At 29.1% G+C, this 112,499-nt stretch overlaps 6 protein-coding genes across 16 annotated transcripts; 5 read left to right on the top strand and 1 right to left on the bottom strand.

Annotated features, from left to right (window-relative positions):
• Window positions 1-1,634: 1,634 nt before the first annotated feature.
• On the bottom strand, window positions 1,635-3,909 carry LOC111306255 (myosin-G heavy chain-like protein). Of its 2 annotated transcripts, none has more exons than XM_089750437.1 (3): window positions 3,599-3,909; window positions 2,115-2,186; window positions 1,635-1,990 (listed from the first exon to the last, which is right to left on the bottom strand). In XM_089750437.1, the coding sequence occupies exons 1-3, from the start codon at window positions 3,777-3,779 to the stop codon at window positions 1,695-1,697; spliced, it is 549 nt and encodes a 182-aa protein (XP_089606563.1). In that variant the 5' UTR covers window positions 3,780-3,909; the 3' UTR covers window positions 1,635-1,694. The 2 variants fall into 2 exon arrangements, with proteins under 2 accessions (XP_089606563.1, XP_022759893.2); XM_022904158.2 differs by having other exon boundaries at window positions 1,635-1,996; window positions 3,599-3,907.
• A 2,224-nt stretch (window positions 3,910-6,133) lies between these two features.
• LOC111314743 (GDSL esterase/lipase At4g10955-like) lies at window positions 6,134-9,165 on the top strand. Its single transcript, XM_022904356.2, has 2 exons — window positions 6,134-6,440; window positions 7,970-9,165. The coding sequence occupies exons 1-2, from the start codon at window positions 6,268-6,270 to the stop codon at window positions 8,991-8,993; spliced, it is 1,197 nt and encodes a 398-aa protein (XP_022760091.1). The 5' UTR covers window positions 6,134-6,267; the 3' UTR covers window positions 8,994-9,165.
• A 9,448-nt stretch (window positions 9,166-18,613) lies between these two features.
• On the top strand, window positions 18,614-22,984 carry LOC111305665 (Transducin/WD40 repeat-like superfamily protein). The gene is made up of 7 exons (XM_022903394.2): window positions 18,614-18,864; window positions 18,949-19,038; window positions 19,133-19,265; window positions 19,512-19,630; window positions 20,724-20,791; window positions 21,096-21,144; window positions 21,737-22,984. The coding sequence occupies exons 1-7, from the start codon at window positions 18,775-18,777 to the stop codon at window positions 22,760-22,762; spliced, it is 1,575 nt and encodes a 524-aa protein (XP_022759129.1). The 5' UTR covers window positions 18,614-18,774; the 3' UTR covers window positions 22,763-22,984.
• A 34,541-nt stretch (window positions 22,985-57,525) lies between these two features.
• LOC111305664 (tobamovirus multiplication protein 1-like) lies at window positions 57,526-70,765 on the top strand. 4 transcript variants are annotated; one of them, XM_089750301.1, is made up of 13 exons: window positions 57,526-57,990; window positions 59,015-59,065; window positions 60,141-60,180; window positions 61,450-61,536; window positions 61,644-61,695; window positions 62,645-62,822; window positions 62,906-63,001; window positions 63,892-63,952; window positions 66,563-66,627; window positions 66,796-66,870; window positions 66,984-67,059; window positions 67,614-67,780; window positions 68,117-70,336. In XM_089750301.1, the coding sequence occupies exons 1-13, from the start codon at window positions 57,901-57,903 to the stop codon at window positions 68,123-68,125; spliced, it is 1,047 nt and encodes a 348-aa protein (XP_089606427.1). In that variant the 5' UTR covers window positions 57,526-57,900; the 3' UTR covers window positions 68,126-70,336. The 4 variants fall into 4 exon arrangements, with proteins under 4 accessions (XP_089606427.1, XP_089606428.1, XP_089606426.1 ...); XM_089750300.1 differs by lacking the exon at window positions 68,117-70,336 and adding an exon at window positions 70,347-70,765 and having other exon boundaries at window positions 57,542-57,990; XM_022903386.2 differs by lacking the exon at window positions 68,117-70,336 and adding an exon at window positions 70,347-70,765 and having other exon boundaries at window positions 57,558-57,990; window positions 60,141-60,174.
• A 1,030-nt stretch (window positions 70,766-71,795) lies between these two features.
• Window positions 71,796-92,213, top strand: LOC111305662 (callose synthase 7-like). 6 transcript variants are annotated; one of them, XM_089750778.1, is made up of 38 exons: window positions 71,796-71,837; window positions 71,947-72,416; window positions 72,494-72,601; window positions 73,131-73,220; window positions 73,346-73,443; window positions 73,597-73,732; window positions 74,714-74,821; window positions 74,914-74,990; window positions 75,071-75,137; window positions 76,451-76,591; window positions 76,667-76,781; window positions 77,021-77,352; window positions 77,507-77,559; window positions 77,677-77,737; window positions 78,749-78,830; window positions 78,940-78,989; window positions 79,099-79,185; window positions 79,286-79,390; window positions 79,570-79,664; window positions 79,753-79,834; window positions 79,928-80,091; window positions 80,231-80,354; window positions 80,469-80,684; window positions 80,771-80,922; window positions 81,172-81,281; window positions 81,359-81,457; window positions 81,566-81,634; window positions 81,763-81,904; window positions 81,991-82,120; window positions 87,226-87,348; window positions 87,429-87,544; window positions 87,673-87,756; window positions 88,400-88,512; window positions 88,584-88,813; window positions 89,265-90,062; window positions 90,194-90,244; window positions 90,626-90,814; window positions 91,757-92,213. In XM_089750778.1, the coding sequence occupies exons 2-38, from the start codon at window positions 72,270-72,272 to the stop codon at window positions 91,991-91,993; spliced, it is 5,181 nt and encodes a 1,726-aa protein (XP_089606904.1). In that variant the 5' UTR covers window positions 71,796-71,837; window positions 71,947-72,269; the 3' UTR covers window positions 91,994-92,213. The 6 variants fall into 6 exon arrangements, with proteins under 6 accessions (XP_089606904.1, XP_022759116.2, XP_022759115.2 ...); XM_022903381.2 differs by lacking the exon at window positions 71,796-71,837 and having other exon boundaries at window positions 71,891-72,416; window positions 81,566-81,628; XM_022903380.2 differs by lacking the exon at window positions 71,796-71,837 and having other exon boundaries at window positions 71,891-72,416.
• Window positions 92,214-93,610: 1,397 nt separating this feature from the next.
• Window positions 93,611-95,668, top strand: LOC111305661 (2-oxoglutarate-dependent dioxygenase DAO-like). 2 transcript variants are annotated; one of them, XM_022903379.2, is made up of 4 exons: window positions 93,611-93,667; window positions 94,012-94,398; window positions 94,680-94,995; window positions 95,085-95,668. In XM_022903379.2, the coding sequence occupies exons 2-4, from the start codon at window positions 94,064-94,066 to the stop codon at window positions 95,331-95,333; spliced, it is 900 nt and encodes a 299-aa protein (XP_022759114.1). In that variant the 5' UTR covers window positions 93,611-93,667; window positions 94,012-94,063; the 3' UTR covers window positions 95,334-95,668. The 2 variants fall into 2 exon arrangements, with proteins under 2 accessions (XP_022759114.1, XP_089606946.1); XM_089750820.1 differs by lacking the exon at window positions 93,611-93,667 and having other exon boundaries at window positions 93,955-94,398.
• The last annotated feature ends 16,831 nt before the right edge of the window (window positions 95,669-112,499 follow it).

Raw genomic sequence — 112,499 nt, 5'->3', positions numbered from 1 at the left:
CTTTTCTAGGTGTCTGTTATCACCAAGTCTAAAAGTTTCTTATAAGGCTTTCAAAATTTTCATCTCCAATGATTTCAATTGATTTGAAAACTTAAGAAAAAAAATCTATATTTTTATAGGAAATTTTTGGACTATGGTATGGTCACGAGAAATATAATACTCTTATGTTTTTAGGTCAATGTTTGCTGCTAGTGCTTAACAAATAACCACCCACTCATTTCCTTGGCTACAAATTTTATAATATAACAACATCTAGCCTGCTAAAGGAAATATGACAAAATCAAATGACTTGTCTAGTAGGAATCTTTTATCAGATTTGGAATGACATCCAAGATCCTGTTTTTCCTATTGATACTTTATATTAGTCAAGTTGGGGAGGGGAGATTTGAACTTGGTACACCTCCTTTAGTAGTATTTTTTGAAGTGCCACAAAGTCGTGTAAATGTCTGCAATAAATGAACCTCAGGTTTGAATTGTATTAGCACAATAACATTGTGGCCAATAAACAGAGTTCCTCATATTAACTCTTTACACTGCCATCTCACCTTGTTATTTACATTTCTTGTTCCCTTAATCCCTCTCCCATTCATCAGAAAACAACTATTTCCTTTTCTTAGTTCAGTTGAATAAAATCCATGTGTTCTCTGTTTCTTACAGATAATGCATGTCTAAAGAGTATAGACACATAATTACTAAAAGCATTGAGCTCATGCTTTCTAGGAATTGCATAAATAAAGCTCTAACCTATGGTGGATTTCATTTACAATTCTTTTTACTACAATCCTACAATTGTCCAATCATAATAAAAAATAATGAAGGGGTCCACCACTTATAAATGTAGGCTCCATATAAAATTTTGATGGACCGCACATAATTTTGAATTGTGATTGGTTAATTATAATACAATGATTGTAGATGACATACTTCCCTAAGGTATAAGCTCTTCATCAGCTCTAGTCCCCCAGTCAAATGAGCTGAGCCTAGGTGGCAAACAGCATACTTCCATGGTAAATTCTATACCTGTATATTTCTTCTCGGATGCTTAAATCATTCCCCTCCTTACTCCTCACTCCTCACTCCACCTTCCTTCCCACCAAGGAATAGAGGAGAAGGAAGGGGGTGGTCAAAATGAGTCCAATTAGATGCTCAATTCATGTCATCCTCATCCACACAGGAATGACCGTGCATATACTAAAAAGCTCTTAACAACTGAACTGACAAGGAGATCTCATTTCTGTTATTTCGGGAAAAAGGCAGTATACAGATAATACAGAATATGCCTCTCCTTAACCCAGAGCTTAGCTTAGTTGGTTCATGTAGCCATCCTTAAGAGGTACATACAGCAAGTCTGGTATTCAATCCCAGCACCTGCAACCCCTTATCCTATTCCCAAGCTGCGGTCTCCTTTGTACCAAAAAAAAAAAAAAGAATACGCCTCTTATTCATGAGGAATAAAGAGGTCACATATCTAGAAATTTCAGCAACTATCCTTCTATGCAAGGATTAATTTTAAAACAATCTTGTGGAAATTTAATTCCCTGTCATCAAATGAACTTGCATAGCAAATTAACTTTTGCAGAATAATTAACAGATTGGTTGGACCAAAAAAAAAAAAAGAAAAGGCACTAACTAGCTCAACATAACTTCAGCTTGGTGTAACCCAGATATTTCTATTTACTTTGAGAATATGTATATCATGGAAAAAGTTGCACATAACCTGTTAATATAGCAATCCCTAATATTATAAAAGGTGGAACAAGTACAAATGCTCCTATAGTTGCAAAGAAAACTGAATCATTCCTCTGCGAAACTTCATCCAAGTATGCCTGTCTCTTGATATTTCTCTTCTGTGAGATTGTTAAAATTTTTGGACTAACCTTCTTCAAATTCTTACCCAACGGAATGGTGAAATCATCGTCTCTATCCCCAACCAATCTCACAAGCTGCTCACGAATTGTGAGTTTGCCGGAGCTACCATCACTCTCATAACCTGGTCCTAAAAGAAACAAATATTCACTTAATTTTACAAATTGTACTGTTCTTCCATCTAGTCATTTTTCTGAGAAAGAAATGCATAATACATTTGCATTTATCTAGGGATAAGATTCGCATACCATCAACAGCAGAGCTAGTAGAACTTAGTTGTTCCAAGAGATCCAGTTGTGTGCGTGTAGAAGACAAAGATCCTTATGAAAAATGTCAAGAGTATAGAGAAAATCAGCAGTCTAAATGATTATTGAATCTCCATAGATGCCTAAAAGTTTCACCAGCATCTTAATAATTAAACAATATGATAAGAATTTCAATGTAGCTTATAATCATTTCAAAGGTAGCAAAACACTCAAGATTCAAGGTCATATGTTGAACAAGAAAAAATCCTTTTTGTTTTTGGGCTGGTGGTGCTATGACACAAAGCCAGAAAGTTTGAGGAATGGAGAGCAACAGAAAGCTATTCATGGTGCTACCTTTATATCCAATATGATCATCTATCTTCTATATAGGAATTCAAGCACAAAAAAAGAAGAAACTATCCATCAATTGAGCTTCTCTACCACAATATGAGAACCTAGAGATGAATCAAGACATTCTGCATATTATAAACATCAATCTCCATGTAAAATAGCAACACTGCTCTCGAAGAATCTGTCAAGAACTTGCAACAGAACTTTCTAGACATCGGTTTGCCATCAATTTGGCAGCATTACCATTTGCTTTAAAAGAAATTCACTCTAAAAATGTAGCAAAATGGGAATAAAAACTCAAAGAATCTTTCAAAATGTTAAAAACCAGTGGTCAACCATAAATTAATTTCCACAATACTATATAAAAGAAACTATCAAACTCTAATATGATTTCCCACATCTCAGAATCTCAATTATAGGAAAACATCCCAACCACAAAAACAAAGAGGCAATGCCAAAGATCCCAATTATAAGATATCCTACTTAGCTACAACAGAATCCTACTTAGCTACAACAGAGACATTACCCATAGTGATTCATGATCTGTTTAGGAGCTAATAGATTAATCCATAACTTTGCACAAAACCATGCAGTTATTTAAACAAACAGGGAATCAAGTCTGCTTTGATAAGGGAGAAAAGGGTGTTCACTTTTCAGTTTGGGAAAAATATGGAACGGAACCTTCATATTCTTATGCAAGAAATACCACCTTGGATAGAATTCTAAATTCTAAAATCCAAACTTCAATATAGCAGAAGTTAACATTAACTCATCATAACAAATCATGGTTTCTCAATCCCATGTTAAGTTCGAATAAACCAAAGGCTAGACAAAATTTTATATGTTTTTTTTTTTTTTTTGTACAAAGAGTCCCGCAGTCTACAACAAGGAAAGGGTTGCATGTGTGGGAAATTGAACCTAGAACTGCGGGGTCTATCTCGTGCCTGCATGAACCAATTAAGCTAAGTTCGGGTTCAGAAAAAAATTTTATATGTTTACACTTTCATAAGCATACATATAGTACATAACCTTCTCGAGTATAAATGCAAAATCAAACCCCAGGAAAGAAGAAACAAAAGAATTAATGCAGTTAAAACAAACTAAACTAAGCTAATGAAACGAAAGATGTAACATACCAGAGAAAGAAGCAGGGGGTTCTTCCTCTTTGACTCCCCCTCCTTGTCCTTCTGACTGAGCAAACGTTTTACAAGAAGACTTAAAAGAGATGAGCTTGAAGGGGTGCTTGTGCTTTGGGTTAAGGAATGGAGGAGGAATGGGTTTCGGGTTAAGAGATGTAGCCATGAAAAACAAAGCCATGACCAAATTTATTTGATGGATTTGTGGAGAAAGACTGAGAGCTCGGAAGCTGCTTTCATTTTAGTTTGCTTTAGATTCTGTAGTTGAGGTGAGTTACCAGTTTTCAAATTTCTGTTGGGGAAGGGAGCTCCTCCACATGTTATATGAGAGGCCCTTAATTAATGCGTGGTGGCTATTCGGTGCGGCCCGCACCAACACATGTTAGATTCCCATTTGCTTTTAGTTCGGCATTCAGATCCTTTCTTCAAATACTTTTTGCCCACGATTGATTAGGATTTAGGACAACAAGCATTAGAATTAAGATTTAAGAGCCTATTTTTTATTAGAATTGATAATTTTAAACATAATAATATAATATAAAAATTATATTAAAAAAATTATATATAAATTTAATATAATTACACTTTATATTTTATTTGTATCGATATAATTAAAATATAATATTATTTGTATCATATTCATATAAAATAATAATAATATATTTAAAATACGATATTATTTATAATAAAAAATTTAAAATTTATTTAAAAAATAAATTAATAATTATATTTATCATATTATTTTAATATTTAAATAGATTATAAATATTTAATTTTTAAATATTTTTATTTAAATATTAATTTAAATTATTTTTTGTTTAAATAAATAAATTAATCGTATCTAATTATATTATTCGTATATAATTATGTTAAATATATTATGTTGTATTGTGTTATTTGAGTAATTAATTATGTCTAATTATATTATTTGTATATAATTATATTAATCGTATTATATAATATTATTTTGATATAAATTAATTTTAAATATATTAATTGTATTATATTACATATAACACGTATAATAAATATATTATATTTATATTTAAATTATTTGTGTTATTTATATATTTATATTATATTTAAAATCATATTTAACACAAAACACGATTTAATAACAAACCTAACAAATTTATTTTTTATGGCCCAAAAATGTTTTATTACTTTTCATTTAAGTCCATAAAATAAGAAGTGAATATAAAATGAGGAGGCGAGATCGCGAGACGACGAGAGGACTTGGATGTAAATTTTTATTTGAAGTTTTTAATTAAAAAAAAGATTAAATAAAAATTAAAATTGAAAATAATAAATAATAAATTAAAAAATTTTTATTATATAGATCAAATTGTAAATTTAAAAAAAATTTAATAAATTTTTTTGTATTTTTTTAAATAATTATTTTTAGTAAAAATTTGGGCAAATTTTTATCTTTGATAAATACTGATAAAATTTAAATTACAAACAAAATTTTAATAATTTTTTTTAAATATTATTAATCTTTTTATTAAATTTTATAAATCTATTAATTTGGATCTTTTATTAAAGTTTTAATTGAATTTATATTAAATAACTTTACAAATCTCACTTAAAAAATGTTATTTAAGATTTTCTCTTTAATAGAGAAAAAGTTAGATAAAGTATTTTAAGTGAAATCCTCAACCTAATATAATTAAATTAAAATTAAGAATCAACTAAAAATAATAAAATTAAAATTAAAAATCAAAACCTCTTTTGCTTCTGTTACGAGGTGTATTAGTATTATTATTATTATTATTATTATTATTATTATTATTATTTAAGTATAAATTAATAATTTTTTTATTTAATAAATTTTAACAATAATTATTATAAATTAATTTTCTCTTTCTGTTGACATTTTTTTCTTTCATCAAAATATCCAAATATTTAAAACCATTTTAAAGATATAATTTTATAGCACTATTATATGTAGTTAATAGATTTTTTCATAAAAAGAATAAAATATTTGTTTTAAGAATAAAATAATAAAAAAAAAACATATCAAAGTTTTTTTATACTAAAAAATAAATGAAAGTTGAAAATCGTAAAAAAATTAACAACTATTTTTAAACATATAAGAAACTAAAAAATTATATTAGCCCAAAAAATCATATTTTATTGTCAAAAATCCAAAAAAACTAAAGTTCATTTAGCATTTTAATTAATTAACTCCTATTATCCAACTGCAATCTAAAATTCAACAATTATTTTCACGAAAAGTCTAAAATAACCTCAGTCCATCCAAGCACACGACTTTCATATACAATTTCTTGGCGCATATTACATTGGAATGTTGGTTTCCTTCGTTCGAAGTTAGAAGGTTAGTATGGTCATTTCAATTCCAATCCGACATCATGAAAGAAATATGACCGTTATGGATAGCTTTACAAATCCAGGCGTTTCAAATTGCTTTTGAACTTAAATAAAAAATTACTTTTAAATTTTTTTTATTTTAAAATAATAATAATTATATCCTCTAGATGCCCAGTGAAAGGATTCACACAACCAAAAAGGAAACCCTGTCGTCAAAGCTTTCCCTTTCTTTTTATAAGGCATGCAATTGCAAACAAAGAAATTAAGCTGATTGATAAGAAGAGAGAAAGAAGAAGTAGTAGATTTAATTTGTATTAATTTGGAGTTGTTGTTTGGTAATGGCGAAGCGTGGAGCAGACGAAATAACAAAGGAGGAAGAGAAGCAGGAGACCCAAAGAGCAATGGTGGTGGTGGAAGAAGAAAAAGAAGAAGCACACCCATATGCATTTCACGTGTCTGGACCTCGCAATGTCGCTAAACCTAATTGGAGAGAGCTCATCAATTCTAGTTGGTCAGTAAACATTTCCTTGTTTCATCCTTTTTCTTAAGTTGCAAGTTTTACTTTTTTTTTTTCTTTTTGATTTATTGTATTATTCGCTCGCTACTATACAAATTTGGTTGATAAAATGAAGTTGAAATGTTTAATTAAAGATACCCATTTTCTTATTTGCTCCTAATCTGTTGGCTTTTCTCACTGTTTTGTTCATCTAGCAAGGTTCTTGTTTTGTAATGATTCCATCAATGTCTTGAGCTATGTGGTGAATAACCATGTTTGATGGTAGAAGATTTCAATGGTGAATTGAGGTTTTATGAGCAGAGCAAGTCTGTTAGTCCTTGCATTAGAAGGTAGTAATCAGAGTGATTGGGGAACAATGATCTCAAAGACATCGCATTGGATTCGGATGAAAACTGTTGTATCAGGGTTTTGAGTGTTTTAATACAATCCATCTTAAAAGTTAGGAAATGGGTTATTTGATACATGTGATCTAGTCTATTATTAGGGTTGAATAGCGAGCTACAGGTCTATGAATTTTATGTTTGACCCACGACAGATCAGTAGCTGTCTTTGGATGAAGCCGTGAGATTTACATGTGCAATTGTTTTGTTTAGACATGAATCTATGGGTCATTTCCTTTTTTGCTTCAAATATATGTGCTTTTCTAATTGTCAGTACTGTTTTGGTCATTTAAGGTCCTTGGATTTTAATGATTCCATGAGTATCTTAGGATTTATGAATTTTAAGTTCGACCCATGACAAATCGTAGCTGTCTTTGAATGAAGCCCTGAGATTTGCATGTGCAAAATTTTTGTTTAGACATGAAGCTACATATCTGTTATATATAGCTTTTTCTCTGCTTTTCCACCCAGTGGTTGTTTCCTTCAAATTCTATAAAGAAGAATAGCAATGAAGGGAGAATTTTTGAATAACTCGGTTTTGACTTAATATGATCTCTTCTGATCTAACCATGCTTGTTGCTACCGCTATTCTGACTCGGCATTGGACCCAACAAGAGGCATTTCTGTATTTTCTTTTGGTTGTTTTGGATTAGGAAGAGGATTTACTGTTAGTCATTAGGGGCCTAGAGCTATCTCAGAATTTTAATAGAAGCATGTGCGGTCTTTCTTTTGGTTATGCATATGCCTTCAACTAGTAGTTTTTCTTTTTTCCTTTTTCTTTTTTTTTTTTTCCCCTTTTGCAATTTCCTTTGTTCTTTTCTCTGTTGGAAGAATCCATTAATCTTCATCCATTAGTTGCGCTAATTTTTAATAAATCTACTTTTCTTTAGCCGCTGATGTTATATATCTATTAAGCTCCGGTTCCCGTATTTAGTTTTTCTTTACATTTCCTTACCAATATTTATTCTTTTTTTTTCTTTTTTGCAATTCTTTGGCCTTTATATAATATTTTTCTAGAAAAATTTTTTTTCAATTTTATTGGATCACCTGTTTTATTCAAAATTCTGCTGTTTGGTTGTTTGTTATGAAAATGGTAGACTTGTAACTATGCCAATCATGCTAATGAATGATTCACAAATACAGGAAAGATGCAAACTATAAGAGAACCGTAATTGCATGCTTCATACAAGCAGTTTATCTGCTTGAATTGGACAGACAAGAGATCAGAACAGAGGAAAATGCTCTTGCTCCAAAGTGGTGGCTGACCTTCAAGTACAAGTTAGCCCAAACTTTGATTGATGAAAGGGATGGATCTATATTCGGAGCAGTATTAGAGTGGGATCAGTCAGCAGCCCTGGCTGATTTTGTGCTCATTAGACCTAGTGGAGCACCAAAGGCTGTTTTAGCACTTCGAGGAACATTACTCAAAGGTCCAACTATGAGAAGGGATATCGAGGATGACCTCCGCTTTCTAGCTTGGGAAAGCTTGAAGGGTTCTGTAAGATTTAAAGGAGCATTGGAGGCATTAAAATCAGTTGCTGAAAGGTATGGAAGCAGCAATGTATGTATTGCAGGTCATTCCTTGGGGGCTGGCTTTGCTTTACAAGTGGGGAAAGCATTGGCTAAAGAAGGAATATATGTGGATGCTCATTTGTTTAACCCACCTTCTATTTCACTGGCTATGAGCTTAAGAAATATTGGAGAAAAAGCAGGGTTTGCTTGGAAGAGGCTTAAGTCTATGCTTCCTTCTAGCAGTGAACCTCAGGCCACTGGTGATGAGGGGATCAAGGATAACTCTTTAGGCCTAAAGAATTGGTTTGGCCATATATATGGGGAGAAAACTTCTGTGGGGTTGAAAAAATGGGTGCCTCACTTATATGTGAATAATAGTGATTATATCTGTTGCCATTACAATGACCCTGAAGGAACAGATGAAAAAGATGCAGACAAGGAGAATGTTGGTCCAAAAAATGCGCAAGTTGCAGCGAAGTTGTTTGTGATGTCAAAGGGGAAACAAAAGTTTCTTGAGGCTCATGGGTTGGAGCAATGGTGGTCTGATGACTTGGATCTCCAGCTTGCTCTAAATAAGAGCAAGTTGATAAGCAGGCAATTGAAGTCCTTGTACAGCCTCCCAGCTCCACAACAAGTGCAGGGAAGGCCAACATAATTAGAGGCGGTTGCTTTCATTGAATGACTCAGTTTCTAAAGATCCTTCCATGTCTTTATAATATGTGTGCATGTTCCAATAAGTTGGTTTTTCTGCTTTCTCATCCTTGTGTACCAAAATCAGCAAACGTATACCACCTTTCCTGAAAATATATATAAAATCATTTTTATCTACCATTATCGATCTTCACATTTAATCTAAAATGTTTCATTATGCCGTTAGGCAGTTTCCCGTTACCAAATATCAACTGATTCAAGTATAGTCGTACTGAATAAATTTGTACTTTCCTTTCTTTACAAAGTGCATAAAAGTTCTGTAATCTGGGAAGAAAGTTCAAGCATTGTTTTACAACTTAAAGTGTATTCTTATGGAAACAATTTTGGCAGGAAAGTTGGCTTCAAATGTGGAGGCTCACAAGCACAGGTCGAGTTGTCAAGTATATTAGGATAGCTTTGCTATTATTGCATTTTTTTTCTTTGACCTTCAATTGTTCATTAGATTCTGTATTTTGGTTTATATCTTTGGCAAAGCTTTCACCCACCCACCCACCCACAAATATCTTTGGCAAGCTATGCTGCATGGTAACTGTGATGGTTTCTCCAAGTTCTTCCATATAAAATTTTCTCTCAGACTGAATTTGGACCCTCTACCTTATGGAGCTAGTATTCAATATGCTGTCAGTGTAATTTTTATAATCGAGTTTAAAATATTGACATATATCCTATTTTTTAATTAGTTTTTTTAATTTTTTAAAATATATCCTAAATAGTATGTGTTATCCAATTAACTCAGCTCCTAAAATCTAAAAACTCCACTGACAGTTGATGAAATAATTTCTCCTAAATGTATATACAGAGGAATAATAACATTTGAACTTTCTATACAAGAAAAGTTAATTAATTATGCATGTTGTGTATATATATATATATATATATATATATATATTGCATCTTTGCAATTACTTATGAAGTGAATTAATATAACAATCAAATGAAGTTGGGCTTTTGGTATGTTTTGCATTCGTTTGCAGCATTATTTGCAGTGGAACAAGCACCTCAGATTAACCCCGATAATAACTCATAGTCAAATAGGCTGATGACCTCATGTTCGTGCCGACTGTAATATGGCTCAGAATCCAAAAGCCATGACTCGACATTCTGGTATGCAGCTAACCAATCTGTCCGTTGGTTGGTCGACAAATTAGACATATGATCAAACATTGAGATATTGTCGTGATCAGCTGTCTGCATCAGGCTAGGTAGTTGATTTGCTTCTTCCAGATGAAATGCTTGGTCACATAACTCGATTGAACCCAACGATGAATCCATGGATAATGTTGTGGTGCCACTGGCAGCTTGTACTTCTCTTTCATCTTCAATTTCTATGACCGGGACGAACTTCTCAACATCTTCAGGTTTAGAAATAGTTGGGCTTCGATAGCCGGTTAGCTCTTGAACAAGCTGCTTGAAGCTTGAGCTGTCTGTGATGTAAACCTTAGGCCTCAAAACTTTTATTAGGCTGTGAAGCTGCTTCTCCACGTTCTTAGATGCTTTTGTTGATGCCAGCTGACTTACCTTCTTGCCCATTATGGTCAATTTCAGGAAGATCTAACTTGGGGTTTGGTTATGATCAATGAAGAGGGTCTGAAACAGAGCTATAAATATGAAGTTTCCAATGAAATGGATAAGTGTCTGTGCGGGTTGTGGACAAGAACCAAGTCGCAGGACATGAAGAAAAGATGCTGAAAATGATATATATTTTTTTAATAAATTAGGTTTTATAATAGGAGTCCACACCAACCAAACACCTTCGATCAAACCCTTATCATGTAAGATTTTATTCTCTCATCATCAACCTCCAAAGGCTTGGTATCGTTTTAGCAATATATTCCAAGGTTTGTTGTTTGCATTAAAGGGACAGAGAATATGGTGGTCAATTTGTTAAGCTCTCTTTTCAGGTATCAAAGTCCATAAGTATTAAGTAATAATAATAAAATAATTAAAGAATCATTGAACAAGTGTACTTAGGTATTACATAGCTATATATCAAAATTTGGGTTTTAGAAAGACATAATTCAATTAATTTATATAGTTATGCTTAAAATTGGTATTTAATAGGCATAAAATTTAAATTACTGTGCTTATAATTTTTTTTATTTTTAAATTACAATTTCTTTTGTATAAATTTTTTTTTAAAACTATATAATTACTTTGGGTTGGTAAAATTAAAGTAAATGTATTCTCAATTGTTTTGATTTGTTTTAGTTGATTTCAGAGAATTTTGGTTGAATAACTTGTTTTAGTCAGTATTTAAATGAAAATTATATTTTATAATTTTTAACTTTTTTTTTGTTATTTAATTATTTTAATTTAATAAAAATAAAATTAATGAACAAAATAACTATTGAAAGTTGGTTTTCTCCGATTGTTATTGTAACTTGTTTTTCTTTACGCTTTATTTTTTCAAACCAAAATTTATAAATATTTTAATTTCTTTCAAGAAAACAATTTTCCTCCCTCTCTAAAGTTTAAGAATTGTAAAATTAAAATTAATTTCCTTTTTATATATATTTTTATCTTAATAAATTTTTACATGAAAAATGTTTATTTAAATATTATATGATTAGATTCAGTATTTAAAAATATCATGATAAATTAATTATATTATTTTTATATTTAAAAACTTATTTATTTAGTTTTTTAAGAGATTATATATTCATTTTGCATATTATTAGTAATAGTATTTAAATGTGTAAATGATACATTAGTACTCATAAATTATTCAAGTTCGATTTAAATAAAACTCGAATTTGATACGATTATTATCAAGTTGAACTTGATTTCGAGTAACTTGACTTATCGAACAAATCGAATTCGAGTATCTTAATATTTAACTCGAGTAACTTATGAACCTAATTAAATTTTTTATTTAAAAATATTTTTTTATTATTTTAATTAAATTTTACAATTTTACTCGTATGTATATACATATATCTAAAACCCTAAACACTAATTCTTTCTTAGTCTCATTTGCCTCTCCTTTTCTCACTCACTTCTTCAGTGACGCCTTTGTTCTCTCTTTTGCCATTTTATCCTAGCAACCATCTCTTTCCTTTCTAGCACTCTTCCTTCATGTCTCATTTCAACATAATTATCTGTAAATTGAACAGGTTGTATCACATACCTACCTCTACCTTCAATCAACATTAGTTTACACAGAAAAATCAAATGCGTCGACTCCAAGTGTGAGCTGTTACTACACATTTGAAGGTTGAGGGAGTAATTTTGTTAAACCTTTAGCTACGCCCCTTGGCTAAAAGCTTGCTACAGGATGTTGTTTATTTCTACTTTAACTACTTAAAGAAAAAAAGAAAGTGTTTAAATAATATATGCTGGCAAGAGTACTTGTTTTAGTGTTTCCTATTTTGTTTACACTATTAGTAGTGCCTTAATGAAAGTTATTGTTGTCTTGATTAATTAGATTGGGCCTTTCAATTTTTTATGTTAAGAAATTTTTGAATTTGGTTGTTTGGATTTAACTGGCTAAATATTACGAAATTTTTAATTTTTTTATGTTTAAAATTTTTTTTTAATTTGATAATGTGTTTTTTATATTGTTACAATATTATTTTGTAAATATCATTATTTATTAAAAGAAAATCTCAATTTAAGTTTTAGACCAAATTTCAAATCAACTAATTAAGTTTTATTATCAAGTATATTAATCAAATTTATAAATTTTTATTAGGTAATGAGTTTTATCAAACGAGTTCGAGTTTTCTTTTAAGTCAAACTCGAATTAAATAAATAGAACTCAATTAAGTTCGAGTTAAGCTTGAGTATTGTAGAGTACTAACTTGATTCGATTCGATTACGCTCTTAGCAATATTATGTACAAATTAATGTTTATTTAAAAACATATTTGTATTAAATCAAAAAATTTGAAATAATATATTGAAACAACTAGTATCGACATATATAATTTTTTAAATAAAATCAAAATGATGTGTAATACGATATTAATAACCTTGTAAAATAAGCACTTATCAAGTGTATAGATACATATATATATATATATATATGCCTATTGTAGGTATTTACTTTTCTTTGTATTATTTTAACATTGAAAATATAAGAAAACAAGTTAAAATAGGGATTGTTTACTTAGTGTAACTTTTATATTTTTTTTATATTTGAATTAAAATTATTAAATTTAAAAATATTATTTTGATTAAAATGTGTAATGAATTTAATTTTAATTTAAGAATTCAAAAAAATATAAAAATTACATTAATATTATAAATAAATCCCTACTAATATATATATAAAATTCTTCCCAACCATTTTTTAAGATTCCTTGTTAAATTGTTTTGAGTAGCCAGTCAAATATACTTGTTCAACTTCGTGATTTTCACATGTACCTAATTTCCTGTTAAATACTCTTAAAAAAGGTCTTACAGTAACAATTCCAAATTGTGGCCTAATAGAGATAATATATATATATATATATATATTTATATCAAGGGATTAATTTACATTATGTAAAATTTAAAAAGTTTTATAAATTTTTTAATTATTAATTTCAATAAGTTCAAAGGATGTAAGAGAGAAGTAAAAAAATTTTAAAAATGATTTAATTTTATCTTTTAGATATATTAAAATCAATAATTAAAAACTGTATAAATTTTTTTTTAATTTTACATTGTGTAAGTTGATCACTTTAAACTTGATAACTTTAAACAATTTTCAATTACATGATATGAAAATAATATAAAAATAATATAATTTAAAATTTTAGTAAAAATTATATATGACTAAAGATAAAAATAAAAGAATATGTTTTATATTTGAAATATCAAAATAAATACTATATGATAATTTTTATATTTTGTATGTATCTGACATGAAACATTCATGATGCATTTACATGAATGGCTATATTGTTTTTTTTTGGTTTCATGTGACCTCTTCTCTATATCTCAATTTTGATTAAAAAAATAAATACATATATGTATTTCAAGCCTTTTTTTCACCCATTCAACTGTATCATGAAACGAGCACAAATACTAATGAAAAGTGAAAAACCAATTCTCTGTGCAAACAAAAAATACACATTGAAATAGAAAAAAAAATACGCTCTTCTAATATTAATTCTACTACTTCTATGAATATCGATCTGAGTATTTATTATAATTACAACAACAAGATTAAAACTGTACAACAAAAACCATATATATATATATATAGGAATTTAACTAATGGAGCGGATTATTTCATATCAGTCCTGATACCTCATAATCATAAATGCTGACCTCCTGCTGATGAATTTGAGAATAGCCATTGAAGGAATTAGGGTAATATTGCTCATCAACATCGAATAGCAATGTCTGAAGATCTCCAAATGCCAATGGATCCTCTTGCTGGATATTCACGAACAAGTAATCTGATGAATTCGTCTCATCAAAACGCATAGGATCATAGTTATAGTCTTGATTCATCTCTTCAGGACTCAAGGCTAAGTGGTTGCACTCCTGGAATATTGACTCAAGCGACACATCAAATGATGATTCCATGCTACTTTCAGGGTTTCCATCATCAATAACAGGCAATTTCTCAACGATTTGGGGTAAAGAATTAGAGGAAGAAGGTGAAGATAATCGTGAAACAGTTGTTCCATTGCCAGTTAGCTCTTGAACAAGGCTTTTGAAGCTGCAGCTGTCAGTGATGTACACCTTGGGCCGCAACACCTTTAGCAAATTGTTGAGTTGCTTCTTTTCACTTGAATCAGTCTTAGATATTTTCACTTGCACTTTACTTAGTATTTTCTTCCCCATAATTTCAAGGTTTCCAACTGGCTTTAATTTGGAATCACCGTCCCTGTCCTACAGGTTTCTAAGCTGTAGCGGAGGTACCCAAGATCCTTTACATATATATATATATGTATATGTGTATATATATATATATATGTATACACACATGAAGTTTAAATTGAAAGAGATATATAGGATATGTTGACATCATATAAAAATCATAGGCAAAAAGGTAAATGAAGCTTGTGAATTAAAATTTAATAATAATTTAAGTCTTTATTATTTTTTTATAATAAATTAAACTCTCAAACATCTATTTTTATCAATTAAATCTTTACTAAAAGAAAAATAATTCACTGTTTCTATCCAATGGAAGGCTTAATTGAATGAAAATAAATGTATAAAGATTCAATTAGATAAAAATAAATGTTTAATGGCTCAATTGATTTAAAATAAAAAATTTAGGATTTGATTAATTGTAATAAAATGTTAAGCACTTAAATAATTATTGAATTTTTATTGGAAGGCTTTTTTGACCTTATATTAAAATTATATGAAAAAAATGAAGGTAATATGATTTAAAATTTTAATAAAAAAATATATAAATTTCATAAAAATAAACAAAATATTTTTTTATTTATGTATCAACAAGAATTATAATATAATAATTTTTATACTTTACATATATTAAACACAAAATAAATAAATAAAAATATACAAATTAATAGCTCTAAAATAAGAGAGTGTAGGCATTAAGAAACGGAACAAGTGACAATTCAATAAACAAAATAAAATGTGGTGATAATGATGTTAACTCTGTTAATGAAATTTCTTATTAGGAGTCCTTGCCCACCCACCAACCTATATTAAATTATTATAATTCTTGCTTAATTTCTCTCTCTCCTTTTCACGGTATGATAAGAGAAAATGTGGAAATGTTTGTATTAACATGGTGGATGTAGATGTTGGTCTATTCAAAGAGTACTAGTGGTTTAAGGAATAAAATTAAAATTAATAAGATTTAATTAAAGTAATTAATTAAGAATATGAAATGATATATACCCTCTAGCTACAATGTGGAAGGGCATTGATGGCACGCAGTCTACTATTTAAGGATTGTCTCCTTCTCCTTAATTCTTTCCTTTTCCTTCCAATCACATCCTTATTTGGGAGCAAATTAGGAGAAATAAATTATCCTCCAAAAAAAAAAGAGCATTAAACAATTTGAACAAATTTAATTTATCAAAGTGGTGACAAACTTTTTTTTTATCAATTAAAATTTGATTTATGTAAAAAACCTTTAAAAAATAAAATTTTAAATACATTATTTTAATATTTAAAAATATAATTTTAAAATTCACTTGAATTTTAAAATGAGATGATAGATGAAAATTAATAAACGACAACTATCTCTAATTTGTATAACTTTATCTTTGAATAAATAAATAAATAAATAATAAAAATCTTACCTAAATTATGTCAAATATTTTATTTCTTCTCGAATTTAACCTAAAAAATTTCGTTTAAACTTTGCCCTCTTATTTAAATGCGTGATTAAGGACATCGATTGTAATTATATAATTGTATGTTCTGGTTGTTTTAATATGAAAAGAATATAGAAAAACATTCCATGATTGTAATTGTAGTTTTCCAAGTCCACATCATACACGTCAAATCAAGATCTTCAAATTTGGCTGTGGCTGTCTTGTCTGTGAAGGAATCTTTATCATTTTATATGTTTAAGCAATTTAATTAAGGTAGTTAAGGCAATGAAATTTTCTCTTAAATTATATAAATGAGTTCTTGAAACTTTGAGACTTGGAGATCAAGAATAGCATTGGAAATTTAATTTAATTTTTATTAAAATTATTTGTTTTAATTTAATTAATTAATTTTTTTTATATATAATTAAGCTCTTTCATTTTAGATGCAAGAATAAAATTTTTAAAACTAAAATACTTGTCTCACTAAAAGTCATAATTATAAAATTTTAATGAAATTACAATATAAAATTAAAATAAATTCACAAAAAAATTTTAATGCCTCCTTATAATTGAGACAAACAATTTGCCGTATTTTTATTTCAAAGCAGTAAGCATGCAAATATAAAAGCTCGACATTTAATTTGTATATTCCACAGCTGCGTGAAGTTGTTGGAAACTAAATAATATATCTTTACCAAATTAACTTGACTACTTGTACACTATTCTCTTTTTTTTTTTTAATTTTTATAAAACCTTGATCAAAGAATTTTAAACTTCATATCTATTAATTTTTAAGATTTTTTATACACTGATATTATAATTTTTAATTTTATAAAATTAATCTTATTTTTTACTTATTTTTTTTTATTTTTTACATTATACTTTAAAAATTATGTATCATCTTATTATTATTTATGACATTATCGATAAATATGATAATTTTTTATTTTTTAAATATATATGTAATTAGTGTCTTTTTATTTTCTTCTAAGTCTCAGTTAACACCTTTGTCATTTTTATAATAATTACAAGATTTCGTCCCTTGAATCATAGATCAACTTTAAAATTTAACTAGACCACTAAACCATGGGACAAATTTTAAAAATTCCCATTTTTTAATTATTAATTTAATTTAAATTTAAGTAAATAGTCTCCAATTGAGGATTAATTTAACTTATAAGTCGATCAAAAGTTCAATAATTGCTCAAATCTGTGTCACCAACCAAACCTCATGGTTGCCAAAGCATCTTCTCACCTCGTCGCCATCTAATGCTTTAACTTCTTATTTTCCTTAGGATTTTCAAACATGTACCATTTTGTTGACTAAAAATTATTGAAAACATGGGTCGGATTCAATTTCATATGGTTCATTCAATTTTTTGAGGGGTAGGTTTTGAAAATTAAAAATTTTTTGTTGTGCTATTGAAAAATTAAATGACTAGTAAAATTCTTATTGATTTTTTTTGCAAAGAAAAGCTACGATTTTATAATTATTTTTAATTGATAAAACTTCAAACAAGGAAGAATAAATGGTTAAACGAAAAGAATATAAAATTAATTTAATTAATAATAAAATTAAAAAACAATTAATATCATGAATAATTTTTAAATTATAATGAAATATTTAATGTGATACCTAAATTTAAAAAATTTTTAATATGATATTTAAATTATAAATATATTAATTAATGCAATACTAATCACTAATGTGATTAATGTTAAATAATAAAATGTGGTAAACAAATAATTCTTTAAACATCATATTAATTAACAGATTCATAAATATTATATTAAAAATTTTAAAATTCAAGTATTAAATTAATTATTTTGTTATAGTTTAAGAGTAATTTACAACATTAATCATTTTTAAATAAATTTGATTTAATATATTAAATAACTTTTAACTATTTAGTCTTTTCAATACTTTTTCATTAAAAATTTTACAATACATGATTTTCCAAAATGGTTTGAAAATTTTTATTGATTTATCAAACACTTTTTAAACTGTAATTTTAATGAATTTAATCGTGTACTTTTAATCTTTTATTGAAAATAGATTTAAGTACAATTGATTTCCGTAAATTCGAACTTTTATTATTATTATTATTTTTGGAAGAAATGAAATGATATTTTTAGAAATTGGACGGGGACTTCCCAATGAAACCTGATTGTAGTCCAGGCTTAGAGTCATTCAAGACCCGGAAGCATTAGAGCCGTAAAAATTGATGAGCCAGGCTTCTAAATTGGGTTTGGGCAACAACTTTCAGAGTTTCTACCTCAAATTTGGGTGGGCTCTAGTTGTGATTAAAAGCCCATTCGTTTTCTATGCCCTTAACCCTTTCGCTTCGTGCTTCTTTCTTCAATTTCAGCGCCTTCCCCCCAAGCTCCCAGCAGCCAAGCTTCCCTAAGCGCCGACTGAAACGTGAACGTCTCACCCAAGCCCCTTGCGACAGGCAGGCCAGTCTTGCGTCTCTTCCTTTTTCTTTCTATGACAATGGGTGCAACACAAGAGAACGGTGATGATGAGATGGACCAAAAAGTAAAGAAGTATCTTAGAGGAGAAGCTGCTAATTTGGAGGTAATATATGTTTGTATTTATTTCTTGTTTTATTTATTTTATCTATTTAATTTTATTTTTTGATCATTAGTTCATTTTCTGCAGGGATTAAAAGACAAAAAACTAAAGGGTCAACTTGCTGTAAGAGAAGAGTTGTATGGAAAATCTGCCAAAGCTGCTGCCAAGATTGAGAAAGTGAAATTCCTCTTCCCTTCTAATAAATGCGGTTTTTTTTTTAATTGTCTGTTTTAATTTGATTGTTCTTAAATTTGCCATTTTTGTTTTTCAGTGGCTTTTGCCAAGTGAGGGTGGCTATTTGGAGGCGGAAGGTATAGAGAAAACATGGAGGATCAAGCAAGAATCCATTGCTCGAGAGGTGGATATCTTAAGCTCAAGGAGCCAGTATGATATTGTTTTACCAGGTGCCAACATACCCAAATACTCATAATTTATTTCAAGTTATTATTATTATTTGCAGAAGGTTTTAGTGGTTTAGATTATAAGCATTATTTTTCTACATTACAAGATAACACAACCAACCAGCCTTTCTAGGGGTCTTAACTGTAATTTTCTAGATGTATTTTGTTAACTTGATGATAGTTATAGCTTTGTTTTTTTAGTTTTATATTTTTTTCTTGTATTCATTAGTTTGATGTCTACATGTGCAGAACTTGGTCCATATACTCTAGATTTCACCTCCAATGGTCGGTATATGGCAGCTGCTGGACGCAAGGGCCATCTGGCTATTGTTGATATGAAGACATTAAACCTAATTAAAGAGATTCAGGTATGCAGTGCTCCAGCTAAAATCAAAAGTTGTGGTTGTTAAGGGATGTTGTTTCTTGTTGCTTCAGCGATATTGTCTTATTTTGTGTCTCAAACTTTTCTAGTTTAGTGTTATTTATTTGAAAATTCACCTATGCTTTGATCTAATCAGCTTAGGGTTGTTCTGTGGTTTCAATTTAATGTCTATTGTTGAAGATGGGTGTTATATGGAACAATTTTTCTTGTAATTCATTCTACAAAAGGAATGCATGTGATACATGTTCTGTTTCTCATTCCACCCATTTGCCTGGGGGGCTTTGATATCAATTTTTAGTTTTATAAATTGATAGTATGGGCCAAATTCTCAAATACATCTCAGCTGGAAGAATATAAAATTCACTAGATAGAACTTAGAACCTATGGCAGCCAAATTCATGTGAACCATGCAATTGTTAGACCCAAGTGTCTTCTTTTCTACTGCAAGGCCCATTGGTTCATTCTTTGACTCTTATATTGGACAGCCATGCTATACCTGTAGCATCATCTTGGTATGAGAAACCTGAAAATGCCACTGAAGTGTTGTTATAAAGGACCTAAGATTGTAGTGAAGGTAAAAATTAATAACCATTATTTTGTTGTTCATTCATGATGATATATTTAAATTATAGACATAGACAATTTCAAAAGGATATAGGCTAATTTCATCGTGTTGGAACGTGCATATGCTCTTTTCATTGCTTTTTGTGCATTGAAGTCCTTGGTCAGGTAGCATCCTTAGGTGCCTATAGAATTCTGCAAGTTGGAGCAAAGTAGAACTTTGGTTGCATGCTTTGAATGTTACACAAAGTGGTCAATAAACTTGATCTACTAGTGAAGGATTCTATCCTGGGATGTATTGCTAATATTTCTATATTAGCAAAGTAATAGTATCCTGAGATTAAATAATTAGGTGGGACTATATAATAATAAATGATTATTTGCAATTTTTACTTTTTCCTTGTAGTTCAGATTATCCATTAATGCTTAATGTTAATCAGTTTCATTAATTGTATGGTACAGATTTTACTAGAGTGTTACTTTGATTTAAGTATAATTGCTGTTCTTATGTTTCTCAGGTCAGAGAGACAGTACGTGATGTAGTGTACTTGCATAATGAACTTTTTTTTGCTGCTGCTCAGAAAAAGTAAGCTTTCTCTCTTATTAGTAGTGGAAATTTCACTTAGAAAAATGAGTATTGTTCCTTATACTTGCATCTGCATGGAGTCTGCGCCTCAAAATCTATATGATTAGTTGGTGCATGTGCCTTGGCATAGGCCTGCTCTCTGTTGGATGCTAAACTGTCTTATGAAAGCAACTCATTTATCTTCATCAGTTGTACCAATTTAAAATTTGTTTTCATCTATTACTGATATTCCCATAAATCTAATGTTAAGTCATCTGTATGAAAGCTTTATTGAGTAATGCAGCTAAGATGTTAATTATTGCAGGTACCCTTATATTTATAATCGTGATGGAACTGAACTTCATTGTTTAAAGGTCAGCATACCTTTCTATGAATTGCACTACTTAATGAGTTGTGCGTGGTTTTTCAACATCTATGATTTTCTAGAAACCATTTAAATGGTTATTCTTTTCTTTATTAGACAGTAGGATGATTAAAAGCTATGGTGGGGTTTGTTTTATATCTGACCTTGCTGTTGTTCCACCTGCCTTTAATCCAGCTTACAATCTTTTCCCAGAAACTTAAAATAATTTCTTGTGTCTTGCTCTCTTCATCCTCCCCTCTATGTATGCATGTATGTGTTTGACTAGCATTCACTAAGTATGAGGCTAATCCGAAATAAAATTCTTGGTCTTTACTTCTTCAACTATTTTGTTTTTCCTTTGGCCCAGACATGTTTGTTACCTTTGGTTATTCTGTGGTTTAGATGGTGCATAGGCACATTAAATCTGATCATGATTCTTGTAGTACTACCTTTAGGAAATCTTTTGCTTTTACCATATTCAAGTACCCCCTTGGAGTCGGAATTCATTGTTAGCAACCCACTTTTGGCTGCATCCCTTTTTCCTTCTTGTTAAGTTTACTCAATATACATTGAGCAAACCGAGTTAAAGCTTTTATTTTCAGGAACATGGTGCAGTACTAAGACTCCAGTTTCTTAAAAACCACTTCCTCTTGGCATCAATAAACAAGTTTGGGCAGCTTCATTATCAGGATGTTACAATGGGTGAGATGGTAGGTAATTTTCGGACTGGGTTGGGCTGCACAGATGTTATGCAGGTCAATCCATTCAATGGAGTTGTTGCCTTAGGTCATTCAAGTGGTACAGTAACGATGTGGAAGCCCACCAGTGCTGCTCCACTTGTAAAGATGTTGTGTCATCCAGGACCTCTCTCATCGTTGGCATTCCACCCCAATGGCCATCTCATGGCTACATCTGGGAAAGAAAAAAAAATCAAGATTTGGGACCTGAGGAAGTTTGAGGTTATCCAAACATTGCCAGGCAATGCAAAGACCTTGAATTTCAGTCAGAAAGGCTTGCTTGCTGCTGGAACTGGCTCATTCATACAAATTTTAGCCGATTTTTCTGGATCTCAGAATTATAGCAGATATATGACTCATTCTATGGCAAAAGGTTACCAGGTGGGAAAAGTTTTATTTCGACCATATGAAGATGTACTGGGAATAGGGCACTCCATGGGTTGGTCTAGTATTCTAATTCCAGGATCAGGGGAACCCAACTTTGATTCTTGGGTGGCAAACCCATTTGAAACATCTAAACAGAGGCGAGAGAAGGAAGTGCACTCTCTGCTTGACAAGCTTCCCCCTGAAACAATCATGTTGGACCCAACAAAGGTTGGTACAGTGAGAGCAGCAAGAAAGAAAGAGAAGCCAACAAAGGAGGAGAGAGAAGCAGAAATGGAAGCTGCTGTTGAAGCTGCCAAGGATACTGACTTTAAAAAGAAAACAAAGGGAAGGAATAAGCCAAGTAAGAGAGCAAAAAAGAGAAAGGAGATTATAGATAGAGCCAAGAGGCCCTTATTGGAGCAAAGAATAGAGGAACAAGAAATGTCTAGAAAGAAGCGGAAAACTAATGCGGAAACAGAAATGCCAAAAAGTTTGCAGCGGTTTGTTCGTCAGAAAGCAACTTAATTAGGTTAAATCTGATTGCTCTAAGCATCATAAAAGATAGAGTGCTCTTTTTTTTTTTTCCCTCCACAATTTCTGCTCATCTGACTAAAAAAAGTATTGGAATCAGCGAGAGAGCAGAGATGTGTATGCTTTCTGTTCTATACATGTAGATGTAAAATAACTTGATTGTGCTTATTTTTGTTCAATAGCTTGTTTCCTGCATTTAGCATGGAAGTTGGAACCTATATTGTCTAATGAGGATCAGAAAACTGATTTAAGTTTTGAGGTGAGATTTAGTTCAGGTATGTACCATCGACTTCCCTAAACAATTTGAATTGAGATTGGGTTTCTACTTTCTAGAGGTGGATTTGAGTTGACTTTAGTATTATGTTTTACACTGCAAAGACATAGCAGGTTCTATCTACATTTTGGAGGCGCATATATAGCTTTGGATCATTTCAGTTTGGGTGGTTTCAATATTAGGTTTATGTCCTTGATTGTTTTTCGATAACTAGGATCTGGTGGGAATTTTGTGCACGTTAAAGTCAATGTTGTTTAGATTTTTTTTTTTTTTTTTATATAGAAGAAAGTCGTAATTTGGAGATGTGAGTTACCTATTTTAAAATTTAAATTTCAGATTTATTGTATGTCGTGTTTTAAGAGTTAAATTTAATACTATTTGCTTTTGGACAACTTAATGATTGGCTTGTAGTCTTGTATAGAGAAATTAGCTGCTGCCTTTAAAACAAGGAACCAAAGTGCACATGAAGTTCTAGAACAAAACTTGACATATGTTCAGACAAATAGCCAAAAATTTCAGACAACCTAATGTTCACAATGTGAGCTGTTATGTCCAATATATCCTTAAACAAGCTTCGGGCTCTTTGAAGTGGCCTAGATGCCGGCTTTAACTTGGTCAGAAACAGACCTGCACCTGCTTTAGGAGTCAGCCTGTCGGACCTCACAATGGTTTCTGCTACTTTTCAAAATTTTAAAATATTCTTAAAATAAAAATGCTAAAAAAAGGAAAAAGAAAAGCAAAGAATGAATAAATACATGTAAGAATAAAGTAGGATCAAATGTGGCAGCCGCAGCAAAGATAGAAGAAGCAGAGAGTGGAGACAAGAACAATGGCTTCCACGACATAAAGAACCCTGAAAACCAAATTGTCAACGATTTTCATGTGAAAATCAATAGGCTTCTTCCGCTTGAAAGCTGATGAGAGTTTCCAGGGCCAAAAGCTTTCCTTTCCAACCACTTTCTTCAGTGACCAACTCGTCTTTGCCATCACCAATAATTACAAACAAGGGAATGAAGAAGCACACAATGATCAGTCTTTGCTCTCTCTCTCTCTCTCTCTTTCTCTCTCTCAGAGTTGTGCTTAGAAAGAAAAGGAAATGCTTAATGAATGAAGTTATATTTATTTATAAATGTAGGATGAGAGGGATGTGGGATCAGATGCACTTTGGTTTCTTCAAACAGAAGGTCGTTTACTGGCACAGGCAGGCAGGAATATTCTATTTCTCTATCTCTAGTTATAAAATAAAAGCTTAATGCACTTAAATAGTAATAAAATGTTCTGAATTTAAAATTTTTTTAATATAATATATAAATTATGAATTTGTTATATAATAAAAATTTAATGTCATCTTGTTCAAATTATTTGAACTAATATGTTTATGATATTTTAATTTTTTATCATTGAAAAATAAATTTTTTTAAAACAGTTATAACTTGAATAAAGAAATCACAAATACTGTTATTAAAATTTTAAATTTATTAAATATCAAAATTTTAAAATAATTATATAAATCAATTAAATTAAATTTTTGTCAATAGTTTGGAGTTAAAATGAGAATTCGGAGTATGTCTATTATAGAACTTCCTTTGCCAGCTAATTTTCTCCTTGTGTTTCTTCGGATTCTGTAACGGCTAAATTACAATTGGTCATCAATCTCAAACGGTCATACGGTGGTTAGGCATGTCCGTTCCAATTTAGGTAGGCTTTTTCCTTTGCCATTGTTTTTAAAGTAGTTTATAACGGCTACCTAAATTAAATATGTTTGATGAATGATTATAAAGCTTTATGGAGTGGCGGTCCAATTTTATTAATTTATTTAGGTTGGTTAGTTGTTAGCTTTTGTTTGCCAGTTCACATCTTGGTTGCAATGCGTTGGAGATGAAATGACTTTAATTTTTATAATCATATGTTGCAACAAGAATCCCCAACTGAATAAAATGGCAAAAATCTGACTTGATTTAAGATAAGGAAATGAATTGGGGTTAGTATAAATTAGCTACGATTTTTTTTTTTTTGGGTCTTTTAATTCGATAATTAGCTCGGCAATTGAACTAAAAATGAATTTTAAAAATAAAAAAATATATATTTTGATCATTTACTTTTTTGAAAATTTCTATTTTATTCGTTCAACTTTAAAAAATTATAATTTGGACACCAACATTTATTAAATTTATTAATTTTTTATTTTCGCTATCAATGTAATACCTATCTACCTTATATAAAAAGAATTTCTGAGAGACTTTGTAGATGCCACCTATCTTTATTATGTTTTTTTTTTTTTTTTTTGTTTTATCTTTGTTTATAATGAAGCTTACCTCACCGTTCGTAAGTCTCAGTTTAGATACCTCGATTCGCAAATAGGCCAAAGTTAAAAGTCTTCAGACTTGATTGATGACTTATTTTTGTTGACAGTGCCATAAATAAACGTGCATTGCTTTTATTTAATTTTTTAAAAGCCATGACTGGTCAATCAAGTTTTTCTTTTTATTGGTGTATTTATTATTTATTTTTGCTTTTTGAATAATTATTATAAAATAAAAATAAATGAAAAAAAATATTATAATTGAATTAAAATGAACAAATGATTAAAATTTAATTATATTAAATAGTATAATATAATTAATTTATGTAAGAGTAGATAGAATCATACATTTTTGTTTTAAAAAAACATATATGTACCGTATAGGATGTAGCATGTTGTAGTTATTAAACTAAAATTTTTTTATTTTTGCAACATTTGATAGACATTTAATGCCTATAAATAAAAATAAAATCATAAAAAAAATGAATTTGAAACAAAAATAAAAAAAGTTTTACGTTTAGATTTGAAAATAATTATGAGATTTGATACCCAAAATTAATAGATGCACATATTCAATTTAACTTTATTTGACAATTTTTTTATTTACCAAACTTCTAAAATATATAGTATAATTTATGATAAAAAGATTGTATCATATAAGAAACCTAAAAATGTTCGAAATGAGAGGAAATAAGTAGGAGGAATGGATTTATGGAAACTTTATGCCTATGTTTATAAATATATTAATAAGAACTCAACAATACACATTTTCAACAAAAAAATTCTAAGCCCAAAAAACAATTAATGATCTGCATATATGTTTTAGAAGAAATGCATGCTTTTTTCAAAGTTTAGGCTCTTTTCCATTATTTTTTTTTTCTTATTACTCTTTAATATAAATTTAATCACTATTCATAAATATGACTTTCACAGCTTATAGGTGATTTCTACACGTGTGAATGATAATAAAAGGTTCAAATTAGCAGTATTAATCTCTATTCTCTATATTGAATCCATAGAATTTTGTTTTTCTTTTCAAATTATATTCAAACATTCCATTACAATCTGTATATATGCTTATATATATAATAAAATTAAAAAATAACTAATATCATAAGAAAAAACATATTTGAGTCTCACTTATGTAAATTAAAATTTTCATTGATGATGTATAGAAAATGAATTTTTGTTATAATCATTTTTAAACATAAAAAAAGCAGTAAACATTGAATTAAAAAAAAAAAAAAAGAAAGTTAATTTTCTTGGTGAGAAAAAATTATTGACAAACTTTTTTTTATTTAATTTAAAAATAACATGTCAAATTTTAGTTTGTGATACATGTTTTAAATTAATGAGAAAGCATATATATATATATATATATATATATTAGATAGAAGCCCACACTTTGTTATAGGAGTAAAATAAAATTATGTATTAAGATTTAAAGTTTTAAAGATTTAGGGTTTAAATTTTTTATTAGGATTGACACCTAACAATTCAATAAAAAATAATTGTATTTACAACTCAACACAGAATAAGACCTACCATTTGAATACAAAAAGAAGATCTATTACTTTGAAACATCAAATAATAAAAGAAAGTAATGGCATAATAAATATTATAGGTAAGTCCTAATTAATAATTTCAAGTAGGGTGATTAATAGATTCCAAGTCATATATACAGAGTCATAAAAAGATAAAAGAGTAACTTAGAAAACATGATAGATCATACATTAACAGTACAGTTACACTGTTTTTTTGGTGACAGAATATTCATCTTATTTATTAGAGTGATGGGAAAGGTATTTAATTAGAGTACCTTGATATCTGTTAGGTCAAAGTTAAGGAAGATGTATGTAATAGAGGTTTATCCTATATAAAAATTATTTTTTTCAAATATTTTTAATAGTTATTACGTTAACATATGACAAAACCTTTTACTTTCCATGTGAAACTTTTTAAAATAAAAAAAATTCAAAAAAATTATTTGCTTATATAATTATAAAAAAAACCATAATAAGAGTTGAGTATAGAAATGACGATGTGTTGTTGGCAATTACAATACCCTCAAATGCTTCTGTAAAGAAAAAAAAGCACCTAAATAATAAAAAAAATCCATAAAAATATATCTAACTTGTCAAAGAAAAACTAAACCTTCAAAATCTTAAAACTAACCAATATATTAAATTTCAATCACTTATTAAAACAAAAAAAATATTGCAACTAAAGATAATCAATTGAAAAAATAACCTACATAAAAATGAACCAAAAGATCTCATAAAAAATAATAAAAATTCTTTAAAAATTATCAGGTCCAAAAATTTAAATATTTTAAAAAATGTCTTTTAAAAACAAAAAATTTATAATTAAAAACCTAAAAATATTAGATTTAAGATTTTTTAATAAATTATAAAAAAAATTAACACAACTAATCAATACAAACAGCAATATAAAAAACTCTAGATATAAGATTTTCAAACTCTTTTTTTTAATCTAAAAAAATTAAAACTAAAAAAGATAAAACTTTTTAGATTATTTTTTATAAAAATTAAAAAATTGCCATGCGAAACAGAGGTAACATTCTAGTTGTAACAAATTTGTCACCAACTATTGTGAATTTAATATAATAATTTTCTTTACTACTTTTGTTTTTCTATGTTGAAATATCTTGGATTATTACTTTAATAAAAGCTTGAGATTTATAAAAAATGAAAATAAACCCTCAATTTTTTATTGCTTGAAATTAAGATTATGAAATTTTATTTTATTTTACAATAAGTCTTGAAATTTTAACTATGATTTTTTACTTAATAAAAAATTAAACTAAACCTTTAATATTTTTATTATTTAATGAGATTTAAATTTTCATAACTTTAATTTCATGGAATAAAATATAAAGCATTTATTTCTATTTTTTTATAAAACTTGAAAGTTTATTTGAATATTATCTTAAGATAATATAGATAATAAAACTATTAAAGTAATATATTCTATTAAATTTCATAAATGTTTGTGGCTGTAATGTCATGTCCATAGTGGACACTGATAATGGAGATCCAAATATTAATAAATTGTACTAGCGTTTGTAATGAAATTAAGATTTTTTAAAAGTTTGGTGACCAAAATAGAAAATTTAAAACAATTAAATGATCAAATGTGTAATTTATCACTTTTATATACATTTTTTTTTTTAAAGTTTGTAATGTCACGTGACATGTCATGTGACATGTTAAGTGATATTGTAATGTCATGTCGTGATCATAGCTATTAATTTCTTATGATTAAGTGACCAAAAAATATATTTAAAAATGGTTAGTGATTAAATAGAGATTTTTCGTGTATTTAAAATAAAAAATGTAAAAACTTTAATAGTTGTATGTATAATAGATCTGTCTATGAATTGAGTCACCTACTAGGCTCATAAGTAGAGCTTGACCCAGGTCAAGTCTTTAGATAGGGACTTCCTAGGCTTAGCTTATCCTAACTTGGATTATATTTTATTAATAAAAATTTTTATTTAAATTTAATAATATATTTAAAAATATAAAAAATACTAATATAGACTTTTTAAAATATTTTTTAATAATAAAAAGGGGTTTATTTGGGTCTCAATGGATGAATCAAGTTAGGCACTGAACAAATATTTAGAAGAGTCAATTGTTCTGACACAGGCCATGAACACTTCTAATGAGTAGTTTACCTTAAGCAATTTTCATTAACTTCAAACTTACAGATTATTTGTAATCACAATTAGAGTTATCCATAAGTTGGGTTGTATCATACCTAATTGACCCTTGAAAATTCTTTATCCAATACGTGGCTTGTTGAGTTTAACACAACCCATGAACACTTCTAATGTATAATTTACCCTAATAGTTTTTATTAACTTTAAATTTATAGATTGTACATTGCTTGGTGTTGCCGTGGATCATTATTTTTTTGCTTTAAATCAATATGAGAAATAAAAGGATTGGTGTTGAAGATGATATTAATATAAATGAAACATGATATTATTAATTTGTTTTAATTTTGTAAAGTAGTTTCTTTTAGGTTTATGTAAAAATAAATTTTTGGAGATTAAGCTAGATGAATATTTTTTTGTAAGGGATTAATAATGGTTATGGTTTTGTGTTAAATTGTTTGGATTTATGTTTGGATTCTACTCTTTTTTTTTGTCCAACATTGGTTGGTAGTCTAATGGATTTTATTGTAACTACATTTTTCAAGTGGTGATCAAATGTTTTTTGTTATTAAGAACGTTAGAACACTTGTTCAAAATATAAAATAACATGGAAAAACAAATTTTGATTAAACTTAAAAAAACGTTTGAAGTTATCATCACAATCTCAAATAATGTTGGATGCAATTATAATGCAAACAAGATTCTAACTCAAGAAATATAGAGTTATTGCTATTATTTGTTAAGGTGTCGTTATAGTCAACTTGAGCAAAATGGGCAAGAAAATTTTGATTGCAATACCATTAACTTTAAGTAGTGTCAATCTTTGTTATCATAGCTAGATTTTATAAATTTTGCTTTGCAGGGAATTTATATAAAAAAAATACAAAAAAAAATTCAAAAGCTACAAAAAGTGTAATGCGATGGTAAGTTTAAACATTCTTTGATGCATTAAAGATGTTTGATCTCCTTTACAATGATGTTAACAAAAAAGGCAAAGACTAAGTTATTTTTAGCTTAATGATCACCAAAAGTGCATTTAATCTTCCATGATTCCTTTTCCTTTATCCCTGTTGAATATAGTCATTTTGATTTTTTTTAAAAAAATGAATATGCTTACAAAAGCTTCAAATGTGTGAATAAACTGTTATGTCAATTATACTTACTTTTTCTTAGGTTTTTTTTTTGGCGATTCTTTAGGAAATAGATCATTTGAAAATTGAGTGTTTATTGGTAATGATGGTGGTTTTGGTTTAGGATTGTTTGTTGTTATAAAAGATGTTATTGGTGTTTGTGCTTCAAGGTCATTGGTTGTTATAGAAAAAGGTGTTGGTAGGCTTGGTAAATTGAGCAGTGTAGGCACACTTGACATTGCTAAAGACTAAGGTTGTGAGCCTTCTTTTTCAGATGTCATCACAATCAAAGAGTTTGAAACTCATCAATTTTTTTTATTGCTTTTGAAGTAAGGCCTATCTTCAATGTTCTTTCAGTGTTTTTTAGGGCTTGGATAGGTTATAGATGGATCATTTTATCAAATTCTTTTAGGCTTTGCAGTTTTGATATGGTAGCCCTGATTAATTTCTTTGCTTGTGCACTAAATGAAAAAATACGCATTTTTCCTATTACATCCTTGATTGAAAGTTCGAGTACAATGCTTGAGAATACACAATGCTTTATAGTCATAAAGTAGGTGTATACTAGTATCGTTATGTAGATAACAATGGATGAACCTAAATGAGAAGTAAGATTTTCTCATGATAATCTATGCACTAGAATTTTTTAGCACAGTAGCGAAGATCGGAGTGCATTGGTTGCATGCATTATAAAATCAACCATTTGATGCTTTGATACCTATGATTGTAGCTTTCAATTTGTACTCGGTTTGCTTTTGTTTAGGTAAAAAAAGAATAATAATTATGTTCGATTAAGGCACACCTAAAGGATGGTAATAATGGTTTGGAATAGATTGAATGGATGATCATACCTGTATGGTTGCTGCATCTAAAGCTAGTATTTTTGAAATGGTAGCATTCCTTGTTGGATTTTAAAAAGGTTGCTATGGCTATTGAACAACTTGTTGGATCAATTACACAATAATGGGCTCATTTATGTACTTAAGTGGTAGGATTTTTATGAATATAAGTACATTATGGTTAACACAAATATAGATAAAATTTAGAAGATTTAGCATGGTTTTATATATACTTGTTTTTAAATTAAAGAGTCTCAAGAATGTCCAAGTCAAGGTATATTTTGGTTACTGATGATAAGATAGCTTATAGGACTCCTAAATTCATTTTTTAAAAAATTTTTTTAGAGGTAAAAAAATAGTAAAATTGATTTATCAGTTGTTTAGATAAGGAGTTTTTACTCTTGTATGATTTGATAGTCATTCTAATGAAAATCAAGATTGGATTGACAACATGGTGCAACAATTGTTTTTCATTAATTAAATGGGCCATATTTTCATAAAGAACAACTTTTAAAATGTCAAGCCTAAACAAAATAATAATGTAACATTAAAAATGTGTATAGGATGATACTTTTTTAAGTCATAAGATTTGTAAATTTATTGCATGCCATTTAAATGTAAGTGTTTACCATAAGTCTTAATGTAGATATCTCTCTTTTCAACTTCATCATCTCTATTTCTCAACTGAACTTTTACTATGAGATTCAGAGATGTAATAACCTCGATAATGTCTATGAAATTAAATAGGAAATGATCAATTAATTGTTCTAGAAAAGTTTAAATTGGTTTGCTAAAAAATATTAGTTGGGAGAAAATAAACTATTTTACCTATTAATACTTTTCGATGGCTAATTCTGTCAAAAAATGTAATGTAAGGTGCATAGTTTAAATGATGAATTGGGTGTGATGCAAAGTCATCTATAATTTGTTCAACTTGGGTTTCTCTTGTGAAAAATGTCATTATATCTATGGGAACAACATTGAAAGAATTTTTTAACTTTGTCATTTGGTATTGGCTATTTGATAGAAAGAGTTTTCCTTGAGTACAGTAGCAAAATATGATATATCTGTGCTTCTGATCATGAATTATAGAGCATTTCCCCATTGAAGTGCCTACTTTAAGGTTTTTTTTTTTTTTTTTGGCTTCGATATTCATGAGATAGAATCGTATGTTGTCACATTATTGTTAGTAGAAATACTTTAGCATCCATGTCTAAGAAATCCATCCTTAGCATGAAGTTTGACTGGTTAGGTGTTATCGATTGCCAAAGTCAAACAATCTTTATCTTCATAGAAGGTGACAATTTATATATTTTCAATTCAATGAAATAATGGTCATTGTCTTTTAGTTTTGTCATCTTTTTATAGTGAAAAGAAAGAATCTAATCATGTGATCAATGTTGGAAAATATAGTAATTATTAGAATATACATGATACATTAACATTTAACTAATATGTTATATTGCTTATTCAATAATATAAAAAAGAATGATTATGCATATATAAAAAATAAAGAAAGTTCACTATGAGAATAAAAAAGGATGAATGTTTGTATGAAACAAAACATGAGATGAAAAAAATAACATATTAATAAACAAAGTATATATAAATAAATGTATAGTAAGGAATTCTTATGTAAGATTATCAAAAATTTCTTTATATACTATGTTTTTGGTTTCATTTCTTTATTTTTCATTTTTGTTCAAAATCTAAAGTTTAAAATCTTGGCGTGATGTAACTCTAGAGAGAGTAACATATAGTTGACTATGCGTGAAAACAAGCATAGATAAGTATAATCCAACATTGTTAAATGTTTGTATTTGACTTTTGTTAATAGTCATGGCATAAGAAAGCCTTACTAGGAACTCTCTTATTAAAGACAAATGGCAATTTCTTATTCTTAATTGTTAAGACAATCCTATACTTTGTTGTTGGAGAAGACGCCAAGCAAAATTTTTGTTCTATAACATTTGGAGCTAATCGTGCTATCAATAATCTAATACCATTGCACATGCTAGTATTTTGGTTTATATTTTTAAAAAGCATGGTGACAGCACTTATTTTAAGGTTAAGTTGGTATTTAAGGATACCTGAGAATTTGAGTGAATTTAAAAATTCAATTGGGTATAACAACTTTTGATTTACGTGATAATTTGATGTAGGTAAAATTTTACCAACACTGTAATATGTCATTATCTCTCTTAGAATCGAATCAGGCATATAAGAGTTGATAAAGTCAACAATATCATCGTAAGGAGTAATAATCGTTCTCTGTTTAAGGTAATTTGTCTCTAAAAATTTGTATTCAATGTAGGATAGACTTAGTTACTATTATCTTTATTGAATTTTTTGAATATGAAAGTAACGGATCTTCAGGTTTTTTAATCTAAAAGGGGTTTTTTTGATCATCATGACTAAAAGTGTTAATCTTACCATTATCAATATCCAACAAACATTAAGCAAAGTTTACAATTTCAAAACTATCTTGCTCATTTAAGTTTGTTTACAGTAATCACATGTTTGTTTTTAGATGAAAGATCATGTAATGACTCCACAAAGAAGATTGGTTAATAAATGCAACTATAATTTCTGCATTGCTTCTATATTCAACCATAAGAAGTGTTTGTCTAAAGTCTCTTCCAAGCAAAATTGTTTTCCCATCGAACGACAACTTTATTGGTCAAGAAAGGTTTTTTCTTATGATATCTTTCAAAATTTTGTCGAATGCCTCAAAGCAATTTTTGTGGACCATAAAAGTTTCATCCCACATAATGAGATTGATATCTTGTATTAATGTAGCAAGCTATGTGCCTCTTCTTATCTCACATGTATTATATTTGTTGATACTAAGTGAAATCTTAAATCTTGAATTTTTTGTTTTGCCTCCAAAAAGAAACAAAGATACAATTTCAGATGATGTTATAACAAACTATTTTTTCAGTCGATCTTATGCTAGAAATGATTGTATTCTGCAAGTAAATTTTTCCTATACCATCATGTCCATAAACAAAGAACATACATCTTTGGAGACTTTCAACTAATTGTTTAATGCTTTGATATATATATATATGTATTTGCTATGAATTCAAACTTGCAACACATTGCATATGTTGTTATTGAAGGCAATTAAGTCATAATTTAGTTCTTCGTATATCAATCTATTTTGTGTCACAAACATAAAAGATTTGTTAGGCATCGACAATTTGTGGTATAAAAGTAAACTGTAATTTCTATTGAAGGTCTATTCAAGTGTAAAGAGAACATGAGTTTTTAGCTCCACTTTTAGAATTTGATAGTCAATAACTTCGAGTACCTATTTTTGCTTAAATTTGATGTCTTTAGATAGCAACTTTCAATTGTTCTCTTAAAGCGCAGTTGTATTCATAACTTTATAAAATATGACCATTGTCACAAATAAATATTTTAATTTTCACTCGTTGCCCAATGTGCTGCTTGCATCAAAGCTTTTTTCCATTCTTAATCATTACCTAATAATCCTAATGCTTAACATCTTGATTGAAAGGTTGAATAAGCAACATTAGCAATTGTTCATAATTTCTCATAAGATCTTACTTTTTTGATAACATTTAAAAGCATCTGCATATAATATAACTCTCTTAATGCTGGATAAACATGGATGATTTTTCCTATTACTTTTTTCTGTTGTCTTTTTTTTCACCTTGTCTTAGTTTTTGACCAAACCTACTAAGTTGAAAAGTCTACATAAAGTAATTCTCTCACATTTTCATGCATTTAGTTTGTTAACATCCATTTTGTTAGCATTGTTTTTGTGATATTCGACTTTTGAAGTACTGTTCTTAAATTGTCCCAATTATTTAAATAAACATTCTATTAATTTGATAAATGGATTACTAGTCTTTGCACTGATGGTTGATGGTGATGCAAATATCCTCCAACATATCTCATAGGCAAATAAGTATTTGCAATCTAGGTACACATTTATCTCATCCATTTGATGGTCCTTTAATTGTTCAGATCACCTTAGATTTGAATTAAGTTCTTTATAATAGCTCCTGCCCTATATGGTCTGCTGTTTATATATTTGAATAAATATATGACAATCATTGATTTGCTATAGATTTCAACATTAATATGTACTTGATATTTAACAACTAAGTCAACACTATGAGGAACGGAACAATAAACCTATTATCCAACTCTACATTTTTCTTTATGACAATATTTGTTGCTATTTTCTTATCTTTTCTTTTGTACAAAACAAAATCATATTCTTTTATCACTATCTCAACCTAATTTTGCTTTAGAAAAAACTTGGAACACTTATCTTTTAATATGCATAGAGCAAAAAGATTGTAGCACTTCATGGTCTATGAATCATGAATGTTGTAATAACCTCATAACCAATAAAATCATATATTTTATATGAAATTTTTTATAATAAAATTTTGTCAATATTAGCAGCAATTGTGGGTTTGTTAATTAGATGAAGCCAAATGAGTATAGAGCATGAGACAATCTTTACTTTTAAAATTCAACAGCATATATGGCTACAAAGAAGGAAAGAAAAACTCAATCTTAGAAAGGTTTGTAAGACACAGTTATAGGAAACTTAAGCAATTTTTTTATGGTAAAAATTAATAGTTCGTTTACTAGCCAAAATTATGCCAAAGTGTTTCTTTTTGACAAATTCTTCCATGAAACTGCGAAGTTTTAGCTTAAATACCCTTAAAACAATGTTTGGTCTATCTTCAAGCTTTTGACCATGAATAAAATTTAAAGCCTTTTTAATCTCAAGCCGCTTTGCATTTGAGGTAAATGTAATGAATAAATATGGGAAGCCATAATAGCAACAAATGGCCATTGCATCTTGTTTATTTTGAAATAGGTAATGTGGATTGCTAGTAAAACTTGTAAGAAAATTATCTATTTGCCAATCAAATTACCTTGCATATCTCTTTTTGCGACTGCATTTTTTAAACCTTTGTAAATTTCAACCTTAAAACTTTTTTGGTTTTTTTGATATATCAGAGCTTGGTTTCTTCAATTGTTATGTGTGCATTCACAATAAACTATTTGAACAACCTGTCAACTCTTAATATTATCTTTTGCATGAGCATACATTGTTGTATTATGTAAGTAAAGAATTCTCTCATAGTAACTTTTTACCTTCTAGCTTTTGGTTTGGTAACATAGTTTATATATTCAATATCAATGCTAAATCCATCCTTTCTATACACAAATAATAGAGAATACTACATTGCCATAAAGGATGGATGTAATTCACTTATATGTTTGAGGCCATCTATTAAATGTTTGACTATAATATCATAATGACCATTAGACTGTCCAAGATCATTCGCTATTAACCTTACAATCTCAAATCCAGAAGGGCTATCATAGGCTCTGTCCCTAACATTTTTGGATCCAATTAGCTTAAAGCATATTGGGATATCCCTAGAAGCTTTATACCTATCCCTTACAATTTTAAAAGCTTTTACAATTTTATTAGTCTCATCTAGTATTCTTGATAAACTTTCAACTATTGAACTGTCCAAATTATTGTTGTAAAAGACCCGCCAAAAACATACATCTGATTGGAGATTTAATTATTTGTACCATGGATATAAAGCTAAGCAAATTTTGGCTTATTACTTACCACAATAAGTAAGGACCCTATCCTATGATGGTTTTGTCCATTTATTTTAAATATATACAAATTAGGTGTATTGTTTACATTGTTGTCTACTTTGGCTCCTATAAATAGAAATTGAAACATAAAATTATATATCCTAATGTTATCTCTAAATTGAATAGACTTCGTGCCCCCACCATAATTAAGCAATTGATCCAAAAAAAGAGGTGTTGGTTTAAATAAAGGTAATCTAATAGTTTTTTATTGATAGTAAAGCGAAAAAGTAGGAGAACATGTATCTTTGTATACATTATCTTTCTCTTCATACCACATTAAAGAATTATAAAAAATATATACTCAGCTTGGAGCAATAAAGTTGAATGATGAATTGCATCTTTTTATTAAGTTCAACAACACAAAAATTTGTAGTTATGATAAGAGCAAAATGAAAAAAAAATACTGAAAATACCTCAAGAACCTAATGAACTTACTTTTATGGTTACTATTGGTTGATAGATTACGTGTTTCACTAATTTCTCATTCTTGATGAGATGTAAACTTAGTTTACCAACAAAACCTTTGAATTTATTTAGAAAGGTTGTGGGAATCAAACAAATTTGATTTCTCTAACAATCAATCAATTAAAGAAGAATGAAAAGAGCAAGTATTTATTAAAGGTTAGCAAAGTTTACCATAAAATTTTGTAACATTTGTTTGTATGGAAGCAACAATTGCAGCATCCTAAAGGTACTTCAACTACAAGTGAACATCCTATAAATTTTCAACTGCATTACTATCATAACAGTTTTGGGACTGTTAGATGTAAAATTTTTAAATCAAGAAAAAATAGGGAAAGTTGCCACTAATCTTTTTTGTTAGGTTTGATTGGCCACCTAGAAAGTTTGCCTTTTTAATAAAACAATAAAAACAAGTTTAAATTTTATAAACAAGATAATTTTTAGTTTACAAAACAAATTAGGTTTAGGAGTACGTTATATGTGAGAAATGATTAGCTCTCCCAAAGCTTCTGTTTAAAAATGGCACCACTTAATCATGTGTCATCTTTTGGTATTGGATAAAAACAATATTAATCACCATTTAATGATAATTCTTTTCAATTTTTTTAAAAAAAGAAGATCAATTTTATTAAAAGTATTTGTTTCGGAATATTGTGAAAATGTTTAAGTTAAAAAATTATCTTAAAATTCTCCAACATCTAGACAAAATTTAGAGATAACTCTTTTCGTCTAAGATTCATCACAACATTTTTTAAAAATGAAAATAACATTTTTCGTAAATGATAATTGTTGGTAATTTTTCAATATCTAGGTAGAATACCAAGTCATTTCTCTTATAATGTTATTTTAGCTTTATTTTCAAATTTATTTTTTAATGACATTTTTCATAAAAAGATATTTATGCAAAAAAAGAATAATGCTATAATTAACTAACAAATAGTAACAATTAAGAAATGTAAACACATGATACTAATACAACTAATAATAAATAGATGCATATAAGCCAATAGATGCTATGCATCATGATGAAATACAATTGAGGATCAGATCCTTAAATATAAAGAGATCATCTAAACTTCGTAACATCTAAGTAGAGTTTAGATACGACTATTTATATTTAAAATCATATTTTCATTCTTATTTGTTTAATTTTATCATTATTTTGTGTTAAGGAATCGTATGCAAAACTTAATGAAATAAATTTTCCTAAATACCTTATCCTTTAGGTGGTATTTAGGAATATATTATTTTATATGAAATTTTCATATGAACTTTTAGAATTTTATGATGGTTTTGGGTGTGCACATAGGTCTTGGTTTGTAAGTTCTCGTTTTAGGGTTTTAGGGTTTTAGAGTTTTGGAGTTATAGGTTGAATTTAGGGTTTAGGCCTAATTTAGGATTTATAGTTTTGCTTTAGGGTTTCAGGGTTTAAGATCTTAAGGCTTTAAGGTTTCTCATTTTTCATTATTATTATTATTATTATTATTATTATTATTATTATTATTATCTTTTGTTTAAGAAAAATAGAAATCATAGGTAACTAAATTTTTTTGATCATTTTCAACATCTAAGCAGACTTTCAAGGCAAATTCAATTTTTCAATTTTTTCCTTTTCTTTAAAACTTCTATTTTTTTAATGCAACATGAGATGAATAAATCATATAAAATGCAAACTAAAAATTAAAACAGCAAATTTAATCATTCTTATACATATTTGACTCCTATTTACTTACTACCATTTCCTTGAAAAATTAAAGGGGGAACAACTGTTATTTGTTATTTAATTTACTTATGAAAAATTGGCTTTATATTTTAAATTTTAGTTTGATTTGAATTAACTTAATTTTTTTTATTTTTTTAATTCTTCAACATTTAGGTGAAATTAAAATTTCAAAACATGATTTTGAATTGCCTCCAATATTTAGGAAGGGTTTTAAAAAATCTAATTATTTATTATTACTATTAAAATTTTCTATTTTTGATGTAGCATGGAATAAAATAAATAATGCAAGTGCAAACTAAAAAAAAGTGACAACCAATTTGACTTATCCTACTTAATCTTATTTATTTCATTAAAAATTTTACATTTTGAAAATTTTTCTTTCTTTTAATTAATTTTTAATTCTCCAACATTTAGGTGAAATTAAATTTTAAAAAAGAATCGATATTGAATTCCTTTCAACATTTAGGCATGGTTTCAAAATTTAAATATTTTTATTACAACAATTTTTTAATTAGTCAATCCTAATTAACTATTTGGTTCATTTTTAATTTTTGATTAAGTTTTTTCTTATTGTTTAAATTAATTAATTTTTTTATTTTTTTAAAAACTTTTGTTATCTTTAAGGTATTTTCTTTCACCTTAACTAAAAAAAATAAAATAAAATAAAGTAAACATCCTTTAAAACCCCAATAATAATTAAATGGCAAGAAAAATTAAAAAATGAAATTAAGTAGCCTAGCATTCTACTCGTCCCCACCTATCCCTTATGAAAACACTCTGTATTCTTTACTTTGGCTACTTTCCTCTTTCTACTAAAAATTATAGAAAGACAAATTGGTTGGATTGTCCACTAATAACGTATATCTAGCCTGAAACAAAAATGTGGGCAATAGTCTTGAAATAAAAGGCAAAATTACCCATCCACACTTTCTATTTGCTATCATCCCAATTCTTTCTAGAATTAGAAATCATGAAAAAAAAAAGGCCTCCATAAAGCATTTTTTCATATAAATATTATTCTATTTTATTTCTTAAAATCACTTTTTCAATACATATCTTAAAATAAACAATTTTTATTTTCAGCCATTCATTATTATTTTTTATATGAAAATATTTATTTTGTTTATCATTATTTATTAAATTTTTTATAACACTAAAAATCTTAACTATAAACAATAAATTTATTTTTTAAAAGATATTTAGTGGTAAAAAATATTAAAGTACCAATAAATATTTGAGCAATTTATGCATATAATAACACATCAAGATAAAAGTGAAAAATATACCTAACAAAATTATGGGCCTTGAACCTAAAATATTTAGACTTAGCTTCTAATGGAATGGGCTTGACTTAGGTCCACCAATTGCATCCTATCTGGCTTTCTATCCATTTTTTTTTTAATGAGTAAATCCAAACTCTATGTTTTAGCGTTCTCTTTTGACTTTTCTAAGTCCTATTTTTTTCACCTTTTTTATTTCCTCATTTTTTTGCTAAACTAAGTGCATTTCCTGTCTTTTGAAGCCGACTGATTATATATCTTTTTTATTGGATTACTTTGCCTTTTTTTTTTTTGTATTTGTATTTGCTTGGCTTAGGTTTTTTTACTCTAATGAGCACTATGAATTTTGCTTATTTTGGTTTTTTTTTTGAAAAGAAACAAAAAGGAAAAAAAGCATTTTTGGGTTTATGAATGTGGTTTTGGTGGTGGGTTTCAATAGGTATCTAGCAACAAGTTATGTATTAGATGTATGAAGGTTTGGGTTCTGATTTTTAAGTTAAAGCATGTAGAAGGCAATAATTAGAGTTGTGGGTGGTGATTTTAGTTGGATGGTTTTTTACTGAGATGGTGAGTTAGGATTTTTGGTGGATGGTGGTCGAAAGTGTAAAGGTTATGTGGTTTCGATTCTAGGTAGGATGGAAAAATTGATGAATTTTTTTTTCACTGAATGTTAACGGTAAAAGGTGGTGAATGCCGAATGGAATCCCAGATTGTAATGGCTCTTCCTTTTTTATTTCAATTATTTCACCAAAATTTAATGGTCTTGTAATGGTTTCTTAAATAGATGTGGTAAAAGTGTAACAATGGCTACTGATTTTTTGGGACCATGAATCCTCTACTTTTTTAGGACATTGACTCTTTGATGATTGTTGCTAGAAGTCAGTAGGTAAAAATAGGGCTAAAAATAAAAAAATTGAAAATGGTGAGTGGTAAAGTTAGGGGAGGAGAAAGTCAATGAATTTATACTAAAGTCAAATAAAGCACAAAGTGAAAATTGAAAAGTTGAAAATGACATAAAAATTTAGAGTCAATGGTATGGGAAAAAATTAATGACCTTGTTGAGCCCTAGTATTGGCTTTTCTTTAAATTTACTATAATAAAAATAACTTAGGCTCAAAAATTAAATTTTGGCATCCATAATTCAAAATTGGTTTCCTACCCATATAAAATAAATCCATAAGGAAAATTGATCCTAAGACAAAGCCTATCAAAATCCAATAAATTTGATTAAAGTGTCAAAATAAGCTCAAATTAAAACGTACAATTAAGCCAAAAAAATCAATTGAAATTTACTTATTTTGGATAAAATTAGGTGTTTACAATTACTTAGGTGATTATAATGATTATTTGGTTGTACAATTGGATGACATTCATAGAATGTATGTGAAAAAGTTTTAGCTTTGTTTGATATCCTAAATGAAAAATCTATTTGCATATTAACATCACTCTCCATTTCAATATTTACAAGAACATCATATAGATCCTGATAGTTATAAGCATTGCTAGTTGAAGCATTGAAAGCAAAATAAGAGGTAGACTCTATCTATTAAGGTCACACGAAATGGTCTGCTAATACAAGCTTGATATATTCAATAGATCTGGTGTGTAATTCCCTATCATTACCCATTAAATAATGTAAATGGTGTGTGCACTCAATAACAAATCATTTTGACTTGCATTGCTCTCTATGAACCTATTAGACATAGGTTACGCACTAATGACCTCATGAGAAACTTATTGTCTATCAATCATATTAGAATGTGGATCATACCTAGGTTGATTCATAGTGTGGATTTTCTCATTTGATTGATTTGGGCTATGTAATAAAAGAATAGACCTAAAATCTGTTATTGGATTGAATTACCATTTTAATCTATTTGCTTTTAGTCTTTCTACTATCCTAAGCCTATTTTGTCTTAAATGTTCAACAATATCCATAGCATACAAAAGTAAAATACAAAATGTTTAAACATAAATAAGTCATTTATTGCATATTTAAGAATAATTGCACCTATAGCAAAATAAAAGCAAAGACAATAGTGTGAAAATAATATAACTTAAAATCCAAAAAAAGTGCAAGATTCAAATCTGGACTAACAACCACTAACAAACAACCAAACTTAAACTAGATTGAATATATAGCATAAAATACAAACAACACCTTAAAAATGAAAGTAATAATATCAAAGAAATAGTTACAGTAAAAGCTAAAGCCTTCATCTATCAAAACTAAAGTTGTTTAGCACACCAGCGAAGAAAAGCTACACATAAAGCATGAAAATAAGTAATCAACCAAAAAAAAATTCCTAGCAACCTAAAGTTAACACATCATAAAAAAGGAGAAAAAAATGTCAAAATAGTATTATCATCCCACGTCAAGAAGGTCATCAACAACAAAGTAAAAAAATCAAAACCTATAAAACCAATGATAAGAAAGAATAAAAAAACCAAAACAGAGATTGATGAAAAAAACTAAAAAAAAAAATTTTATTGAGCATGCCTCACAAGCTACAACAGTGTTAAAAGTAAAGACCAAAACAAAGAAATATGTAAAAGTAAGACCTTAAAATGCATGTTAAAAGCAACAATAGAAAAATATAATTACAAAAGAATCATGTTTGAAAAAACAAAATAAAATAAAAAAGAGAAACTTGAAATCTAAATAAGCAGCAATAAGATAAAAATGTTAAGTTATAAAAGAATTCCTAATAATTCTTCATGGACAATAAAAAGGATGGCAAAAAAAAAAAAAAGAACAACATAATACCAACCAACCAACAAAAGATAAAAAGAAAAAGAATGACCTCATGAAAAAAGCAAGGATAAACGAAAAAAAAGCATAAGAAACCTTTAGAATAATTACATACATTCCTTGATAAAAAAATAAATAGATATATAGGCCTTTCACATCACATAACTAAACTGCAATACTTTTTTATTGAAATAGGAACTAAATTAATATTAAATTGACTTTGATATCCTTCAACGAGACAAACCAAATGTAAAAATTAAATTGGACTTAATCTAAAATAATTGTAACATGGGCTAAGGTTTAAACTACCTGACACTTTTCATTTTCGCACTAGCTTCAAATAATGAAATTTAATTCAATTTGTGCAAGAAAAAACAAAAATAGACAAACATAAATGATCAAATAAATATACACATATATGTTATTAGTATAATTTTTTTATATAAAAAGGTATAATCTATATTATTTTAACATCAAAGCTAATTGCATATCTAAATGTAAAATCATGACAAAAGACTTTTTCCCTGCTTTGTCTCTAAATAGAGTTCTAAAAGTCTATTGATATGTGCAGGAAAAAAAACTTAAATGAAACCTCAAACCTGTAAAATTTAATGTTTCCTTGATCGGTTTTCCATTGTGCCCAATGCTATATGGTCATTTGCCGTTAAAATAACTCGAAAACACTATGAAGTTGTTATTTGTTTGGTCGATAATACATCTCTCTATACCGTTACTTTTTTGGTTTATAACCCATCCCGTCCTGTTAAATATAAGCAAAACTAAAACAAAAAATATTTAAAATTTTTTATCAGCATCTGAAACTTTTTACTATTTATAAAGAATAAATTTAAAGGCTAAAGAAGGGAAATGAAACACATACCATAAATTTTGAGTTTCGAGAAGAAGAAAAGAGGAGTTTTATTGCTATAATGATTGAAAAAAAAATCCAGAAAGACTTTTATTGCTTTAAGTACAAAAAAGGATAAAAAAAGACTTTTATTGTGATAAAGCTCACAAAATAATTTTTTTAAAGTTTACTGACAAATACCAAAAGGTTAAAAAGAAGTCAAAGCTTTATTGTTCCTAACTTCCTATTATCTTTTTTTTTTTTTGAAAAAAAAAAAACGATGTCTATCAATTAATTATGGACAGATGTCAACATGATTTTCAATTGAAAGAGGTTACTTTAAATATATCACATACGTTTTTATTTTTTTATAAAAATATTTTAATTAATTAAGTCTCCAAAAATATTATCTTTCTTTTAAATTTTAAATTTATATGTTCTAGTTATTTTAATTTGAAATTAAAGTATAAAAAAAATCTTCTTAACATAATTGTTTTTGAAATTGGAAAGCATATTTTATTTTTATTTTTCCAACAACGTATAGATTGTGTTTATTAACTTAAATTTAAAAGAAGTTATTTGGATTTTAAAATTAATGAAAATGTATGATAAAGCACATGAATAAATAAAAACATTACTTTTTGATTATTTTTCAAATTTAAGGATTTGTTGAATGTCTATTTAATAGTGAGTTTGAAGAAGTTTATCTTTTTATATTTGTCAAATTAAATCAATAATTATATTGAATTTTATTAATTTGTACATAGTACATACATTTTATTCTAACAATTTATATAGCAAATAAAATCCAAATTCACTTTCTTAAATTCACATTTTCAAGCGTAATAATAGTGTTTCTCAATTACATAATCACTTATCTTAAAATAAGTTATTTTAATTTTTTACAAATTTATCAAACAAAAAACATTAAAAAATTTTATAATCTAAGAAATATATGTTTAAATTATTTTTTATTTTTAAATTTTATATGTTAAAAAACCTAATAATTTGATTGCAATCAACATATTTATATATATGTAAAATAACCATTAAATAATCAGTTTCAAAAATTTTGTTAGAAAGTTTATACTTGTTCATTGACTACATTTTCCTATTTCAATGTACATGTATTTTAATAGATATTTTTAGATTATATTTTCTTAAAATTTGACATTACCAGAGTTTGAACCCTGATCATGAAATTAAGAGTTTAGTATTCTACCAATAATTTACGCTATTGCTAGTGATTTTTAGATTATATCTTATATATTAATAAATTAATAAAGTAATGAAGTTAATAAATTATTTTGTAACATTATATTAATTATTTTAATGATTATATAGTTTTCAAATATTATAAACTTTTTTTAGAATATTAAATAATTGATAGGTAATAAGTTTTTAAAATATGTTTTTTATATGGATTAAGTAATTGGAAGTAATTCAAAATATTTTCTCACATGCTAAAAAGTCTTTAATTTAATATATAATTGTAATATTAGAAAGGCAATATATAAAATTTAAATTTGGTTTTCTAATAATAATTTAAATTTAAATTTATAGTATTTTTTTATATAAATATATAAAAGACAAAGTCCTTGAAAAAAAAGAAGAAGAAAGGGTTAAATATAAAAATGGCACTTAAAGTATATGTTTTCTGTTAATTTGGTACCTAAATAAATAAAATTGTCGATTTGATACTCCAACTTTCACTTCATCATTTACTTTGATACTTAAGACTAATACTGTCAGTGAACTTACTGACGTGACATGAACATATCCAAAAAAACTAACATGTGTCAAAAAATCTAATAAGTGTCACATCATCAATTATATGTCAATGTTAAAAAAATTTTTAAAAAATTTTAAAAAAATTTTGAAAAATTCAAAAACTTTTAAAAATTTCAACAAGTTTAAAATTTTTTTAAAAATTATAAAGACTTTAAATTTTTTTTAAAATTCTAATTTTTTTAAGTTGTGAAACTTTTAAAAAAGTTTTAGAAAATTCTTAAAAATTCAAAAAAATTAGAAAATTCAAAAAACTTTTTAAAAAATTATAAAAGTTTCTAAAAATTTTAAAAAAACTCTAAAAAGTTTAAAACATTCTAAAAATTTTAAAAAAGGAAACTTAAAAATTTTTTTAAAATCTGAAATTTTTAAAAAATGAAAATTTTCAAAAAATGCAAATTTTAACAAAAATAAAAATTTCTAAAAATTCAAAAAAAGTTCACAAAAACTTAAAAAATTTTAAATTAAAAAATATAAAAATTTTTATAAAATTTAAAATTTTTTTTAAAATTTAAAATTTTTTTTAAAATTCAAAATTTTTTTCATTTTTTTGAATCTTACAATTTTAATTTTTTATATATTTTTAAAATTTTTTGTATTATTATTAAATTTTTAACCTTTTAATTTTTAATTTTCGAAATTTTTTTAATTTTTAAAATGTTTTAGATTTTTGAAATTATTTAATTTTTAAAAACATTTTAAAGTTTTTTTAAAATTCATATTTTCTAAAAATTCTAATGGTCTATATTATTGATTTGTGGATGATCTTAAAAAATATTTTATTTCCTTTAATAATTGTATTTTATTTTAGTTGATTCATTTTTAATTTAAAAAATAATTCAATTACCTTAAATCACTTTCGTTAATTTCATATGAAAGGTATTACAACTTTGATTGCCATTATTAATATATAAAATAATTTTATGTCTTTTTTTTTTCAATTATAAATATTCAACTCTTTAATTATATTTATTAAAAAATATTTTCCATTTTTTTAAAAATAGAACATGTTGGCTTCTCATTTTAAGCTATACATATGTTTATATATTTAATATATTGATTTTAGAATTATTAATATATGATCAAATCAATTAAAATTAATTTTAGTATGTCAAATGAAAGTAATTTTATTTATCATTATTATATTAATTTAAAAAATTTTCTTTTTATTTCTCTAAAGCACATTGAATATATTCTAATTATCAAATATAAATTACTTTCAATTTAAATACTGTTACTCTTGATTTGGTTCTAAATTTATTTTGCTTAATTAGTCATTAAAAATAAATAACATTCTTTATTTATGTATTAATAAGAATCATTGAATATATTTCATAATAATGAAAATAAGATACTTGAAATTAAATTTATTTTATTTTTAAATTTTAAATTCTAAATTTGAAATGTAAAATGAATTCTAAACATATGTCAATTTTTTATATGAGTAAATAACATCCATGGTTCGTAAACCTTAGGTCATATTCTATATTGGTCCCTACTCTTTAAAATTTTTTAATTGAGTCCTTAATTGCCCAAACATGTATCAATGTAGCCCATCTATTTGTTAGACCGTCTAAATTGATGAAAAATCTAACATGGTATGACATATAACTTTATAAAGTTTTATTACATGGAATTTTTTATGTCCACTAAAAAACAAATCATAAAATACAAAAAACAAAAGACTAAAAAAAATAAAAACCTTAGACTACATAAAAACACAATAAAACTAAAAAAGAAAATACTAAGTTGATCGTTAAGTTGTGAAAGAGAAAAGAATATCTTAAAATGTGTGAAAGAGAAAAAGTTCAATAAGAAACAGGGGACCTTATGAAGTGAAAAGATTCTCTAAAACTGTAAAAAGAAAGATTGAACAAGAAAGACCACTTAACAATGAAAAGATTGAACAAAGAGGGATCACGTGGTTTTGGAGTTTTAAAAAGGGGATATCATGGGTTGGAGGTAAAGAGAGGATGACAGTGACATTGTTTATGGTTAGGTTTTTTGCTTGTTTATTTATGATTTTTGTTAGTTTTGCATTATTTATGATTTTGGTTGTTTATTATTCTTGTTTTGATTTAGAAATTAGTTTAAAGTTTATGTTTTCTAACTTGAAAATTTTAGTTTTTTCATGTTGAATATTTTAAGGATTATTTTGCTTTTTTATGAGCCCAATTTAGATTTAGGGTTTTTCATTTTAGATTTAGATTTTTTTTTTTTGCATGCCTTGCAAGCAACACTAATTGACAAAGCAAATAACATACATTTTACATGAAAATCATTTGTCTGCCATGTTAAGTTTACATGAAGACTAATTGACCCTAATGTAACATTAATTGACCTTATATGCACTTTACATGAAAACCATTTGTCTGCTATGTCCTTAATTGTGTTATATCTTTTTATAATTTTTTTTTATTTTTTATACATGGTAGATGATTATTCTCCTTAGTTCATTATAGCTTTGCATCATTGGGGGCTACTTTTTAGGTAATCAATATGTAAAAAGACAAATAGCTTTTTTTACTTGTGTAAGGTAGATAAAATGTCTTTGTTTGAACTTCATAGCATGGTAGAAATGGTAGGGCATATTGGATTTAATATTTATTTTTGGAAAATGCCTTATAGATAGCATAGATTAGTAGAAATTACCATTAATGTTGATGTGTGTGAACATATGCCTCCAAGTAAAAACATTGTTGTTTACCAACAGTCTAGGGTTTATGTTAAGTTAAATACAAAGAGGCCTAGTACTAAGGCAAAAGTGCCTAATGTAGAAAAAGTTTATGAAAATGTATTTACTGAAAACAGAACAATAAGTGAGGACTTTGACTATAAGGATAGTGAGTATGAATTAGATTAGGATGAAGGTGATGTGAATTTTAAAAATTATATGGATCCTAACATTAAAAGTGATGGAGAAAGTGGTCATGAAAAGATAAAAGAATTAGAAGTAAATTTTGATAATGATTTTTATAGTATTGATAGATCCGATGATGATGGTGATAGGAAGTCATGGGCTAAATTTTAAAACATTGACATTGATGACCTTATATTCTATGTTAAAATATTGTTCAGGGATAAGAAATAGTTCAAAGATGCTATAAAGAATGCTAGCATCAAGGATAAGGTAAACATTAGTTTTAAGAAAAAAGGCAAACTAAGACTTAGGGTTGTATGCAAAGAAGGGTGTGAATGGATATTATATGGTAAGAAATTTAGGCATGAACCAAGGAATCCTACTTTTCATATTAGAACTTACAAGTTCAAGCATTCTTGTTGCAAGAGTATTGCTAATAGGAATATGGATTATAGAAAGTTGGCAAATCGGTATATAGAATGTTTCCTTGCTAATCCAAATTATTCTTTGCCTTTATTTGAGAGGCAAGTGCATAAAGACTATGTGTTTATTGTGCCTAAGGTGAAATTATGATGGGTAAAATAGTTGATTTCGAAAAAACTTAGTGGGACTTACTTGAAACAATATTCCAATATAATAAGCTATGCATAATAAATTAGAAGAACTAACCAAAGATCTACTGTTCTGTATAAGTTAGATGGTGGTCTCTTCCAAAGAATGTATGTTTTTCTGAAAGCATGTGTTACTGTAGTTGATTATTGTAGGCCAATAATTAGTGTTGATGACTATCATTTAAAAAGAAAGTACAAAGAACAACCGCTTGCTATTGTAGGAATTGATGCTAATGATTGCATTTACCTTATTGCATATGTTACGGTAGAAATTAAAAATATTAAAACACGGACTTGGTTAATTGAAAGATTGATAGAGGATTTGAAGATGAAAAATAAATATAATTGTACTTGGATGTTTGAAAAACAAAAGGGAAATTATATGCTTCTGATTTAAGTTATATATTTATTAGAGTAAATAGTACCTATTGTCACTAAAGTTTAAGGACCAAAATATAATTTATCCCAAAGTTTAGGGTCCACAAGTGCTATTTACTCTATTTATTTATCATGTTATGTAATAAATCAAATATCATCTAATCAATTTTTTTTAACGTAGGGTTTGAAAGTTTCATTTAAAAGGTTATTCCCAGAATTAGAGCATAGATGTTGTATGAGGTATTTATATAACAACTTCTAAAATGATGATTAAAGAGCGAAGGCTTTAAATGATGCTCTACGGGCTGCAACAAGGGCAAGCCACATACCATAATCCAATATAATCATGGATAAACTAAAATATAAGTATCCAGAAGCATATGTTTTGACTTTTAAAAAAGCTAGCATAGGAATGATCGAGATTTCATTTTAGCACAATTCTTAAATGTGATATTCTACTTAACAACATGTATTATTGTTTCAATAAATGCATTTTGGATACTAAAGACAAGCTAATTTTGACTATGTGCAAAACAATTATATGTAAACTGATGAATAGATTTTATGTGAAAAGGAATGTTGTGGACAAGTATTTTGAATTGATTTGTCCAAAGATCTAGAAGAAACATGATAAAAACAGAGAATTATCTAGAAGGTACTAGCCACAACCATCTATACAGAGAACATTTGAAATAAAAAACTTGATAGACCAATACATAATTGACTTAAATAAACAATCATGTAGTTATAAGAAATGAGAGTTATCAGGTATTCCTTACCCATATGTAATTTTTACAATCTTGTTAAACAAGAAGTAAGCTGAAGATTATGTGCATAAATATTACACTGTTGATAAACAAATGAAGATTTACAAAAAAACTATCAATTTAATCAAGGGTAAGAACATTGGCCTCCATCTGACTACAAGCCAAAGTTGATTTATTTAGAGTTGTAAATAAAATGATTTGGCAGACCTAAGACCAAGAGAAGAAAATAACTTGATAAAATAAGGACTTCAAATGCTAAAGTTAAGAAAACAAAAGTAACAATGTCATATTCAAAATATGGACAAAAAGGTCACAATAAAAAGTATTGTAAGAACATTCCAGAGCTATAATCAAATGTAGTTAATAATAACAATTGTGTTTTTTTATGTAAATATTATTGTTTTTCAAATAATCTTAAATTGATACTATTTATTTTCAATTTTCTTTCTCTGTCAAATAGCAAGGAATACCCGAATCCAAACAACAAAGCACATTTATCCAGCAGCAAGAAGAGTTAGTTTCATTGCATGATGTAACACTTAGATGGATGCCTGATGTAAGTATTTATATTTATATTGATATTGATTTTAATGTCTTAGCTATATATATATTAATGTTGACTAATCATTATGGTTTGTTATATTTTAAGGGTTTAAGTAAGATAACATATCATAACAATCCACCATTAGGTACATAAGATTTACAAAGTGATACACAAAGTGCAATGTTCAATCCTACTCCTACTCCAGCTTCCAATGAAGTAAGTAAATAATAAATTTGGGTTTTGGTTGGCTTTAGGATTACTACAAGATTAAACTCATTTGTAATTTTTGTTTTTATATGCAATTTAGGGTTTAACATTTCTTTCATATAGTTCAAGGATAGTAAATATACCGATACTTCTACCATCAAACCATCAACAGAAAAAGAGGGAAGTTGCATTAAGGTATACGAAAACCTTATTTAAATATGCTAATTAGAAGCTTGTGGCCAAGCAGAATGGTGTCTATAATAGAAATCCCATGAAAAAATGACTATTGTTTGACTGACTTCATATCTTTTTGTTAGAAATTTACATGGTGAATGAAGCTTGTTTTGTTTGAATGACTTCATAATTTAGGCCAAAATCAGTGTAGAAAGTTTACTTCATATATTATGTCCATACAATATTTTTTGTTAGAATATTGTGTTTGATTTTGCAGGCAAATTTTAGTAATAGTTAGAACATTGTGTTTGATTTTATTGGTAAATTTCAATGCAGCTAGTTTAAAATATGAACTTACTAGCATTAAAGTGTACAAAACTTATATTTTGTTGCTATTAGAAATGAAATATGAATTTATATGTATGGTATTTGCTAACCAGGTGAAATAGAGTAAATAGCATCTGTGATCCCTAAACTTTGGGTTAAATTCTATTTTGATCCCTAAACTTTAAAAAATTTTAATCAAATCCTCAATTGCCCAAACGTGTACCAATGTAGTCTTTCCTTCTGCTAGACCATCTAAATTAATGGAAAATCCCACTTAACATGACACGTAATCTTTAAAAGTTTTAGTACTTGGAATTTTAAAGTTGACTTCATGTGTAATTAAAAAATATGAAATTAAAAACAAAATAAATCCTAAATTAAAACATAACACAATCAATGACAGAATATTAAAATAACTTAACAAAGATTTGCTTCTTAATAACTAATTGAATGTACGTAAACTAACTCAATACATGTATTAATTCATGAAAGCATTTAGCACAAATTCGTATCAATCCATTGCTCATGTATGCATTTACTAATAAAAAGAATTGTAAATCAAAATAACTCCAAAATTTTCATAGGATTCATTTTTTTAATATAAAAACAAAGATAAATTACCCAAGTTTTCTATAATCATATATAGCAAGAAACTCTATTTTTATTGGGTAATAAGAAGAGCTTATAAAATTCCCATACAAGACACCACAAAATAAGAACGTAAAAGCTACCTTTGCCATTTTAAATATCAACCAATACCATTAAACCATCAACTAGATCTAAAATAAATGAAAATAGTTTCATCAATTTTTCTCTCAATTTCCTTTTGCTTTTTTCTTCTTAGTTTTAGAGGGAACAAAAGAGAAGATGGAAAAGAAAGGTCACCAAAATCTTGACTAGAGAAAGGCTAGATTAACCTTAGTAGTATTGAATCTAATCCCTTGCATTTTATTCGACAAAGGTAAAGCTATTACTGAACTCTAACTTTTGTTGCAGGTAGTGGGAGGGCAATATGCAACCCTTCTAAGTGGTTGGCTATTTCTTGTCTGTTTGAAGAAAAAAAGACCAAAAAAAAGAAAGGAAGAAATGAGTAAAAAAAAAATCAAGTTATAACAGAGTATTGATTGAGGTTTCTTTTGTTTTTAATTTCACATATCTTAATTACATATATTTAAGTCAACTTTAAAATTTTACGTATTTAAATTTTTAAAGGTTATCTATCATGCAACTTGGGATTTTTTGTTAATTTAGATGATCCAGTAGACGAAAGAATTACATTGGTGCATGTTTAGGCAATTAAGAACTTGATTAGAACTTTTTAAAGTTTAGGGACCAAAATAAAATTTGGCCCAAAGTTAAGGGTCTACATATGCTATTTACTTGGTGAAATATAACAAACGTGTTACAAATTGCTATTTACTTGTGTTTTGTTTTGTATAAAATTTCATAATTTGTGTTTTATTTTTGTTGTAAATGAAAATGTTACGATCATTTCATTTATCCTACTATGAACACAAATTTATGACTCAATTTTAAAACTTTGTATTTTATGGTGCTTTTATTTTCATAGACAATGACTATAATTATAACAAACTTGCATTAATACACAAAAATAATCATATTACACAAAATCTAGAAGTTTAGAAATATAATCATATTACATAAAATTGACAGCTTACATATTACAAGCCAATTACCTTAAACACTAAACTAAATTTTGTTCATTTTCTTTCCAACAACAACATAAAATAACAATAAGCAAACACATTACAATCTACTTCTAATTTCTATTCTTACGATTGCAATTGTTGTTGTTTGCATTCTCTGAAAGGATTTGATTTTGGTATTCCATTCTTCGCAGCCTCTTTAATAAACCTAAAATGATTGCCTTATTGTGTTCATCTATTAGAAGATCACACCATTAAAAAAATCCACATGTACTAAGTTGCTACAAATTTAAAAAATCATCAAATTTAAAAAATCATCACCAAATTAAAAGAATAAAAACACACTAAATTAAAGAAATAAAAATTATAAAAACACTAATTTGTTACCCATTGTTGCTATTTGCTACCCATATTCAAAATAATACCACTAATTTATTGTGTTCTTAAATATCTACAAAATTTAAAATCAATAATTGTGTTCACATGTTCTAAACCCATATTCAAAATCCACATAACATTTATTGTGTTGTCAAAACCCTACTCTATCTATAAAACTCATAATTCAATTAATGAAAAAAAAAATCTTTGCTCTTATCCCATAGTTGTTACAATAAAAAAACCTATGACTTGAGTTAGTGTTAGTTCATGACGTCTTAATTCGAGCTTGTTGACCACAATGACAAATAGTTAACCCCTGACTCCTTCCTTTCAAGCCCTAGTTCTTCCTTTTTAACCCTTAATTGCTCTTTTCAACCTTTAGTACCTCCATTTCAACCCCTAGCTCATCTTTTTTAAACTCTCTTTCTTTTTTTCTTCAACACCCAAAAAATGGGTTTCCTTTTCTCTTCAAAACCCGAAACATTTTTTTGTAAGAGATTTTGAATATTTAGGGTTTTTTCTATTTTAATTTTACATGTTTTAATTACAAAAGATTTTGACAACATTTGTTTTTTTTAGTTGGTGTTTTCATAATTGTCTTTTGTCTTTTATAATTTGCTTAATGCACATTAAAAAATTCTATGTAATAAAATTTTATAAGGTTATATGTCATGTCACGTTAGATTTTTTGTCAATTTAGACAATCCAACAAACAAAAGGACTACATTGATGTACGTTTGGACAACTGAGAACTCAATAAAATTTTTTTAAAGTTTAAGGATGAATATAAAATTTGACCCAAATTGAGGACTCTCTTTTCATTTCTCTCAAGCACATTGAATATATTGTTGTAAAGCATAAGTTACTCTCAATTTAAATACTATTAATCTTGACTCTCAATTTAAATACTATTAATCTTGATTTGGTTCTTAATTTATTTTAGTCTAAGTAGTCATTAAAAATAAATAAGATTCTTTCTTTATTTATTAATAAGAATCATTGAATGTGTTTTATAATAATGAAAAGAAGATATTTAAAATCAAATTTATTTTATTATTAAATTCTAAATTTTAAATTTGAAATGCATAATTAATTCTAAACACATTTCAATTTTTTAAATTGTTCACATGTTAGAAATATAGATTATCTACATCATATTTTTTTCTTTTTGGTTAGAGCTTTTAGCTACGTTTGGCATGTAGGATTAGTTAAAAGACACAATACATAATCATCTATCACATATTTATTTAGAATACATAATCATCTATCACATATTTATTATGTACTTAAATAAAGTTATTGAATTATTGAAAGAATAAGATATTCTATGCTAATAGAACAATTCTATCCTTTGAAAAAGTATGAGATTATTTTTAATCCATAGAATTAAATTTATATGTTTTTGTATACTCTTAAAAATTATATTAATAATTTAAATTTATAAATTTTGAAGAAAAATAATTTTGACTAATAAATAAATTATTTTATTTTAATTCTTGTACATATTAAATATAAGAGAAAATAATATTATTTAATTTAATCTTATTCATAATATTATTTTATCATATCATAATTTTATATATCAAACATGATATTTAATTTTTATATATTTATATAAGATTAATTATAAATATATGATCATAATTAACGTTATCAATAAATTGGGCTAGGCCAAATTAAATTGATTTTTGAAAATTTTTTATTCAAAATCCAACATATCAAGTCTGAATAAAAGTGATTTATTGAATTATAAATATTAAAAAAAAATTATATTAATAATTATAGTTTTTAAATTAAATTTAAATAAAATATATTTTATTAATAAATAGTAATTTCAAAGAGTTGGCGCCAGTCGAAATAGACCCCTCAATCACGACAACATAAACACGTCTTGTCACAATTAATATTTCTGTTATGCTAACAAATGGCAAACTGTTGTAAACTTCACTATAGTACTTAAGGATGCTAATGGCTTTTAGTGAGCTCGAAGGGTTAATCAAATTTTTGTTGGAAGTTGTAATTTATAAGAACGATATTATAGAAGTGAGAAGATAATGAAAGGAACAAACTAAAAGTGGCCTTGTGCATGAGAAGCAAATTACTAGAAGAAAAAGCTCTTATCTTTATTTTGCGACTTGGGTACGTGTAAAATTTTGCTTAATTTTCAATTATCCGTCTTTGCTTTGATCAAATCAAATTTCTTTGAATATCTAATGGACAGCTAGCATATATACTCGTGAAGATTAAGATTTTTTTAGAGATAAAAAAATAATTAGACTGTATTTGAGACCGCAAGAGTCAATTTCCATGCATGCTGATGAAGCAGTAGGAGGGACCACGCCTCCGTGGAAAAGGAAAAGGACAGCAAGAAGAAACTCTGGAATCATGGGAAAACCAACAACTTCTTCTTATGGTTATTTGGTAAACATCGTATATTACACGTTTTTTTTTTCAATTATTTTGTGGTGGATTTATTAAATTTCAATCGGGTGTGTCCCAGCAAAGTCTTGGCCCCCAGAAATGTTGTAGTGACCATCACAAACTCACCAGTGGCAGTAGCTGAATTGAGGAGGAGGACGAGGCGTATCGTTGGTTCTGAAAGGTCCCTTGTATTTTCAAGGGGCGCCGCGTCCAAGTATATCACACCACAGGTTTAGAATCTGTTTTTTTATGCATTTTGATTCTTTTCATGCTCACCGGACCGTTCCAAATCCAATGAAAATGTGTGAAATTATATTAATACCCCGAAGCCAATTTCATATGAGGAAAATTCTTTTTTTTTTTTATGAAAGGAAAATTCTATGTAGAGCATATAATTTGCTGTTATGACCACATGCTGTACATAATTAATTTTTAAATTCTTTTTATTTTCTAAAATTGCTTAACACAGCCAAATTAATGTTACTGTCTCTGTTTCAAAAATAATTGTTTTTTATTAATTTTTTTGTTAAATTAATTTAACATTGATCATTATTTTTAATAAAATAAAAAAATTTTTAAAATAAGATTCGTAAACTTTAAATTTCAAAAATTTTTAAACATATTTTTTTAAAATTTTAATATAATATTATATTTCAAAAAGTAAAGTAAAAATAAATTACTTTGACCATAAAAATCAATAAGACACAATTATTTTAAGATAAAGAAGAATACATTATTTTGGCTTTCAGCTCTAGTTTTCTTGCGCGTTTCAAGAGTAACTAAATCAAATCTAAAACCCTAAAAAATTCATTGATTTTGTAAGTTTAAGAGACCATTGATCCTTTGAACCATATTTTTAGTTACTTTTCTCTTTTCTCTTTTTGATTTTAAATATTGTAAATTTTCAATTCGATTTTGTATTTGAATGCTGGAAACGTTATATTTGAATTTAATAAAAAATTATAATTATTTGATTTTAAACACTAACAAATTTACATACCCATTACATGTGAAAGCCAAAATACATATTTATCCGCTTTTGAAGCCAATCGAAAACGCATATTCCTATGTTTTCAAATGATTGTGTCCGACAGGATTTAAAAATAATTTCGTGAAATTAATTAAATGAGTCATTTCAAAAATATTTTTGTCAGCAAAAATTGGATTGCAATTACGAATGTGTTAGATGCATAATAAGAGAAGAAAAGTGACGAGATTAGGGAGGATATCAATTTAGTTTAAATCAAATTTGATTTGATATTTTTGAATTTTATATAATATTATAAAATTTTAAAATTTGATTCAAATTTGAATTAATTTTTTATTTGATTAAAATTGAATCAAATCAAATTTTATTAATTTGGTTTGATACCTTTTATTAATTTTTAGTTTTTTAATTTTTATATATTATTTTAATATATTTAAAAAATTTTAATATAAATTATTATTTTTATTTAAAAAAATTAAAATATATATAAATTAAAAAATATATAATTTGATTTAATTTAATTTTTTTCATTCAAAATTTAATCAAACTTAACATATATATTTAACATTTAAATTTAATCTAAAATAAATAAACAAAATTGATATAAATCTAATCAAATATTATAATTTAAAATCGATTTTCGATTATTTTTCTCACATATGTGAATAGGCAAATCAACAGTCAAAAATTGAAAATCAGACTTACCAGACCCGATAAGAGTACAATAGTAGTGTATCTCTTGTCCTAAATTGTCCGTACATGTCATCGTCACCGTGTGTTATAATTTCTTCACTGCCACTAACATAAAACCCCCAAGGCCAAATGCCAAACACTGAAACACGACAAAAAACACAACAGTACACAGTTAAAAACAAAAACAAAGCTCTCTGCTCTCGTTGTCTGTTACAGTGTATGTTTAAAGGCCATACTTCCAAAGTGACAGAAAGAGACACAGAGTTATTTTGATTTCACTTTCCCACATATTCTCCATTCTAACTTCTTTTTTTTTTGGCGAAGAAAACAAAAAGAAAAGAAAGGAAAATCGTTCTTGTATCGAAGCAATGGTTAAGTGCTATCCTCTCAACTTTCTCTTTGTAAATATTGCTTTGGCTTGCCTTGATGCGCTTCTTGCGTTTATTGCCTTCTTTCAGGTCTGTTTTCTGCACCCTTTCGCTTTTAATGTTTATGTTTTCTTGTGCTAATGCATTTGGTTTCTGTGTTGGCATAATTAGGTTATTTGGGTTTTTATTTTTCTCTTGACAGGGAGTTTTGTGATGTTTGCTATTTGGGAATTTGGGTCTTGCTTGGTTACTGAGAAAATGCTAGAAAACCTTATAAACGTGTAGATTCGTACAGGCAGTACTTGAAAATCTTAGTTAAAAAAATTGATTCTGAATTTGTTTTCAGTACATTTCAGCTTCTGGACAAATTGAATGGCTACTTCTGGTCCATTATATTTTTTTGGAAGAATAGGGAGAGAGGACAAAATTGCTAGAGTGGGCCTCCTTCCTAATATATTCTATTGAGCATATTATGTTGCTTCTTTTCTTTAAAAAGGGGTTTTGTATTAGTGAAGCTTTTGGCTCTTTTTTCTGTTAAAATATCTGAAATCCAAGCTATTGTTGGGTTCGAAGCAATGGTTTCGAATGCAAAAGGTGAAAAGTGAGCCAAAATAAATATTAGCTATATTGCTCCAACTCTTCATATCTTGAAGTAATTATGTCCCATACATATCCGATGGACAAGGTTATGGAGGTCTGACCCTCTAAATATGTGGAAAAACATAGAAAAAAATAGAAAGTTCCTTTTGGACACATTCAGGTGTCCAACACGAACCACTGTGTCCGAGTAACATAGAAAATTAGTACCTGAAAGTCTTATGCCGCAATGGTTATAAACTTCTGGTTGAAGCATGGGGCATATACATGCTTTTCAGGTACTACCTTTATAGAATTTAAAAGAATCGTATCTAAAATTATAAAATTTAAAGTTTTGATAAATAACTGCATTTGCCATAAACTATTAAACTTATGTTACATACCTTAAAAAATTATAAAACTAGAACTATCTCAATAAATAATTATGTACTCAATTCCATATTTTTAGTTTGATTTTCTTAGTTATGTACATCAGAAATGTTCTTTTCTGACATATTGTAGCTCTTTTATTAACCAGCTCTTTAGGATTCACCTGCAGAATCAACAAGTTGGGTGGACACGTCAGAAAGTAAGTGGAATCTGCTAAATGTTTCCCTAGTCTGTTGTGGTTTCTTCAGTGTTGGCATGTGCATGTGGGCTTCATTTGTGCCTCTTGGCTAATAAAATTTGGGTTTCCACTATCTGGAGTACATGGGAGGAACTCATAGATATTTGGGGTGCAAGAATGTGGATTCTGTAAATGTATGTGATGTCATAGTTTTTCATGACACTTCTTTGATATTGATTTTTGGTGGAGCATAGTCCTTGGTAAATAATTAGACCAAAACTCATAATAGAAGTACAAAGATACAATTGATGTTAATCAAAGTACCCTGTAGTGTCAAATGCCACTCAGATGAAAGGTAGAATTTGATTGATTTAGAATGAAATTCTAAAATGTTTCTGCTGATAAGAAATAAGAAATTTGGAAACCATGTATATAATGAAAATAAAAATCTGATCCCTTTTGGTAATAATATCCTCCATATGTGAATATGGCTTCCTTGATATTGCCTTTATGTCAAAAAAGGAGAAGCAGATAAAGAAAAAGCTTGGCACTCCAAAAAAAAAAAAAAATCAAAACAAGAAAAAAGGGTTCCCTGACATCATGTTGGTAACAATTTTGTACTTTGAGTTCTCTTCAATTAAGTCAACTGATGAAAGGAACAATGTTATTACTTCACATAAGCCAGAGCATTGTTACCTGTTGTGATATTGGATTCAGTGATCACTTCGCCTTGTCATTCTATGAATTAGAAATGTTTCTTCTCTTAATCTCTTTATTCTCATTTGCATCAACTTGTTTCTTTTGCTAGTCTCCTATATGTATGATAGAAACTGGAACTTCCCATTCATTTTATGATATTACACATTTTTGTTTTCAATATAATGTATTGCTCAATTTTCACATCTTCTGATCTGTAATTGCTCTGTAAAAGCAAGGCATGTACTTTGACTACTACATTTATGATTCTTTTCCTGTATATTAATGATCTATAATACCTTTCTTTTTAAAAAAAAAAAATTCAATACTGTTCATCTTTCTCTCTCTCTTTTTTTTCCCCCCAAAGAAACTATACTGATGGAGCAAATACTGACTGCAGGTTCTTCATCTCTTGATAGGCTCTTCTAGTTGTGGTAAGAGTAAGACAAAGATCTTAACAAGCTGCGGTCTATACAGCAAGGGTTTTCTGTTATCTTATTAATTAAATCAAAAGTAGCATGGATCTAATTGGAATAGATATTCTAGTATTTCAGAAATGATGTTTCATTCATGGTTCTGAAGCCACAACATCAAGTAGTACTTTTTCTTGAAGTAGAAGCCACTTATCAATTGATATATTTTGTGAGATGAAGAACATGAATTTACAGGATGATTGTTATGGATAAGTTTAATCCTTAATATGTGCTAGCGTATTTTGTAATTCCAATTATTGGGTTGTTTAGATATATCTGATTTGGTGGTCTCCAGCCTGGATTCATCAAGCTAATCTTTGTTGGCCAACCTAAAAATTTCTCAAGTTCCAAGCTCCAAGATCCACACAATGCCTTCTTCATCTTTTCACAAAATAACAATCTTTCATCCTCAGCCTTCCAAACAATTTCTCAAGATTCTCTTTATGCCTTCTTTTTTTATCTTCTGCATATATCATTCTTTCATTGGCGGCAGGCCTCATTACAGCCAACTTAAATCTTTGTCATGTTTCTCTCTGTCCAACCATGTGCTATCATTCAATTGTTGAGGCATGGTATGTCAGCCTTTCAGGGCTGGAAGCTCATCACTAGTAATACACATATTCTACATCACTCAATCAAGGACATTTTCTGCTCGATTGCTCATAATCTAACACTTCTCACTAGAAACTCAAGTGGTTCTCCCATTCCCTATGTGCCATTGTCATCTTCATTATCATGCATTTTCTAACTTATCTATACGCTTGATTTCTATCCTATCCCTTGTCCATACCAAAGGAGACTCTTCTGATACTTTCTGACCTAAATGTTCAATACTGAGTATACCTGCTTTTTATGTTCTTCTGCAATGTCGTCTGATCCTCCTCTTTAATTCTTTCTTGTTACTTTCATGCATTAACACTTGAACCTTTCTAAGTTTGAATAAGCAGCATTGTGAATGTAAAATCATCTCTCTCTCTCTCTCTCTCCCTCTCCCCCTTTATTTTCCTGAATTAATAACAATTATTCTGCCTCTATCTCTTCAATCCTGTGAAAAGGACTTTATGCTTTGCTTTTATGCGGAAACCATTCTTGAGGAACTTGTTACCTTCAAAGTGGTTTAAAGAAATCCTAAACCAATTCCTTGATGCTGAAAAACAAAAATATAAAATGCGCAATAGTGTCTGAATATTTTCAGTATCAGATGATTGTCTTTGGTTTTGTTTTCTCTTCTGACAGGTTATTTCATTTATTTTTTGTGCATGGTTGTTGCCACATGCCAAAGGTGGCTTTGCTGGTCTAATGTGTGTGGCTTTGTTCTCATGGGTATGTTTCTCTTGAGTGACAACAACTTATATTTACCTTTAGTACTTGTTTCTAGAGCCTTCTTAATGAGATATGTCTGTAGTTTAATGGTGAAAATGTCACTGCAGCCTTCCCCAAGATTCTGTTTTTGGCTGCATTTCTTCTTCTCCTATCTTTCTGGTAAGTCTGACCATGTTTTAACAATTTTTTTTTTTCAGTTAACTTGTCTTTCAACATTTAATTCTGAATAATATATGCTTAAAGGGTTTTTATCTTTTAATGTTTTGATGATCCATTAGAGTTTCTTCTATTATAAGTGTCTGTTAAAAATAAGATAAGGTCGTGCCTACTTGAACATTGTACAGTTCCTATCTTACGTACCCTATAATAGTAATCAGGTCAATATCCAACACTCCCCTGATCTCAAATTGTAAGCCATGCTTTCAATTGTGGTAGTTAAAACTATGTCCTTCTATGTTGAGGTGATGCTACTTATCAGTAGACAAGGGACAATGTTGTCTAGCAGTAGTTTGTGTGGTACATTCCTACCTCAAAACTATAATTGTTTATCCCCGAATGGACAAGGAGAAAATTTTTTAGGTAAATCACTTGACTAATCACAATATATTTCTGTGTCAGCACTTCTGCAAATTCCTTCTCTCTGTCTTACATTGTCTCACACTTCACTAGTTCGTTTCACATATCCTTTCCCGAATGCCACATAAGCTGATCCTATGCAGATTATTGGACCTCCATGACTTTAAGTAGTTTTTTCAATTGTTAATGGTGGTTGAAATCTAATAATAAAATAAATATTAATTGGTAAATATAACTTTATATGTCCTGTAGGTTGCTAGTGTTCAACATAGAACCAAAGTCAGGCACTAGATGTCTAATTCAAATCAATAGTATATTTTCAATATGCTCTCATGTTCAGTTTACATGAGAAATTGGGAAATACCATGGTATTGTCAGTCATGTGATACAAATCATATTTCTGTTTATCTTCAAAAGAGTTTATGAAGGATCTGCTAGTAATTGTTTTTTGCGTACGAGACATTTTGCCAGGAACTAGTGTATTGTTATTTCAAAAGTACATATATGCTTTTTATGGGCAATGATTTTATAGGGTCGACCTTTGCCATCAGGCAAATGATGAAGAGGATGGTGATGAAGAAAATGGTAGTCAGCAGGTTTTGCTGGAAAGTTCAAAGAACAAGGCAGGCTTGTCAAACACAGATAGTCGTTGGAAATGTTGCTCATTCCAAGGCATTCATGTTGATAGCAGACAAAAATTTGTTATTGTGGTATGAGTACGTATAGTTTCTATTTAAGATGCAATTTTATCATCAATGGATTTATTTTATTTTTCTTTTCCTTTTTCCACTAGGTCATTATGCTAAATTTCATCTTAATGATCTCCTTGGCTGCAATAATCTGGACTAGTGCAGGGAAGAATCCTAGTGATTCTTTAGTAATTGCTCGGGTATGGATCATATTACTCACTAACTCTGATATGGTGATTATAACATTAAAATATCCCTTGATATTTTTTCATATTAAGTCCTTTACATTTGATTTTTTTGGAAGTTGTTTACTGTACAACTTAATGTCTTGCTAGATTTTGATGTTTGACCAAACAATAAGGTCTTAAATCTTTAATGAAATGGAAGAAACCTCATATTATTATTTTATTTCAGAAGGTTATCAAAATGCAACATTATGATAAAAAGGTTTCCTAGTGGATTTTAGCATTCAGCTCTTATTGCTACAATAGTTTGTTTGACAAGCCATGTGGTATCTTATGCTATATTTTACTAAATTTGATTGACCGGCTGTCTTCAAAATGTTTATTGTGTTTTTAGTGGTTTTTTTTTTCTTTTCAAAAGTATTTTCTAATTCAATATGGGTAATATAATTGTAAATTGTCATGATGCGTTACCCAATGCTTGTCTGTGAATCACCTTGTTGCAACTCTTTCCAGCTGTGGTTGAGCCAACCGGCATCAATTCAGGTTAAGCTTATTTAAAGGGCTATACTGTTAACTTCCAAGTTATAACTGACACCTTAACTTGCTGTTTCTTGGGAGAAGTATTTATGGTTCCTTCAATTTGTATATTGGATTATCTTTATTGGATCTTCCATATGCTAATAGATGTCAACCTAGATATCCAATTTTAACCTTTTTTTAATGTGTGCATTTAACTTGATGCTTTCAGTTAGCAAATGGTGTTCTCTCAAGACTGAAATTGTGAATGTAGAAAGATCTAATTATTATGATTCATCATAATTAAATTCTATATTCAGGAAAAGAAACATTTTTATATTTTCAGTGTGACTAGTAGTTATCGGTTCATAACTGCAATTCTTGTGCAGGTATATATAGATTTTTCTGCCACAACAGTACTTATAATAGGTGGAGCTTTCGGTTGCTATGGTGAGAAATGACTTCTTTTGTTATTTTGTTAATGTTATGCCTGGTGTCAAGCTTTTCTGCTTTTGTTATCTTTCCCCCTTGGATATGGGAAATAGTGCATAAGCTACATAATGTTTTTGAGAACTTTTACCTTTGAGTCATTCTAGTAGAATAAGATGGAATATAGTGTACCTATTTTAAATAACTATTCTTGGCAATGACTATGAGTCTTCAGAATTCTTAGAGCCATGAGTTCTTAAATATTGAACTTATCCAAACCGAATGCATGAATATAATTTCTAGATCAAGAGCTTAAATATACTGTTCAATGCTAATTAAAATATTTTCAGAAATTGAAATTTACTTCTAGTTTGCATAAATATTAATAGTTTTTAGTCTTGAAGTTTATCAAGAACTAGTCAACCTAAAAGTTTAAGCTATTAGGTAAGGGTTCAAGAAAAGTTTTTATTTACTAATATGCCCTCTCAAGTGCAAGTCCATTGGGCTAAAAGCATGGACAAAGTACAGGGCCACCACATGCCTTCTGTTGAAATTTAGTCTTTAATAGAATATAGGCGACTACCTTTCGAACTCTAGACTTCTTGTCAAAGAAACTTTGAGACCAGTACGTGGTCATGAACTGGTAAACCTAAAATTATAAGTACTAGATGAGGTTTCAATAATAGTTTTAATTCACTAATAAAGTCATATTAGAGATTGGGCAAAAAAAATAGCCATATAGATAATACACGAGTAAGTAATGGCCAAGAGTCTAATATAACAAAGAAACACATGCATGCTTCAGTATAAAGACATACCTAAAAGGTATCAATGTGAATATTTTTTATTTTATTATGCTTTATTTTTCTCCTTTGGTGATTCTGAGTGTCCCAAGTCATGTTTAAGAGGTGTGGGGAGGGGGGGTCAAAGCTGTAAAATAACTTTTGAGTTCATCCTACAACATCCTTAAAAATATAAATTGCTTAACTTTGTTTTGGTTTGGGTTTTAACTCTCAATATGAAATGCAATTAAAAAAATGTTTCATCACCACAAAAAAGGACTTGTTTAAGCTTGCACTACCCAAAGGTAGAGTTGTTTTGGGACCCATGTTTCCGCTGCTATGTATGTGTCTTATATTTCATATAGGCCAAAGCCCTCAATTAAACATATAAGCAAGCGAAAGTGAAATTGAACAAAAGATCAATTATATAAGATACAACAATTTAACATAGTTTAGCACTCAACTTACCTACATCCACATATGAGAAAAAAGATCTACTAGTTGTAGAGAATTACAAATATATAAGCAAATCAACCCCAAACCTAAACAAACACTCAACAAATACAAATCAATTTTAGTCCAATCTATGAGCTCTCTTGCTTGGTCATGTATCAAACCCAAACCAAACATTTACATTCTTGAGAACTCACTCTCCAGTTTCATAGGGTGTCTGCACACACAATCTCTTAAAATTCTACAACCCTCATTACATCTTTCTCTTATACATAATCCTATTAAGACTCACTATTTATAAGCCTAATCCCTTTATTCTTAGAATTCTTGCTTTCCAAGTCTTCTTGTCCATAAGCAATATCTAGCCAATTCTGAAAAAATCTCAAACAAATCTCTTATAAAAATTTTTGGGATTTGAGTCAATATTCCCAACACTATATGCATGGGTTGCAACGATGCTTTGCATGTTTCTATTGGAGGAAGCAAACTTTACATGTGACAAAGTTGGAGGCTTAGGGTAAATATAAAGTTTATGGAGGCTTAGGGTAAATGAATTGGTAGAAAACTTTGGGTTTATGGCTATGGATAGATGCAAGATTAGGGGTGATTTAAGAGGGAAGGAGTAGCTTGAAGCTAGGGTTACTGGAGTTTCTAGCTGTGGCTGGAGTGGAGTTTGGTGGAAAGGATGAAAGTATGTGGATTGAGGGTGATTGAAGGAGTCAATAGAATAGATAGTGTTTAGAATTGAATAAGAAGACTTAAAAAATCCAAAAGGTTTGAGGTTTCTTTCAGCACTATGAAGATGATTTAATGTGGATGCAGAAAAAATAAAAACAAAAAAAAAAAAAAAAGAGGAAGAAGAAAACAGGCATAAAAGAGAAAGAGTGCGGAAATTATTCCCTTGCATCCATACCTCAAATGACTGAAATACTAAAAAATCTCATCAAGCATAAGCGTACTGCAATATGAAAGTTATATCGATATTTGGAAAAAGCTTTTATGATATTAACCCATCAGAACTATGATTCTTTATTAGAAACAATCTAAAAAGCAAGAATATAACAAACACCAAGAAAATATAACAGAACTCATAAAAACTCCTGTAATAATCAAACTTGACAAGGGAATATAATGTACCCTAGTCAAGTCACATTGAATTGCAGGAACGGCAATTGTTCTCCTGAAAAGAAAAATCTGAAATTCATAACATAAAGCATAAATTGATAAATGGATTACCTAACAAAGAATAATGAGTCAAGGTTTCAATTGTTGCATCAAAATTGTAAAACAATTCTTTATGTTACTTCTTTTGATTTGTTTGGTGGGGTTTTAACTATGTGTGTTCACCTATTTAGGTTGACTCTTTCTTGAACTTTTTTCTTTAATTGTTTTTCAGGTTTCCTTCTATTTTCTAAATTGAGGAGAGTACGGTCTGAGAAAGCTTCATCAGAAATGTGGAAGGTTTGCACTTGCTACCAATTCTTTATGTAGCACATTGGTTTTGTATCTATTTTTCTGGGGTGAAACATTGTCTTGATTTCTTAATGCTTAGATATGCTAAAAGCACATTATTGAAAACTTTGTGTTAAATAATTTCAAAAAGTTTTAGAAGTTTGTCATATTTTGCAGGTGGTTGGTTTAGCAGTTGTCTCCGTCTTGTGTTTCATATCAAGTTCTTTGATAGCTCTTCTTACAGATATTCCTGTAAGTACTTGATAACTTAAGACCTTTCCATGTTGTTAAGATGTTTTTGTTGTTTTCCTGAACTAAGCATGGGTTCTTTCTTACGGGGTTACTTTTTTCCCTTCTGTTGGCAGCTTTTTCATCATTGGAATCTCAAGAAGATAAATGGTGTAAAAGCACTGGTTCTTCTCATTTTGCACTATGTGATAGGTATTCCTTCAATCTTTTGAAGACGGGGTTATAATATGGTCTTGATCGTGATTTTTTGTCCTTCATCATTTTAGGCTTCAGTCTGGACTCTGCAGTTTTATTCACCTAAATATATTTTAAAGCTAAATCAGGTGTCAAATGATTTAACCCTATTGTTATGATAACTTGCTTTAAATTCTCCAAGCTTCCCTTTATCAGGTGTCAAACAAGTATCTCATATAATTACGCAGACGAATAAAAAAATTTATTCTTTGTGGTTGTGTCTCTTTGCTTTAAGTGAACTAAATATAATTTATGTACTAAATTTTTTACATTTTGAATTAATTATTTAATGAATACTATAATAATCACTTTAAACTGTTCAAATCACTTTTCATTTTGAATCATAAAATGTTATCTCCCCTTCCCTATCCCCACTCCGTCCCTAAAATATGGAGTTATGTTTTCTATTACTGAGGTGCAAAATTTTATTTCCTTCTTATATTTTTTGCATCTTTTTAAGGAGATACGTTTCTTTCAAATGTATTAAGTTAATTTTTGAGGTCTATTGACAGGTTCATCAGTCCCCTTCGCTTTTGTATTATGGTTCATGAGAGAGCTGCCAGCCCCATCTACAACTAATAGGCAAGTGCAGCCTAGAGCAATAACTTTTATCAGTTATGGAGCAGCAGGAATGCATCATCCTCAATACGGGGCTACTGCTACAAGTTCAAAAAATCAGGTATCTAAATCTATTGGCATTTGCCCTAACCGCATAATATGCTAGCAAAAAACTTAAGCTATGTTGAATTTTCAAGAGAACTTAATTGCTGAGAACTTTAGGAGGAACAATGTATGCCTGATTGCATAAGTATGGTTGAAATGACAGCTCTAATGTGTACCGTCTCTTTGGCCAGAAACAAGTCCAAGATATTAAGTTTATATTCAGCCAATTGGCTTTTGTCATGCTTTAAAGTTTAGGAGATACCATTTATCTGTTCTCCACCTTATAGCATTGCTGCTATGGTTGTTTAGTAGCCCTAGTGTATTGGAGCTCAAAAGTTTCCTTTATCTCCAGCTAGTCTAGTGTCATGGTCAGGCCTTGGTGTGCCTTGGTCCTGCCATGACTGACCCTGAGCTGAGCATCCATCGAGACCTAGCTGGCGGGAAAGTGGTTCCAAGAGATGCGGGCGTGCATTTGGAGCATTGGAACACGTTACTAATATGTTGTGCGGGCAGTGGGAGCTCTAGACCGCAAGATACGCGGGTAAGTTCGGGACAATGGTTAAGCACCCTCGAGCCAAGTACTCTAGCGGGGGCCATCAGTGGAAGCAGCGTGCGAGCATTCTGAGCATGGGAATATGTTGGGGATATTGTGCATGGATAGTCTGAGCCCTAAATCCCAAGATATGCAGGTAAGTGTGAGGCAATGCGCCGGTGCCCTGGGACCAGCTAGCCAGTCAGGTACTGTCGGTCGAAGCCATGTGCGGGCACCTTCGAGTGGGTTGGTAGAGCAACGAGTAGAATCAAGGAATAATGGTGACCAAGAGGAAGGTTATGGGACCCGGAGTTAGCCGGAGAAAGGCCCTAAGATGGCTGGAGAGAAAAGTGTCCCAATTTCAAACAATTTTATGGTTACTGGTAGGAGACTAGGAAAATCTCTTACGCTCTTTATAGGAGGATGACTGGTTTCAGCTATCCACCACCCCTTTGGCTAACGGGTAGGCAGGGGCCTGGTTAGTTTGAAGTGAGCTACTCCTAGGCACTAGTGGTGTCTAGGTGGGCGGGCATCGGAGGGTCACCAATGTGGCACAATGTTTCCTCGGGTCATGGTAAACCCGGGGACGGTTGGGGCCGGCGGGCCTCATATGGCGCCTTTGTGTTGAGCCATGGGGTTACGCGGCAGAGTTCGCTATGCCCTCGGTTTCCCCTCCCTAAGCCAGAAAGATCATGAGATGGTGTTTGTGTAGGAGGGACGCCATCGAGCCTGAGGGATGTGCGAGCTAGCAGGCAGGCACGTTGCTAGACCCAATCGGTAGAGGTGGTGCTGCAGCTGGGGCTGCCCACCCAAGTCCCCTTCGCGGGACTAGCATGATGTTGGGTGTCAATCATGCATGCGGGCAGTTTACATTGAAGCTAAGGGCCTAAGCCCTAAGAATTGAGTCCCATGGGATGAGATGAGCCTAGAGGCTCCGAGTTGGCTGCTGACTAGCATAAGTGTTGTGCTTGCGTAAACTTGATACGAGAGTTCGTGTACGATACGGGTGGGCATGGTGTTGGGTTCTCACCATGTCAAGAAGTAATAATATCATAAGAAACGGGGCTGCGTCCCCACGGATATTCGAGAGTCGGTGCTTGAGACCTTAAGCCCTGCGGACAGAGATGGGTGCTCGGGCCCACTTTGAGAATCGTGGGCTGATGAGTGACGGGAGTTGGGTTCCTCCCTATAGAGTTCAGAATGAGTAACCCTACAGGGTCAAAGCCAAAGAAAAGGCTCCTATGTATTCGGCTTGAAGGATTGAAATTGAGCTGTCCAAGGAAAAATGGACTCACGGAAGGCTGACCTCGACTATGAGTAGTCTTGGTGCCGCATGGATGTGTGGTTTCAGAATAAGGAACGCGTGGACCGTGACATCCAGCTTGAACCTGCTCTTCAAACCTTTACTTACTACTTAGTAGCATTATTCTTGGAGGAGTTGCCTCAAATTGCATTTTCTAACTCTGGACTATTTACCAGTTTACCATATGGGAAGGAAGAGTAGGCATGATACGGTGCTAATATCCTACTACTTAATATGGTGCTAATATCTATATTTAAACTCACTTGGTGCTAATATCCTACTACTTAATATGGTGGCATCCAGTTGACTCATGTAGCCAATTTTAAGAGGCGGCATCTAGTAGATCTTGGATTCAAATATCAGCATTTACAATTCATTCCCTTATTTTCTGGCTGCAGCCTCTTTTGTACAATATATATATATATATATACAGTGGTTTAGACTTTGACGCTCGCTTGGTTAATTTCATTGCCTAAAAGTACTGGTCCGAGATTATCATAAAATTTCAAATATTTGAATTTGATAATAAGCTACCGGAACTATGAGATTACTATTGAGCTTCTGATCAATCCAGTATAGACATCTTTCCCCACATTTGGTAGAAACTGGTATAAACATGTAGCAGCAAGCTTTGCATTTATCTGCTATATGATGATTGTTACTTTCATATGCCTTTTCTGCTTTTGTTTTTCTTGATGTTACATGATGGGTGAGAAACAAAAAATGGGGTTTTGCTTTAAATTGCAGGTGTCGAGAGCAAGTCCAATCTAAGCAAGTCCAATTTAAGCATGTAAATAGATCACATGTTTTCTCTGCTGGCTCCAAGTGGGAATTTTGATGGAATGTTGCTATGCAGCACTCGTGACTGGCAGAACTAATTGGTGCATTAAAATTCAAATGACGCTGATGGTTAACATCGACAGTTTTGACATCAGATGAATGTATATAGATGCTACAGGACTGTTATAGTGATAAAATAGATTTGCTTTTCCTTGTAGGAGCTCTGATTCTTGAACATTATATTTTTAATACATCCTGAGGTTTTGTTAGAAGCAGTTAAACATATGCTTCAACAATTTATTTGAGTTTTTGGCTGTCAATGCATTAACAGATCTTTCAAGATCTTGTTTGAGACAATTAAGCAAGAAATATTTGATTTGATTCTATTTTGGTTTTTGGTGTCAAGAAAGTAGGACAAAGGGAAGGGATTTGAGATAATAAAACCAAAAGGTAAAGACTTGATTGTGATTTGTGATTAAGGAATAGTATTTAAGTGTTTTATAGAAGACAGAAGAATTATATTCAGAAAAGAAAATGAAATTTTGGTGTTTGCAGATCATAGGAAGATCATTTAGATGTTCATTCTGATTTAGGAAAAGTCTCCAAGTGAGCACCTAAGCAATTTGAGATTTCATTTTGAACGTCTTTCAATATGGTGTGAGATTTTTTTTTTTAATACTAGGGATGAGGATTCGGGTTGTTTGGACTCCAGAACTTCAGAACTTCACAACATGCTACAATTAGATATGGAAATATACGACATAAAACACGATATGAATATAATATAAAAAATAAAAATAAAAAAAATATGATTTAAAATTTTAATAGTAATTATGTATAAGTTTAACATAATAAAAAATATATATTTTTATATTTTTATGTTAATTGTGATATATAATTTTTATATAAAATATAATATAAATATATAAATTTTTATATTTTATAAAATATAAATATACAAATTATTAAATCTAATAACAATTTATTTAATCATTGGATCAAGAAATTTTTAGTTATTAAACGAAATTGTTTATCTATATTATAAATTAAACTTAGCTGCAAGATTATTTTTTTGTTGACGGGAGATTTTGGAAAATATTTGGATTTGTGAAAATATAAGCAGTTTTGGTATTTTGTAAAATTTAAAATCATATGAAATAAATTATTTGTTGAAAAACACTTCTAATTAAATAAATAAGAGTTAAAAAAATTATTCTCTATTAAGAAATACAATTTCCTCCAAAAATTTTGCTAAAAGATTTGTCAAAAAATTATAATATAACTTTTTTTTGTGTTTATTGGAACACATTTAGTGATTTAAAAACATTTGAATAAAAATGTCTCCTATTTTTATATGGATAATTGATAAAACAAAAGCTCTTCTAATTTCTATTACTGTATTATTTTATCTATATCAAAATCCACTTTAAAAAAAAAAAAAAGAAAATGAAAATTAAGGTATCTTCCTTTCTCTTTATTTAACAATTATTATTACTATTATATTATTATTTGTTGAAAGATTTATTATTATATTATTTATTTGTTCATCTTCCTTTACAATTGTCAGCCTTTAACCCTCGAAGAAGTTTCCCCAGTCCCCACCAACGAATTTTAGTGGGAAGAAAACAGAAAAAGGAGTTGTTATCCTTCTCCTTCCGATTCAAATTCCAAATCCAAATCCTAAAGCATCAAAGACAAGAAGAACAAATGGAAAAGGCAAAGCCTTCTTCAAGGCATTTTCTTCTCTGATTTGCTCATTCAAGAATCTCTCAATACTAAAGCAAACAAACCAAACCCCGAACCATACTCTCCAAAATTCTCTTCAATTCATATATATCAGTATACCACAATGATCTTGATCATCATCACTCTTCATTGCGCTCTACAACCATGGCCAGTACCAGCGGCACCAAGAGGCAGCCGCCGCCGCCGCCTCCGCTGCCGCCGTTTGCGAGGTTGATCTGGTCTAAGGAACCGAAGAATGAAGATTATAACATTCTTCCATTTGATGATTCACCAATTATGAAGCTTCCTGAGGTTCTGGTTCTTTTCTGCTTATCGTTAATACCTTTGATTTTTGAACATTTTTAATCTTACCCCTTGTGGTTCTATAGATTAAGGTTGCTGTTGAAGCTGTTAGTCAAATGGAGAATCTTCCAATCATTGAAGGTGTTGTTGAAAAAGGCATTTTTAATTGGCTTTCTTCTCTTTTTGGATTTCAGGTATTCCCTCCATTTCTTTTTCTCCTTTTTTTTGGTTACATTTCATTTGCTTCATCTTTCCAGCTGTGTAGCCTATTTAGTAACACTGATAATGTGTGTATATATATTGGTATGTAATGAGATCATTGGTCTCGAACTACACAATGAGAGGCGTCCCTACCATATCACCAAAACCCATTATTTTCGTGGCGGGATTCGAGAACTCCAAGTTGGAATCTCAAGTTCTAACCACTGAAATAGCTCTTGGGTTCAGTGTATATATCTATATTTTAAATGGCATTATCAATGTCATTACCTTTTATTTATACTTTATATAAAGAATTCAAGTTGAGTTACGCAAGATCAAATTTCTAGGAGAACAGAAACTTTTTTAGTGAGGGAGGGCTTTTTTTTTTTCTTTTTTTTTTTTTTGGGGGGGGGGGGGGGGAGGGAGAGGAGAGGGGTTGGGGCACAGGGCTTGATTGTGCATAATGATTCTTTGATTCATTATGCTTACATGACTTTTCTCATAACTTTTGGGATATTGAAGAAAGCGAATGCAGCAAATCAGAGGGAGCACTTAATATTGCTACTGGCCAATATTTATACAAGGAGGAAGAATCTCAGAGATAATGATGAGGTGCATAAAGTTCCATCATTCTTTCCTTTCAAATCTCATAACTTTGTTTAGTTTGATTTAATTTCGGCGTTGATTTTCATCTTAATACCATCATGTATTGAAGATTGATTAAGCGTTTGTTATAGATTGCAGCAACTACAAAGAGCATAGAGCGATTGAAAAATGATTTTTTCAACAATTATGAATTATGGTGTAAATATATGCATCTTCAATCACATATAAGGTAATGTATCTTGTCATTTTAGATTATTAACAAAAAAAAATTTTTAGGCATTTATTAAAAATTTAAAGCAGTATTAGACCCCATATTGCATATTGATCACACTGGATTTCTTTTTTTTTTTTCGTCTCCCTTAATGAACTTTCTGCTATGAAGGAATCATGAAAGGTATACAGAAGCAAAGCAAAAGCAACAGCTACATCTCATCTACATTGCACTCTATCTTCTCATATGGGGTGAAGCTTCAAATATTAGATTCATGCCTGAATGCATTTGTTACATCTTCCATAAAGTATGTTTCTTTAATTTCAATGAATCACTCTCAATGAGTTAGAAATTCTTTAATTGCAGCTGGTGCTAGTATCTGTTCAACATTTTCCATGTTATTGAGGCAATAGCTAGTGTCTATAATTACCGTCAAGAATTTTTATATCATATAGATCCGAGTCATCGGTAATAGTTCTTGTACAGTTGCAGTGATAATTTCAGTCGCTTCAAATTTTATGACAATGGGAGTCATGCTATATCTACAGCCTATGGCCATAGCATGTATTCACAACTGTCTGGTGCAAATTTCATGAATTATTATTACATAGGGAGAAAGGCCCTTAGTTATGGATTCAAACTTTGTCATTTATATGTTAGATAAATATAGGGAAAAAAAAAGGTAGAAGCCCATGATTATCGACGTTCCTGTCATTAGTCAACATATCCAACTTAGCTGTGATTCCATTTAACTGCATGCATGTGCATACATCTCACGTAGAATAAGAGACTATAATGGGCATAAATCAGACAAGTAAGATTTTGAGAGATTGCTCTTATCAGACATTTGCACTCTCCCGCAGCTTTTGCTTTAAGTGGATAATGGAAATTCTACCCTTCATTGAGGAAATAATTCTTAAAATTCTACCCTTCATTCAGAAAATAATTCTTAAAATTTCTGCATTTGCTTGATCATCATAATAAATATGTTACTGCACATAAAAATTTGATCATGTTATGTTGGTCATTTCTGGAGAATATTAATGTACTTGCACTTTTGCCTTGTGGATAGTGATTCTAAATTATTTTGTTGAGAAGTTGGTAATTGAGTCTCAGAAGATTATGTAAGTTATGTAATGTAAGCATGCATCCTGGATTTCACATTCATCAGTTGATTGATTTTGTTCATCTTCCATGTTATGTCTTCCACCCCCTATTTTTTTTCTTCTTGTTTTCTCCCTTCTAAATGTAACCTTCAGTTCTTTTCCCTGTTTCATGATCATACAAGATGGCAAATGATGTTCATCAAGTTTTATCTAGCACTGACACAATCCAAAAACCAGCTGACAGTTTTTTAAGTACTGTTATAAAACCTATTTACCAGATCCTACTTGAGGTAATATTGATTTTATTGCATTACACACATTGTTTTGTTCCTATCTATTTGAAACTTCCTACCTAAAATTTTGTTATTATTTGGTGAGAAAGGAAGCTGAAAAAAATAAAGGAGGCAAAGCAAGCCATTCTCTATGGAGCAACTATGATGATCTAAATGAGTGCTTTTGGTAAGCTTTCTGATTATTGATGCTTTTTTACTTTACACTAGTCAAATATATATTTGATGTGTAAATATGCCTTTGTCTAGGTCTAAAAAGTGTTCTTCTGAGCTACATAAGCAAAAAGAAGGGATGCCATTGCCACCTGCAGATAAGGTAACCTTCTGTGTCATCTAAAATTTTAGCCCAAAGTATATAGTTATTTTATCTATATGTATATGCCAAGTGTATTTAACATCTCCTAAAAGAAATATTCATAGTTATATGGTTTCACCGTTCAATGAATCACTTATAAAGCATATAAAACAAATACATGGTATAAGTTTACAGTAGACCTTAGGTTCAGAAAGCGTACTCCATATTCATTTCTTTTGGAGGAGGGATGGATAGACACAATCTGTATTATGGCATTATGGAATATTTGAAGGCTTATGATTTGTTTTTTTTTTTTTGGTTAGAGCAATAAGATTTTATTGGAAACCAAGAAAATGGTTGGAAAAAAGAAAGTCAAAAACAATGATTTACCATCCTTGCAATATATGAATATAATACACCATGTAATAGCCAACACTAACAAAATTTTTACCTTTCTCATCAAAGGATAAAAACAAACATCTAACCCACAAGGCATATTCTTTGCTTTAACTAATGAGAGTAAATAAATCATTGACCATGAAAAAGCAAGTATCATTGAGAACAAACATAAAACAGCATAATAAACAGTTCCAACATTAATAACATCTCAAAGAAAATATGAATGATTATGTTATGCTTTATAATATATGGCATCACTGTTCAACATAAGCCTTCTTAGGAATTTTTGTAGCCTATCTGCATGGAGTACTGTCCCCCTCTAGTTGATTCATCGTCCCCGAATTACTGAAACTTCATTATTACCGGTGTGCGGGCAATGCTTGTCTCTTATAACAGAGTGTATATTTAAGCCATCTGACAGTTTTTTTTTTTTTCTCAAAATTTTGAAACTTAAATAATGTAACAATGTCAGAGAAACTACATATGGAACACATAATGAGTTAATTTAAGTTTTGCATTGCAAATTAAAAGAACTAAAATAAGAGAGTGTAACTTATTGGTTTTGAGCAATTTTGGCTTGAGTGATTGAAAAGGAAACAAAAGCTAAAGTTTTTCTTGTAATCTAGCGCTAGTGTCTTTGTACATCTATGAAGATGAATGCGAGGAGAACATCATAAATATTTTCCTTAGCAGTTGATAAGGTTTCATGTGAAATGAATGTACTAAATTACTTATGTTTGTCAATGCTACAAATATAAACTTTGCAGTTTTTTAAATTTCTAAACAACGTTAATTTGTCACTTGTGAGGCATATGATTCAGCCTTCCTCTTAATGAGGCAAAACAATTCCTTTATTGATATATTGAGCTCTATTGGCTCTTTTAGTTTGGTTCTTTTATCTATGACTTGAGTTCATGCTCATATATTCCATGCAGATTCTGAACCAATTTATTTTTGGAAACCGATGCATTGTTGGAAGGAGGAAGCCAAAAATTAATTTTGTTGAAGTCCGCACATTTTGGCAGCTTTATAGAAGTTTCAACCGAATGTGGATATTCTTCATAATGGCTTTGCAGGTGACCTTACCTTTTAACCTAGTGCTTTAGTATTTGACCCAGAAATTAATGCCATAGATGCTTTTTTTTTTTCAGGCTATGATAATTGTTGCATGGGCGCATTCTGGATCTAGTGTTGCTAACAATGAAGATGTCTTGAGAAGAGTATTGAGCATTTTCATTACTTATGCTATTCTTAGTTTCTTGCAAGGTACTACTGGTGCTTTTTATTAATATTCTCTTCTTGTGAAAGCAATCTCATAGTTGTCAAATTGACAACCATATTATGGAAAATGTTTCTACTCTTTTGTGGCTATAGCTTTATGTCTTAATATAGGAATTCAATTACAGATTCAAGTGTCAGATATACTCAATTTTAATTGCATGCTATTTAGCATTGATAGAGTGAATTTAAATATTTTTCATCTTTGCCATGAAAAATTTATGCAGCTATTCTGGACATAATTCTCAGCATCCATGCTTGGAGGAGCTCTGAACTTATGCAACTATTGCGCTATATTCTGAGATTGGCTGCGGCATCTATCTGGGTAGTAGTTTTGCTGGTAGGATATTCCACTTCTGTGAAGAATCCGACAGGACTGATGAAGTTCCTTAGCCGCTGGGCCGGGGATTCATATAATCAGTCATTGTATAATTATCTTGTTGTACTTTATTTGATACCTGATGTACTGGCTATTATACTATTCTTGCTTCCACCGTTGAGGGAAAAAATGGAGCTATCAAATCGGCCAATAATTAATATTGTTATGTGGTGGGCTCAGGTAAGTATATCTAGCATTATTTCTTTTTATCATTATTATTATTCTTTCTTGTTTTCTTCTGTGCGGGCATCATTAGTCGTTTTCCCTCATATTCATTGGTTATTTTCTGAATTTAATTATTCAAGTTATCTATATAGTATTTTCTTTGCTGCAGCCAAAACTTTATGTTGGAAGAGGCATGCATGTGGGAATCTTTTCAATTCTAAAGTAAGAGAAAAAAAATTTTTCATTGGGCTTTTTTTCCCTAGTCATGTTTTAAGCTATTCCCATTGTGCTAAGATTTTAACATCATGGATTAAGTGAATGGCATTTCTTTACTCTCAGATATACAATATTTTGGATATTGGTGCTAAGTGTCAAGCTAGCATTCAGTTACTATGTTGAGGTGATTTATCCTTTATTTTAATGCTTATCTTTTCATAGTCAGAATACTCAATATTCAATTTCTTAAAATTAATGGTTCATTTGCTTCAATGGACACATACATACATCTCTCACTGTAGGAAGCGGTATATTGTGGTTTGTCTTATATTGCTACTTCACACTTTAAAGTGCCCATGCAACATATTTAGAGATAAAAATTCTTATCCATTTGGATTTAAAATTACATCAAAAAAAGTTTTAATTTGATTCAGCTAATCTTCACCAGAATAATGCTTTGTATAGTGGTAAATCTTGCATGAATGAGTCCTGCCAATTGCACCTAGTCATATAATGCTTGAAATCTGAATGGAGTGGTGATTTCTTCATTTCTTTTTTGTTATTTGTTCTGTATTTTCAGTTTTAAAAATGGAATCATTACCAGAAAATGCTGCATAACTTTTTCTGTAAAGGTGTTCCCATTGACTGTAGACAATAGAGTAAAGACTCAGGAAAATGTGATACCATGTGCCCTTATCAGGTTACTTGATGACAAAGAGATTTATCAGGTCTGTTCCAAGTCATTTTTGGTTCCAAGATATGAGTCACTCTTGAGAACCAACTGCTGTACAGTGAGACCAATTCTGAGGGTTTTAACAGCCTTGGTTTGACCATTTCTTGCTGAAACTTTTTGGCTACTTTCGTAATGTTTTATCCCTCAGTTTCAATTTATGTGTTAAAGTATCTTCTTATCTGACTTGATGTACCAAAGAATAAAGTTGTTAAATATGATGGTAATTATTGGAGTTGAAGACAATTTCTCAAACTTTCTTTAGTTTTTGCATGACCAGAACTACATTGCTAATTTCTATGGTAACCATATGTGCCAACCAGTGAGAACATATTCATTGGCTCTAAATTGCAAATTATTTATCTTGCAAACATTTCCATCAAATTATTTAAATGGGTTGTTTTCTTCAAGCATTTGTAAAACTCTGATAGTTGCTGACAACTTTTTCACTTCTTGTGTCAATAGATACTGCCACTTGTTCAACCAACGAAGGTAATTATGAAGATAGATGTTGCTGAGTACCTGTTGCATAAGTTTTTTCCAATTGGTAATATATTACTCTTCCTTATTATATTTTGTTTTCACGTTGTGATGGCATCAAAATCTTTTAATTTTTACTTCCACCCACACTAATTCACATCCTCTAACTTATATAGTAAAGCACAATATGGGAGTCATTATTGCAATATGGGCTCCAATTGTCCTAGTAAGTAAGCTTTTAAGAACTTTGGTGTGACAAATTTTATACCATAGTCTAGATTCTTACGTCTGCCCTGTAACTTGTACCATTATCTAAGGTAGCACTTCTGTGGTAGGTTTATTTCATGGATGTTCAAATATGGTACACCATGTTTTCTACTCTATTAGGTGGCGTTCTAGGAGCCTTCAGACACTTGGGTGAGGTATGAGGACACTTCATTCACACCCTGTCATGGAAACCTGTTTTGATTTATGTCAAAGAAACTGAAGTTTGTTTCATCCTTTCTTCCAATCATTCCTCAGATTCGAACGATTGGGATGTTGCAGTCCAGATTTGATTCTATGCCTTCAGCTTTTGACCGCTGTTTTGTGTCACCATCAGGCTCCGATGCAAAGACAAAAGACTGGGTAGTGCTATTCTAGCTTGTCTGCACAATGAATCTTAAAATTTTGGAGTTCTAGTACTTTATTCAACATTTAAAGAAAATTTAGATGATGTGTGGCGTGCTTTTCATCAATTTATGTAGAGATGACTTTCAACCTTATCTTTTTCTTTGGGCTAAACATAAATATTATTAATTTCCCAGCGTACTTCAAAAGAACCAAAGAACATGAAAAAGTTTTCTCGGATGTGGAATGAGTTCATAAATTCCATGCGAATGGAGGATCTGATTAGCAATAGGTTAGAGGTTCTTCCTGTAGATTTTATATTATAAGACAGACATACATGGATACTTTGAAACATTACTCTGCTTTCTTCTCCCCTCCAGGGACAGAGATTTGCTGCTTTTACCATCGCCTTTGAGTGATGAGTCTATGGTTCAGTGGCCACTCTTCTTGCTAGCCAGTAAGGTAAAGATTCTTGAGTGTTTCTGTTGTTTACCATTACATTTACTGCAATTGCCAAGTCTTTGTTCACATATTTTCACTATCTATGTGTGACAGATTCCTGCCGCATTAAACGTGGCAAAAGAGTTTAAGGGGAAGGACGATGCTGAGTTAAAAAAGATTATTGGGAGTGATAAATATATCAATTCAGCCATTCTAGATTGTTATTACACGCTCAGACATCTTATATATTGCCTTCTAGAAGATGAAGATGACAGGAAGTAAGGCAGAAGCATTTGTACCACCTGCTTGAATTTCCAGACATAATGCTAAATGGCATCTAGCCGGTTAAGAATACAGTACTCTGTTTTGTAAAAATTAATGATCTGTGTGTTCTCCTATTTTCTTTTTCTGTGCTAGGATTGTAGAGGAGATCTATGATGCAGTCACTGAAAGTTTAAAAAGCAAAATTTTTTTGCAAAACTTCAACATGAGTGGTATGCCCTTACTTGCTGTAAAGTTGGAGCAGCTCCTAAAGATCTTGGTAATAATTGACCTTATTTTGCATTTCCTTTCTTATCCTTCCGTTTTTCTAACCCCACACTTACTCTTGGTGGTAGGCAATTAAGCATCTCTTTCTTGAGTTGTTATGTCACAGATGGTTGATTATGAGAATGATAAAGTATTCAAGGCTCAAATAACCATTGCCCTCCATGATGTTATGGAGAGTATAATGCTTGATGTTATGATTGATGATAAATCTACTCCAAGAAGAGATCAGAAACGTGATCAAATCTCTCAGAAGTACAAAAAAAAGCAAAGATTTAAAAAGATACATACTATTGATGCAAAAAACAAATTCTGGAGTGAAAAGGCACTGAAACACCTTTTTTTTAGTTTATCATTTTCACATATTTCAAACAGAGATCCTTTTCTTATCAAATTCTAAAATTTCACCAGGTCAATAGGCTTCATTTGCTTTTGACTGTCAAGGAATCTGCTACAGATGTGCCTCAGAATTCAGAGGCTCGTCGTCGAATCACTTTCTTTGCCAACTCCTTATTTATGAATATGCGACGTGCACCAAAAGTCAGTAACATGCGTTCCTTCAGGTCAGTAACTGGGCAATTTTGAGACTGTTATATTAGAAATCACTTGTGGTAGCCTCCACTAGAAGTTTCTTTGATCAATTGAAATGTGAATCTACAATTCTTGCTTCATAATTGGTTGAAGTTTCCAGGGTAGCTCTACACAAGTTAATTCTAGATACCATGAGCTGGTAGTTGGGAAAGATATGGCTGTTAAGTAGTTCCTTTTAGAAACTCTAACATAAATTTATTTCTCTCAATTTATTATGTTAGTGTTTTGACTCCGCATTACAAAGAAGATGTTCTTTACTCTGATAAAGAACTTAATAAAGAAAATGAGGATGGGGTATCAATTTTATTTTACCTGAAGATGATATATCCAGGTGAGTACTTTATACAATACTGTTACTGTTTTTTATTTGGAAAAACATGAATTAATATAGCAATGTATGCAAATTAGATGAATGGACCAATTTCCTGGAGCGTATGAATTACAAACCTAATGAGGAGGATATTCGTAAGTGGGTGAGTTACAGAGGACAGACACTCTCTAGATCAGGTCTGGTTGATGGCGATCAGTTAGCAATCTGCCATTAAATAACTTAAATTGTAATAGTTAGTTATAGGTGTTTGACACAGCTATTTTTTCCTATGTGTTTTCTACCAGTGCGAGGGATGATGTACTACAAGAAGGCTCTAGAAGTTCAGTGCTCCATGGAATCCGCTGATTGTAATGGTTTATGGTTTTCTTAGACTTAAGATGAAAATTCTAAATATCATCTCCAGTGTTGCATTTTATGTCTTTCAGTTAAGCTAAATGTTGTGCCATATATTTATTAACTTTATTACTCACTTCCTCTGCAGCTATTTTAAACGAGCAGGATGGTATTCGAGAGAAAGCATTACCTGATTTGAAGTTCACCTATGTTGTTTCTTGTCAGATATATGGAGCCCTCAAAAGTTCAAATGATCCTCGTCAAGAGGATATTCTAAATCTCATGCTAATGTAAGCTATATTGCAGAATGCAGTCATAGGACTAAATTTCTCTGTGTAAACCCACCACTGATTCCATTACTTTTAAAATACTACAGGTATCCATCACTGCGTGTTGCTTATATTGATGAAATAGATGAGACTGTGAAGGAAAAAACTGAGGGAAAAACTCAGAAAGTTTATTACTCTGTTCTTCTCAAGGGTGATACAATCAATAATCGTGAAAGAGTAAGTGCCAGTTTGATATGAAATTAATTTTCTTTAGGAATTTTGTTTAGAATACTTGATTTTGAATGTTTCTGCTGTTTGGAATCTGGCAATCCTCACCCATTTATAATAATCATGGGCCTAATATGGTTTCTCTGAAGATTGTATAAATATGATTGCTGTTGGAGTGAGTGAATATATTTCCTGTTTGTGATCCTCTATAATTATGCATACAAAGTTAATGCTTATAAATTTTGTATATGAATTAATACTTATAAATTACAGCTATGGAAATATGTTTAAGCTTTCCTCATTGAAGAAATCTCCAGAATAAAACTATTTTATTTTTCTATATTTTTCTTATTACAATGCTAGAATTGCATGAAAATATATAGGCTAAAGACTGAATATTCTCAGCCTTAAAACCCAAGATTTTCATGCATTAAAACAGCTAATCAAATGAGTAATTTACTTCTCTACACATAATAAGAAAATATCTAATGGATTTGGTGTAATTACCCAAATCACTTCTTATTCTAAAAATAAGAGACTTAACTTAAATAGATAAAGTCAACTAATCAACTAATAATGAAGATTAGATTTCCACACTCCCCCTCAAGCTAGGTGGTAGATGTTAATCATGCGTAGCTGGGACTTTAGATTCTCAAAGTTGTTTTGAGAAAGAGAGCTTTATTAAGTATGTTTGCAGTTTAGAGGGATGTGAGAGTATAAACTAATCTAACAATTCCTTCCTCTATCTTCTCTTTGATGAAGTGACGATCAATCTCTACATGTTTAGTCATGTCATGACGAACAGGATTCTTTGCTATACTAATGGCAGTTTTGTTGTCACAGAATATCTTCATGGATTCTTTTACAAAGATCTTTAACTCCTGTAGCAACCTTTTTAGCCAAATTCCCTCACATATGACATGGAACATGGCTCTAAACTCAACTTTTGCGCTACTTCTATCCACCACAGATTGCTTCTTGCTTCACCAAGTAACCAAATTTCCCCACACATAGGTACAATAACCAGTAGTTGATCTTCGGTCAATATCGGATCCAACCCAATTAGCATCAGTGTAAATTTCAACATTTTGGCATGATAACCCTTTGCCAGAACTCTTTTTTAGGTATTATAAGATTTGATACACAGCCCTCAAGTGTTCCTCGGATGAGTTGTTCATGAATCCGCTTACTATGCTAACTGAAAAACCGATATCTAGTCTTGTATGAGAGAGGTAGATGAGTTTTCCAACAAGTCTTTGATATTTGCCCTTATCTGTTAGTGGACTTCCTTCTTCCATTCCTACCTTATTCATTGTGTCCATAAGGGTGTCGGCAAGTTTGCATCTAAGCATTCCAGTTTCCTTTGGTGAGTCTAGGACATACTTATGTTGTGAACCAGAGATGCCATTCCTTTAGCAAGCTACCTCCATGCCAAGAATATATTTAAGGTGTCCCAAATCTTTGATTTCAAATTCTTTGGCTAGGAGGTTCTTTAGGTTGCTAATTTCTTCCACAATCTTTAATAAGAATAATGTCATCCACATAGACAATAAGAATGGCTATTTTTCCTTTAGCTGAATGTTTAATAAACATGGTGTGATCGTTCTGGCATTGTGAAAAACCATACTTCTTTACCACTTTTGTTAGTCTATCAAACCATGCACATTGGGATTGTTTGAGACCATATAAAGACTTTTGAAGCTTACATACTTTGCCAGAATTGTCCTGGTTTTTGAATCCTCGAGGGATTTCCATGTAAACTTCTTCTTCTAGGTCGCCATTAAGAAATGTATTTTTGACATCTAGTTTGTGGAAAGGCCAATCTAGATTTGTTGCCAATGATAATAACATCCGGATTGAATTAAGTTTAGCAACCGGTGCAAATGTCTCCTCATAGTCAACACCATAAGATTGAGTAAATCCTTTTGTTCTTTTCTAGGGCCTTGATTTTTTCAAAAACAGCCATCTCCCATTTTGGTTGCATGAGTGCTTCATGAATATTATTGGGAATCTGCATATTGTTTAGTGTGGTAACAAAAGCCTAATAACTGGGTGATAAACCTTCATAAGAAACCACATTACAGATTGGGTGTTGAGTACATGATCTCACACATTTCCTTAGAGCAATCGGTTGATCAAGCTCATCAAAAGATTCAATTGAATCATATTCAGTAAGAGTGTTACTTGTGTTGGTTTCAAATATATCTGGAATCGATTTAGATTCTTGGTTTTGCTTTGAAGGTGTACATTCTCCTATATCCTACTGAGTTTTTTGTCTTCTTGAATAGACAATCAATTCTTTGTTTGTTTTCCCTTGTGTAGACTTCGAGCTTAGAGGATTTGGTTGGATGTTTTGGACTTGAAAGGGAGTTGGAGGATTTGATTTGATGTTTTGGTGTTAAGGGGAGTCTGAGAAGTGTTTGGTGGTTCGAAAATAGGATCTTCCCAAAGCTGATATTTCCGTGTGATTGGATTCTCCCCTTGAATGGCAGTTTTAGGAAAGTAAGGTTGATTTTCAAAAAAGGTAACATTCATGGAATGGTAAAATTTCATTGTTACTGGTTAGTAACACTTGTATCCTTTTTAATTTGGGGAGTATCCGAGAAATATGCATTTGATGGATTTGGGATCTAATTTGCTTTGGTTATGTTGGCTGGTAAGAACAAATGCAATGCATCCAAACACTTTAATAAGAATAGACAAGATGATTCGAAGGTGAGGATAATAACTGAGAAAGGATTCTTAAGGGCTTTGAAATTTCAGGACTCGAGAAGGCATTCTGTTTATAAGATATATAGCAGTAAGAACAGCTTCACCCTAAAAATGCTTAGGTACATGGGCAGCTATTATTAGGGATCTTGCAACTTGCAACAAATGTCGATTCTTTCTTTTAGCAATATCATTCTATTGATAAGTGTCGTCACATGAGTTTTGATGAATCATACCATGCTTCATTAGATATGATCCAAGAATTGAATTGTAGTACTCTCTTCCATTGTTGGTTCTCAACACTTGGATTTTGGTTTTGAATTGAGTTTGGATCATATTGTTGAAGTTTTGGAATAGTTGGCTCATTTCTAAGAATACCCAAGTAACCCTGGTGTGATCATCAATAAATGTGACAAACCATTTGGAGCCAGTAATGTTATTTACTCTGGAGGGACCCCAAATATCACTGAGTATCATTAAAAAAAATGGGATGGCTTGTAAGGCTGATTAGGATATGTAGTACCAGTATGGTTGGATAGTTGGCAGACTTCACACTGAAAGTTGTTAGGATTTTGATTGAATAATGAGGGAAACAAACTCCAAATGTCATTGAGTATCATTAAAAAAGGATGTGATGGTTTGTAAGGCTGATTAGGATATGTGGTATGAGCATGGTTGGATAGTTGGTAGACTTCACACTAAAAGTTGTTAGGATTTTGATTGAATAATGAGGGAAACAATCTTTTGAAGTACAAAAAATTTGGATACCTAATCGATAGTGCCACAACATGATAGTACCATCTTTATTATTACTTGAGAATGAAGCCACACAAGAGGTCTTTTGATATTGTCTTTCAGAATCATTAACTCTTAGGATGTAAAGTTCTGCATACATCTTAGCATTGCCAATCATCTTCCCCTAATCCAAATCTTGAAATTCACTCATATTTGGAGGAAATTTAGTAACACACTTAAGGTCTCTTGTAAGTTTGCTTATAGACAGTAGATTGCAACTTAGATTTGAGACAAACAGAACAGAATCAAGTGTTATCTCTTTAGAAATAATAACATAACCTGTACCGGTTACTTTTGAAAGTGACCCATCAACAATTCAAACTATAAAGTTTTCATGACATGGGTTGTATTTACTAAATACAAATGCATCTCTAGTCATATGGTCTGAAGTTCTTGAATCCACAATCCATGAATTTGATTTCTCTAGTTTTACAATTAAAGCACTTAGAAAATTATCTTTTTGTGCTAATGAACCTGTTCAAATAGGAGTGGTAATGTTCTGCAATGATTGAGAAACGCTAGCTCCAAGGTTAAAGGTAATCTCCAACACTAGGCTCTCCTTTGCACTGGCCATGTTGGACTCCAAGTGAAAATTTTTTCAAAGGTTCAAATCATGCTTTGATACTATGAAGAAATCTCTAGAATAAAACTATTTTATTTTTCTATATTTTTCTTATTATAATGCTAGAATTGGATGAAAATTTATAGCCTAAAGACTGAATATTCTCAGCCTTAAAACCTAAGATTTTCATGCATTAAAACAGCTAATTAAAGGAGTAATTTACTCTCTACACATAATAGAAAAATATCTAATGGATTTGGTGTAATTATCCAAATCACTTCTTATTCTAAAAATAAGAGATTTAACTAAAATAGATAAAGTCAACTAATCAAGTAATAATGAAGATTAGATTTCCACATTAATAAAATACTAGTTTTATTTACTCTCTCCCATATGTACTAATGGAAAGTGGGAAACTAAAAAGTAAAGTGCAACGTAATAAAGAAAGATATGTCAAGACCAGAAATTAGTGCAAATGCCACTGGATTTAGAATAGAAGAAAGTGTATTGTTCTGTGCATTCTCCTTGATCCTTACTAGGTCTTATATTGCATTTGCAATATCCCAAAAGTAACACGCAAACCTGTTAAGGCTCATATCAGACAGTTATCTCATACTCTGGAAAAAATGGATTTAAGCAATCTACAAGACATCTACACATTCTAACTGCAATAAATTCATTGTCTAAATTGTTAGGTTTCATTGTTGACTTGGTGTCATCATGTGAAATTTTTATTTCTAGCCCTTAGAATCTGTTGTAGTCAGTTTCTATAGTAGTGATGGCAAGAAGTAAGAAGTAGGCACATCAAATATTATGTTGAAAAAAGAATGCCCTTTCAGTTGTTATATTAAGGTGTGTATCTAGGTTACTGTGGCATTACTTGGCACTGTGATTTTAATGGCATTACTTGAAATTCCAATTGCTTATGTCATTTCTTAACACTCCAATTGTCAATCTGGTAAAACTGTCTTTCCCAGATTCTTATTATTTCTATTTTCTTAAGTTACTAATTCCTTGCAACAACCTGGTATTGCATACGTATTTCTAGGAAATATACCGTATAAAACTTCCAGGTCCTCCTACAAAAATTGGTGAAGGGAAACCTGAAAATCAAAATCATGCCATTATATTTACTCGTGGAGAAGCCTTGCAGACTATAGACATGAACCAGGTTGTTGCCTTTCTGCCGTCTTTCAAGGAATCACATTTTTTAAATTTGTAATATGTATTTCTTTAACACATTGTTTTTAGGACAATTACTTTGAAGAGGCTTTTAAAATGAGAAATGTATTGGAAGAGTTCCCACATACCCATGGCGCGCAAAAGCCTACAATATTAGGTTTAAGGGAGCATGTATTTACAGGAAGGTTAGTATCACCACTTCTCTATATAAGTTTAACAGATCTTTGTAGTGATAAATAGAGTCAATATGCAAAATGTTATTTGCAGAATAATTTGAAATAATTTTTGCTAAATTATTTTTCCTCTTATGCAGCGTTTCTTCACTTGCTTGGTTTATGTCCAATCAAGAGACCAGTTTTGTAACTATAGGCCAACGCTTTTTGTCAAGTCCTCTGAGGTAAACCTGAAGTTATCATCATAACTGACTGAGTGCTTGTTAAACTTTGTGCATAAAATACTATTAATATATTCATTGAAATTGAGCTTTGTTCCAGAGGAACTTAAATGGTGGCTTATGTTATTATAATAAACCACACAATACTAGTGATAAATAGCCATTTGTTATATTGTTAATTAACCTTCATATAAGATAAATCCTCCTAAATTGGCTCTCACAAATTTTCAAATTAATCTTTCAAAATGCTATTAAAGTGGATCTAACAAACAAATTCAGTAAAATGGACCTTCATAACTTTGATTAGGCTGCAAATACATCAAGTCAAACCAGGTATTTCCAACTCAATTTGAGCTAGAGTTTGTAATAAGTAGGATTCTTTTCATTATAGTATATGACATATATTTAAAAACAAAATCTCCCAAGTGATTATTTTGAGTGATTCTACATTCAGCAATACATTCTCAAGAGCTGTTCCCTTTTCTTTTTAATGGTACAAAGGGCTATTTCCTATCTATGCTTTCATAGAAATCCAATACTCAAACACACTGGTAGTCATTCAAAACAGATGTTTAACTTTTTTATCTATAAGCAGACTCATTTCTACCATAACCAGTGTAGTTTATTTAAATTATTATATTTGCAGGGTGCGATTCCATTATGGTCATCCTGATATATTTGACAGAATCTTCCACATAACAAGGGGTGGCATAAGCAAAGCTTCAAAAACTATTAACTTAAGCGAGGACATATTTTCAGGTAATCATCAACGATTGATATACACAATATCATGTATTTAATATAGTGGTTAATTGCTTAAAACTCTTCAGGGTTCAATTCAACTCTTCGTGGGGGGTATGTAACACACCATGAATATATCCAAGTTGGAAAGGGGCGTGATGTGGGGATGAATCAAATATCACTTTTTGAGGCCAAAGTTGCAAATGGAAATGGAGAACAAACACTTAGTCGAGATGTATATCGTCTTGGATGTCGGTTTGACTTCTTCAGAATGCTATCATTCTACTGTACAACAGTTGGCTTCTATTTTAACAGCATGGTATATATACTTATATATATATATATATATGGTTTTCTATGTTTATATCAATTTAGCTACTTCAAAAATCAAAACTTAGACTACATAAAACTTTAGGTGACTAGATGGTATACACACACACACACACATAATATATATATATGTATGTATATATATATATATATATTTATATATAAAATTTTCGATGTTTAGCTGTGGTTAATATTGAAGCTGTAGTTTTTCTGTGGTAGGAAAGTTGTTTGGGAAGTTGCTTCACTCTCCCATATAACATATATGATTTAAAGTTTTAACTTAATGTGATCTGGAATTATTTGCATATAAGTGCAGGCACCTGGATAATACTAAGCCAGATGGATGGTTTTGTTATTTGACCTCTGCTTTGTCAGTTTTCCTGCTTGTACTCTTTTAGACTTGGTATACATGTTGTGATTTTGACCCTATTATGATTCAGGTTACCGTCCTTATTGTGTATATATTCCTTTATGGGCGTTTGTACATGGTTATGAGTGGACTGGAAAGAGAGATTCTAGAGAATCCAAGCATAAAACAGAACAAGACCCTAGAAGCAGCTTTAGTTACACAATCTTTCATTCAAATGGGAATGTTATTGGTACTGCCCATGTTAATGGAGATTGGCTTGGAGAAAGGGTTCCGCACTGCTTTTGGTGATTTTATAATCATGCAACTGCAGCTAGCTTCTATATTCTTTACATTCCAGCTTGGAACAAAAGCACATTATTTTGGGAGAACAATCTTGCATGGAGGTTCTAAATATCGAGCTACTGGGCGTGGTTTTGTTGTTCTACATGCTAAGTTTGCTGATAACTATAGGCTGTACTCACGAAGTCACTTTGTGAAAGCGTTGGAACTGGGTCTACTGCTTGTCATATATGAAGTTTATGGGAATTCATATCGCAATTCAAGTCTTTATTTGTTCATCACCTTCTCAATGTGGTTCCTGGTTGTATCTTGGTTATTTTCTCCCTTTATATTTAATCCATCTGGTTTTGAATGGCAAAAAACAGTGGATGATTGGACAGATTGGAAGCGGTGGATGGGAATTCATGGTGGTGTTGGTATCCAGCCTGAGAAAAGTTGGGAGTCATGGTGGGATGAAGAACAAGAGCATCTCAGATACACAAGCATAAGGGGAAGGCTGCTTGAGATTCTTCTTGCACTTCGTTTTTTCATCTACCAGTATGGAATAGTCTACCACCTTGATATAGCCCATCACAGCAGGAGTTTGCTGGTATATATGCTAGCAAACTATATACTGTTTTTTCTTACAAAATTAATGTGCGTTTAGGTCTACAGTTCTTTCTCTCTCTCTCTCCGATTAGTTTTACCACCAGAAGCTTATTACCTGTATTTTATTTCCAGGTTTATGGACTCTCTTGGTGTGCTGTTTTAGTAATACTTATCATCCCAAAGGTATGCAAATGAAATTGAAATTATGAAGTAACTCTTATGACCTCTAGATTAATGGAAATGCTTGAATGTTAAAAATATGAAAATAAAATTTTCTAATAGTAGCTTAGAGTTGTTCCCTCCATGTTATAGTTAGCAATGTTCCAATATGCAATTGAATTTGTGTGCAGGAATTAGACATTCGTTTCTTCACTTTATACATGTTATTCCACATTGGTCTATTTATGTTCTTTTTATTCATTCATTAGTTATTGAATTTATTCTTTGGTTGAGAAAAGCAGGTGAAATAGAAATTCCCCTCCCCCTTTTTTTATGCTGAAATTTATTAACAGAGGTGTAAAATTGACTTGCTGTTCTGTTTATATGTTCTCTGCATCACTATAGATGGTATCAGTACGTAGACTGCAGATGTTTCATATGGACCTGCAGCTACCACTCAGAATGCTTAAAGGGCTTCTTTTCCTTTTCTTCTTGGCAATCATGATCCTCTTATTCAAACTATGTGGCCTCACCGTGTCAGATTTATTTGCATCTATCCTTGCCTTCATGCCCACCGGATGGGCTTTCATTCTTGTAAGTTTTTTCAAATCTTATGATTTTTGAGTTTTCTTTTAAGCCATTTTCTGTCAATAGAGCATAGCTAAAATTAACTGCAATCTTTCTTATCCAATTAACCATCTACTTCCTTTCGCCAAATCTGATGAAGGAAAACTTTCATCTCAAGTTCATCGTATATCCAACAAAACATTTACTAGATATGTTTGATATTCATCTTCAAAACTAACTGCATTCTTATTTGAAGTGCTTTGGAAACATAATGATCCTTTGAGTGTACCCAATATATTTCACACTAAACAAGCATTTTGGTAATTGCTAAAAATGATCTACTTGCCATGATGCTTTGAAAGAGAACCATGTTTTTTTTTATTTGGTTTCCCAAAGTTTCTCTAATTTATTATGTATGTCTTTCTTGTATATCTTGTAAAAGTCTATTTTCTATCTCTGGTTGTATTCATGATGTAAAACATTGGCAAATGGTGTATCCGTGTTATATTTTATATAAAAATTAAATGTCGTAATTCATGTCGACATGAAAAACACAAAATATATTTTTTGTTTTTAGACATTTTGTTAAACCCATATATGATTTTTATTAAAATTTTAAATGGTATCACTTTTGTATTTTTTTTTTCTTATGACTTTTGTGTCGTCTCGTGTTTTAAATTGCCAGGTGATTCTATGTGCCAAAATTTTCACACTTTTAATAGTGGACATATCTTAAACTTTCAGATAACACTAAAGATTTTAACATTGTTAACTAAAAGCCCCACTCTTTTAAACCTATTTGTATTTACTTCAAAATCCCTGTGGTGATGTAAATATTTTACCTAGACAAAGCACAAGATTATGCATTCTATAAGCTGACAAACACCAAGAGTAGATATTTCATGTCATGGAATTAAAGGTCATATATATTCTCTAATCCAACACATTCCTTTTCCTTGTTCTTCCTAGATTGGGCAAGCTTGCGGGCCCTTTTTACATAAGCGAATCTGGGATCCATTAAAGGAGCTGGCCAGAGCATACGACTTCATAATGGGGTTGCTGCTCTTCACACCCATTGCCATTTTATCATGGCTCCCATCCGTGTCCGAATTCCAAACACGAATTCTCTTTAATCAAGCATTCAGCAGAGGCCTCCATATATCTATGATTCTTGCTGGAAAGAAAGATAGAGCCTCCTCTCATTGATTTATCTGCCATCTGGGTTTTTTGTTAGGACCTACAAAGTTTCTTCAGTTTGATTATGCTTTTGGAGAATACTCAAGCTGTGCCTTGGGTGTCTCCTTCTACCGTCCTTCAGCATTTTTTTTATTGTCCCTGATTGATGTTTGCCATCATGGTTTATGTGAAACATCAACTTAGATATTTGATTCTTGTTTTTATTTATAATTTAATTAGTATTTGTCAATGTATTTTAATTAATATTATAATCACATTGAACATTTTGTTCAAAGTTTTTATAAAATATATTTGAATTATAAAAAAAAAGTGAGATAATAGCATATTTGATCTTTAAATTTTAATTGAAATTTTATTTTCATCATTTCATAAGTTACATAAGATGTTAACTGCATCATTTACATAGTAATAACTAATTTTTATCATCAATTTAGATGTGACTATAAATAAAATGATTAAAAAAAGATAATTTCAAGCAATTGGAAATGCAATTAAAATTTTTTAAAAATTAAAAATCAAAATAAAATTTGGTTCAAAATTTAGATATTATGAATGTTATGAAAAAGATTAAAATGAAATTTTTTAAATAAAATTAATTAAGTGGTTTACTAGAAATGATTGAATGAAAAACTAAAATTGAAAATAGTATACAAAATTTGAAAAAAAAAATTGATATATATTTCTAAATAAATATTTTTTAATAAAAATATTGATAAATTTTATATTATTGAGTAAGTGTCCATCATTTTTTTTTATTTTTTATTCTCCAACCAAATACATTGATAGAAAAATTATATTTTTCATCTTTTTTATTTTTTTAAATTTTAAATTTTTCTATTTTTCTATATTACAAAGTAAAACTTAAAAGAACAATAGAAAAAAAAAAACCCTCAAATTTGTAAAATAGACAACAAAGAATTAAAAAAAAAAAAGAAAAGAAAAGAGTGCAGGTGGAGTGGAGACGATGGAATGGGAATAACGTTGTGCTCAATTTTAATAATTATTATTTATTGTATTTATATTTTTTATAATTTATAATATGAACTACTTGAACTATTCTAGGAGAGGCAAAATGAGCAGATTAGGTGAATCCAATACGCTTAGAATAGGGTTAAACCTAACACGATATGTGGTTTGAATAAATTATGGGTTTGTCGTGCTTTACTCGACACGTATTGAGATGAGTTTGGTCGGTTAATGTTTAGCTTGATCCAATATATATATATATATATATATATATATATATATTTATATATATATTTTTGTGTATTTCCCTTATTTGTTTTTTTTTATGAATTAATTATTTTAGTTTCATAATTATAAAAAATTAAAAAATTATACATATAATTTACATGATTTGAGTCAAAATTATACTAAAAATAAATAAATTTTACAGGCACTCAAAAAGTAATAAATTTTATAATTACGAATGATAATTAACATGTATCATAAATCATTGTTTCTTTTAAAAAAATAATGGTGGGCATTGCCGTGTCATCCGTCATCGATAGCGGCCCATTTTGCCACCTTTGGGTAACACCTCTAGGCTGCAGCCGGTCCAAGCAAACTTGAGTTGATTAAAGACTTAATATGCAATGACAGTGGAGGCATGGGCAATGGGGGCCGAAGCAGACAAGTGAAAGCACCACGTTTTCCTTTAAAGGGGAGTTGCGTCACGTCTTGGTATTCTCAAAGTTCTGCAGCTTAATCGATAATGGAAATTGGAAATTGATTTTATTTATGATTCATGCACTTTCACCTTTAATCTTTTCCATTTTTCACTCCATTCTCGTTGCTTTCGATCTAAACAAACACCATGTCCATGTATGTATTGTATTATCAACCTGGTTTGTTTTTATGCGCCACTTTTGTCGTGAATTTTTCCTACATTTGTACTTCACTTTGTCAGGAGAAGACAAAAGTTGTCGCCTGTTGACATGGTCAAACCCCACTATTTTAGCATAAACGTCAATTACTACACCTAATCATATTACTAAAATACTTCAAAATTTTGTTGCATATTGTAGAAGAATTGAACAAGCGGAAAGAGAAGACGAAGAGGAAACTGATCAGTGGAAAATGGATAAAACTCAGAGTATCCCAACAATTGATCTTTCAGATTTTCCGAGGGAGTACGAGAAACTAAGAAAAGTATGTGAAGAATGGGGTTGTTTCAGGGTATTAAACCACAAGATTCCTTTGGAACTGATGCAGGAAATGAAGAGGGTAGTAAGATCATTGCTTGACCTCCCCATGGAAATCAAAAAACGCAATGAAGATGTCATTGCTGGCAGTGGTTACATGGCTCCAAGTCCTAAAAACCCCCTTTATGAAGCCTTGGGTCTCTATGACATGGCCTCCTCCCAAGCTGTTCATAACTTTTGTTCTCAGTTGGATGCCACTCCTTCACAAAGGTGGCCTTTTTCCTTTCCCTTACCTTTATATATAGTAGTTTTCATATTCTGTCTTTGTGTTTGATAGGATTGTTGTAGCTTTAAAATTTTATGTTTAAAGAAAAACTCTTGGTTGAATTTAGATTTGTAAGTACCGACAACTATCATCTATCTTTATAATTCTAGAAAAGTTAATAACCCAATTGATGCATTTTTTTTTTTATGATTCAACACATTAAGATGAATGTGCTTTGAAACAAGTTGATTGATTGTCCTTTAGTTGCTTTTTTGTTTTGCCACAGAGAGACAATAGAGAAGTATGCTCAAGCAATACATGAGTTGATGATGGATATAGGGGGAAAACTAGCTGAGAGTATGGGATTGGTTGGTGATTACTGCAAGGAATGGCCATGTCAATTTAGGATAAATAAGTACAATTTCACCCCAGAAGATGTAGGCTCCACTGGGGTACAAATACACACTGATTCTGGATTTCTAACAATACTACAAGACGATGAGAATGTTGGTGGTCTTGAAGTGATGGACAGATCTGGTGAATTTGTAGCTGTTGATCCCTTCCCTGGCAGCCTCCTTGTCAATCTTGGAGATATGGCTGCAGTAAGCTAATACTCTCTTTCTTTTGTCACTTTTGTTTTAAGGGATATATGGTTTTGATTTTCTGGCTCATACTTGTTTTTCTGACTCAGGCATGGAGCAATGGAAGGTTTTGCAACGTGACGCATCGAGTACAATGCAAGCAGGCAACAACTAGAGTGTCAATTGCCACATTCCTCTTGGGACCAAAAGAGGCAGCAATAGAACCCCCACCAGAGCTGGTGGATTCAGAGCACCCTCGCCTATATGTACCTTTTACTTATGAGGAGTACAGAAAGCTTCGACTCACCACAAAATTGCAAGCTGGTGAGGCTCTTGCACTTGTACGTACCTGCTCCTAAGATAAATGAAGTCCTCAAAATGTGAGGAGTCCCTTCCGCCCTATCTTTAACCCCTATTGTTTGGAGAATAAAGCATGAATTCTCCTAGAAATAAGCAGTTAGAGTGAAAATTGAAGTAAAAAATAACTATAATTTGCTCCATCCTAGACATTTCCTTTACTTCATTTGAGATGGGTGACAGAAGGTAATCCCCACTTGTTACCAAGGTACTTTTGCTGTTTGTTATATGGACATATGATGAAGCATTTTGCATCGCGAAAGAGTGCTGCCTGAACCTCTTGATTTGCATTTTGTGGAGAAATCGGCCATTCCAACCATGGGTTTATTTCTTTTTCCCCTTTTCTTTGCTTTCATCTTGGTTATCCCCTTCTGATGTCAATTGAACATTAAAAAATCAATCTTTCTTGAAAAATATGCAAATTTATGCCTAAAATTATAAAATAAAAAAAACTGTTGCTCTAAGCATTTACTTGAAAAGAAGCCACTGAGTTGAAAACGGCTATGCATTCATTTTTGGTTGCTTCCATGCCTTTGATCTGTTTAGATTATGTTGTTAGTATAACACCATTCCTTGTGAATTCCTTAGTTGATCTGTGTTTTTCTAGGATAATCAGCACATCTTCTTATGCCGAACTCAAATGATAAGATAAAATCACCACTGATACCCTTCTCAAACTTGAAGTGTAAATCCTAGCTAGTGAAATTCTTAAACTCCAAGATGATGGAGAAATGTCATTTGGAATTCACAATTCTTCTGATGCATAAGATATTTGCAAATTTAAACTCGTAATATATTACTGTCCGACTATGCTAGCCAATTATCAGTCTGATTTTCTGTACAACTTAATTTTGAAGTTTTGCATATGATTATAGTAATTTAAAGTTGATTTTAACAATAAATTTGTGCTTGGTAATTAGTTTTACATGGAAACACAAGGGTAAAGTGTTAATGAAATTTCCAGAGCCTCTTGAGGTCAAACTATAATTCATTCTCAAGGCTGGCAGGAAGCTTAGAAGATCAGGCAGAATTTGATAGATTTTTGCTACTGTTAACCCGTTGTGTTGTTAACGAATTTACATATTGAATCCTGTGTTGTCAACTAAGCAATCTATCTCCTTCAGAGGGTATTAGCCTGCTTTTCATTAAGAGCTAGATGGAGCTGTTGTAGGTACTCAAGAAAATTATTTTTGGTACAAAAGAAGCCGCAGCCAAGAGATATTAGAAAGGATTGTAGGTGCTTATGTTTGTTGCGAAAGAAAGATGAACTGATATCTGTACCTCACATTGAAAACAAGTTGTTGCCTAGCATGTCATTGTGATGAATTAATCCGGAGGACAGAAATCCAACCTGTAAGACTGATTTTTATGACTAGCAGCAAAAGGTAGGATTTATGTTAATGGATGAAGTTATCTATTATTTTGTTGTTGATCAATCTTCTCATGAATTTATCATAGTTGCATTTTGACCAAGACCCATGTTCTCATACTCTGCATTCTTTTTAGTAGTATAATGCCTAGGATTTATGGCATTGTTGAATGTCATTTCAAGCATAAATTATGACCAAAACTTTGGAGTGAGATGCTTATTTCTCGAACTAATGTCCTCTTGCTAAATAATGATCAAATCTTAAAGATGTTTATTTACTAAAAAAGTTTATGAAATGTTTTGTCTACGGATTTGACTTAGTAAGGATTTAATATTTTGTTTATAAAGTTTAGATTCGATTTTTACTGACAATAATTTTTTTAATGGACGATTTGTAAATTTAATATAAATTTTTTTGAGAAATGAAATGTCTTTACTCATAATCTCTTCTCATTTAAAATTTTTTTACAATTTCTCAAAAAAATTAACAAAAATATATATATTGAGAGCCAAATGTCTTCCTTTTTTTTCCAATAAAATTTTTGTACATCTTGTAATGAAAAAGTTTTTCCATCAAATAAGCCCAATAAAGAAAAAAAAATAATTATATTGGGTTTGAGAATAAAGATTATACTAGAATGAAATCTCACGGCACTAGATGATAGTATAATTTGAACTCTGATTTCTACATTCAACATAGGTTATTTTTTAGAGAATTGTGAGAGAGCATAAAACTCAAAATAGATATAATTTAAATTCATCATAATTTATATTCGTAATGATCTGAACTTGAAATCAATTTAATTCGAAATCGTAAGAAATTAAATTATATATGAAATAATTTAAATTATAATTATATGATTTATTTTTTTAAAATAAATGATAATATTTTTCTTAACTACAATTTTTAAATTAAAAAATATTATTATTGATAATTATTAAATAATTATATCAATAATTTATTATCAACAAAATTAATGTGTAAATTTTAAATTTGATTATGAAATAAAATTAATTTCAAACAAATTAAATATGAATATTATAATAGTATCTTTATTATATTTATAAGTATTGTCAACAAAAAATAAAAATAATATTGTTAATTTGATATTTAATTTTATTATAAAAATCATTTACTATATATTATTAAAATTATTGTATACTATTTAGTATTATAATTGGACATTTAGTAATATAAATGGTTTTTTATTTTAAGTCTTAATCTAGGAAATGATTTTTTATTCATAAATTTTTCAGTAAAATTTTATTTCAAAAAATTATAATAAAATATTTTAATAATTTGACAAAATTTTATTTTTAAAAAAATATAATAAATCCTCAAATAATTTAATAAAAATTTATGAATTTGTTTTTTAAAATGAATTTTCAAACCCATACTTAATCTAAACAAACGAATAACAAATAAATAAATAAATAAATAAAATTTAAAAAAGAGAAAAAAAAACAAAAAAAAAACTCGATAAACGACTTGGTTCAACTCAATCCAGCAGACAATGGCCTAGTTAGGCTTGGTTCCGCTAAGCGGTTCGGTTCAGTTTGTTGCTGAAGCGAGTTGAATCGTGAGTAGATTTGAGTCGGATCATGATAACGCGTAAGTCTATCTTGGATTTAATTATCAAAATGACCTCGTTCCACCTAGTTGTAAATTATTAAATTTTTTTTTTCATTTTTCCCTTATCTTCCCTCTTTCTTCCTTCTGTTTCTTTCTCTAAAACGAAGATCAATGTCCCAAAACTGGAAAGCACACCTAAAAATGGAAAAAAGACGTTGAAAACCTAAAACTCTTTTCCTAAACTAATTTTCTTATAATCAACCTCAAAAAAATGATTTTGACTCAAAATTACCCAACTCAATGTCGAACCCTCTTTTTACTATATTCATCACTTTTTCCTCTGAATTATTATCTATTCAATTTCATTAGCTTGAAAGAGTTTGGTATTATCACGAAACTCTATTCCTTTTTTATGTCAATCTTAAAAACACGACAATTATTATCTCAAATTTTAATTTTTTTTAAAAGGATTATCAACCATTTCAAATTATCCGAACATGTCCTTTTTATTTTTTTTATTTTTTTATTTTTTTTTGTTCTTGAAAAGTCACAAACTTTTTTAAAAAATCATTTAATTCCATCATCGTCCTAAATACCTAAATTAAGAAAAATCAATCGTTGCACGTCATGGGATACAAAATTGGAACTCTTGTATATAATATTCAATTTGGAGTCTACTTTTAATGTATACTGGGTGGATACTCACATTTTATCACTGAGTCAATTTTTTTTTATTAATTATTTTTATAAAATTTTTTTAATTAAAAAAGAGAAAAAAGCGAAGGTAAACAAATCAAATTGGAATGATACGTAAATATTGAAATTGATTTATTATTCTCACAAAATATATCTAATAAAAATTAAAAATCATAAAAAATAAAAAATATATATATTAAAAAAAAAGATGAATAAAAAAAACTCATGAAAATTTGTCATATAAACATCCCCAATAAGAGATGGCAATGATACCCTATAAATGAATACCCGGACCTAATTGAGCCTATTAAGTAGCATTAAGATATATTATAATCATATTTGAGTAGTAAAATTACTATTCGTCATAAGTCCATACAATGATATTAGGATACCCATATCCGAACCCGATTATAAAAAATATAATTTTAATATTATATAAGCTTTTTATTTAAAAATTATTTTTTTATTAATACAATACTTCAATAAATTAATTCATTAAATATTTTAATATGTTTTTTAACTTTAATTTATTTTTATGAGTTAATTTTAATTTATTAATTTAAAATTTTAATAATATATATTAAAATTACTTTTAAATTTAACTTTTAAAGTCAAACTTTAACTTAATAAACAAATATTTAGAGAGTTTGGGTAATTAACAGTTATTTCTTATATTATATAGGTAGGGTTTTAGTAGTAAAAATTAAAAGTATTTGGATAATTATTGGATTTAGGTATCTTGATAAATATTTGGGTTTGAATACTTAAAAAAAAGCAAGTATCATACTCGTTGACATCCTTAACCCCATTGAGTTTAAAATACTAATATCTTAATTAAAGTATCAAATACTAACTTTCATAAATTAGCAATGATAAGATATCTTGAAAAGTTAATATCATGAATTTTTAAAAAAATAAAAAAACTACAAAAAAAAGATCAAAAATGAAAATATCAAACCTAGACATAAATTCGATACTTCCGTTAATATCTATTTCTTAAAAATATCAAATAAAAAAATTATATTTTAATAATAATATCAAATGGACTACACATTTAAAAATTTTAAAATATTTAAAATATTTATTAAATATACAAATATAAAAGATTGAAAAGAAAAAAAAAATCAAATGGCTTGCCAAATGACATACCTTTAATATAGGTCTCTAAAATTTTATTTATTAAATATATTTTAAAAAATAAAAAAAATGTATAACATACAATTGATATCAAATGAATCTTGTAAAAAAATTTTAAAATATTTATTAAATATTTTTTGAAAATAAAATAAAAGTAAAATTTGATGTAAAGAGAGTATCACAAAAAACCAAATCTTTAAAAAATATCTATTAAATATTTTTTAAATAAAAAATAAAAAAACTTGACACATATTTAAAATGTTAAATATTTTTTAAAAAAGTCAAAGTTAGATGTTGGTATAGTTTAGAAGATCATACCATTGGTATCACGCCACAAATGCTTTAATTTATTTTTGATACATGATTGATCGCAAATAATGTCCTTGAGATCTCTAATTGATAACAATTACATCAATTTTGTAACAGTTGAAGCGAGTCTAAACATAAATGTTCTTCCAGAATTATCCTTGAAATTAAAATTAAAACTAATTCGATTTGATTAAAAATTAAACTGAAATATTAAGTATGGATAATTTTAATATATTATTGTTAACCAGATTTAGTCCTCCTTAAGGTAAATCGATTAGTTTAATATAAAAATAATAACAAAATAAAATAAACAAAATATTATAAAAAATTAAAATTAAAAGAATATATAGTATTTTATATATTATGATTACATTTTGTTATTTTTTCATGTTATATTATGAATGTTATATTTTTTTCATTAATTATTTTATTAAATATATTTTTTATTTTTTATAGAATATAAACTTTTTTTTTATAAAAATATTTAAAACAAAAGAAAAAAAAGGAAAGTAACTTTTATTTTTTTATTTATAATTATTATTATATTTTATTTTATTGTAGATAATAAATGATAAAAATTCAAAACCTTAAAAAAAACACCTAATTATAATATAATATCAAACAAATTCTCACATTTCTTTCTTCAAAACCAATTAAAGTCCAACTCATCATTTTCAAATCCAATTAAAACCCATAATGCAATTACTTGCCAAACCTAATAACTTATTAATTTTTTTTATCAATCAATAGCTATTTGGCAATATAAAGTAATTTGACAGCTCAATTGTGAGCTAACCTTCAAATGAGAGTTGTCCCTATTAGAATTTTTTTTAAGTGGGTTACTATTAGTTAGTGGTTTTAATTTAATAAAATCGACTGATGAATGTAGTCATAATACAAGACAAACATACGAGCCTAATTAATTTAATGTAATCACCTAAGTATGGGTTTTGCATATCTTACTGGGTCAATGTGGTATAGCGATTGTGTAGGCTTTTAGTAAGGTAAGCCTTTGATGGGGAAGTTATTAGGGTTATTTAATTAATAAGGTAAAGTCCCCTCTTCACTTTTTATGTATACGGTAACTACCCATTGAGAAACCACTAATAAGATAAAAGCGAAAAAGAAGACTATAGCCACTTTAGGGATCGTTTCGCTTTCACGCTTTCATAATTTCACGATGACTACTCAAACAGGTATGCCTAATCTCTTCGATTCATTTATGAAGTTCTAATTTTCATACAATGATATTGCGTTAGTGTTTATATTTGGTATCAGAGCATGATTGTGCGAAATTAAGACCTTATGTTCATGTTAATTTAACTTAGTTTTGGTGGATTGCTTATTTAGGGTGAAATCTTATGATTATTGCAATCTAATTTTATAATCTTGTTCTCTCAAAATTGATTTGGGCTTTTGTTCTTCTTTGCAAGATGATTAAAAGTATGTATAAATTGTTTCTTAATTCATCTTATAGAGAGAAAAATCAAGGTTCAAAATTTCTTTGTGCAAGATTTGAATCAAACTCAAGATTTTATTAAAATCTTGAAATTTTATGTATTTTAATCCAAATTGACACTTGATTATTGTTACCCATGTGTTTTAAGATTGAAACATATATTTTAATTATATGAAATTTGATTTTTAATTGATAAATTGAGAAGAAACCATAAATGGGTTATGTATGGATTTTTCATCTAAAATTTTTAGCTTAAATTGATGTTGAATAGTGGTGTTTTGATGCAATTTGAAGCATGAGCTTTATAAATAAATATATATATGTTAATTGAAGTTTGAAGATTCAATTTCATAAAAAATAAAAAAAAACCATGAAATTTTGAAAAGAGCTTAATACAGGTTAAATATGAATTTAACAATTAAGTTTATTTTGGTCAATTGATTTTGTTTTTGTAGTTTTTGATAGGTTTTTCACATGGGTTTGATGAAATAATGGCTTGATTGAGTTATAGAAACTTCAATTTTATGAAAAACACAAAAATAACATTAAAATTGAGCTTAAAATAAGAAACAGACCCAAACAGGTCAAAACAAGATCCAATTGGGTCAAGCTGATCCAATTAGAGGTTGAAGACAACCTCCCAATAGATGTAGGACAAAGCCTACTCATAACTAGTGGTGCATAAGAAGAGTGTGGCTTACTTTAATGGCCATTTTTGCTTCAGTTGCTTCTGTCATGCTTGAAATTTTATTTTTGATTTTTTTATTATTTTTTAAAATTTTTTTGAATGCATAAAATATTTATTATTTTATATTCATGCATAATTCATTAATTATTATATTATGCGCATATTTTTTGAAAAATTATTTCATGATAAAATATTTGACATGCTTTGAATTTATTGGATACACATACTCTCCCTCTATGTTGTTTAAAATTTAAATACTCTCAGCCTAAAGTTTGTGCATGATTGAATAAATTAGTAAAATTTGTTTTTACTAATTTTTGGTTATTTATTTAAAATGTAATATGCATTATTTTGAAAGACAAGTTAGGTTTAAACTTAATAAGATTTTGGTACAGTTAGTATCAAATTAATAATTTTATTTGGTAATTTTATCTAATGAACAAATAATTTTTGAATAATTATTCATTTGGAATAATTGGAGTTTATAATATTGCCTACACTAATTTATGTTTCCCATGACTATGTTGACATTATGTATCTATAATATAGCCTACACTAATTTATGTTTCCCATAACTATGTTGACATTATGTATCATTACTAATTTGTGAAATTTTTTATACATGATACATAAGAATAAAGTATTGATTGAAAATATTAAATTATCCATAAAATTCAAGACACTTGGTTTGAATGCAATAAATTAATTTTGATTTAGTGAGATACATTCGATTTAGTATCTCATAAGAAAGATCATATTTATAATAGTTCATCGAGATGCTCTTTAATTATTAGTATCTCACATAATAATGATCACTCTTTAAGCATTTAAAGATCTAAAAAGACATATTCAGTTTAGATATCTCACAAAAATTGATCATATCTATAATGATCCATAGAGATACGCTTTAATTACTAGTGTTTCACATGAAGCGATCAATTCTTTAATGACCCTAAAAAATACATCATGGTTAAGTATCTCACAAAGAGTGATGAAAATGCATGCATTTGGTTAAGTATGCAAAACTATTGTTATGAGCAATTAAAGTTTATCGGTGTGAAAATATATGATTAATTAATATGGGTGTTTGGCTACCAAAGTGGCTCACTCATTGAGACTTGCAAGATTTTCTTATTTGCTGGATTAGGAATATTTCAAATTACCTTACATAATCGCCTACTTAAAAGGAGCTATTGTGTTTGGTAATTTGGAGTGAACATGAAGTATTATAGTTGAAGATATACTGGTATAAAAGGTCTGTCTGCCTAAAAGGATAGGTTTTTTGAAAACTAAGATATTTTCATATTAGTTTTATATGAAAAGTGTCCAACAGCATATTACATTCTCTACCTAAAAGGGAGTTTGTGATGGTATATTTGAACTTTTTAATTTTATTACAAATAACACATCATGGGCTAGTACTATTTGTATGGATTATTGCTTATATATGAAAAGTTATATTTTTTGTCTTGAATATTGAAGTTGATATGGTGATAAAAATTAAGTAGCTCTAATTAAAAGTGAAAAAAATAATTTAGAGCTTAATTAAGTTGTGGGTTTTTTTTATATAATTGTTAAGTATTGAACATTTTGTTGATTATTGTCCAATTGTTGAAATGTTGCATTTTATGATTATAAAATACTATCTAAGTCATATGAATTCATGAAAATAATTATCACATGTATGATCAGTAAGTTTGACATATTACTTTGTTTTGATATATCATTATTTGATAAAGTGATTTTATGAGTAATCATGCTTATGTAAAATGTGACATGTGAAATCGAGTTTGGTTCTTTTAAGAGCATGTGTTAGATGTGATAAATATGTTTAGCATGCTTACAATATTTTAGTTTAATACATATCATATAATTATGATTTAAAATTTTAGGCATTAAGTTTAAAGCTTAATAAAGTGCATAATGTGACACACACACACACACATATATATATATTTAAGAAAATCATGTTTTTCATGAAAATATAAAAAACATTATTAGCTATAATGATTTATCGAAGGCATTTGGATTTTATGCTAATTTGTTGAAACAATGAGAGAGTATTGTTGTTAAGGTTATGCAATTATGTTATGAAAGTAATAACATATGTTAAATAAATGCATAGTAAATTTGTTTCACTTAAATTGTTAGACTAACTTTTACAAGCTTTTGCTTTTACAAAATACTTACTAAATAAAGTATGCTCTCATAAGATATTATAATATTAATATTGTAATATGTTAAGAGAGCAACAAGTAAAAGATTATTTTTTAGAAAATATTTGGAGCATACTTTTGTTATTATGAAATTCAATAAATATTACCATAAAGATCCTGGATAATAAAAATAAAATGAGTTTTGAAAGTAAATAGATATGAGTAAAAGTTTTAGTCTATAAGAATAGGCAAAATTAGTTTTGTAAATTTCAAAATATTAAAGGTTTTGACTGATATGTGCTTTTGTTAAGGCTTGCTGGTTTAATTAGTCTTAATGTTTTTTATCATAACTCATATTTCGTAATATTAAAAATATTATATTCCTTATATGAACATGAGATTGATTTATATCATAATTATTATTTATATATGATTGTCTAGAAAAATATACATTGTTGACATTCATCATATAATGTATATTAAGATTTATGATATGAAAATTATAGACTTTGTTTAATCTCATGTATAAAAGTATCTGTATTGAAAGATATTTTTTATGGCTAGTCAATTTTTTTATTTTAAAATTTCTTGTAATCATGCTTGAAAGATTGAAATGCCATAATAAAGTATTATTAATTTTAAGACATTTATTTTGTAGTATGACATGCTAAGTAGTTATATTGATTGAAAATATAATTATGGAGCATGATTTGAAAATTTTAAGGTGTATAAAATGATAATGGAGATTTTAAGTTTTAATTTTTTACTGATCTATAGAGATATATTTAGATTAATATCTCACTTTGAATGATCACAAGTATAAATAGATATAAGAACCATAATGATAATGACATTTTTTATGTTGTTATAGATTGTCTCAAGTTACTATATGTGATTACCTGCTCAAAAGAAGTGATTATATGTTTTTAATTTAGAGATAATTGTGAAATATTTTATGAAGTGAAATATATATAGACTTAAAAAATTTATTTGCCCAAAGACGATATATTTTTTAAAGTCTTTCTATTTTTCATTATTTTAAAGTATGATCATACAAAGTTATGATATATTTTCTTTAAAAAAATGTCCAAGATTAAATTTATAATATGACACCTTGATTGTTTTGATAAGACTAATAAAGATATTAACTTGATTAAATAAATCTACTTAGATCATTGATTGACTTTTGTATTCAATTTCAATATGTTGAGAAAAATGTCATCATAAGTTAATGTTTGCCATGAGTAATAAGTTCTTGAATGTTTTTTATTACATAGTAAACGTATAAATTTTAGCCACTTTAATTTATCACATTTGGGTATATACATTTATTGTATAGCATTTTATGATAGCCAAGAAGATTAACTTCTACACAATAAAGTTTTAGACTTATTATGATATCTCAATTTATTTTAAGTAAAATTGAGAGTTGTTGAAATATAATTTCATTTTGATATATATTTATTTTAGTTTTTTAACGCTTAATTGAGATATTGGTTTGATTATCTTGGTTACCATTATCAAACCTAGCAGTTGTCAATTTTAAAGAGTATATTATTATCATTTGTTCACAATGTATTTTAAAGAAAATTTAATATTTTCTTTTGAACAATTGACACGTGAAAGGGAGAATAGTATTTTACACTTATCACATGTGTAAAAGTTTTGAAGAATGAAGTCTTGTGCCAATAAATAAACTATTTATTTTTATTTTTAATAAGTTTAGTCCCTTTATTGATAATCTTCCTCAAATTTTGTTGGTTTAATTTTGAGAGAGAATAAGAATTTTAAAATCTTTTATCATTTCACTTTTCTTGTTTTGAGTTATAAATGAACTAATTTTGAAACTTATTTCAAAAAATGATAATTTAAAGGTTTAGATATTTTTGCCAAAATTATTCTTTTAAAGAAAATGAAAATTAGTAAGAGTTTTTCTGCGTATGTTTTTAAGTAGTAAGAACTCATAAAAGGCCATAAAGTTATTATTTTGGAGATATCATGTGTTAAGGTCAATGAAAGTTAATAGGTTATTGATTAAGACATGTTTTAGATATAAAATATTGATAATTAAATAAATTCCAAATTTATTAAAAATGATATCGTGTTAAAACATTGAGATTTTGTGTTGTATGAAAATATGAATATGAAATTTTGTTCATAATATGTTAGTAATTTATAAGTGGTTTATGATAGTGACATCATAGAAGTCTAAAAACATTAGTGGTTATCACATTTGGCATGAGGGCAAATGGTACATAATTTTGTTATGACTCCATTTTATTGAAGTGCTCCTTATTATTATTCAAAGTTTGATTGGATCATGTTTGTGATTCACTAGATCAGTAGGAGTCATTGTAATTTGATTACATGATGACATATTTTCTCTATGTGAGGATAATTGAATTACCAAGCTCTTAATATAGATATCTAAAGATATGAAAAATAGAACTTATTAAAGTAGGGATGATTATAGCAATTGATGTGTTATGAATTTGCTTTTGAAACCATTATTGTTTTTGGTTTCTTTGCTTTTTTAAATGCATCACATGTGATTGCCACTTACCTATAAGATATAGTTTGAAATGAATAAGTCCATAAAGTACCATCAAGTTAAATGGACATAATTGTTTTATATAAATATATATCATAGTTGTTATTTGTATATATATTTATTATTGCATTTGCACATCTCATATTGACATGTTAAATTATAAAATCTTAATACTTGGTATTTATCTTAAGTACAACTTTAGTATTATTTGGTATATCTCATCAATGGTACCAACAAGTAACCTCGAGGATAAAGATGAGACATACAGGCACATCTGAATGCTATAGAGATTTTTTAGCAAATTTAGAGAAATTGGCGAGATGACTGACAATGAAATAACACATTGAGATCACATTTAGGTGTTATTTTCTTACTACACAACCACATTAAGATCCATTGTCGATAGAGTCTCTGATATTTGTAACCATGGATTGGTCTTATGTTGATAAGGGGCATAATGGTTGCCATGATTTGATATTAAATAGTTTTATTAGACAACATCATTAAGATGTTGTCTCAATAGCTAAACTATTTTTAAAATTGTGGCCACATCAAAGTAAAGTAAATTATCCTGGAGTCTTATTTTCAAATAAGTTTTTTAAAATTTAACAACTCAATTAATATTGTCCAAGTGGGAGATTGTTAGAATTTTTCGTAAGTGAGCTACTATTAATTAATAATTTTAATTTAATAAAATTGACTAATGAATTTAGTCATAATACGAAACAAGTATAAGAGCCCAATTAATTTTATGTGATCACCTAAATGTGGGCTTTGTATATCTTACTGGATCAATGTGGTAAAATGGTTGTATAGGCCTTTAGCTCAGTAAACCTTTGATGAATAGGTTACTAGGTTATATAATTAATAAGGCTATAATCTTTCTTCACTTTTCATATATATAGTAACTATGGCATGAAAGCATTAATCATCCATTTCAAAATAGCAAGGTCACACATTTCAATTGCTTCCTTACTTTGCAACACATTTTTAACAATTAGTTAAGCTCCAAAAGTGGTTCTTAGCATAAAATAATTTTCAATTCCCATAAACTTATTTCCTTTCTTCATTTCTAAAAGAGTATGACTTTGTTTCTCTCTAGATTTAGGTGGAGGCATGACATGTGGTTGGACTTCTTCAAAGTCATCATTCTGTATATACATGTTCTTTTCATAAGCTCTAAGTTTGAGATCATAGAGATGTTGCATTTGGTAATAAACATCTGGAAGAACTTTCTCACATCCTTCTATTTTGCCTTTAACCCTAACTAATTGTTGTTTAAACCTATGTATGCCACCTTTTGAAAATATTCTTTGGCAACATAAGCATGATATCTTTCCTTATTTTGACCTTAATGATACACATATAATACTACAATGGCTCTAGGCTGGGTTTGTTTTCCTTCTCATTTAATTTTTTTTTTGAAATGAACCTTGAATAGAATCGAAAGTCGATGTTGCATTAGAAGTTGGAATAGATTCGATTGATGGAGTGCTATTTGAATCCATCTTGATACTTAATAACCTGTCAATTTAACAATTCAACACACTTTCAAGTTTTAATATTTGAAATAATGACATTTTTTGTTAAACCACATTCAACCAACAATCGTAAATGCAATTCTCACACAAAATAGAAAAAAAATATAGAAGAACCAAAATAAAATTTCATAAAAAACCCTATTTATTGTTTTTAAATTTGATCGATTGGTTAGGCAAGCTATGATGCCAAGTGAAACGGGATTTTGACTCTGTTTTAGCTATGTATTGATTAGGAAAATTGGTGTTGCTTACAAATTGCAAGGCATTCCTATTAACAAAATAAGCAATTATAATTCATACTAAAGATATTAGTGATTGAAAAAGTTATGGGACTCATTGTTTTGGCTTGTAGTATGTACCAACCGAGATGACTTTTTAGTTAATTTTTATACAAACTGTGCGACAAATGAATGAAGTGGCTAGCATTAATTACATGATTGATAAAAAAAAAAATACTATACCCATTTTTCCCTTTCTCTCTTATTGCCTTTTCTCAATGTCTTAATCCCCAAAGTTTAATTCCAAGCCACCAAACAAGCTATAGAGACAAGTTAAATAGAGACAAATCATGAATGGCTTTCAAAGTTTCAAGATTTGGTACTTATTTGAGCAAAACATGAAAAATTATGTAAAATAAATATTAAAAAATATAATAATTACCTTAAAAGATCAAATATGTTGATAAAAGGTTAAGCTTAACGAAATTTCAAATGAAATAGATAGAGCTCAATGATGCAAATATGATTTGAGAGGTAAAACATGAAGCCTACGTAAGGAAGATTAAGAAAATGAAAAAATGATTAGCAGCGAGGTTTTGCTTTTGGAGGTTATTCAACTATTGTTTGTGGGGAAAAATGTAAATTTGCATTTTTACTAGTATGTTTTGAACCAATATGGTTAAAAAAAATGCCTGGTTTACTAGTATATTATGTAAATCGTTAGTTCACAATAGTTTTAAATGATTTAATTACAAAACAAATTTAATTATAGAATTAGACCAGTTTCAGCACCGGTTCACTGGTTCAACCGATTGGACCGACTGTCTAGTCCAATTCCGATAACTATGACTAGGGTTATTTAATTAATAAGGCTAAGGTCTCATCTTCACTTCTTATATATACGTTAACTACCCATTAAGAAATCGTTAACGAGAAAATAATGAAGAGGAACACTATAGCCATTTTAAGGGTTGTTTGATTTTCGCGATTTCACGAGGACTACCCAAACAAGTATGCCTGATTTCTTCGATTCATGTATGGTGCTCTAATTTTCATAAAATAATTTTGGGTTAGTATTTACAGTCCCCACTTGAGGACAACTTTTATTATATGGTATTGAATAATCTATGAATAGATAATGTATTAGAACTCTTACAATTTTCATCCAAAAATGATATCAATTAATTTTATATTATCTTAAAAGGACTTATCTAAATAGTCTTTTATTCTTAATTAAATTTTATTATTTGAAATATTAAAAAAAATTTAGGTTTTCTTAAATATTTTGATAGAATTCCAAAACAAAATTTCTAACTTTAAGAGTATTTAAGAAATTTATATTCTTTGAATAAACTCTAGATTAATTTAAAATTTTATAGAAACAAATTTATTTTATTTTTATCTCTATTAAACCAATCTTTTTTTTACTTAATATTTTATTAATAAGTAAATAAAATATTTTTTATTTAAAAACTTTCAAAATCTTTCCAACACTTTTTGTAGGATTTTAAGAAAATTCTTCACTGAGGGATTTCAAGTACCATTTGCAATTTTCTTTTAATTTCATCATTGGAAGAATGTTTATTTATTTTCAATTTTTTTTAAAATTTATATGATACAAACAAATAAATAAAAGTATAAATTTAATTGTCTAATATATATTTTTAGTTTTTTTATGTTTGTCAAATGATCAAAACAGGTTCCTAATATAAAATTTTAAAAATTTATGTAAATAAAAAAAATAAACCAATTAATAAGCAAATTAATAAATACAAATAAAAAATAAAACAAAATACAAATACAAATACAAAAATACAAAAATAAAGAAAAATTTTGATTGTTTTGTGTTCAAAATTTTTAAAAATATATCAAAAATTTTTTTTTTCAAATCATCCCAACCAATTTATTTTATGCCTTAATTAATCTTCTAATTATTTTTTACGTTGCATATTAGGTGTTATTGAAATTGAGAAAGGGGAATAATTTTAATAAATTTTATAAATATATATAGATAGATGAAAAAGATATTGTACATTAACAAGAATTTTTATTATTAAAATTCATTAAAATTTGATTTTCTTTTTTCTTTTTAATTTATAATTCTTTTAAATTTAAAAATGACAAAAATTATAAAAGAACATAACAATTGCACATGATCTAAAAATTTCAAAAAATGATAAAATTAAAGAATAAAGCAAGAAAATTTTAAAAATCATAAAAAGTTTTTAAAAAATTATAATCAATCACACACGTAAAGAAAAAGCAAACAAATTAAAAATCATAAAAATTTTCCAAAAATTATAATACAATCATATACATAAAGAGAAACAAAAAATTTTAAAAATAAGATTAAAAAACTTTAAAAAGCTTTTTTTAATTTAAAAACCAAAGACAATAATAAGAAGATATCATGTGAGAAATGAATAATTTCCGATTAAATTTGAGAAAAAAAAATTAAAAGTGGTGGTGGGTGATTCCACGTCAATTAAATTATTTTATAATATTATTCAACTAGCTTACTACCTGTATGATATACGAATTGTTTTTGTTTTATTTAAATTTAAATAAAAATAAAAATTAATATTATTGAAGTTTTACATGTTCAAAATATGTGTAAAATATAAATAATATAATTAAAATATCAAATCATAATAAAAATAAAAGTTTTAATTACAAATTAACAAACTTTAAAATATACAATAAATAAATAATATTGAAGGAAAAAAATCCAAAAGATATTATAAATAATTATTAAGTATACCAACAAAATATTAAAATAGAAACTAAAAGTCTTATCACTTTAAATGAACTTTATTTAATTTGCATCATCTCTAGCTTTTTTTTATCATTTTTATACACTTGCAAATTTATGTAATTTTAAAATAAAATTTATTTATTTAAGAGAAATAATGATTTTAAATGTGTAAATAATATACGTAATAACTTACTTGCGTATACATAATTTTTTTGTTAGAGTTTTAGTAATATCATAATTTTCAGCATTTATTTAGTTTCCAAATATTTGTGCTTTTCAATTGTTTTGATGTTAATATTTGATACAAAATTATGTTCTTGTAAAAATTGAAGTGAACTAGTTTTAAATTTTGAGTAAGTAATAGTATTAAATTATAAACAATTATTTAAGAAAATTATTGGCAAAAAATTTTAATGAAATGTATTAAACTACTTACCTTTTGTATTTTTCAAGTAAATACTGATTTTCTTATGCATAATGTATCTTCTAAATATGTGTAACAATCAATCTTGAACTTTCATAAAAAAAATTGTAATCATTGAGTTTTGCTTTAAAAATATATGAACAGCTTATCAGCTCTTCCAATTTTTTTTCCACTTTGTCATCTTCATATTCCTATGAGTAAGTTTTAATATAAATTTAATTAAATAACATTGACATTCATTCGAATTTAGGAAATTATTTTGAATATGATATAACCTCGTTTTTCATTTGAA

The sequence above is a fragment of the Durio zibethinus genome, chromosome 21 (assembly GCF_047325235.1).
Source record: "Durio zibethinus cultivar Kanyao isolate XHJ-2024 chromosome 21, ASM4732523v1, whole genome shotgun sequence".
NCBI classification, from domain to species: Eukaryota; Viridiplantae; Streptophyta; class Magnoliopsida; order Malvales; family Malvaceae; genus Durio; species Durio zibethinus.
The sequence above is the reverse complement of the archived record's forward strand: the minus strand, read 5'-3'. Positions and strand labels throughout refer to the sequence as shown.

Excerpts from the sequence above, each read along its gene's own strand:
- LOC111305664 (XM_089750300.1), top strand. The coding sequence starts at position 57,901 with ATGGTTAAGTGCTATCCTCTCAACTTTCTCTTTGTAAATATTGCTTTG. Across the intron at positions 59,066-60,140 it reads TTGGGTGGACACGTCAGAAA|GTTCTTCATCTCTTGATAGG; the intron begins GTAAGTGGAATC and ends TACTGACTGCAG. Across the intron at positions 62,823-62,905 it reads GACAAAAATTTGTTATTGTG|GTCATTATGCTAAATTTCAT; the intron begins GTATGAGTACGT and ends TTTTTCCACTAG.
- LOC111314743 (XM_022904356.2), top strand. The coding sequence starts at position 6,268 with ATGGCGAAGCGTGGAGCAGACGAAATAACAAAGGAGGAAGAGAAGCAG. Across the intron at positions 6,441-7,969 it reads GAGCTCATCAATTCTAGTTG|GAAAGATGCAAACTATAAGA; the intron begins GTCAGTAAACAT and ends TCACAAATACAG.
- LOC111305662 (XM_089750778.1), top strand. The coding sequence starts at position 72,270 with ATGGCCAGTACCAGCGGCACCAAGAGGCAGCCGCCGCCGCCGCCTCCG. Across the intron at positions 74,991-75,070 it reads GATCTAAATGAGTGCTTTTG|GTCTAAAAAGTGTTCTTCTG; the intron begins GTAAGCTTTCTG and ends GCCTTTGTCTAG. Across the intron at positions 87,349-87,428 it reads AGACTATAGACATGAACCAG|GACAATTACTTTGAAGAGGC; the intron begins GTTGTTGCCTTT and ends CATTGTTTTTAG.
- LOC111306255 (XM_022904158.2), bottom strand. The coding sequence starts at position 3,779 with ATGGCTTTGTTTTTCATGGCTACATCTCTTAACCCGAAACCCATTCCT. Across the intron at positions 2,187-3,598 it reads ACCCCCTGCTTCTTTCTCTG|GATCTTTGTCTTCTACACGC; the intron begins GTATGTTACATC and ends ATTTTTCATAAG. Across the intron at positions 1,997-2,114 it reads TACTAGCTCTGCTGTTGATG|GACCAGGTTATGAGAGTGAT; the intron begins GTATGCGAATCT and ends TGTTTCTTTTAG.
- LOC111305661 (XM_022903379.2), top strand. The coding sequence starts at position 94,064 with ATGGATAAAACTCAGAGTATCCCAACAATTGATCTTTCAGATTTTCCG. Across the intron at positions 94,399-94,679 it reads GATGCCACTCCTTCACAAAG|AGAGACAATAGAGAAGTATG; the intron begins GTGGCCTTTTTC and ends GTTTTGCCACAG. Across the intron at positions 94,996-95,084 it reads ATCTTGGAGATATGGCTGCA|GCATGGAGCAATGGAAGGTT; the intron begins GTAAGCTAATAC and ends TTTCTGACTCAG.
- LOC111305665 (XM_022903394.2), top strand. The coding sequence starts at position 18,775 with ATGACAATGGGTGCAACACAAGAGAACGGTGATGATGAGATGGACCAA. Across the intron at positions 19,039-19,132 it reads CTGCTGCCAAGATTGAGAAA|TGGCTTTTGCCAAGTGAGGG; the intron begins GTGAAATTCCTC and ends TTTGTTTTTCAG. Across the intron at positions 21,145-21,736 it reads CTGAACTTCATTGTTTAAAG|GAACATGGTGCAGTACTAAG; the intron begins GTCAGCATACCT and ends TTTTATTTTCAG.